Genomic DNA, 110029 nt, shown 5'->3' with positions numbered 1-110029 from the left:
GAAAATAGGAATAATAATTACCCCCAAAAAGATAATAAAATTTTTTTTCCCCTAAAAATACGTTATTTTTAAGAAAAAAAAAATAAAAATGGCATTTAAAAATTAATTATATATACATTTTAAAGGAAAAATAAGAATTATATTATTTATATTTTTTTTATTGTTTTTTCTTAATTTTTTTTATATTAATTTTTGATATGAAAAAAAATTTAAATTTTAAAGATGAAAAATATGGGGTTTGTGGGAAAAAAATTGGGAAAAAATATTTAATTTTTATTATTTTTTTTTTAAAAAAAATCCAGGAAAAAAACATTATAACACATTGGACAACGCGTTGTTTTTTTTAGAAATAAAAAACAAAATTAACTTGTTTTTTTTTTAAAAAAAATATTATTTTTAATTTAATTTATAAAACTAGTCCACCTGAAAAATAAAAAAATTATTTATTATTTTTTTTTCTCTCTCAAACTTACATTCATTCAAACTATTTAATTTATTTCTTAAAACCATTATTTTTTTAAAAATATTTATATAAATTTATTGGAAATCGCTTATTTTTGGCTTTTTTTAACTAATGAATGTTATAATTTTTCAATTTTTTTTTTTTAAAAAATCGCTTATATTATATAATACAAAAATGCATAATTTAATTTAAAAGTAAATTAAAATTTCCGATCAAACGTAATGTTATTGTATATTATATTTATTTGCAGGTAAAAAAATATATTTTTTAAATTATTATAAAAATATCACAATTAAAGAAATAAATCCACTACTTTATTTTATATGGTTTATTTAACAAAATACAAAATAACAATGCACTCTTTATCTTTATAAAAGCTAAATTATGATTATTTAAAATATTTTTTTTTGCAAGATGAAATATAGGATTCGTGAAAAGATATTGGAAATTTTTGATTTATTTAAAAAACAAATCATGTTTTTTAAATTTATAATTATTAATTCTTTTCCTTTTTTTTGAAGAAAAATCTTTGCTACAAACACGGGTTTTCTTCTGATTTTTTAAATTTTTATATATCTATTAAAAAAAATAACAACCCCATAGCGAATTTTGGTGAAGACATATAGAAGATAGGAATATTTATTTTATTAATTTATGACCTTTTTGATTCTCTTGCCGCGTGTATCATATAAAACAAATAATAATATAAAAGTTTTAAAAAAAATATATATATTTTTTTTTTAATTATCTTAAATATTTTTTTTGGACATTAGAAATCATATACATAATATTATTTTTATATTTTGAAAATCCCCATATATTATTATAAACTTATTTTTCTCCTCTATAAATATTATATATTATTATAAATATTTAAGGAACATAGCAAAGTTATTTTTTTTATAAGAAATAAAATCTTACCTTTATATTTTGTATAACCCCCCCCCCCCTCCGCTACCCTCCTTATATACATTTTTTGAATCATTTATTATTTTTTTAAAAAATGTAATTTTTATTTTATCAGAAATTTTATATATATTTATATTATTTAGTTATATCAATGCAATAAATAATAAATATATATCGAAAAAAAATTATTATTAATCCGCAAAGATATAAATTAATTTTCCTGAATATTACCTGATTAAAAAATAAATAAATATATATTTAAGAAATGGCAATTTATTTTCTTATAATCCACTATTTACTAAAAAAAATATACATATAATATATTATATTTTAAAAAAAACTAACAAATATTAAATTTCTAATAAATAAATATATTACTCTAAAAGATGTAATTTTATAAAAAATACTAAAACATAATGTGCTTTTTAATTTGCTTAGCATTGCTGAACTGAAATTCAGGAAGTATAAAGAGGAGAGACCGGCGATAGTGTTAGCTGAGATAAGTATTGTCATATAACATAAACCAACATAATTGAATTTGACATTGTAACCAAACATATATATCAATGAGGTGCATAAATGATTCTAAAAAGGTATACCATAAAAATGGTCAAATAAAAATTGAAAATTTTATGACCTCATGAATACTTTTTAAAATTTCTAGTTTCTCAGATTAAATATTAATTCCAAATTATAAGGTAATCTATATATCTTGTTTAAACAAATATTCATAATATAACATGTATGAAAACCCTGAGGCAAGTTTTGGTGGAGTGAATATTAAAGAAATTTTTTAGATACATGATCGGTTTTTTTTAACTATGGACTAGCGGGTTAAGCAAATTTTAGAACCATGGGCTGGCGTTCGAGTTGAGAATTTGCCCATTGTCACATCTAGTGCGCCAGATACAAAATATGAATTGAATTTGAAATATCAAGCAATTTTTGTCCAACTCAAAGAAATTGCCGTTACACCAGCTGATTTATTTAAATTTTTATTCGTTTATTTATAATCCCATGACTTGCCCGGTTTGACTTAATGATTAAATTTATAATAAAACAATCTACCAAACCTTTAAACAACCCTCATCCGCTGCTCTCTAACCTTTCTCTTTACTTAAGATACTTGTATAATTTTAAATATATCTTATTCAATTAAAAAATTCTCTCAGTTGAACCTTTTTTGAGTTGATATATTATCATTTTTTTATAAAAGACGCCATAACACCAACCGCGAACGTGTCTTTTTCATATCTTTAAATAATTGTAAGATTAATTTTTTTTTTGAAATATGATTTTAGTTCTACCATAGAGTTAGAGAAGAATAAAATTATACGTTTATTAAATTATTTGGAAAATTTGCTTTAACTATTTTTTATATCTCCAATTTTTTATGGCTAGTAATCCTCGTGTAACGTTATACAATGATTGTTTTAGTGCATTAACAGCGATTCGAAAATTCACACTCACATCGCAGTCATTGCTTTACAATGGTAACATTAAATTAATGAGTGTGTAGTAGGATGACTAAATTCTAAATATCTGATTTTGCCACAATTTTTAGTACGTGATTAGTACTTATTAATTCCTCGTTCAGTTTTACTAACCATAAATAAAGAAACCGAATTATATAAACAACAAAAAAATCTATGATTTCACAACTTTCGGAAACACTAATTCTGAAATGTATATATTAGTATTTTTAGATTTAAAGATAAGAACCATTATTAGCAATATAGTATTTTTTAAAAAAATCAACATGTCTGAACGGAAAATATAAAGCATTGAAAATCTGGTTTAGGCAAAATTTTATTCCCGATTAGTACTTAATATTTATCGAAGTTTCGCCAGCCATTAAATTGAAATGAAAATCTATGACATCACGCCCTAGATTATTTCCAGATACGTTTTTTCAAAGCAGTTTCATAGACAATATATACAAGCGTGATAGAATTATTTAAGAAAAGAAAATTAAAATATTTTCATGTCAGATTATATCTAGAAGAAGGAAGGTTAAAATTTAGAACTGAAAACACATGTCTATGCTATTGTATAGTGGCACCGTCAAATAATATAGAATATATTAAAAAGTAATTACTGATACTAGTCAAAACTTTGCTAATTATCTTTAAAAGAATTAAAATATAAGACTTACAGGCATTAGCGGCTCAGGTTCGAGTTACAAATTTTTTAACAGTTCAGGTTCGGTTTGAATCCCTGGTATATTACTTCATTTCATTTAATGGTTACAAATTTTTTAACTGTTCAGGTTCGGTTTGAATCCCTGGTATAGTACTTCATTCCATTTAATGGGCAATTGAGCCCTCATCGGACCTGCAAACAAAATGTTTTCTCTGCCAAGTCTGGTCCAAGTTTTATAAAAGATGTCCTCAATCTTTCTAGCCTTAAAATTAAAAATTATATAAGGTGAAAAATTACTAACGAAACTTTTAAAAGAGGTATTTTGCAAACATTATAATATTCATACCGCCCCCTCCCTACTTTCTTAATTTATAATTTAATAGATAAACCGAACCTTAAAAGTATTTTTTAAATAATTTAGACTCTTAATTCGAACAATTCTTTAATTTTACCAAAATTTTGAGTAATCTAATTCCGATTAACTGCTATTAGAAAATGTCTAACAAATATCTAAGTTAGACAAAAATCTTGGTGCCAACGTTGCCCAAATTAGACAGGTTTTATCAATGACCACTTGCCCCTCCTCTTCGTGATAGATTGACAATTCTAACCCATAAAACTTTCCATGGTGGGTAGTTTGGAGTGGGAGTTATCCTTAAGCCTATTTTTCTGTAGCAGCGGATATTAGATGGTTCATTTGGCACCATCTAACAAATCTGTATTATTTTTTTGCTTAGATCGTGACTGCCACTAATGTTATTAAAAAGCTTGATTCGTCTCTATTTTTTAAAACGGGCCGATTAAGGTTATAACTAAAATATTATTATGTAAACCTGGAGATTTTGCTCATAGCTGGCAGAAAGGTTTAGACATCTATTTGCTAAATCTTGAGGCTTGCATAATATTATTTTGGCTAAAATCTTAATCTCACCGTTTTTAAATATCTACCCAAATCGGGCTTTTTAATAATACTAATTGCCACATATGACTAATATATGTATTTGAAAAATCGTATTTGGGAGAAGCTCTGTGGTTAGTCGGAGTGACAACCAGCAAATATCTGTGTTTGAATTCAGGAATCATCGGACGGAAGTTAACTAGGTGGTTGTGTGCTATAGGGTGATATGGTAGTTCGGAAGTGACCGCATGATCTCATTATTAAGAGTATTTTTAAAAAAATTCATTCCTTCTCTAACAAATTGTTATATGTTGTCTTGGCAACGTTTAAAGTCGCTTCCATACGTAAAATCTAGATAAACGGGGGGCGGGCCATTTGCTTCCAATTTTTTAAAGGGAAAGGAATCTAATGGAGCTATATTTATTAGTGGGTTATCAATGACATTTTTCGATTAAATAAGGCAAAGCAGTAAGAATTTATTTTTTTATAATTGAATTTTAGATCTACTCAGGAGCATCGCCAGCCTTTACAATTTCAGGGGACTCAACTAAAAAGAATTAATGGGGGGGGGGGCCCATACTCCCTAATTTTATTCTGAATTTCATATTTAGCCATTTATTATATTATGCATACAAAATAAACTAGCATTTAAATAATTAAAACAATACAAGACATTGCTATTATATTTTTTAATACAAAATCTATTTATTACAGTATAAAATATTTTCAATTGCTGATATGAATATATTTTACGTCTAGAGAATTACAAATGATAAAAAAGGTTAATTAATTCATGCTTATGCCTCAATTGATAATGGTTTTCAAAAACCACATAATATAATTATTAGCAACTTACATTGACATAAGGTCATGAAACTAATATAACTCACTGTTGCCATTTTAGAGAATGTTTCATAAAATGGATTAATAAGGAAAAATTTATAGACCTAACTAAATCAACAATTCTTGAAGAAGAGAATATTAACAACCAATCCAAATCATGGTGGTTAGAGCTTCCTCTTATGACATGAAAGAAGCTTGATAAGTAATAGAGAAAATTATTGTGAGATATTCAATTTCTAAAAGATTATCTTCCATTTTTAATGATATAACGACCACACGTTGACCATTATTGCCAATGGCGTCACTAGGGGCTAGCAGGGGCTCGAGCCCCCTTAAAAATTTGAATAGCCCCCTGAGCAAAAAAATTTTTTTTAATGGCTCCTTAAAATCCCCTTGAACTTAAAATAATTTTAATTGCCCCTCAACGATTTCTTTTATAATTCTATTGAGTAATATATAGATTTAATTTTATTATTTAAAAATTAATAAAACTTTCTAAACTTTTATTAAATGAATACTAATTTATTTATTAGATTAGATTAATACACATAAATTATATTTTCACTATGTCAGCTTGCAATCAAATTCTGTGTTAAAAGAATATCAATATCACTCAATAATTATTTCAGAATTAACAGTTGAAACTTAATTGACTTTTATTATCTTAATTATTATAAAACCCTAAATATTAATTGAAAATTAACAAATTTAATATTGAAATTAGCCTAATTAAAAATCACTAATAAACTATGTTATTGATTTTTAAATTTAAATACCATGCCTCTTCTTAAAATTATTTTCAAGGTCCAAATTAAGTATAAATTATTTTTTATAAAAAGTAAGTAGACATATAGTTTATAATCCTTTATTATATATATAATTGGTTATGAAATATTAGGTAAAATGCCACTTTTACAGACGTATTTGACAGTTAAATAATATATTACGCTTAATATTTTAATAAATTTTACTAATAAATGCTTTTGATAATAAAGATAAGTAATAATTTACAATTAAATATTTGACGCCATCTATTTAATTATATTATTAAAAATTTAACATCTTATTATTAGTGCTGTAAACGTTACTACAAAAAAGAAACGCGTTACTGTTACTAATTACATCTGAAAAAAGGAATGCGTTACCGTTACTACCTTTCCAAAAAAGAAACGCGCGTTACCGACTTTTCCAAAAAGTAATAGGATACTCGTAAAAATTAAATATATACAAAATTAATATTTATTTTTTTCTGACAATATATAATAAAATAAAACTATACAAAAAGAATATATAAGATAGTTTTATAAAAAAAAATTTCACATATATATTTATAATATAAATAAAATCACACAAAAATAATATATTATAAGATAACATCTTTATGTATCAATTTTTTATTTATTTTTAGCAATAATTGATTTCAAAATTTTGACCAGACAAACAAGAGCGCTTAGTGTTCAACACAGCTGGTTAAATAATGGGATGTTATATATAGTATTTTAAAATAAATAAAATCAAATCTATAATGAAATTCTCTGTAAAATTTTATTATTGAATAAATCCTGGCTACGCCACTATTCAATTTTAACAAAGTTTTTAAATTATTCTTTAAATTTATTAACAATTATAGTCAAACCAATAGTAATACTAAAATAAGAAATAGAAAATATTGTTTAAAAAACTCAATATCAAAACCAATATTTTGTTAATCTTGGGTTTTTAATGTTGGTTCCCAGCCCAATACTGCAGTATAATTTAATTTCTTATATTTAGGGCTGAAATTGCTTCAAAACCGATCTGATACTGATACCGATCCTATATTTATATTGATTTTTCACCACCCCCCTTTGAACCAAATGTAATTAAGAAATCAATATTTTTTATGCAAAAAATCAAATTATGCATTTAATTTAATTTCATTATTTATACGATCAAAACTATAATTAAAAAAACATATATTTGATAATATATCCATTTTATGTAGGTATTAATTATAAAATTGTAATATTTAATATATAAAATTATATTATATTCGATTTTTTTAACAAATATGAGAGCCTCTAGATTTTCTGGCAATAAGCTTCTACGATATGGACTGTCTATATCCCCTGCTGTACTAAAGGCAGACTCATATGATTCCGCAGATAACGCATTTTGCAAAATTATCTTTGATTTGTAAAATATTTCCTGAATTCAGATATCATTTAAAAAAATTCTTTTATTTAAATTATAAATAATAAAATTGGCGTTATTAATTAAAAAATAAATAAAACTTAGGGTGTTCCTTTCTATTTTAGAGGGTGATGTGCATTTGCATTGTTTAAAAAAAATTACTTATAAAATATTATAATAACGTAAAATAAATATACATAACATAAAATAACAAAAAAAAAAAAAGTAAAAAGATCCGATCGGTATTTTTCAGGTATCGGTCCGATACGATATTTTGGAAAGCGCTAAATATCGGTGCCGATCCGATATTTAAAATCGGCACAGCCTACTTATATTTTAATTCCATGATTAAGCTTTTCAAAATTTATGAAAGAATATTATTCTATTATTAAAGTAATGTTTAAAATAATGATATATTAATTCATCTTTTTACCTGTGCTTTTTTAAGTTTGAACTGCTGGATATTGATTAAAATATTTGCGTTGGGATGTAATTTATATTTACCAAGTGTAGACTTGGTTGGTAACATTAACTTTCTTTATTGGTTTAAAATATATCAAATTGGGGCCAAGGAAGGGTTAAATCATTTCATCTGAAGAAGTAAGTACTATGGACATAATATTCAAATAAATTATAAGAATAGTAATATCATTATTAACTTTTACTTTGAATTTTGATTGAATATTAATTTCGACAGTTAACAACGAGAATTTTAAATAAAAATGAAGGAAGTGGTTGATATGAATTAAAACTCAGCTTAAATTATTAAGAAATAAAAAATAAATAAAACTAATTTTATAATACAATAAAATATAATTTCTTTTTGTTGATACTTTTTATGAAAAAATATTTAAAAAAAGAAACGCGTTACCGTTACTCGTTACTTCAAGAAGAAGGTAATGAACAGCGTTCCTTTTCTTCAAAAAAAGTAACGTCGTTAGTAACGACCTTATTTTTTTGACGTTACTTCACAGCACTACTTATTATTCATCGCACAAAAGATGTAATAAATTAATATTTGGAAAACAGTTTCGAGTTAAATTTTTAATACGAGTATATTTTTGGTATTTTTACAAACTACTATTATTTTAAGATAAAATATACCAACTAGAGGTGGTTCGACAATAATATATAACATCTTAATTGCTTTTATCATATCACTATGGTTCTTATTTTATTGTTACAATGTTTCATTTCTAATATGGCATCCCTGTCGTGTAAATAACTAAAAGCTTCAATATATTTGCATAATTTCTTCTAAAGATTGTTTCATCAATTTATTTAACATAATAAATTCTGATATGAGTTAACATTGTTAGTGTCATGGCTATGACTGCATATTAACCAGCATCTATTATTTGTGTGGCTATGTTATTTAATATTATTAGTACACCTGCTGAGAGCATATGATTGCATATTTTATAAGCAATAATGGTCAACTGTGTAATCGTTTATTTATCATCAAAAATGGAAAATAATCTTTTAGAAATTTAATATCTCACAATTTTTCTTTCGATTAATTACGTAGCTTCCATCATGTCATCTAAGAGAAAGCTCTAACCACCATATAATTTTTATGATTTGGATTGATCGTTTATATACTCTTCTTCAAGAATTGTTGATTTGGTTAGGCCTATAAATTTTTCCTTATTAGTCCATTCTATAAAACATTGTCCAAAATGGTAACAGAGAGTTATAATAGTCTCATGACCTTTTGTCAATGTAGGTTGCTAAGAATTATTTTATATTATGTAGTTTTTAAAACCATTAACAAATGAGGCATATGTATGAATAATTAACATTTTTTATCACTTGTAATTCCTTATACGCAAAATTTTTTATATCAGCAATCGAAAATATTTTATACTGTAATAAAATAAATAGATTTTGCATTAAAAAATATTATTTTTTGAAATGTCTTTTATTGTTTTTAATATTTATAAGCTAGTTTATTTTGTATGCATAATATAATAAATGACAAAATATGAAATTCAGAATAATTGTTCAGAGTTAGCAAATTTTAAAAAAGTAAAATATAATAATCTAGAACCCGATTGAAGTCCAAGCAAAAGCGGGAAGGCTCGCAAATGGGGGGGGGGGAGTATGGAGGCGAAAGGCTAGCGACGCCCCTGATTATTGCTTATCTAAAATATGCAATCATAGCTGTATTAATAATCTTAAATTAGATAGCCACACTAATAATAGATGCTGGATAATTTTTAGTCATAGCCATGACACTCACGATGATAACTCATGTCAGAATTTACTATGTTAGATAAATTGATAAACAAAAACACTAAAAATCTTTAGAAGAAATTATGCAAATATATCAAAACCTTAAATTATTTATACGGCAAGGATGCCATATTAGAAATGAAACATTTTATAACTATAAAATAAGAACTACAGTGATTTGATGAAAGAAATTAAGATTTTAAAAATTATTGTCATAGTTGTAATAGTGGCATCACTAAGATGGGGGGGGGGGGCAGTGGCTCGAGCCCCCTGAAGCAATTTTTTTTTAATGGCTCCTTAATATCCCCTTGAACTAAAAATAAATTGTTTTGATTGCCCCCTAAATTATTTCTTTTAGAATTCTATTATGTAATATATAGATTACTATATAACCCTAGATAAATAAATATAATTATTTATTAATTTAAAATCAACAAATTTAATATTGTAATTAGCAGAGTTCAAAATCACTAATCAACTATATTATTCATTTTTAAATTTAATTACCATGACTCTTCGTAAAAATATTTTCAAGGTCTAAATAAGTATAAATGATTTCTTTATTAAAAAGTAGACATATAACTTATAATCCCTTATTATATATAATTGATCATAAAATATTAGATAAAATGCCACATTTACAGACGTATTTGACAGTTATATAATATATTACGGTTAATATTTTAATAAATTTTATTAATAAATGCTTTTGATAATAAATATAAGTTATAATTTGCATTCAATATTTTAACGCCATCTATCTAAAAATATTATTAAAAATTAAACATATTATTCATCCAACTATGGATCTAATAAATTAGATATCTTTTCTTATCTTTTTTTAAAGTGTTTTTAGGAAAGCTATTTTTTTCTTATATGAAAAACATTTTCTGAGTTAAATTTTTAATACGAGTATATTTTAGATATTATTACAAACTACTATTATTTTAAGATATAATATACGAACTAGAGAGGGTGCGACAATAATATATAAAATTTTAATTGCTTTCATGATATCACTCTGGTTCTTATTTTATAGTTACAAAATGTTTCATTTCTAACATGCCATCCTTGCCGTGTAAATAACTAAAGGCTTCAATATATTTTCATATTTCTTCTAAAGATTCCTACTGTTTTTGTTTCATCAATTCTAACATAATAAATTCTAATATGGGTTACCACCGTGAGTGTCATAGCTATGACTGTAAATTAACCAGCATCTATTATTTGTGTTGCTATGTAATTTAAGATTATTACTACAGCTGCTGAGAGCATATGATTGCATATTTTGGATATGCAAAAATGTCTCAACTGTGTGGTCTTTATATATCATTAAAAATGGAAGATACTCTTTTAGAAATTTAATATCTCACAATAATTTTCTCGATTACTTATCTAGCTTCCTTCATATCAAATAATAGGAGGCTCTAACCACCATATAGTTTTATGATTTGGATTGGTCGTTATAATCATTTTTTCAAGAATTATTGATTTGGTTAGGCCTATAATATATTGTCTAAAATGGTAACAGAGAGTTATATTAGTTTCATGACCTCTTGCCAATATAAATTGCTAAGAATTGTATTATATTATGTGGTTTTTAAAAACCATTATTAATTGAGGCTTATGTATGAATTAATTAACCTTTTTTATCACTTGTAATTCTTCAGACGCAAAATTTTTTTATATCAACTATCGAAAATATTTTATACTGTAATAAATAGATTTTGTATTAAAAAAATATTATTTTTAGATATGTCTTGTATTGTTTTAATTATTTATAAGTTAGTTCATAGGTGTAGCCAGAGGAGGGGGGCAAAGAGAAATCCCCTCCTCTTCAGAAATTAATTACTTTTTGTAAATATCATTTTTAGCTAATAAAAAATATCCCCCTTAGTCCTCCCCCCACTTCCTGACCCTCAAAATTGTATGCATATATCTTAAACAATAATTTGAAAGAAAGAATGTAAAAGTTGATATTTTATTATAAAAATGTTCATCATAATTTATACATTTTTGGGAAAATAAATTTATAAATATATAAAATAAACCAAAAATGTTTTTTAATAAATGGAATATAAGCTAAAGATAAGTCTTAAGACAAGAGTGAAATGTAATATAATTATTAATAATAGATCCATAAAATTACTAAATAATATGATATATCAAATATAATTTTTTATAAAGTGAGTAATTTTAATTTATTTATCTTAATAAAAGTAAAATATAATTATAAAACTATTGATAAAATTAAATCATAAATTAAATAAAAATATTAAATAACAATACAAACAGTTGAATATTATATGTCGTAGATTTACAGTATATCTAATTTTATCAATTATCATATGACAATCAAGTAATTTTTACCAATATAGCGAATTATATATTTTACAGAAAACTATAAAATATTGATAAATCAGAAAATATTATCTTTTAAACACATTGTGGGATGAATAACATGAAGATTAAATTTTAATATCATTTTTACTTAAAATAAATAGATTGCGTTAAATAATTGAGTGCAAATTGTTGCTATATTTATTATCAAGAGTATTGATTAGTAAAAATTTTTAAATTATTAACTGTAATATATTCTCTAACTGTCAAATATGTCTGTAAAAGTGGAATTTTACCTAGTATTTTATAACTAATTCTATATAATAGAGGAATAGCACCTATATGTCTACTAACTTTTTATAAATAAATTTCTTATAATTGTTTCGAATAAATTATTACCATGCTTTTATATTAATGTATATACAAGTAATTTATTATATTTTATATAAACTAATAAAAATATATTTCATATTTGTTCCAGGCTTATTTTTTTAATTAAAATTTGTAAAAATATTTTATGACTATATATAGACTAAGGTAACCCGTCCGAAGGCGGGGCAAAAGTGGGCCGAAGGCCCGCCCAAAAGGGTGTCTGGGGGCAAAACCTCCAGTAATTTTTAATCCCCCCCCCCTTAGGAAAATCCTGGCCACGCCTATGAGTTGGTTTAATTTGTATGTAAAATATAATAAATGACAAAATATAAAATTCCGAATAATTGTTTAGAGTTAGCAAATTTTAAAAAAGTATAATATATTAATATAAAACACGTCCGCAAATTAGAGGTATGAGGGGCTAACTCCCTATAAAAATTTTATAGTTGAGCCCCCTGAGATTGTAAACTGTAAAGGCGCGACGCCCCTGCTTTTAGGACACCTTCCATTTCATTAAATATCAAAATTTTCGACACTTACATATTTGGATATCCATTTGCGATGAATTTTAAATAATTTACACTAGGTGATCTAAATAATACAAATTGAAAATATAAATTACAAATTGATTGGAGGAGGTTTTAAACAAATATGCTGGTTTTGCTTTTATTTATTTTGTATTTTACATTATATTATTTATGATCAATATTGTCTATTTTTTATGATTTTTTCTAATTCCTGATCACTTAATGTGTGTATATTACATGGTCTGATACTTATAGTTATTTTGTATATATATTCTAATTATTTTAAAAGAAAAATTGTATAATTAATAAAAATAATATTTCAAAATTAAATAATAAATTATAAATATTATAATTAATTATGATATTATAATTAAATTTTTATGTTTATATTAAACATTCATTATATTATAAAAAGTTGGCTAAGTAGCGTGCTACTTGCTTCTAAGTTCTTAGCTACTTTCAAAAAAAGTAGCGCACTAAATAAATAATTTTAAACAGTAACGGCTATTAGTTATAGCTTGGCTCGTTTTGAGCCGATTTTTTAAAACGGCTAACTCAATATTTTAGCCAGAAAAATATTGTCTAAGCCTCGAGATTTCATTAATATATGGTCAGACCTTTGTTCCTTCTATGAGCAAAATCTTCAGGCTTGCGTAGTATTCCTCTGGATAAAATATTGAGTTAGCCGTTTTTAAAAATCAGATTAAAACGAGCCGTTTAACAACACTAGCTATAGCTATCAAAAAAGATAGCGGGTTATTTTAACAACTCTAGGTTATATATAAAATATTGCATATAGACGTGCATTATCATCACCATAATTTATGCTAATTCCTTCTAATGCTAGACATGTGCCCAAATATCAGCTTATTAAAAATATATCTGACTATGTTGGCCCACCACAGTCAATTACTAACTTAAGGCAGATGAAATTTATAATTCCTAATAACGAAAGTAGCTTAGAACGCGAATTTCGTTTGAAAAAAATTAAATTATATAGATGGAATCAAAGATATTGGTATATTCACAATACTACCTTTACAATAGTAAATATTATACTTATATTTTTATAAGATTTTATATATAGAAAAGAGATCATTATCTTCAAACACTTAAAAATGACAACAATATAAAAAAAATGTCAAGTTTTTATAAATGGTTTTTAGATGAAAATCATTATCAACACAAAAAATATAATAAGTATGCATTAAATTTATGAGTATTTTATTTTTATATGCAGAGAATGGTATATCAAACATATTAAACTTTTATATCCTGCAACAAAAGTTTTATTATATAAATTATTTACCAAGCCATTTATAAAATTGTAATTCATGTATATATTATTCTCTTTAATAAAATTTTATGAAAATAAACTATCTAAAGAATAATATTATTTTTAGGTAATCTTTTACTTTGTAGAGTTGAACTTATATTTAATAGATATTTTAAAAAAAGGTTTGGCTAAACCAAAATATATATGGTCTTATTCAATTGGTAGACTATACCACACAATATAAGGTGGTGAATTAGTTCTTAGAATATACCACTATCTAAGGCAATAAGTAGCTGGTAAATTATACCACACCATATAAATTTGATGATAATTATAAATCTCATCATTATGAATTTTATGTTCTATCTTTTATTTTTAACACTGAAGTGTTTTAAATAAGATAATATTTGATTAAATTATTTGAGCTATAACATTTAATGTATTTTCAATGCACAATTTTCATTCTTAGGAAGTATGAATTTTGTGTAAAAATGAATTAGAAAACTGTAAGGAATATTTTTTTTATGTAATCTTTAGCTAAATGTTTACTTTTAAATACTCACAATTTATTTATGACAATAGTTAATTGTGTTGAACATGTAATTCAACATAATTTTTAATCTTAGAAAATATAAGGATACAGGGTTTGTCAATATTATTGAAAGAAACTCACATTACAAATAATGAATGCCATTGGTCCAGTCTTATTAGTTTTAGACTGGGACCTGACTGATCTTTTTTTTAAGGATCACAATCTGGATTACCATTTTTTGTATATTTATTTTATATTACATTTCTAAAGGAGTTACTTTATTTAATGATGCAAAATCACCCTAATGGTTAACTTAAGATTTTAGCTAGAAAAACATTGCCTAAGCCTCCAAACCCTTGTGCCTATAGCAAAATCTCCAGGCTTGCATAATATTTTTTTGAATAAAATACTAAGTTAGCCGTTTTTAAAAATCGCCTCGAATAGAGTGATTTGGCATTACAAACTCTATTTAGGTGATTCATTTTTACTTTGCAATTTACTATGAAAACAAAAAGTTCATAAAAAAATAATTTTATATATAGTCCCAATAAAAAAACAAATAATATGTGTTCACTGCAATACCAAATTTAATGCATTACCAATCAGCAACACTCTTTCATGATTAAAGTTCCTTAAAAAACCTCAATCTCATATTAATTTTAATATGCCATCTACCGAGCACAAAGTCACTTTCCCAATACCATTAGTTCAATATCAAACTGAACATGAATTGACTAATATTATAATAGTTTGTAATTAAATATCTGCCAATGAAGACCTATGAAAGTTTAAGTTGTCATTATTTAGTTATTAGACATTTTAACTCAAATGTCACAATCTGGTCAAAAAAATTTTTAAACAAAAGAGTTAATTATAGGAACTTTTAAATAAAAATGATTTGTAATATTTAATAAACTTTATTACAGATATGTGGAGTAGTTTAAATAATTTATAAATAAATTGTAAAATAATATTATGCATAATAATCTAACATAAATAAACAATACAATACAGGCAAACAAGTAGCAAATTAAGAAATTAAAAGGTGAATAACTAAAACATGATACACAAAAATAAAATAATTGTAAAAAGAGATGTAAAATATTATTAAATTTAATTTCATTCTATGAATATTTTATCAAATTATAAACAATTTTATTTATAATTTTTTTCTTATAAAAAATATCTTATAAATTAAATTTTAGAATGGACGATTTAATTTTTGATATTAACATAATAAAAAATCATCAAAATATTGCCATCTTAAAATTGAGATGGCCAGAAAGCATAAAGGTAATTTATTATAACATCTTAAACATATCAATGTAATAATTTATTCATATGAATTAAATATGGAATGGAAATTTAAAAAAAATATACTAAAATATTTCCAAATCTCAAAACGACAAAAACGTAAAAATTGTTCTTCCGGATCCCTGATAATAAATCAGGTAGATGGAACGGAACTTTGAGTCAATTTATGGAATGGAGCCGGACCGTATATTCACGTTCCTAAAAATATATATAAATTTCTTATTTATTTCTATAATTAAATATAAAATTTTTTAATCCTAATAATAAATAATCATTAATCATATTAAACTATATAATATTAACAAAGTAATAACAATTAGCAAAAAATAGATAACATTTTAAAGAGAGGAAACATTTTTATCAAAAATAAAAATTTATTTAACTGTTTTTTTTTCTATAAAATTAATTTTTTATTAAATAAAATTTTAAATGACAATTTTATTTTTGATAATAAAAAATCATCCATAGCCAGCAGAGTTGTTAAATACTTTTTAAATAGATCTAGATATAGATACATCGTCTAAAAAATTATCTAAATACAGATACAATTTTTATTATACACTTATATAAGGTTTGCATAAGCCTAAATTTGGATTCTATTGTGAAAATTCATGAAATGTGCTAAAAAATTTATTGACTCGATATCATATTTATCAAAATATAACAAAAATAATGATTTTTAGATTTTAATATAATATATTAAAATATATGATTAAATGATTATAAATAATTATTAGATTTCATTAATAAAATATTTTCAAAATTTTGGTAATTAAGGCATCCTCGTTCATCTGTAAAGACATTTTTAGCTACACTAAAAAGTCTTTCTACCGGGGTGATTGAAGGGATTGTGGTGTTATATCTTATGAATAGCAATTTTATATCAGAATATTCTTTGAAAACTAAAATCTCGACATTCATTTTTCAAAAATTATTTAAAATTTGTTGAGTATAAAAATTTAAATGATTTTTAACAATCATATTTGCTGCTGTGGGGTACTGAAAAAAATCGGATATTAAATTATTTGTTTGAAATCAATTGAAGACCTTGATAATTCATCAACTAATCTTTGTATTAATTGTTTTTTTCATTAACAGTGTTTGATGTTTTCTCTTAAATTTAAAAACACAATGTAAACATTTATTTAATATCTATACCCTTAAATTGCAAGTTGAAGTAATGCTAACTGAAATTTTCGTATTTTTTGGTAGATATGATGAATATTTTACAATCAGAAATTTATTTTCTTTATTTTGAGATATTTTTTTAAAAAATGCTCTATAAATTGGCCATGGAAAAACAATGTCTGAACTTGTTGATGCTTCATTGATTATTACTTCTTCCTCTTCATCACAATTAATATTAATCTAAAATAAATTTTTAAGATTAGTCTAATAAAATAAAATTAATCAATTCCATTGAAAATAAAAATGGCAGATTCCTTGAGATGCATTGTAATATCAAAATTTTTCTGGTTTATTGATAAACTCGGACATAATATTTAATGAATATTTATATATTTTTTTTAATATAAGTTTTAATATTTATATATATAGTTTTTTATTATAGTAGTCTTAATATTTTTTTAACTCATGAAATAAAATAAATTTTGCATTCAAATATTTTTATTTATTATTTAAAAAAGCGTTAAATAAAAGTGAATCAAAATGTGTCTTAAAAGTATCTAAACAGATACAGATACTTCTAAAATAATATCTTGATACAGATACTTTAAACAAAAATCTAACCAGATACATATACCATATTTTTATATCTAGATACTATCACAATTCAGCCAGATTGAACGTTTTTCGACACTCAAATTTATATTAACACCAAAAGAACCTATATAAATGATAATCTTTAAGGAAATATATTATTGTTTCGATGTAATAATTGGTTCATTTAATGATTAAATAAAGATTAATTAAATTGTGTAGATTAAAAAATATATTTAGATATCTGGAACGGATCAATTATTTTGACGGAAACGCAAAAGCGCCCCTGTTCAAGGTCTCCAAAATAAATCATTAAAAAAATTTATGGCTCAATAAACTAATACTAAATATATATGAATCTTTTTTATTGTTGTTTTAATGATTAACGTGGTGGCTAAGCAAGGATTTATATATATTCCTTTACATGAATAAAATATCCTTCACAATCTTGAAATGATGTCCGAAGATTTAAAGGGAGGAAAAAAGTATGCAATAATTTTATCAAGTATTTGAGGAATCTATTGAATTCCCCTTCTTTATTTGTTTCTTCTTTTCTCGTGAGACTTTCAGTTTGATAGACATTTTTTTTCAATTAGATTAAAAAATGACGAATAAGGGAGTAAAAATTAAGGGTCATAGTATAAAAATCCCAATATGATTGAATAAATAAAACAGTTGAATGATATAATGGAACATTATCCATAACTAGGCGCTTATGCAGGAATTCATTATGGGGAGGGGATACAAATTTTTAGAATTATTCTAGGAGTTATTTAAGAATAAACTAAGTTTAAGAAATTTATTAGGACTAGTGACTATAAAATATTGACAAATTTAAATGTAAATATAAATTATGTTAGATTTATATAATATCTTGTGCAATTGATATAAAAATATAAATATATTTAGGAAAAATAAATGAAATATAGATTAGGGCGCAAAAATATTTTTAAGTGTTATTATATGTATACAAAACTTATAAAGTATTCATGATGAAAATGTAGGGATTAAAAAATTAAAAAAATTTAATTAAAAAGTATATAATGTTTAAAAATAATCTTATTTGGGATTGAACAGATTTTTATATGATTCCATCAATGCTTGGTGTTAACCAAATACCTATATATATAAAGAAGGGCTAACCCATTCATTCTGTTTTCAGAGGTAGTACTTCTCAGTAGTTTTATTAAGGGGCCAATTTTTAAAAACGGCTAATTCATATTTTATCTAAAAATCAAATCAAGCCAATAAATTATAAATGTAGCTAAATGATTATAATATTATGATAAAATTTAAAAAACATATGTTGCGATGTTTATTTCAAAAATCATTATAACTGAAAATTAGCTGTGATTTCGATAGCGTTAAATACCGCACCGCTTAAACAAAACAAGTTTACTATAAATCCAGCGTAACAGGCCTGCGTAATATTTTGGATAAAATATTGAGTATGCCATTTTTTGAAATAGGCTGAAATCGATCCGTTTAAGATTAAATAGAATGCAGCCTAACATCCTCCCAGATTGTTAAATTCAAGCTTATTAGATCCTAATAGATTAGATAAGCATGATTCTATGCGAGAGCAAATTATTTTAGAAAATATCCGCATTCAGCAATAAGTCTGGTATCATTATTTGTTTTGCTTAAAGTTATCGAGCACTTCAAATGATAAGCTGAATTGTGCAGGGAATATTATTGTAAAACATAGATTGAGTAATATTGCAAATTGTGAATATACTTGATATAGAGGTAATGATGATTCAATTATATTTTGTAGGTATATGGCTCTAAACTTATCAATGCCGTAACAACATATTTTTTTCAAATGTTTTTACTTCTAAAGTTTTAACCTCGATTAGTGGATCAGAATTATCTATCACAAGATGGGATGATAATAGGTATACACTTTTGGGGATGTTTGGATTATAAATTAATAAGATTGTTTTCATGATTTGAAGCAAAAATGTCATTATAACATGCAAGGCTGAGAGCTGAGTTTATATTTTTACACCGTTGTCTTTTTAAAAATCTGATAGGGTTCGCACCACATTTTGATTTCACCATTTTTATGTTTAGTGCCACTTATAGATTTGTACAGCACTTTTTAGGGTTCTTAAACTTTTTGAAGTTTTATAAAATTTTTTAAAGTTATTTAATAGAAATATTTTTGTCAATATAATTTTTAAACCTTCAGCCGTACTTTTTCCTTGTCTTTATGCGGTAAACTGGCTTAAGTATTATAGATTACCCACTTCTACTTATATCCTAAATTTCTTTATTCATTCCCAGCCACCTCACATACTCTCGTCCCCAATGTTTTATCCATTCAACTCCTGTTGCCCTGCATGAATCATGGCTAACACCTACTCCCTTAATTTTAACGGTACCACTCCTTGATTTCCTTATACCACGCATTCGTTTCTTATCATTAGCTCTTTATATTTAAATCTATCCACAATTCACAATGTCTTTCAACTCATTATGCCCTCAATTCACGTCAACTCGCGATCTTTCAAGGTAGCCTTTTTAATCTACCTGTCCACCTCTAGATATTCCGGCTTTGAATCAGAGCTTGCTCATTTCTATCGTTCAATTTTTCGTGTCCTATATGCAAATTTCTCCAACTCCATACCTTAACAAAATATTTGGTAGATAATTTTCTCACCCACATCGATAATCAACTGCACATCATAAGTACCCATTAATAACGACCATCTTTATAATCTAGGCGACAACATCAACTCTTTATTATCGTTTCGAAAATTTGCACAAGGGTTTTGTTCAATAACTGAATATCTTGTTTCCGTTGCACTAAAATTTCTTGAGAATAAAAACCCGCTCTTTCCTCATCTATGCAGTGTAATAATGCTCCACCAGCACCTTTATTATGATCACCCAATGCCAACACCACTTATAGACCGTTATTAAAGCATACTAAGATAGGTTCTCTTCCAATTCTACATTCCAACTTCTCAAACGCCTTATATTGTTCACTTTTCATTCAAATCATTCCCCTTTCTTTAACAATTTATACAACCGCGCCGCTATATGCGCAAACCCCTTCACGAATTTGTGATAATCATTCCCCAGAAGAGCCCGCACCTCTACTTTATTATTTGGTCTATACATACTGGCCATTTACGTCGTATTTTTGTTCAATGACCTCACCTCTTTCTCAATAATCTTGCGTCCAAGATATACCACCTCCGTAACCTCTCTCGACAATACGCCGCAATCATTTTTCTTTAATCCTTCGGAATAATTCCTCTAATCTCCAGGCAATTTATTCAAGCACCACTCCCATTACCAATACATCATCTATATAGTAAAATAATTTTTTGAGGGATAAAATAAATTTAAATATGGAATAAATATTATTAAATTAACTCAGAATCAGAAAGATTGGTTAATATCTAAATTTAAGAATTATGATTAATAAGGAAAAGTGGTCTGGGTATAATGTTTTTTAATAAAAAAATACCTTACTGGAAAGGAAAATCACATTTGACTTACTTAAATGTTCTGTCCAGTCTACCAAAATGGTCTTGTATTAATCACCAAGTCTAAGATAGAATGATCTTGACTAATTATTCTAAGACTGACTACCAAAAATGCTATGACCAACTACAAAGATGCTATGACATACAACCCAGTACAAAAAAGGTACCACTAACAACATTAGTACAGTCACCTTGGGAAATAAAATATGAATATGGAGCATCCTGGAGCAAATAAAATAATTTTCAAAAAAATTGTATTTTTTGTATCATTTATTTTTATTTGAATTTATGATTTAAGTGAATTATATATATTTTTCATAAATTGTTTTATCGTACCTGTATTGTATCCTAAAGAAAAAGAGGGTGGGGGCTTGTTATACCTATCAGTTTTATAATTTACATTTATGAGCGTTTGTGCTTAATATACATTCGAAAAAATGGTAATATTAGTATTATAAAAGATTATTATTGATTTTTCTATACATTGATTATTTTTTATTATCAAATGACTTCTTAGTATGATATATTTCAAGGAATTACGATTGTTAAAAGTGGTGTATACGCAAATATAATTATTATATATCTACTATTTGTTCTTCCTCGAATCTAGTTGTCTTGTATATTTTATTAGAGAAAGAAGCTTACAATATATATTTTAATTTATCTATTTATTTCTAACATATAAATAAATATTTTATTATTAAAAATATTTTAAAAATTAGCTACAAGTCTAATGACAATTTATATTATATCCCAATATAACATTTTCAAAAACAAATACCATCTATTTTAAATTTATTTAACTTTAAAAAGAAGAATAACCTAGTAAAATGTGTCATAATGAGAATAAAGGATTTTTAATTAATTAATAATATAACTTTTAGATAATATAAAGATAATTGTTCTTTGTAATTATAATTTGATTTGATCTTAATTTTTTTTATTTTGATAGTTTAAAAATAATTTTTTTTTTTCCATATCTGTCGAAAGTGGAACCCTAGTAACCATAATTCTCGATATTTATGCTGTTGGGAATGCCATCCCACCTATGTTCCTTTTCCCAAGATTAAATGGGTACAGTTGGCAGGAAATAAAATTGATTGATTATTTAAAACATTTTGCTTTGTGAGGCCTTTAACAGATAAGCCAATGTTATTAATATAGACAATCCTATTTTTCACCAAGCTTGGTGTGATTAATTTTTGCTTCTGTCATCATTTTACTATCAACGCCTCCACACACAACTCATAAAATGCAGCATTTGATAGAAGCGTTTGTGGACTCTTAAAAAATATTACATTAATTCCGTGGGCCTATGGATGCGAAGCAATCCAAATAAATTATTTACTATTTATGAGATTCCTATATACAGCCACTCGTCTTACCGATTAAAAATATTTTAAAATCGTTTGAGGTAACGGGTATATATATATATATATCTTTTTAATTTTGATATATTTGATGAAAATAATCACTTACCAAAGTTTTTAGAGACAATTCACAGACAACTTTATAACAATCATCACCCAAGCCATTAAAAATTTCTAACCCTCTAGATTTAGAAAATAACTTGTCGGCCTAAGAGGCACAAAGAGGCTACAGCCCCTCAAGATTATTATGTTATATGCCAATGTAAAGAAGATAATTTTGATATTGAAAATATATCCACTTACTGAACTAGTGAGAAATATAATATACAATATAGCAAAACAACTTATATCTCCTCTGTTAAATAGCATAAGAAATGAAAAGCAGTTCAGATCCATCACATATTTTTTCAAAAAAAAAGATATAATTTGCAATACATCATAAAAAATATTTAAAAAAATTATTAAAATGAAGATGGGTGCCAATGTATTTGTTGTAGTGGATGGGCACACCGAAGTTGTGTTGTGACAACTACAAATTTGTCAATTTTTATATGAGCAATAAATGTAATTAAATATTTATTTTATTATTATCTTTATGTTTAAAGAATATTTTACAATTTTTTTATACCTAAATAAATTTCCTTAAATTTTGTAGGATTTTTTTTATATACTTATTTGTTATGTATTACAATATTATCAATAAAATCAAACGTAGTATTTATATTTAGTTTTAGCAATATCGATTTTTATTTTTTTTTATTTATAAAGAGCTCCATATTATGAGTGGACCAACTATCACATATGTGTGGCGTACCTAGAGTATGTCATGGTTGGGACAAAAAATAAACTCTTTACAAATTCAATTTTTTTAAACAAATATAGAATTTATAAAAAAAAATATATTAACTATTTCAAATAGCCCATACTTTTAAAATTAAGAATATATTTTACTTATTTAGTTTAATATTTTTGAATTTATTCAGGTTTAAACGAAAGGTGTCCCTACCCTCACTCGCCTCCCCTATCTATATATATGTGTTCTTAGTTATACGATTACTATGTAATAATATCAAATATATCCGATGACTATAACATCTGGTAATAAATCCGACCATACATGGACAGATCAAGATGCTGATACTTATGACGATATTGAACATAGCGCAAAGGAAGAAAAAATATTTTGAATATATAAATTTGATTTGATTAGTGATAAATTTCGTATTTTTGAACGGTGTTTTTTTGTCCAGTGTCTTTTTATTCCTGGTATGGCCAGAGATCTTTCCGTTCTTTTTGTCCGGAACATTACTTCGCGGGATTCTGTGCCATGTTATTTTTCATGCAAACATCTTCCTAATTTTTTTGGGTATTATTCTGGGTTTTGTACCAGAAATAGTTCTAAGAGATCTGTATGCCCCACGAAAAAATAAGCCCTAGATTTATGTGACGCGGCGACTATTAACGTAATTTAGTAATCGAATATCATTAATCGCGGAAACATTAGAATTATCTTGGGGTTACAATTTTTTTAAATAAAATCATAGGGAATTTAGGATTTTCTTTATATTAATGAATTATAAGCAAAAAATCATTTATTTACAAGTATTATTATATTTTAAATAGGAAGAATAAATCATTATATACACAGAAATATTCTCGTTAGATATGAATGAATCAAAATATTTCCTTTTGCAACGAAAAAAATAAAATATAGATTATTTATTTGAAGTAAATAGATATCTTTTTTTTTGGTCCAAGAAATCCAATATACATAATGTTATACTCAGGCGCGTACACAGGAATTTGGTCTGGGGGGGGGGGGGATAATAAAATTTTTTAAGAAATATTTTTGTTATTTAAAAATATCAAGCATAAATTTATTAAGACTAATAACTATTTCTAATACACAATTTTAAATTAATGTGAATTATAAAAAAATTATATGTAAAGAATTACTTAAATGACCCAAAATAGAAATTTGAATTTTTTCTTTACACAAAAAGTTTCTTTGGAATAATTGCATTTTGTATGTTATATATTTACAAAGTAAAATCCATTCTTCGTTGTGATTGAGCTAATTTTTCAATTATCCCATCCTTGCTTGTCGTCAAATGCCTATGAACATTCAAAAGATCCAAACCTTTCAATCTACTTTCAGATGTTGTACTTCTTGGTATGCCTTTTAGAGACCTACAGGCCCGGCCCCCGGGCCGGACAGTATTTAAATTTTTTTAAATATACCCGGGCCCGAAATTTTTAAAAAAAAACACTCAAGCCGGGCCTGAATTATTTAAAAAAAACACCCAATCCGGGCTGTATTTTTTAAAACAGCCTATATTTGAAATCGTTATTATTAGCTATAAAAATCAAAAATAAATATAATTTATTTTAAAAAAATCCAGGCCGGGCCTAAAAATTTTATTTAAAAAAAAATCCGGGCCGGGCCTGAAAATTTTTTAAAAAAAGCCGAGTCGGGCCTAAAATTTTTTTTAAAAAAGCCGGGCCGGGCCTGAAAATTTTTAAAAAAAACCCAGGCCATCCGTAAAAAATCTTTAAATCTAAAATGTGTTTGAAATAATGCAGAGCATCCATAGCATTTTTTGGGACAATATCAACCATAGTTAATCTTATAAACATAGTTATTCAGCTAGTAAGGTATCCTATTTGTGGAAGTAATATTTGCAGATTAATAAGTGCTGCATAAATTAAAAATTCATTTATTTGGGTTATAAATGTATCTGTATTTAAGATATACTCTTCTACTGATCTTATATTAATGTTTTAACGATGAGCTTGCCTTGCTACAAGTCGAGGAAGATATATATTAAACACGTATAGCTCTGCTTTTGACTCAACAATAAAATATAAAATATGAAATTCTTCATCAACATTAGCCCTAATTTCCTTGAGTTCTGATAAAATGCCCTCCGCTATTCTCATTTTCTTAATCAAGTCAATGTCATGTTTTTGAAAAGTAATACTTAAAATAGTTTTATAATTAAATAATACATTCTAATGAGAAATAAAATTTGGAATAAGCATTGAATCCAATAATTTTCTTGCTTCTGAGGAAATATTTTTCAGGCCTTTGTGATATTTCAGTAATAGCAAATAATTGGCTCTTCTAACTCCTTAAAAGCCGTTACTGCTTGATGGCAGAGACTCTATCTCGTTGGACAAGGTTGCAATTTCTTTTTCCCTGTTGGACAAGAAGTTTCAGATAATTATTATTTGACTAGAAATTTGAAAATGGTAGATAAATATTACGCCACTAAAAATTTGAAAATAATAAGTAAATATTACGCCAGAAAACTTCAAATCGAAATTAATTGATAAAATAACTTAGTAGATAAATGTGATAATAAATGTAATTAAATATATATTTAATATGAGATACGAATAAATATTAACAAATATAAATTAATATAAACAATAATATTTTTGAAAAATATATCCGGCATTTCCATTTTTTGGCTTGGGGGGGGGATCTGTTCCCCTGCCCCCCCCCGCTGCGTACGTCAATGGTTATACTACTCAAGTAATAAACTTTCTCGCGTTTACCGCTTCAATTTGATGAATATTATAACCCGTTTACACTATATTAGAGGCCCGCAAAACCCCAAAATCAAACCGACTTGTAATTAATTTTTATTTCGGATTAAGTCGGGTTGGAAAAATGCTTTTCTTCCTACTGGTCTTGGTTCGAAAAAAATTGCCTCTTATAAATCTCTACTGTAAATTATGTTTAATTATCAGTTTTTTCTTCAAAAATTTATATCTCTTTTTACGAGGTTCAGATTATTTTGAAATTATATGATAAATGTGATTGATTTTGCTATAAAAATAATTTATGAGTAATAAAATAATTATATTTCTTTTTTGTATAAAAATTTTCTGAGTTTGACGATAACAGTTTGATTTAATTATATAACATAAGTAATTTATTTAGTCCTTATTATATTATATAATCTATATCTATTAGTATATTATCAGATTTTATAAAATAGCAATAAACATTGTGATATGGTTCTAGATAAGACTTAAATTGGATACATATCATTATTCGATTCGTAAATCCATTTAATAATCTACTATTATTATTTAAATTTTTTTAACTGAATATAGTTTATAATTCAAAAAAGAAATTAAATAATTACTTTATGCGTTCGCTTAAATTCACCACATTTTAAAATTGAAATAATAATTACAATATTATGTAGGGACTAGGAGACCGGGGAAAAATTACATTTCGTTTCTATCGTTAGCGATAAAAATAAAGTTACAAGCATAAATTTCGAATATATTATATGATTGTATAGCCATATAATTTTAAATGAACTTAAAAGAAGACTCATAGTGAGAGATATAGGGTATTTTTTTATACCTTTCTGCCCATGGTTAGGTAAGCCAAAATAATATGTGTATAAAACTATGCTAATGTAGAGGTCGGGAAATTTCTAAGAAAATTTAGGGAATATTCTTGGGAACGTTTTCGATTGTGAACTATAGTGTTCTTTATACACTTTCGATAAATCAATATTGCAGTAATGTATTATTCCATATTAAAAATTAGAATGTTAAAATATAATTGATAAAACACTAAAATATTAAAACAAGTATATATAAAAATATATAAAATTACTAAATAAAAATAAATATATATTATAAGTATCGGAGAAAAGAGCAATTTAAATGCAATATTTGCATGAATATAGTGTTTCTGAAATGTATTCCAGCACGTCTAGAATCATCTATCCTTTATATTTCAGACAATTTCTTTAAAATATTACGCGATACGATTGAAGGAATTCGCCTATAAACTGATTACCCGATTTGACTTGGAACATTATAAACTTTCATTAGTGTTGTTAAACGAAAAAGTGACCGATTAAGGTGTTAGCCAAAATAGTAGTAAGCCTAGAGATTTTGTTCATAGGTGCCAGAAAGATTTGGACCTCTATTTACCAAATCTCGAGGCTTACATAATATTATTTTGGCCAAAATCTTAATTGGAACCTTTTTTTATAATCGACCAATTTATAATCTACCTTTTAGTTTCAATATTTAAGGTAGGTATATCAACTAATATCAAACAATATTGCCGACAAGTAATACATATTACACATTACTACATAATGGTAATAAATATATATATGTAATACAAAATAAACAATCACATTAAATAACAACTAAAAAAAAAGGGATAAAATTGATTAAATATATATAATCTATCATAATTAATTTTATCTCTATCAATTTATTCATAATTATTATAATAATATATTATTAAATTTTCACAAAAAAGAAGGTAAAATTATGTAACATTACAAATTGTAAAGGATTAAAAGTAACTTAAAAAAACTTTATTTTAAAAAAAAATGAAAGAATTTCTTTATAGTTTGGACTGTTCAGTTGTTTGTCTTTATAAAAAAAAATGAATTATATGAATTTATATTACTTTCATTTTATTATCTTACCTATATGTCACACAAAAAAAATTTAAATAAAGATTTTTTATATAAAAAATATAATAATTAATATCCGCAGATTAAATAACTATATACTTTTTATAAATTATTAAAAATATTAATTAATGTATTTAATTTAGAAAAACTAAAACTTAATTTTTGAAATGAAAATAATAATAATTAACTTTTAGCCGACTTTATTTAGGAATTATAAATAAATATCATTTTTACTTGTGTCGTATCTTTTATAACTTTAAAAAATTGAAAATGTTATTATAAAAAAACTTTAATCATAAAAAAATGATTATCGAGAATGAATTGTCGCAACCTTAAATTTATTCACTTTGACCTGTTTGACTTATTGATATTTTTCGTATTCTTAGACCCAAATTTTGCTACCTGGTGGTAAGTTTAAAAAAAAAACACTTTTCTTAACATGTTTAATTTGGTTATGATATATTTATCAGATACCTCCAGCCTAGTGATTGTAAAAAGGCTCGAATTAAGAGTTTAGACAAAATAATATTACGCAAGGCTTCAAGATTTCGTTAATAGATGTCCAAACTTTTCTGTCATTTATAAGCAAAATCTCTATGCTTGCCTTATACTTTGGCTAAAATCGAACCGTTTAACAACATTATCCAGGATAATTTTTAAAAAGATTGAAATTCAAAAGCCCTAATAATTAAATTGTAAACCTCTAGTAAGTCTATATTTGACCGGAAATGTTAAGATTCGTTGTTTTAGTTATCGGGGTAGGGCCGATTTAACTTTTCAGCATTTTCCTAACATATTATTTAATTATAATATTTCTTTTAAATAAAATATTTAGATTTTTTTTCTCTTAGGTTGCATCCTAGGGCGACCTTTTTGTTTGTTTAGAATTCTAATCTGCTGTTTTGAACAGTTAATTTTTTTTATTTAAAAAAAGATAAGAAGTTTATACATCTTTTAAAGGTTATTTTTAAAGTTATGCATATCCTTTATGCCAATCAAAATCCATTAAAAAAATCAAAATGAATTCAGAATTAAAAACAACAATTAAATTGTGTTAAGATATAGCCTAAAAATAATTCTTAATTTAAGGCTACGCCAATTTTTTTTTTGTTTTTACTCTTAAGGCATTAAGATACAACATCTTAGTTTGATTTTACAGGTTTTCAAATTTTTCCACTAATTTTTAGATAACTTTACTCGTATTTTTAGATAACTATACTTCCATTTCTAGATAACTTTACTCATAATTTTAAATAGTTTAAATTGGTTCGACGTGAGTACGGCCCAGAAAATTTGGCGGACGAAAATTTGACGCTGATAATTTGGCGGACGAAAATTTGACTCTGAAAATTTGGCGCGACCTCAATTCGACTCAGCGACAATTCAGTCCAGCATCAATTAAGCATAGCGTCAATTCGGCATGTCGTCAATTCGGCATGGCGTCAATTTGACGCCTATCTAATACAAGCAATTTATTATAGATTTATTAGTATAAAACAAAAGGATCATTAAATAGAAGCGATTCATTTTTTTTACAAGAATCTAAATTTTATTTACATGCATAAATTCAATAAAATATTTATAAAAAAAATAATAATTTAAGAGACAAATCTTTATACCCTTATTTCTTTGGTGGACCAATTGACCATGTATAAGATATGTTAATCTAAAAAAAATAGATTATTTAAACCAGGGTTTAGAACAGTTTAAGCTGTTCGGTTTTAGTTTAAATTTTTATAAAGGTTTTATTTCTGTTTTTTTGAAGAAATTCATATCGGTTCGGTTAAAATTTATAACGGTTCATTCCGGTTTTTATAAATTTCATTTTTTAAAAAATGATCATAAACCAAATATTTATATTTTTATAATTCCTTATTTAATTTAAACATGAAGATTAATTCTAATCTAATTAACTAGTAATTTGCTTAATCTCTATTAAATTAAGTATATAAAGTAAAAACCAGGGGTTCGAACCGAACCGAACCGCAAAACCGGAATGAACCGTTATGATTTTCTGAACCGTAACCTTAACCGAACCGTTATGAAGAAAATATTAGAAGGGCGAACCGAACCGTTATAAATATTTTGAACCGGTTCAAAACGGTTTTAAAAATAATTAATTTTAAATTATTAACCTAAATTTAAAATTTTAATTTTCCTTGGGGCCATTTTTTAAATTGGTGATTTCTTTTCAAATTAAATATTTCTATATTATCAACTTTATATATCAAATTAAATATTTTTATATTATCAACATTATATATAAAATAATACCAGGTTTGTTGTTTTTTCTTTAAATACTTAATTTATAAGAGATTAGACAATTTATCTGTTAATTAAATAAGATATCTTAAAATCATTAGTGACATATTAAAAGCTTTATATCCAGCTTATGTTTTTACAAAATATTTACAAAGTGAACAATTGACAATGGGCGATTTTTATGCTGCGTGGATCAAATGTCTCATGCAAACGAGTAAAGTAGACACTCCATTTGCCAGACTTTTAGTTTATACGATGAAAGCACGAGAAATAAATTTCAAAAATGAAGTTTTTTACTCTGCTATTTATCTCGACCCTAGATATAATGTATTTTTAACTTTTGAAGAAAGAGAGATCGCCAGAAAACATCTTTGTAAAACTTGGAACTTGATACAAAATCTAAATAATCAGAATATTGAAATTCGAAATACTATGCCTACGTGTTCGTATTCGAAGGATAATTTAGATGATGATTTTGAAGATTTATTAAAGTCGCATGAAAGTCTTAATAAGAATAATTCTCAGGGCATCGAAAATTATAATAAATGTATAGAAATAGAATATATAATTCGGTCATTTGATAGAGAGATTAGAAAAAGATACTAATCTTTTGAATTATTGGGAAAATGTAAAGAATAGTATGCCAGAACTTTATAAGTTAGCTATAACTGTGCTAGCAGTTCCAGCTACGCAGATCTCCGTAGAAAGAGCATTTTCAAGACTTAAGTTTATACTCTCTGCTCAGGGAACTAAATTAAATCCTGAAATATTAGAAAATATTTTAGTTATCCGTTCGAATTCTCTTTTTAAACCTAAATAGTATAGTATACATATTATTTTATTCATTATTGTATTTACGCATGTTTGTTTTTATCTTATTTATTTATGAAATAAAAAAAAACTAATTTGTCTAATTTATATTTCCTAAATTTAATAAAAATATCTATTAGATTATCATGGATAAATTAAATAAGAAATTATAAACTAAAAAGATTTTTCTCTAAAATTAATATATACATGGTTAATGATTAATTTTTTTTAAAATTAAATTTATAAAAACCGGAACAAACCGAAAAGAACCGTTATAAATTATAAACCGAACCGAACCGATATGATTTTTTTTTAAAAAACCGAAATGGAACAAAACCTTTATAAAATTTTAAACTAAAAACCGGAACGAACCGAACCGTTATACTAAACGGTTCGAAACCCTGGTAAAAACAATAAACTTGGTATTTATTGATATGAGGATAATGGTGATTTAAGTATAATAAAATTTTAGTTCGAAAAGAAATCACGAATTTAAATCGCCCCCAAGGAAAATAAATATTTAAAATTTAGTTTAATAATTTAAAATTAAATCTTTTTAAAACCATGATGAACCGGGTTAAATCGGTTCAAATATATTTTAACATTTCGGTTCATTCTTTTTTATTTTTTCTATAACGGTTCGTTTTGATTTCGCGGTTCGGTTGAAACCCTGATTATATCATAATATTTATTTTTTAAAATGATCAATAGAATTGGTTTAAGGATTTACAATAAATTTATAAAATGAGTCAGTCTTAAAGGAAAAAATAAGTCAATATAATTATTTTCTAAACGAATATAATCGTTACATAAGATTGAAAAATGTCAACTACTCGCATGAGACTTCCCTTTTGTCAATCCCTTACAAATAATTCTAAAAATAATTTGAATTTTTTTGATCGACATAAGTATAGTAAAAGGGATCAATTTGAATCTAAAAAACAGCCAATTAAGATTTAAGTCTAAATAATATGTAAGATTCGAGATAGAGGTTCAAACCTCTGCCATATATGCGCAAAATCTCCAGGCTTACATAAAATTATTTTGGCTAAAATCTTAATCGGGTTGTTTAACATCACTAATCAACATACCTTATAACATGGTAAATTGGTCCACCAAAGAATTCAGGGCATAAATATTGGTTTATTAATTTTTTTTGACATTATTAAATTTTTTATTCATATTGCACAATTAGATAAATGAGATTTTTATTTTAAAAAAAGGAAGATATAATTAATAGGACCAACCTTCAAAATGACTTCTATTTAATCATCCTTTTGTTTTATACTAATAAATTTATAACAAATTGCAACTGATTTGAATACGCGCCGAATTGACGCCCCGCCGAATTAAAGCTGTGTCCAATTGTCGCCGCGTAAATTGACTCGGCGCCGAATTGACGTGATACCATTTTAATTACTCGTATTTTTAGATAACTTTACTAGAAATTAAATTTTCGTATACAAAATTTTGTTCCATAAGATTATTTGAGTAATTCATACTAGTGAAGTTAATAAAAAAAATAAGTTAACAAGTTTGGACATAGTTTAAAAAAAATTAAATTTGATTATATTCTTTTATATTATATAATTTAGGTTTATCAGTAAACTATCCACCCAATCCTTAGGTATGGGATCTCTATTATGCAATACCATTCCAGGACTCATGAAAAATCAAAAGCACTTGTGCCATAATTACCCGGAATCCATGATAATCTTAAGAAACGGCCTAAAAATGGGAGTCAGAGAGTGCCAAAATCAATTCCATAAACATAGATGGAACTGTTCAATGTTAGATCAAAATTCTTACTTTTTAGGGAAGTTTTTACTTAAGGGTATATTATATATCATTTTTTAAAAAAATATTTTAGATTACATTCTTCCTATTTTCCTCTTTTTTTTTCTTAGAATTTCAAAGCTGTTTAAATAGGATATAATTTTTATACTAAATATAAAAAAATAAGAATATATATATTTTAAGATCAAAGACAAAAGTAAAAAAAAAATTCCGAAAATGATTCTCGCATTTATACATTATGCATCCAGACTCGATTTCGTAAATGTTAATAATAAATTAATCTTTTTTAAAAATAAATTGACTTGCGCACCCTTATTGTCAATATCTATATATTCAAAAAAAACAATTAATGGTGTCAGCTACTTTTCTGAATTGTAGGTTTTCCTTAAGATGGTAAAAAAAGAAATACCTTATTTTAAGAATTATAAAAGATTTCAAAACGCGAATAGCCACTCGGTTATATTTATTATATAGCCACATAAAAAATAATTTTTAAAAAAAATCTTCTTTGTCGGAGCCCTCTAAATCTACCCCTGATCACATGGCGCAAAACCCCCTTTAAACTCCCCCCACCCACCCGAGCTTCAATGATAACGGAGATTGATCCCCCTCCCCTTTCTTTATAAATTTTCTTCTATAGATTGCATAAATTAAATCGCTAAATTTCACAAAAATATAATATAACTCAACAGCATAGGTAGTTGTAGAGACCTGTTGGGTTTAAATTTTCAAATAAAATTGATATATTTAAAATTATTACAAGAATTAAGGCACCAATTTTTATTTTGTTTAGAGAAGAACATGATCAAATAATTTCTACATTTGATTAAATCGGGCCGGGGCGGAAAGATGAATAATTTTTGATATAAAATCGCTCGGATCGGGCCTGGCTTAAAAAAAGGCCCCATGAAGTAATAGTTTCCTGCTAAAAACTTGGTGCACGATTTTTTAACCTGCTAAAAATTGGCTTAAATGAATAAGAATATAGTAATTACCTAATTATAGTTCTTAATAATGATATTAATTTAAGGTTCTGTATCCGCTTGATCAAATCAAATGATTTGTGATATTCATTAAAACATTTTTTTTTGAATTGTTCATTTTCAGTTTGTTTATCCATAATATTAAATTAATTTTATTAAATATCCATTTTTGGAATGTAGATTCTACTTTAATTTTAGTATTTAAAAAGTATATATTAAAGTTTTTCTAAGAATTTAGTTGGATCTAGAGAAAAATATATCTATGTTTTTCCTTATTGAAAATGAAAGATAAATATTAAAAGAATGCTCTTCTTGTTTCCTTTAATTTTGGGAAAAAATGGGATTTTGTAAAAAAAATAATAATAGTAATCAAATTTTTTTTTAAATGGTGGCTTTTAACGCTCTAATTATTTTTTTTAAGAGTAGCGGTAGCGTGCTACTGTCAAAAGAGCATTTGACATGGGCCAAAGGAATTTTAAGTCTAATATATATAGTATAATCTACAAATCAGACCCAAATTTTTTTTAAAAAATTCTCATACCTGAATTATATTTTTTTTAAAATAGGCACAAGAGAGACGGCATTCTTGTATTCCATATCATCTGCCGGAATCGCTTATTCTCTCATCCGATCTTGTAGTAGAGGTGAAATGAAGGGTTGCGCTTGCGACCCTCGCAAAATCAATGGCAAAGTGGACATAGATTATACCGGACAATTATTCACTTGGGCTGGGTGTTCAGACAACATAGATTTTGGCTGCAAATTTTCGAGAATATTCATAGATGCCAAGGAAAAGTTGCAACGAGATGGCAGAGCACTCATGAATATCCATAACAACAAAGTTGGGAGGAAGGTTAAAGGAAATAAACATAATTAAAAAAAATTTTAAATGGTTTTTGTTGTATCAGCTGATTAATTTTTTTTTAAAGTTGATTTTAAAAAAAGATGTTTTAGTTTCCGGTCCTAGATTTGTCCCGATTTCTGGTTTTGGTTATGAATTGCTGTCACAACTTATCTTTTTTCATTGACTTAAAACAAGCGTAGCGTTGCGCGCAAAAAAATTGATTTTTATATTAAATGATAGAGCAATCTAAAGTTCATATTTTAAGTTCGGCCAGGATTAAAAATAAGCCTAAAGAAACTCAAGGAAATTTTTTAATTGGATGTAATATATTTAAGGTTAAGCAAGTGAATAGGATTAAAGGTTAGAAAGATATGGGTTATGACTTCTCCGCGAATTCACGCTCACTGTGATTTATTTCAGGAAAAAAAAATCGTAATTCTATTTCTTAATTTTCCAAAAGGGATGGAAAGGTGAATTTATGTAATATGGTGAAAGAGGTGTTCTCAATGATATATATGTTAGCGTCGATGTGTTTTTCCCTGTAATATGTCATTTTTTTAAATTTTAATGACTTTTTAAGCGCGTTTTTTATGATTTACAAATTTTATTTTACCGAAAATGTATTTCATCATGTTTGGAATACCTATCATATGAATTTAAGACAATTTTATGAACCTTTGAAAATTAAAAATGACTCAAAGGTTAAAGGCAAAATTGCCTTAATATTCATAAAATTGGTATATAGAAAAAAAAAACTAATGGGAAAATGACATTGCTGCTAACATGTATACTACTAGATTAACGATTCTTTCAATATAAATGCATTTAAAGGTGCGCCCTTTTTAATTAACTACCTAAACGACTAAAATAAAATATATTATCAATAAAATTAAAATTCACTTATAATATAAATCATTTAACAAACTAATATATACAAAGTTTTTGTGATTGACACTTTGATAATTGATTTAAAATTAATTTCTCACAATTTGTAAATATAGTCATCACATTTTTTTTTTCTCGAAAAAACGCTAATATTTTATATAATATAATAATTGTCAAGAAAAATAAAATAAACCATCAAATTTTCATTAATATCATGAAATTTAGAAAAATCGTTATTTAAAAAATATAACACCAAGATTTAATGTTAAAAAACACCTATCCAATAATATGCATCCCCATAATATAAAAAATATTCTCAATTTTTTTTTATTATAAAATTTAAAAATTAATTTCCTTTTATTATTAATATAATTTTTTAAATATAATCACTTACACATTATTTTAAGCACGTTTTTCTAAATGCGCAATCTATATTTCATTCGATAAAATATCTGACTTTCACTAGGATATCAATTCTTTTATTTTAATTAATATAAATTTATAATTTTATTTAAAATAAAATATATATTATATTGAGTGAGTGAGCTGTTAAAAATTATTATTAAATAATTAACAATTGAAATTGACCAGTTTTATAAGTTTTTCTCAAATTTAACGATAATATAATAAATATTATTTATGCAGCTAATTTTAAAATTATTTGTCGATTTGATTAATATTATTTTCACTTTTTTTTAAAAAAAATTACCGTGTCATGTCAAGAGGGCTTTAAATCTAATTTAATTTTTTACTGTTAATTTCAATTATTTATATAAATTATCAATTAAAATTATAATCTTTAAGAAAAAATAGATGTTTAAAAAAATATGGTAAAATGATCAATTTAACTATGAAAAAAAAATGTTCCTATAAAACTATATTTGATTAGAATTATGATAGCAAATTACGATTTTTCCTTTCTATAATGTTTAAACTAGTATTTTAAAAATAGTTTTTTATTTATAAATTCTCAGGCATAACATTTAGTGATATATTGTTTAAATTAGTATAGCCAGTCAACACTATACTGGGTTGATTGGCCATAAAATTAATTTCATATAATTTAGTCTCTCTAAAAATCTATGGTTGTAATTAAAGCTTTTAAGATTGATATTTGGTTTGGTATTTGATTAAAAACAATGTTTTATCCCTCACGTACAAAAACATGTCCAGTTATCCCTAGTTCACTTAGATAAATTGAAAATGGATGGTAAATTATGCTGAATCTGATTTTACCACTATCCTTGAAGGTCAAGATAAAATACACGAAAGCTGAATACCTTTAAAATGGTAACTATAAAAAACCTATAAAGCGGCCTTATCTGGCATAATGTTCAATATTTGTTTTTAAGCCCATGGAAAATATTACATATGGGCTTTCATGATCATTGTAACACCACTAGTCATAACAATAGATTTATGTTTCCCATATATCACTCATTACCAGTTATCATACATATAAGCTATAAATTGTTGCGCGATGAAGTGACAAATCATATATATATAATGTCAGTATTGCGAATTTCGATGGCACATAAAAATAGTAGTATATATGTGATTTTATATTATAAAAAAATTTTAGGCAGTAAAAAAAGCCGTCAAGTTAGAATGCAAATGTCATGGGATGAGTGGTTCATGCAATATACGCACTTGCTGGAGGTCAATGAATAATTTCGCTGTCATAGGCAAATATTTGAAAACGAAATATGACAATGGGTATCCCATTATGATAAACCAAGATGGCTCCTCTTTGATAGCCAAAAGAGATACCCGAAAACAACCAAAAATGTCGGATTTAGTATATTTAGAGGATTCTCCTAGCTTTTGTCAACAAAATCTACACGCAGGTTACAAATTAATCAATAGTGGAAATTTAATCTGGAATAGGGATTAATCAGGAATTCTCCCAATGTGATTCAAAATGACCCAATTTTAAAATCTTATTTCACCAGAAATGAATTCCAGCATGCATAGAGATTATTAATCCTGTAAAATTTAGAAAATTACTTTGAACTTTTGAACTAATCTTAATTTTTTTTTATTTTATAACTTTCTCATAATTTATTAAAACTATATATGACGAAATTGTCTGAAATTATTAAGGGAAATACTCCAAACATGCTGGAATTCATCTCCAGTCAAATTTAAAAAATGGCGCTTGTTAAATGATTTAAAATTTGAAAGATTCCAAATCAAATGAGGATTTCTTGATTAGTTTTTATACCAGATAAATATACTCTACCATGTTTTGTTAAAAAATAACAGATCGAATCGGTATGATATATCAAAATGACGGATAATTTTTTAAAAATATTTATTAGTCTTAGGCTATTATTAAAGATATAATATTGATCATCAGTACCGACATCAACTTGATATCGGATTATTAGATCGGCTTTTAACAACTGGCATTGGTGCCTATAGCTAATATCTAATATAATAACAATACCTAATATAGCTAAGTTGTTATTTCCTTACCACTTTAAAAAGTTTTACTTTATTGAAGAGTATATAATACTTATAAGGATGATGTAAATTTTATTTAACATAATATAATTCATATTTATAAATATAAAAGGCTCCATGGGAACTGCTGGAAGACCATGTAAGAAAACTTCCTTAGGGCCCGACGGCTGCTTGTTACTATGTTGCGGAAGAGGTTACGATACTAGATTAGTGATGAAGATTTATAAGTGTCATTGCAAATTTCAGTGGTGTTGCAAAGTTAGGTGCAAGGAATGCCGTAAATGGACCGAAGAATATTTTTGTAAGGGTGAACCCAAATTAGAATGGAATAGCATTCAACATTATGTCAATTATTGAATTGTAATATAAATTAAATTATAAAAATTGTATATTTGTATTAATATACCTTCGATTTGTTTATATTTTTACAGAAGAGATTCAGAATACAATTATATTGCATTAATTGTTTGTAAATACTTATTTATATTTTGAAATAGAAGAATAAAGTATTTTATCACTGACTTTTACATGGTTATAAAGCTTTCAGGTAAAAACTATTCAAAATATTGAACTTAAACTTAATGTTCAGAGCATTGAAATCACCTAAACATTAAAAATATAATCATTATAATAAAAATATATAAAAGTTATTTATTATTTATATTTGAAACAATAATTAATCCAATTGACGTTTATGATAATCAAATCGACCAAGGTTAAAAATTTAAAAAAAAAAAGTTTTTATATAAAATGATAAATTTAGACTAAAACATATTAAATGAGATGAAGGTGCTGTTTTTAAAAATACTATTTGAATTTTTATATTTTATTTATATAAATAGTAATAAACATTTTGGTCTTAATTACAATAATAAATCATCAAAAGTAATATTCGCGTCTGAAAGGGAAATGAAAATCTCTTTAGGGAAAAGAAGCGGGTGCCACTAGAATATATATCACGAGATATTCAAAGAGATGAGTTGTCTCATCGAAGTGCCATCAAGACAGAGAGTATTTATTAGTGATTCTTATGACCTGACGGGTAACAAAGAAATGATCTGACAATTTTATTTAACTCTATAATATTAACATGACTGCCCGAGGCACATAGGAACATATTTTATATAAAAAAAGATTGATGAAACCTAGAAGCCTTGACAAATTTGATCGAGTAAGGTTGGATTCATAATGGTATCTGATCTGATGCAATTTAGCAGCTGGGGGATTTTAAAAATCTTTTAATGAGATTAATTTTTCTTTATCAATATTAATTTTATCTTTAATTTCATTCATAATAGTAATCTAATAATTATTGACTGTAATAGAAACATTGATCTCATAAAGAGATTTTAAAAATCGATTCGCTGTTAAATCGTGCTAGTTCAGATCCAACTTAGAATGCCGCCTAATTCTTCCTTCTCTAAGATTTGATAAATGTATAACTAGCGCCCCATAAAATAACCCTGAGTTTGAGGATAGTTTTACCTATAAAAACTGCGTTTCCCAGTTTTTTTTGTGAATCAGCTAAAAATTGAAGCTATAACCCAAATATATGTATCACAATGAAATAAAAATACGCTTAAAATTTTATTTTGCATCTTAAAGGCTTAATAGAATCTCCCACAACGCGAGGAGATCCAATTCAAATTTTTTTTAAATTTAGGGGCTTCAAATTTCAAGATTTTTGCTTTGTACCTACTTTAGGTGGCGTAATAAAGCGTCAAGCGCTCATATAGACTAATCCCACTTTAAAATTTCCGGAGCGGTTAGGGTGAACTCAAGATTGACAGACTGGTCATGAGAATATTTGTAAATCACAAATTATCGAATGGATAGTTCTGGGTCTGGGCCTGTTTCTACATCAATCTACTCATCGGTCGGTTTCGGTGAATTAGGCGATTTGAGTCAACAATCAATTTTTGGGTTTTGTCACATTTATCCAGAGACACGAAGATATCGCTATTTGCTTAAGTGTCCCCACATTTCCCGAAAAAACATTTTAACACCGCTTGCCCATTCTTAATATCTCTTAAATGAGGAGGACTATTTGCAATTATGAACGAATCGAATAAGGATAATTTGATCTATTTTATTGGAAATTTTTTTAATATTAAATAAATATAATGGAGGTAGTTATTTAAAATAAACTTAATTTTATAGTATATAATTTGAAGAAACATAATTTCTTTTTAATATAAAATTGTATATATTAAGAAATACATTGTGTACATAAATAATATTTATAAAACATGAAGATCATTTAGAATATTATTTTTTATATAAAATTTTTTTAGATGGTATTAGTAACCAATACATTATTTAGAATATAATTGTGATTCGGTTTAAACAAAGTTTTATCGTCAAAACGTTGAGAGGCGGAATCGTTCTTATCTTTTCCTCCTCCGCAGTATATAACCGTATTCAAAGTAGACGTGGACGTTTGATTTTCCTCTGAGTCGGTGGGTAAGAACTCGGTAGCATTATTAACTTTATCTAATTTAGTATTGTATAAAGTTTGAGTCACGTTTTTTCTTGAGGATGGATTTAGTATATCTAAATGTTTAAGCTTTGAATTACTTATTTGGTTGCAATTGAGCGATATAAAGAGATCATTTCGATCGTTAGCATTCTTTTTATAATTCAGTTTTTTAAGAAATAGATAAATTTAATAAATGATTAGTAATTAATGACAACCAATAAATAATATTTTTTAAAATAATTATATATACCTTAAATTTATTATTTATCAAATGGTCATTTGACATGGTAATAGGGACATTAGTGAGATCCTTTACATCCATTATCGCATCTATAATGTTTTTAAAATAAATACAAAATTTAATTTCCAATCAGTTTGTAAATATAATATATTAATCATATGTTCTGTTATTCTTACTTACTATGGAATAAGAATAGGGAAACGTTTATTTTTTTTAAGCAAACCTTAAGGTAACAAATTATAAGCTAAACTAAATTCCTCACAAAATAAACATTTTTTTATGGATGAAAAATATGTAAAATAATTTTAACATATAAAATTAAATATAATATTAAAACTAATATAAATATTTGCTAGTTTACAAACTAGTTAGATGTTTTAGTTAGTTTATTAACGAACATATTTGAGAATTTTTTTTATAATTTAACGAAATTTTTCTCTATTTTTGGCATAACTGTTTTAACATTTTTTAGATTTTGGGAGGTATTTTATGATTTTTTATATAGCTAGAATGTAAACCATGCTAAGTTAGTGCACTTACTGTACCATTAAATTATATATATTTTTTACTGTGATCATTAAAGCATTTATCTCCCACTTTCGGTGAGTTCATAGACAAATTTGAAATTTTTTTGGAGTCATTAATATTCCTAATTTTAATCGATAAATTCTTCGGATTAGAAGTGAGATCGTAATGATTAGTAGGCCTCGTTAGCAGCGATATTCCCATTATCGTTTTTTCGATTTGCTTTATTAAATCGTTTTCGGATAGTTTCTCGTTATCAAAAATAGTGTCCCAATCGTTAGCCTAACAAAAATAAATAAAAATTAATTTTTTAAAAATGTGTTTCCTAAAACGAGTATAAGATATGTATATTTTTTTAGAAAAAATTCTCTAACTAACAAAAAAAACAAATATAATATACAGCTAGACCAATCTGATTATGACTATATCAACATTTTTTTAAATAATATAATTCTCTCTCGCTCTATTTTTAAAATAAAATATTTATATAAATAAAATTAAAAAAAACTTTATAAGGATTTTCAAGCGATACTGGTAATGAGAAGTTATTAGGTTGACTGAGCTGCGATCTGAGGTCTTGGCGATATTTCAACAGATTTTTAGTCATATCCATTTTTTGTGGGGGTTTAATTAATTCTAAAAATTCACATTTTTTTAAATTAAAATATAAATATTATATTACATTTTATTTTTAGATATAATAAAATAACTTGAAAATTAAATATGATCAAAAAAAAGTTAAATGAATTCCGAAAAATGTTTAAAAAAATTATGTACTTGGGATATGTTGATCGACAACGCTTATAAATGTTTTCTTGTTGGAAAGAAGAGATGGCGAATCCTTATAGTTTAATTGATTCAACGTACATATTTTCATCATTATTTTTTCTTTACCATTTTGACACGTTTTAGATGATTGATCGATGAGAGAAGTATCTTAGAAAATAAAAACGATTAAATCTAATTTTTCTCTACAACTAACTAACATCTGCGTCCAAAGGCTATTTACTTAGAATAAGAATAATGTATAGGGATACAAAATGTCTTAAGTATTTTTTAAAAAGTTAATTGGATAGTTATATTTTGGAAATGGCCTAATATAAAAAAAAATAATATTTTATTTTACTATGTCCTGATTCTGACGTCGGCTGGTTTCGGTAAATTAGGAGATTTGAGTCGACAATCGATTTTTGGGCTTCCCTATCACATTTATCCACGAAACAAGAAGATATCGCTATATGCTTAATGTCCCCGCATTTTGAGCATTTCCCTATTTTATTATCATACACGTTACCATCTCCCGTAGTCAACTCATTATTATTCCGATTCACACAATTCGGAGGGTGGTGAAACCAATAATTATTCGATTTATAAAATCCTTGGTAAAACGTATCCTTCGAGTTTTCATTTATTATCAATACCGGATAGCGCAAATAATTTTCGTGCTGCGTATTTCCCTCTATTAAAGGTGACTGAGTGTCTCCTCCAGAACTGTCTAGCGACTCCACCGCGCTATCTATGCTCTGTACTGGTGTATTGTTGCTCTCTTCATTTGTATTCGAGAGTTGGGTTAAACTAAGGAGCGGTATAAGTTTGTATTCCGCACTGCCGGGTTTCTTGTACATCATTTTATTGCAACTGAATATGGGATTAACATTAATGTTATCATTTTCTGTTGTCTTTTTCTGACATGCGCACTCATGGTTGTTATCGAGAGAACCCCTGAAGGCGATAGTATTTTGGGCATCTCCTGTGGTTTCATTCTCGTCTACCCATATTATGCCATTACGTTTTTCTTGAACTCTGATTGGATTCTCGTTTGTAACGTTGGAGCCATTATACGCAAAATTAAACCATTTGTAATTCGCTTGGGATCCTAATTCATCGTTTCGATTGGTCAAAGTTTTATACATCACCTATAGTATAATATTTATTTTTTGTATTATATTTTAAATAAAAATAATTAAACACTTATAATGTTAACAATATTCGATAGAAGATAATTATTGGTATTTCCTTATTTATCAAAAATTAATATATTTTTATTTATAACGAGAAGATGTTGGGCCTTTAAACTCTATTGGAGGATGATATAAAACTCTGATAATTGTTATGAATTATATTCATTTTGAATATTAATTTATTTAAAGTTCAAATATAATAATAATATATTCAGTATCATGTTTATATTTTTTAAACTAATTTTTTTAGGAGAGATATTATGATATGTCCCACGTACAAAAACAACTCATCCTTCAATCCTTCAACAATACCAATAAGCCCCAACAACCAATAAATACTCATACGTATAAATTATTTATATTTAGTTTGTAAATATAAAGTATTTTAAGTTTTAAATACAAATATGAAATTATAAAAAATGATTTTAAATTTTGGACGGCAGTGGGGATAGTTTATATCAGATATTAATGCAAGATGTTGGTAACAGTATCGTCACCAGGAGGGGGATAGTGGTTCGAGTGCTCTAAAAATTTTTTAAAGCCCCTTGAATTTTTTTTAAAAATGCCTTGAAAATGTTAGTCAAAAAAAAATTCTTCAGTCCCTCTGAGATTATAAAGGCTAATGACGCACGGCACTATTGGTCAAGGGTTTTGATCCAAATGTATAATGCTTATATTTCACAAATATTTTAATTCGTCTATTCTATATTTTCAACAAAAAATAAACATGTTATTATGTCGCCTAACATAATTTTTCGGTATGGTCTATAGGAGTATCCAGGATTTTCCTATAGAAGAAAACAATATTAGGAGGGGTTTTCTGCCATAAATTTTTGCATAACATTTTTACATAATACAACAATTTTGTTATGGATCGTTCCAGCAGGCCAAAAGCTTTTAAAAAATTTCATGTAAAATTAGGCGAATTTCTAAAGGTTCCGTCTATTACGCAATGAAAGCCTTCATGAAGTTATACCCACGATACTAAAACAAAATACCAAACTTCCCATAATTTCAGAAAAACACTATCTTGCAAGTTTAAAAGAATGAATCATATCTTATAGAAGAATATTATAGTAACTTAATTCCAGTAATATTTGCAGTTCTGTAAAAACTTATTTTACTCAAAAGGGGTTGATTAGTTTACCTTTGCTTAATGCTTAATTAGTGTGTAAAAAAAATGAAAGATGTCAGATCTTGCCCTGGAATGTAATGCTAATTCAGTCTTTTTAGCCAAAATTTCCCATCCATATCATTACAAACTGAGATGGGGAATTCCTATTCACAAAATTAATGCAAGGCGGCTCATTAAATACAAAATATTTTTCTTTTTTTCTAGTTTAATACCAAATTAAATAATTAGGTCCTTATTTTGGCTGATCAACAAAATCACACAACCCAATTTAACAACAAACTCCCATGATATTGAATAAATATATACGATAATAAAGGAAATCATTTTGAAATATAATACAATATTAACTTATTTAACGGCATTGGAAATACTTTTAGAATTTGCGGGATTGGTAAATATCACTCAAAGACGTTTGAATCAAAAATTTTATGAAAAATTGGTCATCATTAAAAAAGGGGCAAAATATAATTTAGTTTTTGTCAAATGTCTATTTACAAAAAGTATCGTATTTTTGAAAGTTTTTTAAATGTAGCGTAGATAGAAGCATATAACGAGATACATTTCCAAAGTAACTTCCCGGAACTCTGGATTGTAGTATGTATATTATTGATTCAAACTTTTGAAAATTATAATTCCAATAGAAAAAAATAGGAGTAAAATATTTAAATTACCTTGTTTGATGATGGCCAAATCTTTATCCCCTGACCGTCTTTAACGTTCGTAAAATCCAGGAAATCTAAAATACCGAATTAATAAGTTATTATTTTATTTTTTTTAGTATTAAAGATTTATTTGGTTTATCCAATATTAGATCAAATAAAAATACTCTAAAAGTTAAAAATAAATGTGATTCAGAATAACAAATCGTTTAAATGATCTTAAAAATTAATTACTTTTAAATTATAATTTGATAAAAAATATCCTCATTATCTTATCTTGCACGTTGGTCATAGACCTGCCCAAAATGAGCGAACGTGATTTATATGAAGGCCTAATCCTTCATATAATTATGCCGATTTTTTTTTCAGGATACCAACAAACCTTGTACCCAGATAAAATTAAATTTATGAATGGAACTAACCCTATACCATTATAGAAATAATTTGATTTAAGATATAAAATAATACTGTTTAAAGTCTTTCAAATACAACTGTCAAATGTTAATTTAGTTTTTTTTTTTAAAAAAGGGAACCATTATCATTTTACAATTAACCAATTGTATGTCATGATGTTTAAAATATTTACAGATATCCAATTGAATATCGCGATTGCTTAAATTTAATATTATAACTCACTCATTTTGTTAAATTGTTTACAAAAAAAATAATTATATATATTTCATTTTTGAGCTAATTAAAAATTTTCTATAAAATATTTTTTAAGAGTATTTTTAAAAAACAGTTTTTTTCCTCATTAAAAAACAGTTTTTTGTTTTATATTTATTTTATATCCTTAATTAACCGACCAGTAATATCTTAATATATTATGGCAATTATATTATACCAAAATTTAAAGTATAGTATTGTAATGCATCAGACGAAAATTTTAAAGAGGGCGAAATGTTTATTTATTCAAAAAACTGATGAATACTATAGTATAATACATAAAACAAGTAGCTGTTAGTGTTGTTAAAAATCTCGCATTCGTTGATTAAAAAACGGCTAAAACAATAAATATTCTTGAAACTTCCAGATTTGACAAAAGAAGTTTGTGATGAAATATCGAGGACTGGATAATACCTTCCTTTATAGCTAAAATCCGGATTTAGCCGTTTTCTAAATATCATCTAGATCGTGGCCACTTTTAACAACACTAGTAGCTGTGAATATAAAATAGGGTTTAAATGATAGCGTTTTATATATCATTGTAAAATCGTAACTTTGCCCTATATCTCGTAGAAACAGACCCTAGGTGATATCATATATAAATAAAGAAGAGGTAGAATTTACAAATATTTGTTAACCCCCCCCCCCTCTCTCCCCCTTACGTTTTAGTTTTCGCATTAGTGCGGCCTAGTGAAGGAAGAGTTGGGGTAAAAATGAATCCTACACCCCTTCACGCCAATTCATTACCAAACAAAAAAGTATATCATACCTTCTTTTTAGATATCCAATCATAAAATTCACAATTTTGATATTTTTAATGGTCAAATTACCGCTTGGCCTTAGAAACCATTTTAAAAAATGTTCTATTTTTTTTCTTCAAAACTTTATAATTCATCCATTTTGTGCGTTAATCTATGACCAGTTCTTCAAGAACTTTATTGTTTTCACAAAAGAAAGCCTACAAAAACTTGTTACCCAGATAAGAATAATAAAGTGGTGGCACTAAAAATTCTTACCTAGTTGTTTAATGATTATATGTAAATTAAAATTTAATATTTTATAAAATGTAAAAATAAAATAAACCTATCTTCTAATATGAAATATTTAGAAATTAATTTAAATAGAAAGGCAGACGACGATAATATAATTTACAAAAACCAATTCATTTTTTTAAATAATATTAATTAGAATAAAATTTTGAAAAGACGATATTAAATAAAAAAAATGTCAACCTCGATTTAAACAAAGGAATGCGTTACGTTTTTGTTTAGTCAAAAAAGTATCGCAAATGCAAACGCTCAATTTGTGCGCATGCGATTAAAATCATTAAGCATTTTTTTTACACGCATAATACTGAACATTTAAATCATTTTATTCTTTTACTAAAAAGAATTTATATAATATTTTTTGTTTATAAAATATCCAATTCAAATAGTTGTTTCGATAAGTTCTTTAATGTTAGGAATATTATCTGACGCAGAGTGACATATCGAATTGACTGTATTGGTCTTGAAATTTGGGATCGAATTAAATTTTTTGCCATCATAGGCGAATGTATTGAAATGGTTATTGCATAATGAATAATGGGAATCATCTTTAATGGAAGCCGTATTTTTATTGCTATTCGATTTTGCCGAATAATAAGAATTGGATGAAATAGTCAGGCAGCTGGGTGAGCCAGATATGATGGGTGCCGATGTTGGAACCATAGTTTTTACGGGTGGTACTTGATTTTTGGATACGGTAGGTATACAGAGATTTTCATCACGTTTTACCGAATTTTGAATGACATGGATTTTCGGGATTTGAAATTTAATTTCGGAGGAACTGTTATTAACATAGTTGTCCGATGGCAAGGAATCGCTGGGCGCAGGATTCAACAATTTAATAGGTTTAGAATACGCGTAACTTTTTTTTTGAATGCCATTACACTTTTTTCTGATTTTTTTCTTTAACAATTTTTCTCTGTTCCTCCTTTTTACGAGTCCGGGGCACAACAATTCCAAGAACGCTGTGTAAAAACTTCTGGAAAGAAACGAGTAAAGAATGGGATTCATGCATGAGTTCATATAGGCCAAGCAGTTAGCAGCGACTAAGATGGGCTGAAACGCTGGTCCAAATTCGTGATTCGAATAGTACTGAATTAGAAGCATAATGTGGATGGGCAACCAACAAAGCGCGAATACGACGACGACGATAACTGTTAACTTAGTAACCTTGCGTTTATTTTTAAGGTGGGCGCTGTTCCCTGTTTTGGTTAACACGGCTAGCGGGAACGCGTTTGCTGTGTTGGACGTCTTTTTATATTCAATCACTTCGTTGCTAAAGGATTGGTAGCATGAGTCATTGTGGTAAGATTTGTCTAGCGTTGCAAGGGCATTTTCCTTAGGACTTAGTTTAGCTCGTCTAGATTTTATCATATGACAATTAATCACGCTATGAGGTATATTGGGAAGTGGCCTCTGGGCCTGATTATTTTTGCCCCAAAGAGCCCTCAAAAGAATTATGTATAACACGCAAATAGCGCTAATAGGAGCAACAAATGTGCCCACAAAAAATACGCTGTAGAATATCTGGGGCGGTGTTCGGGAAGCCTGGGTATTCATCATTATGCAAGCCGAACGATTTTGGCCTCCGAATTCATAATTGTATTTGTGGAAAATGAAGAATACCGGAACATTGAGCAAGAAAGAATTGACCCAAACGGCCAAGATTACCTTGATGGTACGCCGTGTTGTACAAAGGTACATGCTCTTCATGGGATATACCACGACTATGTATCTCACGACCGACATGGAAACGAGCGTGTACACGCTGGCATAGGCACACACGTTGATCATGTACTGCACGCATCGGCACCACAAATCCGAGAAGGGCCATTGAGCCAGTGCGTATTGGGTTCCCGTGAATGGCACACAGATCAGCACGAAAGAGAGATCAGCTACGGCCAAACTTCCTATGAGCAAATTGGTGGCGCTCCTAAAATGGCGATTGCGCAGCACGACGCAAACGACGAGCGAATTTCCTACCAGTCCGATGACCACTATCAACCCGAATATCAAAGGGACGACTATGGATAAAATACGTTCAAAGTTTCGGGTTTCACTGTATTCCTCGGATTCGGAGTAAGGGTCATAAGAATCGTCGTAGTCCGAACTGAGGTTATAAGCTATATTATTTAAAACTTTTTTCCTTGTGCCGTTAAAAAGTGAGCGGTTTAAGGGATATTTATCGGGAATCAAGGTGGAATTGATGTTGTCTATGTGATCATTCAAGATATTGGCCAATGATTCTGAAAGAGGACTCATCCTCGAACAGATTTGATTTATTGATTAAATTTCGTTCAATTTTTTATCATTATTCTTTGGTGGATGCTTAGAATGATTAATAATTATTTTCCATTAGAAATTTATTAAAATGTACTTTAAATATTTTTAGTCGAATTTTCTTCTTCTTTTTTTTAAATAATGAGGATCCATTTTTGTAATAGTAATCCTTTATCGAACGGAATTCGAAAATAAAGCAGGAATTGGAAATACAATATAAACACTAATATAAAAAAATGTTATTTTTAAAATAAATTTTATATAAATAAAATATAATCAAGTTAGAAAATTTTGTTTTAAATAAGTATTTAATTACTATACTTATGTTTTTATTATCTATTATTAAAAAAATAATTAAATTGAGATATTTTAAAATAAAATTTAATAATATCTATTTCCCGGCCGGTGCTAAAATTTTCAAGAGCCTAGGGACTTTAAATCCCGATTGTAGGAATACAAATTTATAATTACTTCCTCGACCGGGCTTGGCCAAAAATATTTACGAGTCAGGTGATAAAATTATTTGAGAGCCGGATATGGGAGAGGACACATGGGGAAGCATATTGAAAACTTTGGATAGCCCTTTTTAAAATATTTAATTTTATTTAGAGATATGGTCCTTTTTAGGTAAATTTTAAGTAGAATTACTTTTTTTGTGTTAATTTTAGATAGAAATTTCTCATTTTTTTGATAATTTTAGATAGATTTCTTTCTTCCTTTTATTTTTAACTTATGATCAAAATTTTTTTTAAAAAAATGAGCCTCTTCAAGTGAAAAAAATTAGTAAAGCCATAGTTTTAAACCGGTTCGAATCCGACCAATCTTTTATTCTTTTATAAAAATTAAGTATAATTTCATAATAATTATTATTTTAAAAAACCTATTATTATATTTTATTCAAAATAAATTTTCAACTTTTTCTTGTGATGTTAAATAAAGGGCATGCTAAAATAACTTTCCTTTTATGATTGATGGTAAGAGATTTCGAGTCCTGAAAATTCAGTTTTTGGCCAAAGCCGGGGTAAAATAATCCGAGTCCGGCCCAATGATGGTCGAGTGCAGAGCTCTAGGCCAAAAAATTTGTCCCTCCGGCCCGATCCTGAACAAATTTTTTTTATTTGTCCAGAAAAGCCTGATATTAGCTCCTTGTTTCTTGTAAGCATTTTGAAATATATCAATTTATTTGATTGTTAAAAAATTAAGCCCAACCCGGCCTGATTTCTTTAAAAAAATATTAGGCCCGACCCAGCCCGAACCGAAATATTTTTAAAATAGACCAGTTTGATGCCGAATACCGGCTGATCCATGATTTGCAGATCTTTAGTTAGAATATGTTTTAGACAAAAATAATTAATAATATATCGTTATTTTATTAAACGTGAATAAGAAGAACAAAAAATTGATAAAATCATAATAAAATGTATCCCGAAAACTTTAAACATTTACTTACATATTTAGGAATTCTCAATCAAATTAAAGTAAAACACAAATTATCTTTTAAAATAGTTAATTTTATTGATTGGTGGATTTAACAAATATTAGTTTTTTTTGTTTAAAAAAAAATAAATAACATGTAAATTAAAGGAGATTAAAATTTTTTAAGGAATAATATAATTATATAATATAAAAATTTTTTTTATATACTAATAAATATCATTTTTAATTATTATGATTTTAGCAAATTATTTTAAAAAAAATTTAAGTAAATATTTTAAATATTATAGAGGGGGGGGGGAGATTAAAAAATAAGTTTAGGTTTTTTTAGAAGTAATAATTTATAAACTACTCTTTTAATCTATAATACAGATTTCTCATGAAATAGATGAAATATATATTTTAAAAAAAACATTATCATGTAATATAATAGAGTTTATTATAAGAATATTAAACCTAACATTTTAATATTTTACTTAGGGATCAACATTCTTATAGGAAAGTAACGTAATAATATAATAATAAAATACAGCATAAAAGAGTTTGTAAATTTGAACTAAAAAAGGGTACTACTTCCGGTTTCGGATATTTTTTTTTAAAAAAATGGGTTTCTGGGTTATTAGATTAGACGCGGTTCCCAGAGGTTCCAGATTAGAATTTCCGGTTTCAAACATTGTTTAAGCATATGAAAAAAATATTCGCGAACGTTTAAACTATAAATAATCCTTTTAAATGAATTTGAATAATAAATATAAATTAATTGCACTTTTTGTTGGAAAGGGTTCTGGACCCGGTTCTGTAAATTTTAAAAATGGGTTCTGGCTACAGTAGCAAACGTTCTATAAAATATATGATCGTTTGAGCAATGGACAGCTTTATTCAGCCTTTATTTCTAATAAAAAGAGGATATTCTCGAACAAATTTTGAACTAAAAGGCTGTTTAACACTGATAAAATGGAAGTAAATGCGCAATAATTTAAAAATATAAACAAGAATGTAAAGTATCACCCAGTTATTTTAGACGTTAAAGGAAGGAAAATATATAATTTATGACCTGAATCAAAACGTATAAGCGCTGTTTACATGATTCAATGCCCTATAGACCCCTCTTCTAAAGCTATGACGGTGAGAAACCCACTCCCCCGTAAAATGTTAAATGGTTTAATTACAGGATGGATACTTAATATTCATGTTCATCATGATCCTTCCCTCCCACCCTAACTTTAGTGGGATTATATATTAGAGGAAAGACCAAAAATTTTGATGGACAACTTTACGAAATATTTAATCTCCTGACCAAAGGTTTGTAATTTCTAAAGCTTACAAGTAGGCAAATTTTTGTCATTTTCCTCCATAAAAAATGATTATGGGCACGGTCAACTTGTACAAAATTATTTTATGGGTGAAACGAAAAGACTTTTCAAAAATATTTCCAGGGGCCGGTTTGGGCCAGAACTGTCCTCTACTGTGAATAGCGTATATTTATTAAACTTCCTACCTTTTCTTTCTTTCTTTTACAAAAATAAATGTATAAAATGGCTAAAAAAAATTAAATGTTTCTTTAAAAAAAAATTAAATGTTTCTTTAAAAAAAAATTAAATATTTCTTTAAAAATAAATAGAAATTAAACTTACCATAATTAAATAATTCATATTATTATGTAGTAGATATATTTTTCATTTTTCGGAAATTTAGAGCTCTCATCGCGAAAAATGCCGACTATATAAATGTTAAATTATTTTATATTTAAACAAGTCAGGAAGCGGGACTCAAATTGGTTTTTTAAAAAAGTTTTTTTCGTATTTATTAGTGACACTTTTAATCTTATATTATTTACGCTTACTTAAGAATAATCCAAATCTTTTATAAAAAATCTATCTAATATAATTCTCAATAAAAATTTTTTAAAATCAATTTAAAAGGATAATTTATAAAAAATAGTTATTAGAAATTATCGCTAAATTCTTTTGGCTTCCTTGGCAAAAAAATACTCCCATAGCGTTATGCGAGAAAGGGCATAATTTAAGTGAGCCCTATTGACTGATTTTTTAGAATAGATATGAAAAATGAATGATATCTTTTTTATAAACATAATATGGGTTACGAATTATTGGTTAGGAGGGACCGGGGATAAGTGGACAAGTTTTTGCTCGTGACAGATAAAATATTTAAAAACTCCTTTTAATAAAATAAATTCATATCATATACCAAAAAAAAGAAGAACTGGCAAAGTTGCGTTTTTTGATCAATTGATTTCAAGAGTCAAATTAGTTCAAATATATCTCATCTTGTCCAATAAAAATAATTTCCCTTTATGGCTTTTTATGAATCATTACTACAATAGTAATTATATTTAAAAAAAATCATGTTATTATTTTAAAATAAAAAAATATAATGTTATTGGGTTAAAGACATTTTCCCTTAACAATTCTCGCACAAATATAATTTATATATTTTATAATCAAATTAATTATATATAATATTCGATATTTAGGTCTTAGCATAATTTAAAGATTAGCTTTTATTGAAAGCACACAATATCAACTTTTTATATATACACCCATTCATTGCCGTTAGGAATTATATTCAATTTTTTAAAAGATGCGTTTATATGCCAATTTAAAAAAAGTAAAATAATTTTAAATTAGGAAATATTTAAAGAAATCACATTTTAGGAAGAATTTATTATATCTCAAGTTTCCAATCTTGATTATATTATGCCGAACATTCCTTAGATATTCTAAAAATTGATATGATTTTTAAACTAGTATACTATACTTCTTGTTAAAAGTTTGTGATGGATGTAATCTTAAGTGGGAAATATCTATCTGAACCTCATAATCAATAAGTTTAAGACTTATTTGATGATTAATATAGAATATATTTCAATTGTAGAGGAAATGTGCCATAAATGGCCATGTTTGAAGACTGGCCACTACCCTTTAACTTTTCATCTGTTGGACCGATTTCTCTCAAAATTGGTCAAAATTTGTATATTTATGATATGTACTTTACCTAAGTTCATTTATTGAATAGAGCAATCCAATAAAAGAATATTTTAAATAAACTATTTTTAGTACCCCTTTCTGGAAAAATCTCGTTACACATTTTTTTGTTTGGCGAAAACAATTACTAATTTAGATTACTGATATTTTATATAAATATTATCCTTAGGAATTTAGCATTATTCACACAATTAGACTTAAAAATTTTATTTAATAGACATATAAAAGCGCTTAATAATAATAGAGAGGTGAGTATTGTCTGGCCATGTATTGATTGGCCACAATTTGTACATTCACATATTCATATTGAAATGAACTCGTGCAAAACAACATTTGATAAAATTTCAAATGACGAACAAGCTTAAGAATGTTTAGCAAAAGATAATTAAGATATTAATTTATAATATTTTCATTAAATAGATGGTGATAAATTGAGATATTAAAATACTAATTAAATTAGTGTGTAATTAAAATTTTATATAACTAAAAAATGTAGAAATATTGTCTTTTACAAATATTTCATATTTTATTATTTCATATTTATAATAAAATTCTTACATAATATATTATGGCCATTTGACACATAGTGGCCAAAAAACATCTTTCACATAACCTCATCTAGCTCATAAACTATAAACTATTATAGATAGAGTCTTGACTCAAATTTCATTTTAAAGATTAATAATTAGGCTACACATTGATATGTTTGGTTAAACCCAAATTTTAATACCTTTTTTTTAAAAAAAAGCAAAAACATGGCCATTCTTAGCACATTTCCCCTACATTAGAAACTGACTATGCATGCTGAGGAAAGTGTGAGTTAACTCCCACCCCTCTCTCCTCAGGCGGTTGCATAGTATTCACATGTGTTAAAGGGTCCTAAGATTATGTTAAGTTATCTTTTATAATAATCCTTTCCAGTGTGGCCATTGGAAGAGTAATATTCAAAGCCAGGATGTACAAAAAAATATATTTGAGAAATATGCTAAACGTTTATCAATGTTCAAATGATTTCCTCTCAATAATTACAACAAATTTGTTTAAAATACTCTTGTGTTTTTTTTTAAATTTTTTATCGATTAAAAAGAACAATATATTAAATAAATGAGAAAGAAAATTTCCAAATCTGAATCTATAATTAATATTCAAAGCATCCCTAATTAAAATTAATATAAATTTCAAAACTTCAAATTTGAAGATCCCCTCCCAAAACCTATAAAAGTTAGTATAGTTAGTAAAGCATAGCATTTATTTAAAGACATATATTTAAAAATAATGGGTGGAAATTTTTATTTTATTGATTATACTAAAGAAAAATATTAATCATTGGTTGAATATTTAATCAATCCTCCTCCAGCTGCTGGAATAGAAATTTATAAAAAATTTAAAATAAATTATATGAAACAATAATATTTGCTAAAAACTTTAATTTAGCTTAATTTAAACTAAAATGCCTAATTCAAGATTTTTGACTAAAAGATTTTTCCAAATGGCAGATAAAAAGGTTTAGTCCTCTTTTGGCTAAATTTCGGGGATCAGATAATATTTTTAGGCTAAAATCTTGAGGCTTTTTTAAACTACAATAATTCAAGACCTCACCTGAGCGTTCTTGAGTTTAAAAAATTGAGCGTTTCGTAGTCAATATACAAAAAATAATAATAATACATTAGCTGTATATATACAGCTTTTACTTTATAATCTGAAAGATATTCGGAATTTAAAACAAACTTATAATAAGAGGATAACATTCTTAATATGTTAATTAATGCTTGTTAATATGTAAATGCTTGAAATATGTCTTTTTTTGCAATGCTACATTATTAGTTTGCTATCTTTTAATCTTATGCGCCGAAAGGCTAAAAAACTTCTAGAACACTCTGATATGGCCTACGCTTAAATAGGAGGAGACAAAATCAAGGATAGAAAACGAATACCAATATTGATACGTTTTATACTAAAATCAAATATTTCCAGATTCACTAATACCAATAGACTCCCCTAAGTCTATGAAATATCAAACCATGTGTAAAACTAAGATTAAGGAGTCAAATTCATCTGAATATCCAGTCAGGTTAAATTTATCTATTTTACTATATACATATTCAGTATAAAAAATTATCCGGTTTTCTATGGTTGCTGAAAGCAATCAGGTGTTATCCTCTACTAAAATTTCACATACGGTTGAGCATGTTCCTTGAATAATTATTTTGAATAACCTCCTTAACTCCAAGTTGTCCTATTTCCAAACCCATAAAAAATTGCACTATTAGGTATTTTTAGAACTATTCAATTTTAAAAGGTTTCAATTCGTTTCAGTCAATCTTCCTCTTCATGACTATAACAATCTAATTGGATATAGGTTAGCTTCACTAGAATTCAAGTACTTTATTAATTTTAACCTCACTTTATACCAGATGTTTAAATTTAAACTTGGGCCTCCTACTCCTCTTTACTCCATTTTTTTTACATCACTGATATCCGATATATGGCCTTTCCCTGGGTCGATTCTATATAAATATTATTTCTCAACAGATCATATCATATATTATTTTTTTTAAATTTAACATCATAATGGTAGATTTGTCTACCGGGAATAGAATAAAGAAACCAAAAAATAGTATCTATAAAATATAAATATTAAGACATAAAATTATAAAATCAGGATGGGCTATCTCATTATCAGATATTTAGAAAAATATTATCTGTTCTATAATTTCAATGAAAATATGTTAAGGTTTGATGTGGTATCATATCTATTGATAACGTGCTAATCGGAGAGGTGACGAAATAGCCGTTTTTAAAAATCAGCTCAAATCAGCCCCTTAACAACACTAGTCACATAACACATAATATAAATCAATAATATATATTTCTTTTAGAAAAAAACTTTCATAGTGTTATGTTAATATAAAATAAATTTATATTTTTTCGAAATTCATTTTTATTTTAAAACACTTCAGATAATAATTATATTATATAATTATATATATATATATCCTTGTATCATTTTATTTATATTATATAAAAAAAATCTCTTTATTGTTCAAATATAATCCAAATATTTCATGACCATCAATATAATCATCTATAATGGTATTCGATTTTCATTTTAAAAAAAAATTGATTTAATATATTTAATATCGTGTAATATTCGAAAGATGTTATTATCTGTTACATTTTTTTAAAGTGAAAATGTTGGAATGGAACATGTATGATTTATTAATCTGTTTGGATATTTTTTTGTTATAAGATTTTCATATATTAAGCAAAATGTTAGCCTCTTTCAAAAAAAAAGGCAATGATGACAGGTTGCGGTTATGTTCCGATTAAAATTTAACCTTTAAAACATGTGTCTAATGGTAGCAATACCATATAACAATGATATAAACCCGACGTTCTTACCTACGAAGCCTGCCCTCTCTTCAATTTCCTTTAGCCCCTTTTAAGATTTATTGCGGAAAATAGTATCCCTTCCCATATTACCTCCTGTTCACTCGCTTTCACATATTAATAAAAAATCTACGAAGACAATTTTTTAAATAGAAGATCCCATGAAACCAGTTGCAAAGCTTATTAATGGAACATAAAGACCCTTTATTTAGCAAATTTAACTTTTATCCATAGATTAAATGTAATATCTCTCACCTCATATTACGTTTTTTGGTAAGGATCTTATTAGCTTCATAACTATCTGGTTTATTAGGTTGAATGTAAATAAATTAGTCACAATTTTGAGTTGATAGATGTTCTTTTTGTCTATGAATATCAAGCATAGTAAATTATAAATCAAATGAGCGCCATTAAATATTCTTTTCAAAATCTTTATATTGATTTCGTTGCTAAAAAAACAACACTGTTTTTAAGTAGCTATTAAAAGTAACTGTGAGTAATAGTCGAAAGCGGTGATACTTTTATAAGTAAGTAGCTAATTAATAGCCTTGTTACTTTTTTAAATATAGGTAGCTAAAATGCGCTACTTATTTAGTTACTTTAAAAGAAAAAAAATTTAATTAATATTTTCAAATAATATAATTTTAATTATTTGTTTTATAATATAAAATAAATATAAATAAATGGATATATTAAAAAAAAAAAATTTGCGCAAATCCAACCTATTCTTGAATTCATTCATTATAACTTGAATTCGAAAAAGTAGAGAAGAAGAGTATGATATAATAAAAGATGCGCTAATTTGGTAAATTGGCTAAGACAGTCTCAACATTAAACAAATTGACCTAATAATAAACATATAACGTTTTAGGTCTTTTTTATGATATTTTTGACCATAATAATCATAATTATGATATAATTAGAAATAATAATGATATAACTAATTTTTTGAGATAATCACATATTAAACTCAATATTTTTAAAAAAAATTCTTCTTTTAAAAACCCTTTAAATAAAAAAATAATAGCTCAATACCATCCAGTTCTGAGAGAACTATTTAGTTTAGTAAAGGATATTTTTTTTGGAAAAAAACAATATTTTTTGGTAAAGAAAACTTTGAGAAGACATCTTCTCTTATAAGTTATTACAAAGTTGATTCATTTAAATCATATATATATTTAATATTTTATTATTAAAAAATTAATTTTGTGTAGAAAAGAATGAATCTCAATATTTTTAAAAAAAATTCTTCTTTTAAAAACCCTTTAAATAAAAAAATAATAGCTCAATACCATCCAGTTCTAAGAGAACTATTTAGTTTAGTGAAGGATATTTTTTTTGGAAAAAACAATATTTTTTGGTAAAGAAAACTTTGAGAAGACATCTTCTCTTATAAGTTATTACAAAGTTGATTCATTTAAATCATATATATATTTAATATTTTATTATTAAAAAATTAATTTTGTGTAGAAAAGAATGAATAACTATATATAAATTTAATAAGATTTCATTTTACCATTATTGAAAAAAAAGTATATAATTGGGGGCTACAATATTATATTTAGGAAGCACTTAAGAAATGAAAATTTTGCATAATTTTCTAAAGTAATTACTTTTAATAGCAATGTTATTTTTTAAAAATATTTTGAGAAAGTCTAAAGGTAGGAAGCTACAATTTTGGGGGGAAAATATTTGTAGCTATAGCGCGTTACTTTTTAAAAGTAGCGTAAACATGTTAAAAAAACTCCAAAATCGTTTATTATAAAAATTTCATAAGAAAATGTTTATTTTTTTAAAAAATAAATTTAACAAGACTAATTGCCAATATTAAAAAATTCTGGGGAGTTAAGGCAGAGGATCGCAATAGCCATTCTTAAGGCTAATTATGTTTGTTTTATTAATTCGATCTCTCCTGATGATTAGATGAAGGAGGTTTTGAATAATTTCTGCTGCTTTCGCTTTTATTTTTGTATTTAGTATTACTCAATATTGTCCTTTTGTTATTATGATTTTTTTTTTCGTAATTCTTTACTAATTATATATTTTTCAATGATGATTTATATAAAAGCTATAAAATTATGATTTAAAAGAGATTAGAAAGGTATATAATGAGCAATAAATTATTATCTTTTTTAATATAAAATTTAAAAAAAAAACATTTTATCGTTTGAGTATTATAATGTTCAATATCCATTTTATAAATTTAATTTTTCAGGAGAAAATAAAATTTTTCAGGAGAAAATAAAATTTTTCTTGTTTTTAGATAAGGTATCATTATCATAATAATGCAAATATAGGATTTTTCTAAATTATATTTAACATTTTTATCATTGATATGGAAGAATTACGCTATTGAGGTTCGAACTAGGACACCCTATTTTAGGTTTTTTTAGTATTTGGTGGTATTGTTATATATTATTTTCTCTTTTTTTTTGGTTTTTGGTTATATTTTTTATAGTTCAAATTTTTTATTTTTAAGTTGTTTAGTTGATACTAGAGGTTTAGTAATAATTCGAACTAGGAAACACCCTTTTGATAAAACTAAGGGCGACCTCGGAAGATCTTTAGATTTCAAATCGGTTTTTGGTTCGGTTTCTTGTAATCGGTGTTAGGTTCTGTTTCTTGTAACCGGTATTCAGTTCGGTTTCTTTTAATAGGTCTTTGGCTGGGTTACTTTAAAGATCGACTCAGGTCCATACCGCACTGTTATCAAATATAAAATCGAATTTTCTTTTAAAAAATATATAAATATATTTATTTTACCTTGATTTTCCATGAATTATTTATAATACAAAAATAAAGAGAAAAAATTTACAATAGAAACAAAACTTTTCCCCGACAAGTGAAAATTCAGTGATGGATTTTTTCTCAGCTAGAAAAGCTCTAAATTTAAAAAAAAATTATTACAACGTTTTCTATATTGTTAAGACGAAGAAAAAAAATATTATTTTGAGGAAATTTATTTATTTTTCTCTTTTCCTATATTCCTTACTTTGTTATTTTTATTTTAAATTCCATTACATAAAAATATTTTAAATTTAAGACCTAAAAAAATTAAAACTATTTTTCCTTATTTAATAAAATATATTTAAAAAAATTAAAATATTAACATAATAATAACGAATTAGATGATCACTAAGATAAAAAATTTAGTCTTCTTTTTTTTAAAAAATTATATAACATGCAAGATTTATATAATATCAATATTTTTGACAATTCAAAATGGATATTTATTTTTTCATGTCTGGAAAAGGAAGGACTTTGACCATTTTAGGTCCTTATACAATTATTTTCCTTTCTCACTTTGCTCGCCCCCCCCCTCTTCACTATTTTAATTCTCATTAAAACCATATATATTTTTTAAAAATATTATATAATGTTTAATTTATTTAAGCGATATCCTTTAATTTCTTTAATAAAGATAACAGATGATTTCGTGAATGATATAAAAATATTTGAATATGAGTGCTATCGATTTGACAAGGAATTAGATATTGACGGCCCTTATATTTTTAGTTAAGAAAAAAAATCCCTGTATCAAAGGCAAAAATCTTCAAAGAGATTTTCTAAAATAAGTTGGAAGCATTATATTAAAACTGAGTCAGGATCCAAAAATATAATTATGTGATTTTGACTGGCAAAGCTAGCTTTTATTATTTGGGTGTCCGTTCTATTGACATTCGTATCAAAATAGGTAATTTTATTTGGGCGAAACAACATTAGTTTGCGGAAATAAATAGAATTTTAGGGGAATGAATACCCCTTGGTCACTCCCCTATAGTGTTCTACTGTAGTTTAAAAAAAATGCCAATGCCTTTTTAATTCATATCAAAAAAATTGGCAATTCCTTTTTAATTCAAATCAATGTGAGAAAGCTTCTATTTTTTTAAAGAATATATATTAACAATATTTATACAGTAATATAAATGTATGCATTTTCATTTTAAAAATAATCTGATAAGAAGGGGAAAGATTTTATCAAAAGCATATCATATGATTCTATCATGATAACGTAAGATAGGATAAAAGAAAATAAAATAATACATTTTTTCCCCCCAGAATATTTTATCACCTAAACCTTATTGTTTAAATTTTGGCAAAAACAACTGCCTAGTCGCGTGATTTTCAAATTTCGTCGCAGCGATATAATTCTATTCGTTGCATTGCTTATTCATGTCGTACTATTAACTTGTAAATTATGCAACGATGAATTATGGATATCGTGCTTAGCTTACTATAAAAGAGCGTTTTCGCGTTTAAGAAATTGAGCGTTTGATCAATCAATAAAAAATTAATATATTAAAACGATAAAAGTTATAAATAATACAGTTTTCATTAAAAGGCTAACTCAATATTTAGCCAGAAAAATATTGGCTTGAGCTCAAGATTCGGCTAATAGATGTCCAAACCTTGGTGCAATCTATAAGCAAAATCTTTAGGCTTGCGTAATATTTTTCTGGACAAAATATTTAGTTGGGCGTTTTTAAAATCGGCACAAGAGCCGTTTGTCTAACACTATATTCACCTATTACTTTATATTATACAATATTAATATAGGACGATAAAATTTTAACGCAAACGAACCGAACTGAACATTTATAAATTTTTTCTTAAGAACCTTAACCATTATAACTTTTTACATACTGAACCGTAACCAAACTGAACCGTTATAAATAACGGTTCGGGTTCCAGATCGAAATATCTAATTTTTTAATGATATTTTGCAAAGCTTGCTATCCTTTTAACCTTTGCACTCGAAAGATCTGGTACGACCTTAACCTTGCACATAATTCAACTTGAGCTACATCTTCTATCATCATTTTAAGATGGTAATAGACGAAATATGCAACAATTGATCTTAATTAAAAAAAATATTCAAAATCTTCTTTCTAGGGAATAATAATATCATCACGAATAGTAAAGTTTCTCATATAAACTGGGCAAGAGGGGGTATCATGGCCCTTTTTTAAAAAAAATTAAATATCGTTTGAGACAAGTTTTTAAAAATTCCGACTGTATTAATAAATAAAAATTATGAAGATATGGATAGATGATAAAGATTTTTTACCGATATTATGTTTTTTTTTGTTAAAGATTATTTTATATTATTATAAATCATGAAATAATTATCGATTGATTTACATATTTTTTTTTATCGCGAAATAAATTCCGGTGTTTTAAATAAATAAAAAATGTTTCAAAAACGAAAATATATTCTGAATCGTGATCTCTCAGAGGATCAAAAGAGAGAGAGAGAGAAAAAAATATGTGAATAAAGAGATTAAGTTATCCTAAAATAAACAACAATTAGGAATGTGCATATTATATTATTTTATAATTTCCCTAATTAACATACCATACGTTTCAGTTAATTCAAATATTATTAGTTTGGAAAAATTAAAATCATTGTCTTATATTAAAGTTAAGTAATTAATTCCTCTCGAATTTTATTACAATGACACTAAAAAAAATAAATAATATTTTATTTGGAACCATTTTTTAAAATTAAGTATTGATGACATTATTTCGATACTTTTTATTTTTAATAAAAAAATATGGGTTTTTCACAAAAATAAAAGCTAGTCATTTGATTAAATTATGAATGGTTTTTCAAAATCAAAGGTGATATGGTAGCCAACCAACTAAACAACCTTTAAAAAAATATTAATAAATTAATAATATTTAAAAAATTAAATTTCTACAATAATTATACAATTTTCAAATTCCTTTACTTATTATTATAATAATGATTTTTGCTAAAATAAAGTAAAGGAAGAAGCAGTTGCTTAATTTTTTATTTTGAATGGAAATTTATTATTTTGTTTTAAATTTAATTTAAATTTTTTAAATTGGAGTCGAATTTCCCATCTTTATTTAGTTATTAATTATTTTCCCTCCTTTTCTCTTCCTTAACCTTAAAAAATCAATTTTGTTAATGAAATGAATGATTTCAACGAAACAATTATCATTATAAATAATGGTTCTTCTTCTTATGAAACGGCTCGATTTGAGCCGAATTTTTAAAAATAGCTAATTCCATATTTTAGCAAGGAAAATATTGCCTAAGCCTTCGAGATTTCGCTAATAGATATGTCCAAACCTTTGTGCCATCTACGAGAAAATCTTTCAGGCTTGCGATTTTATAAAATATTGAGTTAGCCGTTTTTCTAAAATCGGCTCAAAACGAGCCGTTTACTATAAATATTAGTGACAAAGTTTTTTCCTGGAATAACGACTTATCGATAGTCGTTATATGAGAATTCTGAATCTTATGAATTATAATTCACTACCCTAAAAGGGTTTTTTTTGGATTTGCAAAATTCTATTTCACCCTAGATGTATTTTCGCGAGTAGAATATATACCCGATAAATTATAGACGATTTTGACTAGGTAGGAAATTCTATGTAATGTAAAGAATCGTTCAAAAGATGTGTGGGACAAAATAGTCTCTAATTCTTATGGGCAGATCCTAGTTAAAAGATACTTTTCAAATATCTATATAATCTATATAGATAACATGGTCTAAACAGATAGGACTTTCCCGGATACATATTTAAATATATTATAATCATTAAAATCTCTCGCCAAAACTCAAATTGCGAATTAAAACGTTTTTTTTAAATAAATAATTCTTATAGTTTTCACCAATGAGGCATTCTCGTTTCACATTTTAACGACGTTAAAATGTCTTTCAAATGGCGTGCTGGAAACTAGGGTAATGTTCTATACTCTACGAAATAACAAGGTATTCTTTAAATATAGTAAAATCGCGACATTCATTTTAAAAAATCCTCATATTTTTTTTTGGGAGGGAGGGGGGTATAATAAAATTTTTCGACATCTTTTTTCTTGCGATTTCCCCTATAGTATTATTTAAAAAACTTTGTAAGACTATCAACTTAATCTTGTGTCAATTCCTTCTTTTCTTTCTTCAAATTTTCTGGCAAAGCCAAATTCAATCAAATTTGTAAAATATGCTTATGCTGTATTGATCGCTTCTTCGTCAGTTTTCCACTAGTATTAATCATCTAAAATTATTTAACAGATTATTATTAATATCATTACGACATAGGTGTATCCAGGAAGGGGGAAGCACTATTAGATGAATCTTTCCCCATATATTTTATTGATCTTTAATTCAACTTATTGCAGGTCTTTAGCTATAAGATTTTTATTATACTTTCTTTTTTATTAAGATATTTTTTTCTAAAAATTTTTAATTGTAAGTCGTTATTTTAAAAAGTTATTAACTTTTACTCATTTTTTCGAATTCTTCCTTATAATAAATAATATATTGTATAAATTTTTGGGAGAGAAGAGGGTGGGGGTGTGTTGGGAGAAATTTTTTATTAGAAAATGATATTAAGGAGAACAAGCAAATTTGCGATGGGGGGGGGGGGGTGGGAGAGAAATTCCCTTGTTTACGTCCCTGATTTAGGATATTTTCATCAGCCATTGTGCAAATAAAAATAAATTGGTAAGAAATAAACCCGGATAGATATTTAATAAATTTAAAAATAGAATTATATTTGAATATTTTTATTTTAACAAAAAAACATAATTAGAAATATATCAAAATGTATATCTAATGTAATAAATGAAAAAGTTACTTTTGACGTATTAAAATTAAAATTTGCATTTTAAACTATATATGAGCATATTTCTGCGAAACATATTTAGAACCATTGAAGTATCATATTAAAATTCATTTATGTTTTAAATTTCAAATATCAAGGTATATTTTTATTTTCAAATTTAAAAGGTTTGAAATATAGATTTTTACATGTCAGATAAAAATATGACAAAAACATTCTATATAAATAAAACATATATTGTATAAAAAATATATTGTTTCTAAAAAAGAATAAATTAAAATAAGGTGGCTAAAAAGGACTATAAAAAATATACTAAATAAATATTTAAAATAAATTGAAATAGGTTTGGAGCTATCCAAGGGAGGAGTAGATGCTTAATAGACATATTTCTAAGGAGATCATCTGTCATAGAGAGATCTTTAGGAACTCCGGTGCCTAGAGTTTCCAAGGTTTTAATAATCTTGAAAATAAATTACCTACCCCGGGATATCACTATTTCCCCATCTCCCCTATATATCACTTGCATTTAGGCGTATTAGCTCTCAGACAAGTTTTAATTGCTGACATAAATATTTTATGATTAAATTAAAGGGATATTCCAAACATGCCCTTCCCTAGCGACCTCAATGATACAACACGGTAACCCTTATCAACAAGTTACATTTTGTGATCGTTACTTATTTGAATGTAACTTTTATTACATATAAATATATATTCTCAATTAAAATAAATTATTTCAACCAAGTATTTATGATATACTCATCTTATATTTAGGCATTATTTAAAAAATATTGTTTTGTTTATATAAGTATTCTATATTAAAAAGGGGCCAACCTAAAATCTCCCCTCTCCCCCATCCAAAAAAAAATAAAATTTTTATGAGGTTTCTTCTTGAAGCCCGTGTATTCAAAAATTACAACCAACGCCCTACGGTGAGTTACCAATGTTTACTAAAAACTACTAATACTCTCTTATAGAAATTAATTTGATTTGGCTTATATAAAATATAATATAGAAATTCTCCTCATTTTGATATTCATTTTTTAAATTTAAAAAAATATTAATATTTATTTATTTTGAGGCCATGTACAAAACTGACAAAAATAAATATTTATAAAAAATTCAATCAAAATTTTAATTAAAATAAATGGAAAACTGGTTTTTTATATCAAAAAATAAAAAAATATGTCTACTTTTTTTTTGGAAATTGTGGTAAGTTTAAATTCGTTTATTTAAATTTTTGTGAAATCTGTGAAAGTTTTCCAACTTTGTCAATTTTCGTCGAGTTTTGGATAAAGCCTAACATACAATTATGTTACTCTATGCAGGACTTCAACCAAGATCTTTATTGAAATGGGAGTGGGGTAACTATCTATGAAAAATTAGAAGGGCATAGTTTTGATGATAACATATTAGAAATTGGGGGTGGAAGGGTAAAATTATCATCACCTAAGGGGTGTATAGATGTCTTTGATTCTGTTGCTGATGGGGGGGGGGATTCGAGGAAAAAAGACTTTCTTCGTCAATAATAAATAATGATCGAAAATGATAAAAAAAAAATATATTTTTTTTACTTCTATCGATTGAAGAAAGATTTTCGCTTATTTTTCGATAAAACATCTTCTCGTTATTTTTGTTATCGTCAATCGAAGAATGTTTACTTTGATTTCCTTTCCCATCGAAGAGAGATAGAATGTTATCATTTTCTTTTGACACGTTAGGCCTATATTTAAAATTAAAATTTTTTTTTAAAATATAATATTAAATTTATACTAATTTAGCAATATACTGGAAGGAAGATAATTTATTTTCATACAAATAATAATTACATTTATTGGATACCATCAGGCCAAAGAATTACCCCCCCCCCCTGCCCCCAATTAGCCCTATTGTTAAACGGCTTCTAGTTGAGCCAATTTTTTTCAAACGGCTAATTCAATATTTTATTTCCAGAAAAATATTACGCAAGCCTGAATATTTTTTTATCATAGATTGCACAAAGGTTTGGGCAAAATCCTTTAAACAACTCTATATGGCGCCTTTTTTAAAAAAAATTATATTATATAAATAAATTAATTATTAAATTAGGAGTATCTATGTCAAATTGGCTATGGCTATTAGTCATGGCCAACTTTTTTATAACTAGAGCTATTTAGCTATAATTTGGTTACAATTTGGTACGGGTAAATTCAAGTTTTTAACGGTTTTATAAACTATAAGAAATATTTTTTATTTCAAACTCAGATCAATGTGAATATTAAAAATAAATGGATTGAATCATATTAAAATTAATGTAATTAATAATCTCATTCTTATAATTCATTACATAAAAAAAATTATGAGATATCACTTTCATTTTTTAATAAAAAGTTCAAAAAAATGGGTAGTTGGAGAAAATATATTGGAAATAATCTTTTCTATAGATCTTTATTTGTAGTAAATAAAAATAAGAGTCATATATATTTATTAATCGATTCTATGAATTATGGCTCATGACAAAAATATCCCTTATAAATACGTTTATATAACATAATTATTCATAAAAACAAAAGAAAAAACTATATAAAGGCCATTTAAAACAAATTTGGGATTTTATAACTCAGAGGGGAATTTTTTAAAAGAATACACTGACAATACATACTTAAATGCGGGGAAAGTTCGACTTGCATGATCAACTTTAGCATAACTTTATAAATCCTTATTACCCAGAAATATAATTACCTGAATTAACTTTAAGATGGGGGGGGGGATATATGTAATTTGTAATAGAAGGTGGTAAAACTTTGACTCATAAGAAACTATTAATCTGAACATTTTATTAATCTTTAAGAATTCTCTCAGAATTCATAAATTACTAGACATTTATATATCATTCGGAATTTTCCCGAATTATCATTTAAATTTCTGCAAAATTTCGAGGATATTTATTAAAATAACTATTATAGGGTTGTTCTTCTTTTCTCTATTTTTATGAGAAGGTCAATCTGATATGGTTTTTTAATTCCATCTTTTTGGCTAAATTAGCTATATTGTAAATAAAATATCTTACGATGTATTAAAATCAAGATTGTCCTTGCGTGAAATTAAAAATAATATGTTCGATTTTTTCGATGTTATGTAAAACAAAAAAAAATATTTTATTTAAAATATGATATTTTTGCCTATGTTATACTCAATTGCTTATAACTAAAATAAAGCACGTTGGTGTGCGGACACATGATAAGAAATAAAAAGTCACTTTGGGTAGTACCAAAATCTTTTGCTTTGGGTTAATTGGGAATCCAATGTTATAATTTTTAAAAAAATTATACAGTGCAAATGTTAATAATTCACATTTTTGAAAAATGTCTATATGTTTTCCAAAACAAAAATCAAAAACGTCCTTTAATAATGAAGCATTTATATAACTGTTATACTCACAAACCAATCTTGTACTGGTGAATACATTTGGCTATCCCCAAAATGAATTTTTTTTAGCATCTGACAAACTACTCATAGGTTTTTTATTCGTCAACAGTTGTCAATAATGGGAGGATAGAAACTCAAGAAAATTATAGATTAAAAAAAAATTCGATTGAAGCTCCCCGTATCACTACTTAGGGTGGTAAAATTAAAACCATCAAGACAATCAAGAATAATTTTGAAACTATTATACATTTAATTTATTTGGAGACTTGTCCGATACGATGCTGGAGGGGAGAGGCTTGGCAATATTATAGCATGATATATGGAAGGTGATTATGAATAACGGTACAAATAGAAATATCAATTATAACATCAAAATGATATGGATTATCCTAATCAAATTCAAATACCGGTAGTTATTATTTACCAAATCTAAACCGAAATCGCTATATAAACCGTCATACGAACTTCTAAAAAAATACCTGCAAACCGGTTTGATTTGATATTTTTACCCTTTTAAAGATGATAAATAATCAAATTTGACCGATAAACATCGATAATTATTATTAGATATATTTGCATATTTGGTATTTGACGGTGCTGATAGATGCCCAAATTAGCATATAGGATGTGTTCTCAGATAAAATATATTCTTCCTCCTTATAAATAATATTTTGATATTTTTTTTAATACGCTTGTAAATGCAAAAAGGTTAGAACCGGTTTTAAAATTCAAACCGAACCGATATAATTTTTTTCTAACGAACACAACCGAAATCGTTATTTTTATCTGAACTGATATTCGTGATACGGATTTCTTATCTTATTTAATTTATTGATTTTTTAAAAAAAAAAATTATAGTATAGATTTGACCTACACCCTGAACATTATTATTTTACAAAGAATTGTTCTTTGTAATACCTCGTACTATACTCTACCCGATCCGGCCAGACTTGGGCCTAATATTTTTAAATAAGCCGGGTCAGGTCTTGGAATTTTTTTAAAATATATTTAAATTTATCAATTTTATATTGAATTTTTTATGTAAAATAAAAATATTTGGTTTTATTCATAGAACTAGACTCCATATAACATATGTCTTTTATTTTGAGTAATTATAAAAATTTATTTCTATATTTAAATAGGTTCGGGCCCGGCCGGTAAATTTTCTTAAAAATATTTCGGGTTCGGTTTTAAAAAAAATTAGGCCGGGTCGGGTTTGAAAAATTAGGCCCGATGCAGATCACTACTATACTCTACTAAGTTGGTTACGAATTTCGTATTATAGTTATTAAGGATAAGGGTCCAAGTTGAATAACTAATATTAATAATTAATTTTCGTGAACGAAATTTCGAAATCATATCTTATAGTTTTAAATAGAACACACATGAGTTATGTGAATTTCGTTTTAAATAAGAATAAATTAGTTTAGTTCTTATTTAAAAAAAATTAAAACAAAGTTAAAGGTAGATAAATATTCTTTATATATACTTTTAACGTTAGAATTAATAAATTAATCGTAAACTATTAGAATTATTTTGAACGTTATTACAAGCTGATGAATTATTTATTATTTTTAAATCTCTAACAAATTTGGCTACTAAACCCCTACAACTATCATAGTTTAGGAAGATAAGGGATTGAATTTATAAAGAAATCTTCGATAGTCGAAACAATACAATTTTCTTTTGCTATCTATTTTTCTTTTCATTGTATCTAACGGAATGAAAGAGTTGTCTTGAAACAAATTCTTATTTAGGAACGGTTTCATTATTTTAAAAAAATTATGTATTTACTAAAAATCATTCCTAGGCTGCCTTCTATCTCTTAATTTTAGAAAGAAATATAAAAGGAAGGAAGGAAGGAAGGAAGGAAGGAAGGAAGGAAGGAAGGAAGGAAGGAAGGAAGGAAGGAAGGAAGGAAGGAAGGAAGGAAGGAAGGAAGGAAGGAAGAAAGAAGAAGGAAAGAAAAACCCCCCTTTACCTTACCCCTATATTCCCACTCAATATTCAAATAGGGATAGCCTCTTCATATTCGATTTCAATGGCAATCTTGTGTCATATTCCAATCTTCCCATGGTAAAACACATTCATTATTAAATACAAAATATTTTGACTTGTTGGATATATAAATCGTGTTTTTTTTGTTATGATGAAATGTCATAATTTTTCAACGATTTCTAATTATATTTTTATTATTATTTTTTGACGAAGAATTAATATCTATAATTAATTTGTTGAGGTTGAAACAAGAATTATTTATATAATCAATATCGATCAAAGCAATCATATCTTGGTTTTAAAAAAAGGGATTAAAATTAATTGAAAATTTCTCCTCAAAAAATTTTTTTTGGTTGCTGATATTATGTCCTTTGTTGGTGGTTACTGATAAAAAAAAATTCAATTCCACTCTTTTTCATCTGTTTCTCTATTTAATCCTCATAAAATTTATTCTATGCTTACAATGTTCAATTCAAAAAGATAAAAGCACATAATTTTCTTTTTTTTTGAAAATAGAATATCAGAAATGTTGTTTACAATATTAAACTGTTAGCACTATTTTAGGAAACGCTAAAAGATAATGGTAAATTAATCATTTATACCCAATAATATACAAAAAGACTGATGAGTTGTGATTTATACAATATTTTTAAGTTTTAAAGCGCTTCATTTAATAATGTTTTTACATGTATGACTATGCATTCATAGTTAGTTAGCGCGAATTCTCAGTATATAAAATACAAAATAAATTATTAATTTTTATTAGCTTCACATCAAATACACACTAACTGTGAATGCAGAATGACCCGTTTTTTAGTGTAAAATTTCATAAGTTGAGATGCGCTATACCCGCCTCGAGGTCTTAGAGCATTTTGAAAATTTTTAAAAATGCCAATTCCTACCCATCTGATTATTGTATGATTCCTATTATAAATAATACCATTCCTATATTATAATTAAATCTACGCAAGAGATGATAAACAAAAATTATGAGAAAGGTAGGTCTTTCCTAAGGTAACCCAAGTAATATACGAAGATAAAACCTATCATACTCAATATTATATATTTTATATAACATCTAAAAAAATGAAGTAATGCTGTTAAACCGTACCAGGTCAATTCAGTGTACCTTTATCGAAACACTTTTTCGTGAAACTTTTATCACCAATGTCGTTTACCGCGAATGTAACATCGCGAAACCAATTCCGCGAAATATTTATAGCGAAGACAATATATCCATTATCGTGAATTTATTTCCTCGAAGCCTTACGCGAATACATTTAGCAACACATTTGTCGCGAACCCTTTATAGCAAATTTTCCGAATGTATTTGCGCTAAGTTATTATCACGAGCGCATTGGCGTGAAACAGTAATTATATTGCGAATTCATTTATTTAAAGGAAAAAAACATATTCAATATCAATCTACTTACCAAAGTTCTTTAAATCATAAATGCGAAATGTTTTAAGGATATTTTGTTACTTATTGTCTATTAAGTAAGCATGCAACATATATCTGATGTGATAGAAAATAAATTAGCTAATTTCTTTTTGGTCTCTCTCACTCATGGTTGTAAATACGGAGAGGACATTTTGGTTCAAGTTGTTACCCCAATAAATATACTTCACCCCATAACATAAATTTAAAAAATGGGCTTTATATCATTAAAAGTGAATTTTAGTGGATATTCTGAAATGCTTATAAATTTTTTGAATCAAGATAAAAAATATTGAAAGCTAAGAATTTTTGCTAAACTCAGATTATTTAAAAATCATAGCAGATTTTGCTAATAAAAATAAATAGTAAAAATTTCTGAGCGATATACTATATTTTCTAAGAAATTCAATTCTGAGAAAATTAAAATTTTTACTTAGCAAAATCATCTTTTAGTAATTTAATAAAAATTACTTTAAGTAGTTTTAATTCTGAGTAATTTAGGGAAAAAATAATATATGCTGTAGCACTAATCTATATGTATTGGCTTGAGCTTCAGAATTAGTGCCAGCCAAAATTTGGCAAACTTCATGCTTAAAGCTGTATCTTAATTTTATATCCAGATTCATATCAAATTTTGACCAATATTTTATGTCTAAGTAAATAGAGGCAAAAAATATTTATAAAGATAGATAAGATTAAAAATATTTAAATTAGGGAAATCCCTTACATTATTTATTTTTGAATCGCCATTAAAAATTCGATAATGACAGTCTAATAACTCTGTTTTGGTAGTGACTTGATTGATGAATTTATAAATATTAGTAGTTGAGACCATAAATATTGGCGCAACCCAGATATCAGTTTCGCCAATAAGGATCAAGGTTTAACTAATGAACTCAATGATTAATAAATCAATAAGCCTAGACACCATATGTGCGATTCTTATAAAATAAAACCTCGAGGAAAAGCATAGGGCAGGATATAAAATTTTTTTTATTGCAATGATAAATTTTATAAACCAAATACTTTTTTAATCATTATATAAATTTATTAAGGCTAAAAGAAAATTAAAAATTCTATCATTGAATCAATCTTGTACCTATTTTTATGATCATAAAAATAAATGTTTCAAATAAAATAGTCACTATCTGCAATTATCGCAATATTAACCCCGTGATATTAAACTCGACATAATATCTTCGCGATATAAGTTTTGCTATATTATCTTCATGATTTGGGTTTCACTGTAATGACTTCGCGATATTGTCTTCGCTGTTAAAAATAAAGCGAAAAAGTGTTTCGCGCTAAAAGTGTATCGCCGAATTGACATGAAATCTTGTTAAACGGCTCAATTTAATCGCTTTTAAATTAAGATTTCCACCAAAATAATTTTACCCAGACCTCGAGATTTTTTTAATAGATGTCCAAACTTTCCATCTACGAAAAAATCTCATTTCTTTGCTAAAATATTGGAATTAGCCGTTTTTAAAAATCGACGCACTTAACAGCGTTTAAAATGAAGTTCAAAAGAAGAAGATAAAAAATATTTTTATGCTTAATTATCAAATTTTTTTATTTAAAAAAATAAATACTTTCCTAATATAAACAAAGGATTAGAAAAAATAAATTTATATTTAAAATAAGATGAGTTTACAAAAAAAACTAAGAAATTGATAGTTATCAGAATCAGTATTTCTGAAAATATATCAGTAAAAAAAAAATCTGAAAATAATTTAAAAGTATGCAAAACTTATTTTCATATAATATGCACTTTATAATGGCTATTTTAGATTTATTTTTTGATTTAAAAAAAGATTAAATTTTTTTTATAAAAAATGATTATAAATAATATAATATATCATTCACGCAATTTTTAACTTATCACGATTGACGTAAAATGGAAATTATATTTTATATAAACATAATTAAAAGAGTGCGTTCATTTATTATTGTAAATATATATATTTATTATTTCGAATAGTGTTGTTAAACGGCTCGATTTGAGCCGATTTTGCAAAACGGCTAACTCAACATTTTTTCCCTAAAAATATTACACAAACTTGAAGATTTTGATAGGTGGAACAAAGGTTTAGCGTAATCTCGAGTCATAGGCAATATTTTCTAGCCAAAATATTAAGTTAGCCGTTTTAAAACCGGCTCGAGCCCGTTCAATGTCACTAATTAAGAATAAAATTTCAATAATGACTGATCATTATGTAACTACGGCTGATTATCATTATATCAGAGGCGTAACGCAAAAATCTATTTTTGAAACCCGAGGGCCTTTATATCTGCATAAAATTAGCTTGGGCCAACACGCGCCGCGGATTTTGCGGGTGAGTTCTTTACACTTTTCTTTGCAACAATATAAGCAATATTTTATCTTCGAAATCATTTTATAATATTTTCAAATAATCGTGGGAAAGATTGTTTGTCATTTAAATAATATAAAATCTTTTTTTCCATTTTTTTAAAATACTGCTTCCTAGCGGAATAAAATTTGCTACGAATTTTTATCGCCGACATAGGGAATTCGTATTATTATAAATGCTAATGTCCAAATTAGACTAAGATTAATAACCAATCTTTATTAGATAACATTCTTTAAACACTTAAGAAAATTGGTAGCCAATTTTATTTACCTAGAACATGAATTAATTATAAAAATGAGTCTTAATCACCGATAATGGGTTGCATAAAATCTCTGCCCACTCAAAATTCTGGCAGAAGAGACACGTGATACAATCATTATTAAATATTGTCTGTTATTATATTAATTATGTTTCTTCTAGGACGTTAATGACTAAAATATAGAATGCATACTGACCATTTGTGTTGATTAATTGGATACCCTCCCCCTTGTTACCATCTAAAATTTTATTGACGTAATGGCATCGCAGCCCCCTCCACCACCATGCTAAAGAACCCTGAACTCTAATCATTTGGTATTAAACTAATTATTTGGTATAAACTCCTTACCCCGTCATGCCTTTATTTAGTATACACGCAGTGATACCTTCATTTTAAAAATAACTATAAAGATCGAACATGTGTCCATCTATTTTGCTTCCATATTGAATTTTTCATATACGGATATATTATGTCATAATACTAACCTTTTGATGATCCCATTTGATTTTGTTGTATCAATGGACACAGAGTTGTTGAAAATATCGTTAGTAGAATAAAGAGAATTTTCTATTTTGTTTTTGTAAATCAGGTCCCTCTCATCGTACATTACAAACTCATCATCCAGATCTTCAGATTCTAAGATAAATATAATATATATTTATATATTTTTTAAAAAATAATTAATTTGCATTATTCAAAAATAAACAATTTGAATATAATTATAATTAAAAATATTATGTATACCTACTAAAGCCTGCGATTTGACTATTTTGAGCCTCGTCAAGCTATCTTGCGTATTTAACAACTCGGTAGCATCTTTTAAGGTATGATTAGTGACGTCATTCCCATTAATTTCTAGACATTTATCTCCTACCTTAATTACTCCAGACCTATTGAAAAAACAATATTTAATTATATAGTATAGTGTGAAATTGTTAAAAATTAATTTATACTATATTATTATATTATTTAACCTATAGGCAGGACTTGCTCTTTTGACTTCTGATATAACCAAAGGTTCACCAAATTTCCTAGAAAATGGACCTGAAATAAACGTTTATAAAGTTTATAATGAAAAGATATCATTTAATAAACTCATTAATTTCAATCCTATGTCTGAATTGAGTCTCTTGGCAATCTGGACAACGAAAACTCCTGATGTAAGTGTTATAGACTCTAAAACTTTGAATTCAATCTTGAGTCGACAAAGCTTCATGTGACTGTTATCATATACTTTTGATGAATTAGTGATCCATTCTGCCACCTTTTGAGCAGGTACATTATCGATTTTTCGTCTGTTAACTTCTATAATCTTGTCACCGACTTGTAAAACGCCGCTCCTGCGTTGTTGTGACATTTTTATTTTTTACAAATAGAAAGTGGAAATAATAATTTTTAGTAAAACTAGATATTTAGGTGGTCAATTTAAGTAAAATATGTTAAGCCTATTAATATGTTAGAATCTGACAAAAGTTATATAACAAAACTTTAAAATAAGATCAAAATTTGGTTCTAGTTATTTGATTTAGTTTAAAAAAAACCACAATTATTTTATGTTCGGCATCCTTGCTCGCCATTTTTCTTTTCAGAAATTTCTAAATATTTATTTGAATATCATTATAGAATATTTAGATCAAGAAAAAAAAATGTGTAGTAGAATGCTCAATTACAAAAATCAATAAGAAATAGGCCACGGTATTAATATTATATGCATAAACTTTTTTTAAAAATACCTCTCGGACACACTGAGCGGATCTATATTGCTTATGAAGGTGAAATAATTTCCGGTGATGTCGTTATACATCTTATTCTGAAATTTTAACATGTAAATATAAATATATATAATTTATACATTTAAATATTTGCGCAAATGAGACCTTCTCAATAAGGCCAGGAAAAAAATTTAAATTTTAAAATAAGGTCACAGTTCGGTCCGGTCCGTGTTATAAACGGACCTGTTTTAACTTTATGTGGTGGGAACGTGGACAGGTTAATGGTGCCTAACTCTATCATATGTATGTAGGTGTATATAAATATGTGATTTTTTTTAGAAGAGGAAAAAAAGGTACTTGTAAAGCTATTCCCAATCCATGAGAATCAAATTTGATAATTATTTCGATATTTTCGATGTGTGAAATATGATTATTAAAAAATTTGTCGGAGGAAAGTGTCGAACTTTGACCTAATATAAAAAAAGAAACCACATGAGTTAAAATATAATAATTTTTTTTTACTTTCATAGTTCAATAATGTATCATCGTGACATCCTTTTTTAGTATGGCGCAAATTTTTATGGTGAAAATCGTTACATTCGGATTCTTCAAAGCTGCTTAACGATGTTTGCGAGCTATTGGAGGAACCTAAATTACAATAACAATAGGTAGCAAAGAATATTGTTAAGTTATATAAAAAAGAATGTATTTTTCTTCTATTATATATTTCCACATTATAAACTAATTTATGCATATTCTTTTTAGGAAAATAATTAATCCACTGTATGAAGAATTGTAGGCATTTCCACTCATCGAAAATAAATGCAGGCCCAACTGATAAGCCCAGCAATGCAAATTGGATTTATACACATACGTCTTTCTATGACGGCGTTCTTATCTTCCCCGTCATCGGCGCGCATATCCTCGATATGTCGTCTCCCGTTTCCGTTGCATTTGATGGAATGGCAAGAAAATTTGGCCGTGTTGTTGGAGTCTCCTAAATGATTGGTCACGTTTTTGTAGATAATCAATTTCATAGTTTGCCTATTTTTGTTCATATTGTATTTCAGCAATCTTTGAGCCTCCAGGGTAGACATGCCTGCTGTGTTCATGTCATCGATGCTCAAAATTATATCGTTGATGCATAAAACTCCACATCTAATTAAATTAAATATAAAATGTTTTGCTTTCTTTCATTCTTTCTCTCTTTTTTTTACTTTCTTTCTAACGTACGAATACCCTTAAAGGAGTTTTTTCGGGTATTTGATGCATTTTATGAAAAATAAAATGGTAGGATTAGTTCTTTTAAAAATTATCTTAGACTTAATATATATTTCAGAGACCTACAGTGTGGAGACCAATTTTTAGACGTACAGATTTAAAAATCTAAGTCATTTTCCCTCCCGGCTCTTATTTTTTTTAACAATTTTGCAATTTTTTTGAAAGGTTAATTGATATTGATAATATGAGCAAATTAACGATATTTAAAATTATTTCCGAAAACTCAGCAAGAGTTTTGTAAAATAATAGGAGTATTTACTCCCGGAGGGATACCAATCAGGACGTGTTCTAGGTTTATGACTTCAGGTCTCTAATATTTCTATAATTATTGTTTCGAACCTTATATGAGTGGATTATTTAAATATATATCAAATCTTATAATATACCCGTCATAACCTATAATTTTACTAATATCTTCAAAATTTAAATAAATATTTATATTTTGGATGACCAACTTTTATCAATTAGAATTTATAAAAAGAGCTAAAACAAAAAAAAATAGTGTTTTAAGAAAATAAATTTGACCCGGCCTGATTAGTCATTTTACGTCAGGACCAAACCATGAGTTTTAAAGTTAGGCTATTCAAAATAATTTTTAGTTGTATTTTGTATTTAAAAGGGAATAAGCAAATATGCGTTCAAAAAAAAATTGGCCCAGGCTTGGGTCTTCAAATCCTATTTTTCGGTTCTTCAAAATTTTATTTTTAAAAAATCGGATTATTTGTATCAAGGCTAAACATCTAGCCTGCTTTGATTTCAAATTATATATAAAAAAAATTAATTATAGACTTTTACCGGTCAGCTATGCTAGCTGGTTTAATTTTCCTGATTCTTAGATGTTGCTTAACTCTGCGCTTGTTAGAGTTAGAGAACAAGATAATTCCAAGAGCAACACCGATTGGTTTCTCGATTTCCAAGATAATACTTTTGTTATTCGTTATTTTATCTGTGTTTTGCGATGATTTAGTTTATAAAATTAAAATATTTATATTTTAAACCTATATCTTATTCATTATATTATATAAGACATTAGTTTTATTATAAAAAATATAATATAGTATACAGTACCTTTTTTATTGCTAATTAATAAATAATGACATGACACGAGGTTAATTTTCAAAAAAGTCATCATGTTCTTTGAAAATTAACCCTATGCGAGAAGAAAATATTCTGAATCTTAGATTGATAACAATTATGTATTTGTTGCTTAGATCACAGATCTGAAGAGGTTCCATACACGGCCAGGCCCAACCAGGATTAGTTTTTAAAAATTTTTTGGCCCGGCCCGGATTTTTTTAAAAAAATTAAAATACCTAGGTTTCTAGTTTAGATCAAGTGATCAGTATTTTAGATTATTTAATAATTTGACTGGGCTGAATAATTTTACTAGGCTGTCTTTTTATTTATTTATTATTATGAGTCTTGATAATTTTTTTAGTGTAAAGCATTCCGACTCCTAGCATAAAAAGATTTATAAAAGTATAAAAAGATTTATACTAAGATTCTTCAAGAGGCATCGATGGCTTTCGAGCCATTTATCTCCAAGATATAATTAAACCAACTATACCCCTATATCAAAACATACTTATACAATTCACCATATTGATTAATCATATCTTTTATAATAATATACCTAATCTCATTCAGCCTATCATTTTTGGAGCCCGCTTAATATCCTTAAATAAAACCAATGGGGACATCAGGCCTATTGCAATAGGGTCACTTTTCCGGCGAATCATTTCCAAAATAATTTGCTCCCGTATAAAATCTAACCTATCCAATCTACTACAACCAAACCAGCTTGGTTTTAATGTTCGTGGAGGATGTGAGGCTGCATCCCACTCGACACGTGTCATTCTCCATAATACACATAATCAATGCATTCTCAAAATCGACCTACATAATGCCTTCAACTCACTTAGTAGGGAACATTTTATACCTTCCTTTTGTGAAACTTTCCCAGATTATACAACATACATCGTTGCATGTTACAATCAACCCACCTATTTAAAATTTAATGATTCTATTATTCTCTCTAAACAGGGCATCCAACAAGGAGACCCTTTAGGTCCGGCATTATTCTGCAAAGGCATCCAATTAATTATAAAAGAAATCTCTTCCAATTGTGATCAATTAAATGTATGGTACCTGGACGATGGCATACTAGCAGGCCCTTATAACGAAATCATAAAAATTCCATCAATTATAAATCACTTAGCTCCTATTACAGGACTTTCACTAAACCCTCATAAGTGTGAATTTTATTCCCCTTCTGAATCGGACTACCCACCCGAAAATTTTATTTTAGTGGACAAAGCCAACTTTACCCATTTAGGTTCACCTATTGGAGGGGGAAAAGCTATATTTCATTTTAGAGATGAATTCCTTGCTAAATTTAATAGAATGAAAAATATTCTAAAATATTTACCCGCACACCAGGCTTTCTATTTACTGAAATTTTTTTTATTCATTCCAAAAATTTTACACGCCTTTCGTTCATCTACAATTTTCACCTTCCCTGAGGCATTATTGGACCTCGAAGTTCACTTAAAAAATACTCTCGAATCCATATTAAATATCAAATTTTCATCATCCTCCTGGATGCAAGCCGCTCTTTCACCAAAGCTAGGCGGTATAGGCATACAATCCCCTATATCCCTAAGCAGCTTTTCTATCCTCAATGGCTAAATTTCGACACACACTGGGAGACTTGAATATCGACCCACATCGAACGGCAGCACTAGAGCTCTGGAGCAAAAATGCCCCAAATCGCTCATATCCAGATTCCCTAAAGCAAAGAGACTGGAACTTTCCATTGATAGAGCATTGCGTTGATTACTTACACTTCAAAGCTCAAAGAAAATTTCCATCGCTCTTTCTCCACCAAAACCCTAACCCAATTATACATAATGATAATAATATGAACCCTCTGCCAGATCCAATAATTTCAACATCACCCATATGCCATCTAGGATATGAATGGTTAGAAACTGTACCTAGTTCTAATCTAGGCTTGCTTGTTATTAACCAATGAAGAACTCAGAATAGCCATTGGCCTTCGCTTAGGATGTGAAATCGTAACACCTACATCATGCGTCCTATGTGAAACCCACATCGATAGTCTTGGACACCACCCCCTACACTGTCGTTTCTTAAAAGGCAGATTACCCAGACACCATGCTATCAATTCAATCATCAACAGAACCTTGAAATCCATATTCCCTCCACCCTGGAACCATCCGGCCTCAGCCCCGACAATCAAACCAGACCAGATGATATTAGTATGACGCTAGCCCCTTGGAACCAAGGTCTACCTCTCGCCAGGGATTATACTTGCGTGGATCGTTTTGCCAGATCTTTTTCTCCCAACTCTATCACGAAAGCCGAAAACACAAAAACAAGCAAATATAGCAACCTTAATAATGTTTTGTTTGTTCCGGTAGTCTCAGATACCTGTGGATCATTTGGACCCCAACCCCTAAAATTATTCAAAACAATAGGGCAAAGGTTCGCTTAATTACAGATGACCTAAAAGAAGGCTTCAACCTTCGACTGAGAATATCAACTGAAATCTACCGGTCTTATTGCATATCCATACATGGGGCTATAAGCCCCGTTGATCATACCTAATTAAATGTTTAATTATTATTTTATTTAATATAGTTTTAATATAAATTTTATTTTACAAATAGTTTACATATTATTTTAAATATATATAATTTTTAAAAAATAAAAGAAATGTTTACTGTTTGTTCTTCCCCATCTTATTCTCTTTTTAGATTCAAAGTAATCTGTCTGAATATAATGTGATTCCTGAACTAAAAAAAATAAGGAAATTTCTTACTAGAATGGTTTATTAGAAATAAAACAAAGATTATGATGAAGTAAGGCACAAGCCATAGTATTTTTTTTATCGTGATTCGCTTTAAAGATTGCAACGAATGAATGGGCACTTAATCCCAGAATATAAATATTTAAGTTCGTTCATTAGGATTAATAATAATATAATAAAATCGTAAAAATGACCGTAGAACAGGGTATCGTAAGCGAACGTGAATATGGCATCTTGGTTGTAATGTTTAATCAAGCTGATCATTTCGGTGAGTGTCGTGTTTTCGAGATTTAGGTTATCTATAAAAAGCAGCCTGTCGCCAGGTTTTATCGATCCATCCCTAATTAAAATGGTGATTAATGGAAAAAATTCATATCATATAGCTAAATTTATTGCGGAATTATGATTATTTTAAAACTTTTTCCCTATTAATCAATTTTTAAGGCGAGCCTTTTTTAAAACCACCTATCTGTTTGACGCCATTTTTTTAATGTGTAAGAAAAGACTCATATAACTTGATTCCTATTTAGAATTTTAAAAATTGGAAGTGTATTAAAAAATTTTGTGGTAGTAAATTTAACTATTAAAAATAACTCTCCAATAATATATTCAATATATAGAAAAAGTTACTCATGAAATTTTTTAAAACAAGTTTAACCCTCTATCATTTTAAAAATTTAACCGAAGCTTAACGAGAAAGTATTATTAGGAAAAAAGATGGCTTAAATTTGCCAAAATTAAAGTCGCTCTAAAAATATGTGATCGAAGGGCGCCAGAAATAGCCCTGACATTCCAAATTCGCCAATTGGAGCCCATCAAAAAAAATCAGAGCCTTTTGGCTACACCACTGACTTCAATTTTTTAAATGATAAACCAGCACGTTTAACAGAGTCCAAGCAAAGATATAAAGACCAGGAAAGGGGGAAGTGTGGTTGGAAGACATTTTTTACCATCTAACTCTGAATACGAATTTTTGTATATATAAATTTTCTATTAACAAAATTTTCATTCAGTAATTATTCGATTTTATAATCCTTTAATAACGCTTTTCCTTAAACCTACCTTCAGCCTCATCGTGGCGGGGGAGTGGCAACGTCTTTTGGCGGCAAATGGAGGTCTAAAAGGTTCCCTGTGATCTGGGTCTAGAATAGGATCACCGTCTCCTCGACGGGGTGTAAAAACCACTTAAAGAGGTTGATGTCAGGAAGGGCATCCGATTGTAAAAACCATGCTACAAAAATTTCCCTATGGTTACAACAAAGCATGGGCGGGGTACAGCCCAAAGTACCCCGTGGGCCTCCTCATCCGCCTACGACAAAAAGAAGGATGGGAAACCTGGTGGAACCACTATTCATGAAAATGAAACCTATGACGGCCATAAACGACCTAATAAAAAGTGGAGAAACCAGTTTACGGGTGATCGAGTTAGGGTCGCGACATGGAATGTTGGGAGTATGACGGGAAGAGCGGGAGAAGTCGCGTCGATGTATTGCACAGAAGACATATAGATGTGTGCTGCATACAGGAGACTAGATGGAAAGGAAATGGGACCAGAATGATTGGCAAGACTAGCGAAAAGTATAAATTCTTTTGGCAAGGAGGTAATGATGGTAAGGCTGGAGTTGGGGTATTGGTTGCGGAGAAATTGGTAGACAAAGTAGTCGAAGTGAGAAGGCTAGACAACCAGATAATGGTTATCAAGATGATTATTGGTAGAAAGCTATATAATATGATCTCGGCATATGTTCCTCAGGTTGGAAGAAGTGAAGAAGAGAAAGATGTATTTTGGGACAGTCTATTGGGGGTGACATCGAGACTGGCAAATGAAGAGGGGATTATCCTGGCTGGCGATCTGAATGGACATGTGGGAGCGAGTAGTGAGGGTTATGAAGGAGTACATGGAGGGTTCAGTTATGGCATGAGAAATTTGGAAGGAGAGAGGATTTTAGAATTTAGTGATGCTATGGATATGATTGTTTGTAATACAATGTTTAAGAAAGAATCAGAGAAGCTGGTGACTTATAAGTCGGGTAGTAAGTACCAAAAGTGTTGTGGATTACTTGTTATTAAGGAGATGTGATCGATGTATAATAAAAAATGTGAAAGTGATACCGGGAGAGGAATGTATAAATCAGCATCGACTAGTTGTAGGAGATCTCACTCTTAAAGGTGCCAGGGTCACTAAAAGAAAGTTTGTCCCAAGGCTGAAGGTTTGGAAATTGAAGGAGGAGAATGCTAGACGTCAATTCAATATGGCATTGGCGATTAGGGAGGCGGAGGTGGCACAAGCATCTGGGGTGAATGACAAGTGGGAAGCCATGAAGAAAGCTTGGGTAATGACAACTGAGGAGGTATGTGGATGGACAAAAGGGCCGCCTAGACATAAGGAGACTTGGTGGTGGAGCCCAGAGGTAGCGAAAGCCGTGGATGAGAAACGGAGGTGTTTCAAAGTATGGTATAATAGCAAAGAAAATAGTGATAATGATATTTACAAGATGGCTAAAAGAAATGCTAAGAAATTAATAGCGAAGGCTCAAGAAGAAAAAAGACACGAGTTTGCTAAAGAAATGAAATGCGCTGATGGAATTGGAAAATATGGTTAGAATGGCAAAACAGATGTCAAAAAAGAGGCAGGATGTGATAGGTGTAAAGTGTTTGAAAAATATGAAAGGAAAAATGACGATTGATAGTAGTGGTATTAAGAACACCTGGAAGATTTACATGAAAGGACTTTTGAATGAAGAAAATGAATGGAATAATAATATTAGTTGTGCAAAGGTAGAAGGTCCAGGGTGTAAATTTGGCAAGGACGAGATAAGGAGAGCAGTGAAAAAGATGAAGAAAGGGAAGGCATCGGGTTTAACGATGGTGGTATCAGAGATGTTTAAAGGTTCTGATGATTTAGGGATTGAATGGTTAATGAATTTAGCAAATCAGATTGTCACAGAAGGTACTATTCCCGAGGACTGGCGAAGAAGTATAATTATCCCAGTATACAAGGGGAAAGGTGATCCTTTAGATTGTGGGTCTTACAGAGCTATTAAACTCTTGGAACATGCAATGAAAGTTTTTGAGAGAGTGTTAGAAAAGCGGATAAGGGAACAAATCAAAATTGATGAAATGCAGTTTGGTTTTACATCGGGAAAAGAGGCACGACAGATGCAATTTTTGTGGTGAGACAAATTCAGGAGAAGTATCTTGCGAAGGAAAAGAAACTCTATTATGCGTTTGTTGATTTGGAGAAAGCATTTGATAGGGTGCCGCGTGAGATTACAAGATGGGCCTTGAGAAAATCCGGTGTGGAGGAATGGTTAGTTACCGCAGTGATGGCAATGTATGTTGGAGCACAAACAGCAGTACGGACGGATCATGGTGATAGTGACAGCTTTGAGGTGAAGGTAGGACTTCATCAAGGATCCGTGCTGAGTCCATTATTATTTATCTTAGTAATGGATGTGGTGGCTAGAGAAATGCGTGAAGGACTTCCCTGGGAGATATTATATGCAGATGACCTTGTATTAATGGCAAACAGTGAGGGAGAATTGAGGGATAAAGTTAGTAAATGGAAGATGACTATGGAAGCAAAGGGCCTGAAAATGAATGCATCAAAAACAAAGGTGATGATTGGTGGGGAAAATCTAAAGATAGAAGAATCAGGTAAGTGGCCTTGTGGTGTATGTGGGAAAGGAGTTGCTAGAAATTCTTTATCCAATGCACCAGATGCCAGAAATGGGTACATAAAAGATGTAGTGGGAAAAAAGGCAGTTTGATGTTAGAAAGAATGACCTTTATTTGTAAAACATGCATGAAAGGGATACATAATAATGATAACCTAAAAAATGGTGGTCTGGATATTGGCAATGGGTTAACCCTAGAAAAAGTGGATAAGTTTTGTTATTTAGGTGATATGCTAAACGCAGATGGTGGTGTAGATTCTGCTGTTGTTGCAAGGATCAGACAAGCTTGGAAGAAGTTCAGAGAGATGTCATCTATTCTTACAAATAAAAAAGTTTCTCTGAAGTTAAAGGGGAAAGTTTACGTAAGCTGCGTGAGGAGTTGTTTAGTTTATGGCGGTGAAACATGGGCAATGAAAGCAATTCACGAAGCCAAATTAGAAAGAACATAGATGAGGATGGTTAGATGGATGTGTGGGGTATCTCTGAGAGAGAAAAACTAGCAAGGAATTGCGAGCAAGATTAGGTATAGAAATGATTGGTATGGTAATGCGACGAAATAGACTAAGATGGTTTGGGCATGATGTGGAACGTATGACAAGAGATGACTGGGTAAAGAGATGCACAATGATGGAAGTAGGAGGATCAAGACCTAGAGGAAGACCCAAGATGACGTGGACAAATGTGATAGCGGCGGATATGAGAAGCTTGAATCTTACAAGTATTGATGCTCAGGACCGTCAAAAATGGAAAAGAAAAATCAGAGGGAAAACTGGCCTACCCGGGTAAACCTGGAAATCGCCATAAAACGGAGAAGAAGAAGAAGGAAATATTTAATCTTTTTTTTTGAATACCTATCAGCTGATCCGCCCGGGCGAATACTCGTTACGATGAAAGGTATGGAGTTGGTGTAAACTGGTTGCCGCCCTCCTCTCACAACGAATCCATAATTGGAATTTATATCGTCCTTTCTTAGCTTTACTTTGAACTGTTTGACGAAACATGTGCCATACCTGTCAGATACATTCTTCCGAACTAATTAAATTTTTAAACAATAAATATAACTCAAAATATTTATTTTCCCATTTTAAAACACTATGGGTATATAATTATAAATATTATTTTTTTAAATTGTTCAATAGCTACTCACTCTTATAATTTTAAAATGTTATTAAATGGCTCATATTAAACGGCTCAATTTGAACCGACTATTAATAATTGCTAACTCAATATTTTAGCCAGAATACTATTTCCTAAGCCTTGAGATTTCGCTAATAGATGTCTAAATTTTTGTTCTATCTACTAGCAAATCAGACTTGCATAATAATTTTCTGGATAAAATATTGAGTTTGCCATTTTTAAAAATCGGCTCAAATCAAGGCTTAACAACACTAGGACCTGCTATTTTAAAGGAAAATTTTTTTATAACATGTTTCAATCAATCATATATTATCCTACTAACAACTCACTCATAAATAAATTCTTAGATGGTAAAATATAGTGTTATTTTATTAATACAATTTAGTTTCGGCAAAGGATATTCGATCTCCAATTGCACATGGTTTTTGCTAGTTCCCAGCAGACCTTCAACGTGGTAAGGTGCGGCTTTTGTTAGCTTTTGTCCGTTAACGCTAACTATAAGATCTCCTTTCTCCAACGCGTCGCTCCTTTTTATAAACATATATAATTGTTGTACGAGTTTAGAAAATCAAAATTGGAACCTCATCTTTAAATTTCCAAAATATCCGAATAAGATTATGTGATATTCTAAATCATGTGACACATTAATGCAAATTTTGTGTCATTCCTTTTTAGAGCGTTTATTGAAAGAGCTTATTAGAAATTTGGAACCGAATTCTTAAAACCTGGATCACATCTAGGAAACCATAACCTATTTTATAAAATAATTTATGATTCATAACAAGAAACCGTCTTTAGAAAATTATAACCCGGGAACTCTATTTTCAAGTTATATACTCTGGCTGTGTTGAATTAAATATTTTTTTTTAATATGTTGAATACTTTTCAAAATATTTTTTGAAATATTCCAAAAAAAATATTTCAAATGAACCAAAAATTAAGAAAAATCGAGAAATATATATAATTAATATTATCTAAGATCCGAGATCAAAATTCTAAAAGCGCGAATAAGGAACAATTTTAACAGGGTGTATAAATATTATATTTTATTGAAAAATAACTATTATAATTTTATAATCATTTTTTTTTATTAACAAGAGAAATTATTTTTAAAATTTAAAAAATAATTTATTTGTTTTTTATATAAAAGTGTTTTTATTGAAAATAAAATATTTTAAAAAATCATAATAAAAGAATTAAAAGATGCCACATAACATTATATGGCACGCTATGATTTAAAGAGTTATTAATATTTATAGCATATTCAAATTCACTTACAAAATTGTTTTTTTTTATATTGGATAATCCTCGTCTTCCCTAGGAAAAGAGAAGTTATAGGATATTTACGCGCGATTTTATGTTCTCGCTATTTTTAAATTTACGTAATTATTTTAAATCAAAACTTTCATAAAACACGAGAATCTTAATTTTGTAGTAATTTCTATAGTTTATCAAAGGCAATTTTAAATTTGAAAATACTGATTTGACCGGAAATGGATTCCAGCATGTGTAGAGTATCCACAGTGTAAATTTCAAACAATATTACCTTAAACTTTTCTCCATTTATATTCATATATATATAAGTTAGCGTCAATGTGTTTTTTTCCGACAATGTGTTATTTTTTCAACTTTAATTCATTTTTTGAACGATTTTTTTTAAATTTAAAATTTTGATCTTATCGGAAATGTTTTCTATCATGTTTGGAATACCTACCCTATAAATATGAGACAATTTCGCTATGAACATTTGAACTTAATAATATTAGTTTTTCCATAAATTTTTTATATAAATTTATAAATGACCCAAAGGTTAATGGCAAAATTATCTAAAATTCATATGATAGGTATTCTTAACATCCTGGAATACATTTCCGGTAAACTTCGATTTTTAAATTTAAAAAAACGCGCTCAAAAAATGATTTAAAGTTGAAAAAATAAACACATTGCCGGAAAAAACATATAGACGCGATATATATATTTAAAAAATATATAAATGTCTGAAATTAAGTGTGGATTAGAGATCTGCAAAGTTAGGGTCGGCCCGAACGGGCTTCGGGCCTGGGTCTAATTCTATTTAAAATAATCGGGTTCGGGCCCCTAATATTTTTTAAAAAAATTCGGGCCGGGGGTCGGACCTTTGGAAATTTTTAAAAATATATCTAAATTTATCAATTTTATATTGAATTTTTTATGTAAAATAAATATTTTTAATTTAATTTATTGAAACTAAACGCCATATAACATATGTCTTTTTTTGAGTAATTATAAAAATTAATTTCTATATTTAAATAAATTCGGGCCGGGCCGGCAAAACTTTTTAAAAAAATTTCGGGCCGGGCCGGGCTGGAAAAATTAGGCCCGATGCAGATCACTAGTGTGGATACCTTGCACATATTATAATACATTTTCAGTCAAATAATAATTTCAAATCTAAAAATGGCCCTCAAAAAATTATTCAAATATATTATTTTTTTAAAGTACCAATTTTGAGTGTTTTTTTGAACTACATATGAGAATCCTGGATACGTGGCATAATGACAAAAATAATATATTAATAATCCGAATTATGGGTACTAACCTATGAGCAGATGAACCAAGTTGGACCGCTACGATTTTTACCTTTTTGTGTTTGTATGCTATAACAATATTTACAAAACAATAATTTATATTTTTTAAAAAATTTTAACTGAAAATATATCGTCCGCTGAGGTTCATATTGTTTCAAAAAAACTTATTCTTTATACATTTAAAAGTGAAGATGAAACAATCAAAGTGCAAAATATAACCTGCTATTGGCTATTATCCCAAAACATCAATTTTTAGATATTTAAGTTTAAAATAATTTTTTAAATTTATTTTATAAAATCACAAATTTCTCGGGGATCCAAAACCTAACATGAACCGAACGGTTAACCACTAACCAATATTTTTTATGGAACCAAACCAGTTAAAATTTCTATCGGAACTTGAATCGAACAAATGCCTGTGAACTGGTTCGAGCCTCATGATTTTGTGCTAATAAAAGAATGTCAAAGTTATTACAAGTATTTTGCTAAAATTTTAATTTCTTTCCAAATTGTTATAAAGATTATTATTAATCACAATTTTTATAAACATTAGTATATTACCATTTTACAATATTTTTTAAATATTTTTAAGCTTATAATGCTCAGGAATAAATGGAATCCAATATATAAATTACATATAGTATTATAAATGACATATCAATATGTAATATTAAGGACTATGACACAACTATGAAGGAGGGACATCACGGAGCAAATGATAGTCACATAAAAAGAAACCGCCCTTTAATAACTCAATAAAATTTACAAAATATCAAATAAAATTTATAATTCTAATGTAGGGTTTGTATACCAAAGTGTTCGTTTTTTAGAGGTTCGAACAGAACCGATATTTTTATTTTTCAACCTTCAATCATTACTTTTATCCGAGCCTCTGCTAAACCAAACCGGTATTCGTTTCGGGTCGGATACCCGAATTTCTAAAATTTATCAACATATTTTTTTATATCTAGTTATTATTTAAAAAAAAAATAATATTTGGAACTTTATTTTATGGGTAGAACAACTCTTAATATAGGCTGAACCAGCGTATCCAAAGTCTGGGAACGTTGCCCCACTAAAAATATTAACTAATTTAAATAGTCTACATTTTGAATAGTTTAACAGAATTGAGGTTTAAACCGAACCAACGTACCCCTGCCCTAATTGAAGAAATATGATTATCTAAGAAAAAAAACTATTTCGTTAAAAAGTGGAATATAGAATGAAGTATATAATCCTCAAGCGACGATATATATTATATATAGGTTATAAATATTTCGATCATCTATACTTACACGTACACACGTAATATTAATTAATAAGTATAGGCTATTTATTATACAATGTATGAAACTGATATCCAAAATGTTTTCCAATTAGTCATAAATAATTTATAAATAAAAGAAGATTTATAAAGGATATCACACTTAAATGTAATTATATTAAATTTGCCATTATTTTATATATAATACCTGTAATTGTGATTCCAAAATTGCTCTCATCCGTTTTGTTCAAACTAATTATTGCACGACTCAAAATAGTGTCACCTTTCGGAGAAAATATTGAAAATTTATTCAATAATTTTATATAACATTTTGAAAAGATATATTCCATTCTCCGTTTATATCGCATTTTACCCTGTAAAATAACTTCCAAACTTGTAAAGTATCCTTTAAAATTTCTTTCTTTCTTATCTTCTCCTCCATGTTATCTTTATTAACATTTAAAATATTTATTTTTGTACTGGTTTGAGAATTTTTTGCTTCGCGGGATTCGTATGTAGCTTTTCTGGAACGCGATTTTTTATCGTTCACATTTTCCGTATCCTTATCCGAATCGCGACTGTTATCCAAGAAGGGGGTGTCTTGCGGCGAATAATAACATATGTTTGGGTATTTGTAGTATACGCGAGATAACGAATGCGGTTCCGTTTCCGGATCTAAGCTTTTTTCTAAAAATAAAAATAGCGTTTCGTAATTTAAAAATTCGTGATATTAAAATAAGCATCGGGCAGCCATTGGATCTTGAAAATTAAAATCCGGTCAGTTGTGTTAAAACCCCAGGTTTTTAAGCCAAACACTTAAGACAAACCAAAATAGGGTGTCCCAGTTCAAAAGCTGTTTAGTCTAGGCTGAACAGCAGTAAGTATCAAAAATAATAAGTCGAAACATCAATTCAGTTAATTTTTTAAAATACTCTGTTAATTACATACCAATAAAATATGATTTTCTACCCCATTCTTTAAAATATATTTTAATTTAATTACCGGTAAAATGAAATCATCATTTTAAATTAATTATCTAAATTTATAAAAATTAGGAAATATTTTTAGATGAACTTGGTTTATCATTTAAAAGTATAATAATTGTTGGTAGATAATTTGATGATTTCACTCATTTGTGTCAGGATTTCAATCTTCTTCCATGATTGACTATGACAAATAATAATTAATTTTTTAATGAATTTTCTTATTTAATCTAACAAAAGATATTTTTTTTAAAAAACAAGGCCATCAGATTCAAAATCTTCATTTGCAATTATATAACTATCCAAACGATTCAAAGAAGCACGAAGACCAAAACACAATAAGTAATTTTAATTTTTAAATATTAATTTATACTTCAGGAAAATATATAATATATAAATTTTAATTAAAATAAATCTACCATTGTTTATATTTTTTATAATTCATGCGTATAAATATAACAATATTAAATCATAGGAAATAGTATTAGTATTAGGTTCCGTTAATAGTTAAAAAAAATATATTTGATTTACAATTACAATGGCGGTGTCATTTATCTTTCTGTAATTTCCATTATTTTTTAAATTTAAAATTTACTTTAAAAAATTGTAGAAAACACCTATAAAGTTATTAAGATTGATTAGATTTTTATTATTAAATTTCAATAATTTGCGCTATTTTTTAATATAATAATTCATGATATGAATTTTAAATGATTAGGGTGTGGACCTAATAAATTGGGTTATTTATAATACAATTTATATATATTGTAAAACCAAAATATTGAAATAATAAATTATCTAAATCCATCAAATTTTCTTTGTAGAGATTAAAGATATCGGATTTGTATCAGTTTGAGTGAACAAAATCTTTATTTGGAATTTCCATGAAACTGTGTTATATGATATCCCTCGATATAATAGTTATCTACAAATTTTTACTGGAGACCCCCATGCGCAATATGTTAATATTTTATTTGAATGTTTAGAATGGATCGGGTTTAAAAATAATAAAAATCCGGGCCGAGCCGATATTTGTTATTATTACCTACGTAAATCTAAATAGCCTCTTTCTTTTTAGGCTTAGGGACGGCTAAAAAGATGCACTGTTTGGAAATAAGAACCAGGAGATACGGCCTTTACGCTTATGTCCTTCTCTCATTTTAAAATTAAAAAAATATGAGAATGACAACTCTAGGATTATAAATAAATGTATAATATTAAATATTCAAAATTTTTTTTATCAAGAATAACATAAAATACCGTATTAATTAAATGTATGATTTTGTTAATTTTTTATTATACTATATATAATTAAGTTTTGTACGTGCAGCCGCAAACATAATTGGTTGATTTAATGATATCACTGGCCAATTATATGAAATATGATAAAGATATTATTAATCGTATTAATTTTACGTATTATAATTATGTAGATATAAACCAAACTAAGAATTATGACCTTTCTATAATTTATATTGTATTTTATGTGATGTGATATTATATACTAGAAATCATTTTCTTTTAAACATTAATAGAAGAGTTTACGGGTAATTTGAACATGATTTTTAACAATATCGATGAGCCTGAACTTTAAAAATTGGAACAAATGAGTTTAAGACATTTTATCCTATTATAAAGGAAAAGATCGAAGAATGTGATATTTTGGAGTTCAAATTTTTTTTCTTTAAATATTGAAAATTAAATTAATGATTCATATATATAAAGTCTCCAAAATCTTGTTTAAAAAATTTGAAAAGTTTTAAAACTTTTAGAAGTTTCAAAATTTTAACAAAATATTTGTTAAATTTTTAGAATTTTCTAGAATTTTATTTTGGACATATTTGTTTTAATATTAAAAAAAAGAAGCTTTTCAAGAGTTTGCGAATAGAATTCTTTGATATTTTGGGCCCAGTATAATATAAGTTAAATTTATCATGTTATGAAAAAATGAATTCCTAAACCTATATCTTTGAGTGGCATTAATCGGACCGGTCGGAAGTAAGCATCAGGAAAACCTGGCTTTAATTAAATGAGTGCCTAAATAAAAACAATTCCTCTCTTTAAGCAGGGCATAGATTATATACACAAAATATTTTGACATACCAAATGTTTTATATATGTTATGGTATAGAAATATACTATAACATTATGTACTAATTATCAGAAATTTGATATGAATTTAAAAGTTTATTTTGATAAGATGCATACATATACAACAAATTAATTGTAACATTTACTATGATAATTTATTTAATTAATCACATGATATTAGTATATAATGAAGTTTGTTAAAAATAAAATTATACGACTAAATGTTTGAGGAAGACATTTATAATAAAATCTAGTAATCGATAGAATAAATATGCATTTTATTTAAAAATTTTGAAAGTTAATTTCCTAAAGATATTTTAAATAAATTGATTTATATTTTATATACACTGCTTTTATTCATATATTATCATATCAAATATAAACGATTTTAATAAAAATTCATTAATTAAATCCTCAGGTTTTATATAATTTAATAAACAAATAATTATAATGATGATAGTATAGGATATGTAAATAAATAAAATCAATATGATACGCAAATTTAATTATAAAATTTATATATGATAATAGCATTTCATTTGAACTTATTAATCTTAAAATTGACACATTCGAGATAGCTCTTATTATATTATATAATTGTAACAATTTAAGTTAATTCATAATCAATAATGATTTCCTTTCCACAAAAATTGTATAGCGATACATCACATAGATATCTGTTACTTTTACTTAACTAATATATAATATATAAATTAATATTAATCTACCATTTATGTTGCCTTTGCCTTTGTATTGTATTAATTTTAATGATTTATACCATCTTTTTAAAAAATTTAATATATTCCTTGGTATTGATGGTTGTAATTTCAAATTTTAAATCACCCATCCTTATGTATATGTTACTCTCACTGTATTGTATCATAATATTATTAATATTAAGAAGATTAACTTAATTTATCGATAAAATATAAAAATTAACCCGTTTATCGCGATAGACATATACATACTATACTATAATGGAAATGTTATAAAAAAAATAATTAAATTAATTGATAATATTAAATTACAAATCTAAAACAAATGTTTATAATATGCTATAGTACATATTATGCTATATTTCCTCTATATCCGAGATCGGCCCCCGCCCGAATTGCCCCCTTAAGATTTTTAGTTTAATCTTTCCATCCGGACTATATTCCGGTATACCCCACCCATAGTAAAAACAACAGATCATTTACTTTAATTAAATTTTGTATTAAGAAAATTCCCAAAATAATTTTGTAAATTTGATATTTTAAATTAAATTTTACCGTCATGGGCCTCCATTTTGGGATCTTGTTAAATATATAAGGATAAATTAGTTATTTTTTAAAAGGTTGATATTAGTAGAAATACATTTTTTTGATCATTTTATAAGAAGACACAATATTTGCTATTGCGAAATCCTAAAATAAAATGTTACACAAATTTTAGATAAAGATCACGAAGAATAATATATTTATTTTTATAATTCATTTTTATCAACTTTTCAATAGAATAGTTTAAAAAAAGACACAGATAAAGCAATAATAATAATCATATAAATTAATTATATTTTCAATTATTCAATTATTCAAATTTTTAATTTTTTTTAAAAATTATAAATGAAATTCCGAATTCACAAAAAGAATTAAACTATTGTTTTCTTTACTATTTTAAGGAAATATTAATTTATATAACAATTATGTGATAGGGTTGAAGTCATGGTTCACAGTAGTATGTTGAAAAAAGAAAATATAATAGAAATAAATCTATGTAAAAATCAAAGGTTCTATCTATTATATAGCTTTTATAAAATAAGCTTAGAAAGTAGAAAAAAAAACCAATAGATGAAATTAATTAACCGGATCTATTTAGTGGTAGAGTAAGTGAGAAATTATTAATGGCATCATTTTTTTTTAATTAAAAGAAAACAAATGTTCCAGACAAAAATATCCCAATTTCCAAAAAAAAACAAATTTTTAAGACTAACTCAGCAAATTTTTTTAAATTACCCTTATTTTTTTTTCTAAAATTTGATTATTTTTTTGTCCAGGATATCTATGTTGGTGATTTTTAAAAAAATATACAAACTTAACGAAATATACTTTTACTTTGTTACACAACATATTATTAATTTTTATTTTACTGTGGCGGCGTTATGCTGTGGCTATCCTTTAGGCACATTTCTGCTTCGGGCGAAACGTATCTCAATTTCAAGATAAAACTGATTTTACAGAAAAAGAAATTAGCCCACACTTGATTCTTTTGAATTGAAAATTAAGTACAATAAAATATTTTTATTTATTTTTTCAAACAAAATTTAGAAAAAAATAAAAACATTACATTATATAAAATACAATTTATAAAGTTAATAAATCAATATTTTTAGAGTCTAATTTTTTGCTTCCGGAGCTGGAGAATTTTTTTTAATTAATGAATTAGTTCTGTCATATATTCATTTCTTGGCTGGTCAATTTTTTTGAATGAAAATGTTTGTGGAGACACTATCTAATCTGATTGATTTCTCGAAGGGAGGGTCTACGAGTACATCAAATTGGTTTCAGGGTAAAGAACAATTGAGATGATTAGAATTGAAAAGCGAATCTGGTACGCAGTATTTAAGCATCAACTGTTTCCTCGAATTTAAATTCCAGTCATATTCCTATTTAGTTCATGCATTAAAAAAATTGCCCTGAACTAAAATCATATGGCTGGTATTCGAATCAGAATCAGCAAGGAATTTGATGAAGATTCCCAATGCCCTTTATTTGAAAATTTAAATAGTAATATGGGATATTTATGTCTGGGGTTTTTTTGATAGCTGAGTAATGGCTAAATGTCGGCCAATTCGGCTCAATCTACAAGCGCTTAAGGATGAAAATCCGTTAACATTAAGACATTTTTAATTTTTTATTAGTTTCTATCAAATTTGGGTTGCTATATTTTACGAAAAACCCCGAGGTCAAAGTGATAATTTTAAGCTAAAAATATAGTAATTACCCAAATATTGTCCGTGGGTATTTTTTTCGCGGTGTCTTATCCAATATTGCTATATGGATCTATTTCATATGTAAAAGAAAGCTTTTTTTTCTAGGTCCTATAAAAATTTCCATGTTAAAAATGGTTTTTAAATAGAAAAATAATGTCAATTATTTTTTAAAAAATTTTTTAGTAAAAAAAACCCGTATCACACTTCAGCGAAACTTTTATCGCGAATGCCATTTATCGAGAAGGAATCTTATAGCAAAGGTTATATTGCGAAACCAATTCCGGGAATTTTTTCCGCGAAACATTTATAGCGAAGACAATATCGCCAATTCCTTATCGCGAATTTATTCCCGCGAAATCTTAAACAATAAATACTTAAGAGCCAATACATTTTAATTGTAAAATTGTAAATATAAATATTAATAATTTAATGAGATATTTTAATATTTTTGATTTATTTAAATATAAAATTCCCCTAAATCGAACCCAACCCGTTAGTTTCTTTTCCATGATTTAAATCATAATACATTTTATTCGATTTAAAAAATACATAATTATTTAACTTCAATAGGAGAAAAAAAATAAAATAATAATTGTTACATAATGTATATTTTATAAAAGTGGTTTCAATTCAAATTAATTGACGCTTCTATATGATATTCAAATAGATAGTTTCAAAATTATACCAGTATGCATAGGAATGAATAGTTAAGAAACTTAACTATATGTTATATTTCTTCTTATAATAAATTCATAGATTAAAAATTTACTAGAGAAAACTCTTTTGTACAGCCACCTTAGAGACCTACAAGTGTAATTTATTTTGGTATGAAAAAGGGATCTTGTACGCTTTATTGTTTAAATTTAATATGTAAAATATTTTGGTATTAAATAATATAATAATTATGTAACTTATAAATTAATAATCATTATTAGTTCAACTTTTTCCTTCTCTCAAAAATCAATAAATAAAATATTAATATTAACAGTTCATATTTTATTTTAATAAATATTATATTGTAAAAAAACTTTCCGATCTTATTTTTATAATAATTTAGAAAAGTAATAATAAATAAATTGTATTCTGTAAGCTTTCTTTTTTTTCAAAAAATAATATATATAGAATATTAAACAATCCAACCATAATCAGCAATTTAATAATTTGTTCTTTCTTTCTTTAATTTTTGTTTTCTTTCTTTTCTTCCTTCCTCCCTAATAATTTTTTAACAACATTTATTATGGTATATATCTACAAATAATAATGTCATGTCTCATGAATGTTGATATAAAAAATTTGAAAAAAATTAAACTGTGTTTGTCTCTGTCTAACTAAAACTTGCCATGAAACTCATAATTAAGGATTAAATTATGAAACTATTTTATTACATTGAATTATGATAGAAGATAAAACAAATTATTAATAATTCGCGGATTGGTCTATGAATATGAAGTGTATGTCCTAATTAATTATATAATGTAATACTTTTTAAAAATAAGTATCCATGTTTTATTCCAACATAAGATGAGTCTGAAATTAAAGGACAAATAGGCCTAAATATTTTTTCTGGACTTTGAAACTGTTCAAAATAACGGCAAGGGGAGGTGGAGGGTGTGGTTACCATTTTTTTATAGGGTTGTTAAACGTCTGGTCCAATATTTTCGCCAAAATTAGGCAAGCCTGTAAATTTTTCTCATAGGTGGCAGAAGGGTTTGGACATCTTATAACGAAATATTAAAGTTGCCTATCTGCAAAATAGCATAATTTTCAAACCGGCTCGTCCAAATTTTTACCCGGTCTGGCCTGGTTCCCATTTTTTTACTGATGTTATCCTGGCTCAGTTTTTTTTAAATTCAGAAATATATCCTATGGAAAAATAACCAATAGTGATGAGGATTTCGGTTTCATGAATGTTCTTATTATAGCAAAAAAATACAAATTAGCAAAATAATTTATATATTATTTTAAACAAAATTAGGCTTTAGAATTTTTTAAAAAAAATATATATTCTTTATTAAGCTGGTGGGGCGTCACTACTTATTGCGCGCCCGGCCCTTTGATTTTTTGCCCTGTAAAACTGGGAATTGCAGATATTTTATATTATTCATGTTAATTTTTACCGCATTTAAAAAAAAATTGAATGAATACTAATTTTTAATATACATTTATTTTATTAATATTTATTTAATCTCACAACAAATTGTCATGTTACAAAACTTAAAAAAAACAACTTTGTATTTTAATTGTCCAGTCCGGTCATTTCCGTGTGAGAAAATATTTTTATTTCACAATTCCACCAGTCCATAATTTCTACTTTTAAATAAAGAGGTCAATGAGTTTAATTTTAAATATATATAATTTTATTAATATAAATGTTTTGTCATTGTGCGCAAATATTATTTTTTTTAGGCGTTTTATTTTAGTAAGTTATTAAATTTATAAAAAAAAATTTTTTTTATGATTAACCTATCAGGTTACCTGTCTTTTTTTTCTTTTTTCGCCAAATTTTTAAAAAAATATGTAATTTAAAACATTTTTAAAAAATTTACGATAAAATAAAAAAACATTTAAAAAAAGGTTATGATTTTAAATGATGATTATTTGTATCAAACATAGTAATTTCATAATTAATAAATATTTTGAGTATATTATATCATTTTTATATTTATTATAATTGCTAAACTAAAGACTGTCGGCCAAAATAATGAAATAAAATAATATAAAAATCAATGTCGTTTTTAGGAAAGTTAAAGAGGGGAGTTCTCATCACCCCGAGGGAAACCTTTTACAAAGATAAATTTAAAAAAAATGTGAAGATTTATAAAAAAAAAATTTCTAGAATCCTCATGCAAGATTTTTGATTCAAATATCTTTGGCAAAATATTTTTTGTGTGGGAACCATAAACGATTTTTTTTATACATCTTTCGTAATGAAAACATAAAAAATTTTTTTTAAAAAATAGTTTTTATTTGAATAACAATCGAATATTATTCATTCAAACTAATTTTCGTGTGTACGAATAGCATAATAGATGATAATTAGCGAATATCATTCAAATAAATGAAATATTCTATTCGAATCGTTAAATCCGAAACATAATGACAAGGTTATGGGAGGGTAAATAAAATACCGGATTACCATGTAAAAAAATGGGTGGAGACTTGAAAATATATCTAAACAAGAGGGGCAAAAAAGAAGGGCAGACCCAAACATAAATGATAGAATTTTGTAGGAAAACACTTTGTATATACATGCTGCATAATGATTGATTGTTGAATTGTCATAAATGGAAACAACGAATAAATCACCTAAGTAACTACTAGAAATAATTTTAAAAAACTTTTAGCATATGATTTGATTTTTAATGCATGCGATTAATTAGTTTGATGGATTTTTACACATTGATTATTTGTCATTAATGAAAAAAATATCTAAATAATAAAATTACAAAAGTTTTTCAATTTGATCAATTGATGATACATTTTAGTAGACTATTTCAAACTAAGGCCACAAGTCATATTCTCGTGCGCACTCTAACACGGTGTTTCGATACAATTTCAACATTATAAAGGGAGGGAAACTTCTAGAGGTGTAAAGCACAAATCTAGATACCTCTGGAGAAAAATCTTATAAAGCCCTGACTATCATTTGTAGCTTCTTGAGGCCTTAATAACTGTAAAAGATTGGCGTAGACTTCCTCGCACTGCCAAGGTTTCTATTACATATCTGGTAACCTCATAATCGGCAACATCCATTTTATAATCGGATCATTTAATATTTTAGTCATCAGGGTAGTCTTTACGTCATATTCCCATCAGGAACGGGCAGTAACTTTTAACAAAGATATTTAAAAACCGCTACTTTCTCGGGTAACTGTAACCTGCAGGTAGCTGGCAGCTAGTTATTTTTTTAGAGATAAGATTTAACATAAAAATAAATATATCCATATATCAGCACCATTTCTTAGAACAAATAATAATTATTAATTAATAATAAATAAGTTGTTAGAAACAAAAATAATGATAAAAGAACAGAAGAGAGGGATCCAAGGAAAAAATAAATAAAGACCAACAGATAATTCATTTTTAAAAATCATATTTCTTTGTCTTGAGTTTTCTAACAACAAAAGTAACATAAAAATAATAGATTATTTGATCTTTTGTCGCTTTTCTTTGATTTGTGATTAATTTATTAGCCACATAAAAAAAATGATTTCTTCTTTCAAAAGAAAAATATAGGTTTTTTGACCTGAAGAGAGTTGTAAGTGTTTTGAAAATTTATAAATTTTTTTAAAAAAAATAAAAATAATTAAGAGATGAATAAAAAAAGTAATTTTATGGCCTATTTTTATTATTAATCCCTATACTATATTTGTTTTATTAATTTGTGTATTATTATGTGTGTATATTATATATGTATATAGAACTAATATCTAACATTATACAGATATAGGACAGCTGTTTTACGATCACAACGACGGTTAATTTATTTAAATTCCTTGTGGTGAGTTAGAGATCGTTATCTACAATCATAAAAAAATAAATAATACAATACTATTCAACTCCCGGTACTCTTAAGTGTGAAGGATATGTGGTCTGAGAAATTTCCGGAAAATATTTATTATTTTTAATTATTTAAAAGAAACTCATAAATTCCCTATTATACTTTGTACATATATTTTTTAAATTGAGTTTTGAGAGATATAAAATTAACAGAAAAAAGAGCTTGAAATTTATAAGAACTGGAGGGAGATGAAGGGGTTCCTCTCTTAAAATTTCTAGGAACAAAGACCCATTTAACAATTTCCAGGAACCTCTTCTAAAACAAAATGTAGTTTTAATATATTGTTTAAAATGTTTTGTGAATTTTTTACCCATCTGCTCAATAACAGAGTTTGGAAATGGAATAATAATCTGGAACTGGAAATCTTTGGAATTAGAATATCGAGGAACCGAAAGAAAGCCCACTTTTCTAAAAAAAATATTCTAAACCGTAAACAAGAACTCTTTAGTTTACAGTTTCAAACCCGGAAGTTAGGATAAAATTTAGGATCTAAAAGTGTATGAATATAGGATAGAACTGAGATATAGAAATTATTCATTCTCTCATTCATTTTAGACGTTGGTCTCTATGATTCTTTAAAAACTACGTGAATAAAATTTCACCAAAAAATATTAAAACTTATTTTAAAATGGATGATTTAAAAATAACATAAGAATTGTTTCTATTTCTTGCAAGCATTATTTTCCAGTCACATTATAATTCCTTAAAAAATCTATTGTCTGACCTAAATCTAAAAACATGTTTAAAAAATAGAATATTCCTTTTTTCTTCCATTTTTAAAAGGAAGACGATATCTTTAGAGATCATTAAATAAGATAAACATCTGCAAACTTGGCCTGGAGTGGAGGCCTTGGTAATTTAAAAAAACTGGACTGTAAAAATAAAATAAATGTATATAAACTCATCTGAGCCTAAAACTATTTTACCTTTTTTTTTACAAAAACTTGAGGTCGAAATAAATTTAAAATTGTATCAAGAAATTTCGCTTAAAAATATATGTGAATTATGTTTTAATGGTGATTTAACAAGAATAATTAGACAAAATGCCGACTTTTCTAGCAAAATATTGCGTCCTCTAAAACTATAAAACAAAATGTGCACTTACAAATGATTTAACTATTATTGATTCCCATATACCATATATTTTAAAAATACCTTATACCTATATCTTAATTTTGCTAGATTAATTGCTCACATATTATAAAATATAAATAATTTGGCTAATAATTTTTCGAAATATATATAATTATATATAATACTGAATCATGAATCAATATGGTTATACTTTGGTCTCGCCACCACATTATACCATAACATTCATTTTTTTAAGAATGAAAAATAGATAATAGATTTGAAATATTACATTACCATTACATTAAACTTATAACAAACTACATTTATTTAAATAATATCAATATAAACAGGAAAAAAAAATCTAATATTTAGTGCAAATTTTCCATATGCTATATTATTACATTTATAAACATTTAGAGCTTAAGTCTGAATTAACGCTACAAAGTTTGTCAAAAAATTCAACCCCCCCCCCCCCCCCCAATAATCGGGAGGCAGTATCATATCTTCATTATCGACAATCATTTAACACTCAAAAGTAAAGGACCAACTTATTCACTCAGACCGACCAGAAAATAAAAAATAATAACAATTTTGTGACTCATCGGTGAGTTGGGTTGTTTTTGCAGACCTCTAACTCAAAAGTATATGTATTTAAAGAAAACTATTATCTGTACCAAAATGATGGTTTCTTTTTAAATAGGAAATCTTAAATTTTTATGGAATTATTTTTAACTAATAAAGGTAAATAAATTTTAAAATGATAAATCGCGTTCATGAATACATGATGATATAACATAAAAATGATATTCTAATGATTTATTATAGACTCTTAATTTATGTTTTAAATTATATATTTTCGGCTGAGAGTGAGAACTGACAATTATGTTATTCCATTCCATGTTCACTTTTTTTTTGCAAAATGAATTAATTAACTAAGTAGTCAGGACTGTTAATCATTAAGAATTAAAAATAGGCCAATCAGAAGAGGTCCCATAATCATTTTATTTTTAGGAGGGGGTAATATGTTTTCCTATTTTGAATAAATGCGCCAAAAATGTTTAGGCTGTGTCCTGGTTTGTCTTATTTTTTAAACTTATTTCTGTTTAGCCTAGCCCAGGTTAACCAGATTTTGAAGTAGGACACCCTATTTTCAGTTTGTTTCAAGTTTGTACATTAAATAAAAATGTTTAGTTATTTATTTATATATGTTTCCTATAAATCGGTCTTTTTCTTTTTGGCTGTTTTGAGGAGAAATATTGTAAAATGAGAAGATAATATAATACAGTGTTATGCAGATTTAATTTAAAACATTTTAATATTTTTTAATTTATAAAATTATTTGACTTGCAAAATATTGTTAAAAAAACATAAGTCAAATAATTTTATTCAAACGAATTAAAAAATATGGAAATATATTAAATTAACACAAAGCACAACACTATATAGTATTATGATGGCTAAGTTAACAATTTTATACAGCTAAAATTTATATTAAAATTTTTAGGTCATTTTTAAAAATAAGTGAATTTAACTTGTTGAATGAAGAAATTAATTTTTGATGATAAAATTTAAAGAAATAAATATGTTTGATTTTATGTGTATAGAATTCAAAATTTCGAATCAAATATATATTTTTTTCTATTTAATCTTCAAGAATATAGAATATAACTCCTATTTTTTCTACAGATTAAATTTAGAAATTTGTTTTTATATCCACAGTAATGAAAAAACGATTTTATATGAATTCTTTAATATACTAATTGGTATAAAAGATCGTCCTATCTCACTTTTCGTAAAGGCTGCTTTTAACGCTTGCCAGATGACTCAAAAAAAAATTGTCATCAAAATTAATCTTTTTTATTTCTAAAGGAATAAAAATCTGCAGGTACTAGAACTAGTGTTGTTAAACGGCTCAATTTGAACCAATTTTAAAAACAATATTTTTATCCAGAAAATTATTTTACAAACTTGAAGATTTTACTTATAGGTGGCACAAAGGTTCGTAAATTTATTAGCGAAATGTCGCGGCTTAATCAATATTTTTATAGCCAAAATATTGAGTTGACCGTTTTAAAAAATCGGCTCATATAGGGCCGTTTTACAACACTAGCTAGAACCAAAAAAATAACATTTTTATTATTTTTATACTATTAAAATAAATATTTAACCAAATTCTTATCTTTTTTCTTTTTAAACTACTGTAAAATTGGAAAAGGTGAGGATAGATAAATAGATATATAATCTGTTGTATAGATAAGAGGTTTTATTAAATCAAATTAAAGTTGAATGTGATTATACTAACATATTAAATTATAAATCCTCTATTTAAATTTTTATTATATTATACTTTTTTGCGAGGATTTATCCCCTGTCTTCCAGCACAGATCATGAATATGCATTTACATGGGAAATTTATAATGCGTTTATATCTTCATGAATGAATAAACTAAATTTTCCGAATATTTATTTTTAAAATATCCATATTGAAGTAATCATAAATTTTTGAATTAATTGACACATTTTTTGTTACAAATAAAAGTACTAATAAACTTCTTTTGATTTCTTTTTAATTAAAAAAAATTGCACCTTTTTTAAAACTAATACCCAAATATATAATTCAATTTAAATGTATTTTATATTTTATTTTATTATTTATTATTATATAGTAAAGGGTGAAAAAATAATAAAAATATATAATAAAAATAATTTTAATAAAAAAAAATTATAATATAAATTAAATCCTAAAAATATGTCGTATTTTATTAAGTATGGCTTACTTATGTAAATTATTATATAAATAAAAGTAAAACAACACTGAAAACCTTCCAAAGGTGACCATCTATGTCAATCAGAGTTACATTACATTTTGGTCAACATAGCATAGAGAGAGAAATGATCAATCAATATATCAACCATTTTTGGTAGTCATTTTATCTATTAGCATGATTTTGGCAGACTGAAGTCTACTTTTTAACTGTAAAGGTTACTGTTTTTTTTAAATGATGACCATCATAGAAATAAGATAGATGGGTTGGTAAATATTTTGTTTTATTAAATATTATGTCCCCCTTACATGAAAAACAAACATTTTATTAAAATATAAAAACCTTTGGTTTTTTTCATTTTAATTTATTACATTTTTATACATTAAAAAAATGATAATAGTATAATAAAAAAATAACAATGTTAAACAAATAGAATGTATTCGTTGCATTTGTATCTATTTACAATGATTATTTTTTAAATATCATAATTTGATATGCATATTCTTCCATAAAATATATATATATTATAGATAAAAACGATAACCTACCTTGCATGTCAAATTTATAGGTATACCTTTTAAAATACATTTATTATTAAATTGTAATAAGTTCACATATTCGGGAGAAAGATTAAAGATTCGCTATAGGTCATTCTCGAGGCGACAAATGGTTCTTCAACAGTAGGCACCAGGCAATTATTTCCTATCGCCCTTACTTCTATGGGATTATCCCTGTACCCCCTATTTTGCCGGCCTTCGGCCCTCATTTAAGCAATCTTGGTCCGGGTGTCCCCTTTCTTAGATTGTCCCTGTTACAGGTGATATTTATTATTACTTATATTTTTGGACAAATAGATGTCTAAAACGATGGGTTAAACATTATTGCAGCTATTACATTTTTTATTATAAGTATCATATTTTATTTAAAGAAATACATATTTAAGATTATACTCATTGCGCATAAAATATTCCACATATAAAATATTAATTGTACAAAAAATTATTACATAATGGACTATAAATTCCATAGTTGAAAACTACAACGAGAAAGTGAAGTATTCCCTTTTATCTACATGAATCACGACCCATCATTTGAAATAAATTAGCAGAATAAATATTCAATATTCGAATAAATATTTATTTGTTAGAATACATACTTATTTTCCTCTGCTCATTAATAAATTAGTTTACGTTTATACTTTCTCCCACTAACATTTTAGACTTTACAGAGAAATGAATAATAAAATTATTTATGGTATTTTTCGATATTTATTTATCCTTATTTTTAAAGTTATGCAACGAAAAACTTTAAATTTTTACATGTTCTGTACAACCGTTAATATTTTTTCCAAGTAACGAATCCAACCTTGTTTATGTGCATATTAAACATTGTTAACACTTATTATTGCACTTGGTTTGGAGTTATCATTATCTTGTGTTATTTCATTTTCGTAAATTAGACTCCTCACTATCATAAATTATATCGTATTTCTTTTAAGCCCATTAATAAATCTTTGTAAATACGGGCAGATGAAAAACAATTTATATAATTATTAATTAATGAAATTATCTTCAAGGCCTTTTCCGAAATATCTTTGACATTTATTTTATTTCATTTATATATACTTCTAATAAAATTTGGACATTCTTTATGAGCTCTTTATTCCCCAATAACCGTTGAGTAAACTATTTGCAATTTAATCAAGTATAGGAAGAAATACTTTAACAGTATACATGTCAATCGATTTGAGAGCGTTCTATTTGTATTCATAGCTGTACATCCATTTTGTTCAATTGCTTCTATTTTTCAGAATTTCATTTTGTTCCCAGATGCTCTCGGGCAATCTTGAAGAAGAAATCTTTTAATTCAAATTTGTAGTCATTTTATAGAATTATTTCGAAATGATGTAAAGGTTATAAAAGTAACCGAAGACTTGGTATGCTAAATCGTTTTCCAAGTTAAATATATAATATGAGCTACCCCATTTTCAAAAATTTCCAAAAAAAATTGTAACAGATTTAATGTTTTAAATTTGAACATATTCTCAATCAAAACTACTAAAAAGGTTTTCCCTCACACGATTTATTATTAATTATATACTATAGCGCACTTATAGCATCCGGGAGAAAGTTTTCTTCACCATATGACCATGTAAGGACCTCATAAGTGCCCTCTGTTTCATCTATGGCTAAAGTCAGATAAATTTTTAGCAAGGATAAAGTATCAATTCTTTTATGTGATTCTCCAAGTAAGCTGTTGTCTTGTTTACTATAAATTTTCCCTTTTTTATATTAAATTCCTAATTTTACCTGGTACAGCATTAATATTACTATTAACGGTTGTATTTGACAACAATGTTATCTTCTCTACTTTCTAAATTAGTACTGCCGTTACCGCTTTTGCTATTTTTTTCAAAGATGCTCGCTAAAGCTACCTCTACTGAAAAAAGTAGCGCCCTACAAGCTGCTTACCTAACAACTGTATTATCTCAAATACACTTGGATATTAATGCGAATCCATCGATTCCCTTCATTTATTATTTTAAAGCCAAATTGAATTCTGTTTTTAATAATGAAATTGTAAAATAATGTATTGAAAAGTAAATCAATAAACTTGACCTTCATTAACCGGAAACGCATTTTTTGGGGGGAATGTCTTAAAGGCAAATATGATAACTTTTAATATATAAAATATATGAATATAAGATAGACAAAATAATCACTTGAACTCATTGGCAATTTGCCATCTGGCTAGACACCTTAAGGGAAAGCACCAGAAATCCCTATTTCTTATATAACTATTTGCCATTACACTTTTTAATTAGTAAATTGATACCGTATTCTTGTGACATATTTCTATAATTTTTTTGCGTAGAAGTTTTCCATGGCAATACTGGTATTAAATAGGAATCGATTAATGGATCTCAAAAATTATTGTAAAAAGGAAGCAAGTTTTGACGACTTATTAACGCGTTAAATATTCTTTATCGTCTCCTTACTACAAGTAATAATTCCGAATAATTTTTATATTTTAAATTAATTGTAAAGGAGACCGGGGCTAGATAAACACTTTAATAAATTGTCTATAACTTTGGTACTTTTTTATATCTTGGAAAGTCTTATATATCAATAATAGAGGAGACCAAGGCGCTTAGATGCCTAGGGCATAATTTTAATTTACATTAAAAATAATTAAGTCTAAAGTCTTATTTCTTGGCCGTACTGCAAAATCAAGTCTCTCAGTGCAAAAAAAATTATTTTGAGAATTCATATCCATTACTTTCCCCCCATCGGGGTGTAGTTTGTGGGGGTGCCCATCCGTAAGATAAGTTTTTTATAACAGGCCCTCATAATCATAAATTAATAAACAAAATAAATGACAATTATAATTTCATAATAAAATTCACACCAAAAGTCAAACTATATATTATATGCATATTATAGTTTAGTATTCATCATAATGAATGCCTATTTGATTTATAATTAAATTATTTAATTGTTGTAAATTTAATTCACTTTCATAAAATAAAAAAAATCGTAAAAAAATATTCATAATTTGTATTTAAAAATTTTATGATAATGAGACAATTATCTGCTTGATAGGGTAAACGCAAAATGATGAGCATAAAAATATTTATTATTATTATTATCATTTATTTATTATAAAAATTTAATTTCACTCAATTTGATTTTTTTTCCAGGTATAATATGTATTTTAAAAAAATGATAATATATATATAATTTTATCACATTTCCCATTCCCATTCCCATATCATATCATAATTTAATTTTTTTTATTATCAAAAACGATTATAATTTTATAAATCTTTCATCAAAAAGTTTAATTTTAAAATCCAAAGAAGGATTATATTTGATAATGATAATAAAACTTTTTAGGTATATAATATATCAGTGAAGAATATTTTCACAATTTATGCTCCTAATTTTTCCATTTACAATAATAAGAATATAAATACATCATTTATTGTGTTATATCTTACCATAAGAATCCGATAACTGATAAAGCTTATAACCATCTATTTTTTTTAGGTTACAAAAACAATTTCTTATTATTTTTTTATTTGAAATATTTTTTTATAATAAATGACTTTATGTGCATAAGTTTTTCTAAATAAAATAGGAATGTTCTATCAAATCTATAGCTCTTAAAATTCACGAAATAAATTTAATAGATTTAGCAGGAGGAAGTAATATTATTTTTCCGAATCCCTGTCGCGAATAGAAGAATTCGGTGATTTCATAAAATACTAATAAAAATCCAGTATTTATCTCAATGATGTTGTCTAGGAAAGCTTATTCCTGAGAAAAACTCAATGAAATTAAAATTTACTCACATCAGATTTTTATGAAAAATAAATATTATATTGCGTTATTTATTATATATTTTTTTTCGGCGCAATTATTTATTATAATATGATAATTATTTTTTCAGTGCAACATTTCTTTATTAAATTGATTATATAAAATAATTTTTTTTTATAAAATATTGGGTCAATATAAATTACTTGAATAGACTGATATAATATATTGTCAATCGGTAATGACGTATAATTGTTTTTATCTAAAAATTAATGAAGGTGAAACTGAAATATATAAAATAGAATTTAGGAGAAAGGATAAGAGATTTTAAAAAGAGGATATCAAATAGTAAGCAAAAACTAGGAAGGAGAAGGGAAGAAAGAATGCATAATTAGGCATGGAAGATTAGTCGTTGGAAGAAATAGAACTTAGATAGTTAGAGTCAATAATCGCGGTAGCAAGTCTTTCCCACAAGAAATGCGATTCCTAAGGCTGATCGGTTTTTTCACAAATCCATCTGTCCAATTCTTTAAAAAGGCGTTGAGCTTTGCTATCGAAGGTGGTGAGAATGGAGCAGGCGATGGGTATGAATAAGAAAGAAGGATCTATAGAATTTTATTTGGTGATCCTGGACGTTGTGCTTGGATGGCGAGTTATTTAAAAGTAACTCGCACAAGTTACCTTTTACTTTTGGAATCATGTAAACAGCTACCTTTTTAAGGATGTAACTAGTTACTTTAACTGGTCATTTTTTAAGAGCAACTCTATAATACTAATAAATGATTAAATGTTTGAAAAAGTAATTTTGATAAAAAATATTTCATCGATTTTTTTTAAAAAAAAGAAGAGAAAAAAAACCTTGTTTAAAAACTTACTATAGGATAATATATTTTTTTAATATCATAAAAACTCATATGGGTCAAGACAAGAGAATTAATATTTATTATCAATTCATAAATGGTATATTACCCTAAATAATATTTAAAAAGGTTTTATCCAAAGTATCGATCAATAAACATAAATTTAATAAGAGTTTTTGAAATAAAAATTCCGGAAAAAACAAAATGGGATTTTATTGTGTTTTTTGTTGTTGCGAAAACAAGCCTATTGGAATATGTATCAAATAGAATAAATAATTATCCGCATTCGTGTTTAAAATTTCAAATTGAATAATTTTTTATTCATGGTAAAATTTGAACGAATTTCCCTATTCGTTAATAAGGCAGAACCTTAAAATATATTCTCTTCTGCAATTACTTATATTATTTTTAAGAAATATGCTATCAAAGATAAATAATTTGCCTAAAAAAAGTTTAGAAAAAATATATAATGAAATATAAATATATAGATTTGTTCTTATATTGATGAATAATAGATATATAAAATTAACATAATTATTTTTTTCCAAGCTATTTGCTCAATATATTTAATAAGTCACATAATTGATAAAAATTAAGGTGACTATAATGAAACTATGATCGATATATTAGATTTAAATAACTGTATCTCAGTGGTTTAGTCAAGGGCCCAACCCCATGGATAATATGTAGTTAAAATTTATATATTGATATCTAGAGGAAAATTTGCTTTCGTTTCTTTTAAATTGATAAAACGCCCCATCCTTAAATTCTGAATTATATTAACATCTAGGAAATTTCTTCAATTTAAAAAAAGTGCCTTAAAAATTTTTTGAAAATCTACGAATTAGCTAAGGCAAAGGTTTAAAAAACGGAACGTTTCCCAAGGACGCTGTAATTCGTGTGGGATTATTTTCAATTG

General features: G+C 26.8%; 3 protein-coding genes and 1 long non-coding RNA gene across 5 annotated transcripts; 2 read left to right on the top strand and 2 right to left on the bottom strand.

Moving 5' to 3' along the window:
• The first annotated feature begins 13728 nt into the window (after positions 1-13728).
• LOC135922218 (uncharacterized) lies at positions 13729-13947 on the top strand. The gene is made up of 2 exons (XR_010570789.1): positions 13729-13855; positions 13902-13947. It is a non-coding gene; the product is annotated as an uncharacterized LOC135922218 (long non-coding RNA).
• Positions 13948-24723: 10776 nt separating this feature from the next.
• LOC135931603 (protein Wnt-2b-A-like) lies at positions 24724-38481 on the top strand. Its single transcript, XM_065468841.1, has 5 exons — positions 24724-24785; positions 32745-32983; positions 34496-34782; positions 37241-37505; positions 38237-38481. The coding sequence occupies exons 1-5, from the start codon at positions 24724-24726 to the stop codon at positions 38479-38481; spliced, it is 1098 nt and encodes a 365-aa protein (XP_065324913.1).
• A 1786-nt stretch (positions 38482-40267) lies between these two features.
• LOC135922633 (uncharacterized) lies at positions 40268-103588 on the bottom strand. 2 transcript variants are annotated; one of them, XM_065457051.1, is made up of 24 exons: positions 103514-103588; positions 89967-90173; positions 89695-89769; positions 88234-88291; positions 86034-86182; positions 85370-85550; positions 81036-81181; positions 77805-77955; positions 76603-76886; positions 76251-76376; positions 76086-76198; positions 75750-75826; positions 75112-75356; positions 74991-75060; positions 74761-74906; positions 74502-74652; positions 66116-66264; positions 45137-45201; positions 42496-43285; positions 42147-42305; positions 41878-42005; positions 41414-41651; positions 40854-40933; positions 40268-40753 (listed from the first exon to the last, which is right to left on the bottom strand). In XM_065457051.1, exons 1-24 carry the CDS (start codon positions 103563-103565, stop codon positions 40415-40417), a joined length of 4179 nt encoding a protein of 1392 aa, XP_065313123.1. In that variant the 5' UTR covers positions 103566-103588; the 3' UTR covers positions 40268-40414. The 2 variants fall into 2 exon arrangements, with proteins under 2 accessions (XP_065313123.1, XP_065313124.1); XM_065457052.1 differs by lacking the exon at positions 103514-103588 and adding an exon at positions 93832-93994 and having other exon boundaries at positions 40269-40753.
• LOC135922286 (galanin-like G-protein coupled receptor npr-9) lies at positions 47218-49661 on the bottom strand. Its single transcript, XM_065456690.1, has 2 exons — positions 49588-49661; positions 47218-49339 (listed from the first exon to the last, which is right to left on the bottom strand). Exon 2 carries the CDS (start codon positions 49096-49098, stop codon positions 47218-47220), a length of 1881 nt encoding a protein of 626 aa, XP_065312762.1. The 5' UTR covers positions 49099-49339; positions 49588-49661.
• Positions 103589-110029: the final 6441 nt, after the last annotated feature.

This window comes from Gordionus sp. m RMFG-2023, chromosome 1 (genome assembly GCF_954871325.1).
Source record: "Gordionus sp. m RMFG-2023 chromosome 1, tfGorSpeb1-WG-v2, whole genome shotgun sequence".
NCBI classification, from domain to species: Eukaryota; Metazoa; Nematomorpha; class Gordioida; order Chordodea; family Parachordodidae; genus Gordionus; species Gordionus sp. m RMFG-2023.
The sequence above is the reverse complement of the archived record's forward strand: the minus strand, read 5'-3'. Positions and strand labels throughout refer to the sequence as shown.

Bases quoted from the DNA above. Each gene is read 5' to 3' on its own strand.
- LOC135931603 (XM_065468841.1), top strand. From the start codon at position 24,724: ATGCCTATGAACATTCAAAAGATCCAAACCTTTCAATCTACTTTCAGA. The intron at 32,984-34,495 runs GTATATTATATA...TTTTTAAAATAG, and splicing joins AGGGAAGTTTTTACTTAAGG to GCACAAGAGAGACGGCATTC. The intron at 37,506-38,236 runs GTTACAAATTAA...TAAATATAAAAG, and splicing joins TCAACAAAATCTACACGCAG to GCTCCATGGGAACTGCTGGA.
- LOC135922286 (XM_065456690.1), bottom strand. From the start codon at position 49,098: ATGAGTCCTCTTTCAGAATCATTGGCCAATATCTTGAATGATCACATA.
- LOC135922633 (XM_065457051.1), bottom strand. From the start codon at position 103,565: ATGCATATTCATGATCTGTGCTGGAAGACAGGGGATAAATCCTCGCAA. The intron at 81,182-85,369 runs GTATTCAAAAAA...CATTTTAATTAG, and splicing joins CCGGGCGGATCAGCTGATAG to GGATGGATCGATAAAACCTG. The intron at 77,956-81,035 runs GTCATTTTTACG...CGCAAAACACAG, and splicing joins TTACGATACCCTGTTCTACG to ATAAAATAACGAATAACAAA.